We start from the raw sequence: 144,179 nt of genomic DNA, 5'->3' as shown, positions 1-144,179 counted from the left end.
GCAAAAGCGTCATATCTCACACAGTTAGGAGGGAGTCCTACTTCCTCTGGGTAGGCGGTCTTGGGGTCCCCACAGACCTCAGAGGTGCTACCTGTGTTGCTTGGTCTTCAGCTCTGTCCCCGCACCTGCAAAACAGAGACAATAAGACTCTTTCCTTCAGAGGCGTTGTTGTGAGAATTAATAGAAATAGCATGAAGAAGTACCTAACTCTGTGTCTTAACTTGTAATGCCTGAAGAATATTAACTGTTTCCTACAGGAAATTTTCTCCACACAAATTAAACACTATGTGGCATGGACCAGGCTTGAGCTAGGTGTGTTGGACTCCTAGTCCAGAGCCCGCTGACTCTACGATGCCCTGAGCTCTCGTCAGGATAAGTTGTGGAACGTTCCAGAAAACCTTAACTTTATGCTTTCAGTCTGAACTTTATTTGGGAGATATTAGGGATCCACTGTGCTCTTTGAGCAAAGCATCATATGACATAGCCGCTTTTAGGTGATGAACGACTAGGTGAACGTGGGGGTTGAGGAGGAGATGAAAGCTAGAGGCCAAGAGTCCATTTGATTTGGACTATCTCATGAATTCAGTTCTATGGGAGCCCTCAACCCCTGAAGCAGGGCGGGGAGCAGCTGGGAGGGACAGATGGGAGAGTGTTCATCTCCCCAACAGAAGCACTTAGCGGCTGCCTGGGTCATTTGAGCCTGGTTCTGATTTCATGGACACGGCGCATCACCTGCATCCTCAGTGTCTCCTTCAGTGCCTGTTGCTGCTGGGTTGGCTGGTGACCATCTTGTTTTGCCCTTTGAAGGAGGCAATGGCTTCAGACACCAGATTTAAATTGCTGTCACTCAAAATTAAGGGGGTAATCACTGTGCCAGTCACCCATTAGAAATCATGTCATAGTTATTTTTCATGCTAGATCCTTTCCAGACATGGTCTGTAGTTTTCACAGCAACCCTGAAAAATGGGCATTATTATCTGTATTTTACAAATAAGGAACCCAAAGGTCTGAGATGTTAAACCAATAAACAATGTGACAAGGAAACATAGTTTACCAAGTGAAAGAAGTAGAAAATGAGCCCAGCCTGCTCTGAGCGTGAAGCCTCTTGCTTCCTTCTCAGCCACCTTTTAGAGATGCTCCTCTTTTCCAGATGAGGAAACCTAGGCTCAGTAAAGCAAAGTGACTTGGCTAAAATCATGCAGCCAGCACAACAGCTGAGTACCAGATAACTTTAATAGAGGGTTCACTATGTCTTGGGCAGTGGGCTAAGACCCTAATGTACACTATCTCATTTAATTCACAAAACAGCTTGCTTTATGTCACATAATAAATGTGAGAACTGGTATTTATGATCAGGCTTATCTGACTTTCGGGGTTTTCAGTGGTCTGATTCTGCTTTAAAGAAGACAATCTCAAGTCTTCAGTGGGAGAGAGGTCATGTTGGCTAAGAAAGCACCTAATCAGAATTTATGGGGTGAAGCTGCTACAAGCCACCACTTCCTCTGAATGCAACTCCTGTCCATTCTTTAATGATGGATAGAAACCTATGCAGTGAGGATCAGGAATGTCTGGCCTCATGTAATGGGCATTTGAGTGAAGTGCACCAGTTATTTGTTATGATCAACAAAGAGATAAAACCCTAAAGACACGAAGATGGCTGAGTTCAGATGGATGAGTGCAGGCTGCCTCTCTGGGATCTTTCTTTCCCAAGGAAATTGATGGAAGATGTGCCAGGTTGAGCTCACAGCATTCCAGCCCAGAGGGTCAGCTGTCCGAAACCTGTGCATGCCCTCCACCCAGAGATGAGGGGGCTGGGGAAGGGTCCTCACAGTCCCAGACCCAGTAGTGGAGATGAGGCCCTGTCTGCTCTGTAAATGCTGCAGACATTCCTGGGAGATGAAAGACAGTTCCACAGGCAGCATCCTAAGCTCCTCCAAACTCCAGGCATGCACTGGTCATCTTAGCCAGCTCTCTCTTTAAACAACACTGTATGTGAAGGGCCCTGGAGGCTGGATGGCAGCAGTTTTATCAGAAGCACAATTTATTTTCTATGTGCATCCCCAAGAGAGTGATCACATTATTGATTTAGAATAATCATAAAGTTAATGGATATTGTTAGAAAGTTTTGCAGCTATATTGAGAGCTTACATAGCCACAATCTCTTTCCTCCCTTCTAATAGCCCATAAGGAGTGTATTGTTATTATCCCCACTTTATGAGCTAGGCACTAAGTCCTGGAAAAAGTAAGTTATTTGTCCTTATGCCTCAGCTACTAAGTAATAGAACAAGGTCCTTTGCCCAGGATGCCTAACTCTGTCTCACCTTTTACCTATCATGTGACTTAGAGATCACTTTGTTCAACTTCCGTCTGCCTCTACCACATATTGGACAGACGGGTATCCCATCTACTCGAATATTCAATGTAGCCCATTCCAGGGTTGGACAGTCATAATTTAGTGTTAAATGTAATGGTAACCATTTTTTGAACTCATAATAGATACCGACCTATATACTCAATGCATATTGCTTCGAATCCTCTGATCAACTTCACATGGTTTAAATTTAAAGAAAATGAGTCTTACAGAGCTCAGGTGACTTGGGCAATGTCACCCAACCAGGAAGGAATGGAGCAGGGATTCACATTCAAGTCTGTTATATGACAGACTTCCTGTATTTATCCATAGCCTTACACTTCCTTCTTACGGTGAATGGAAATCATCTCTAATTGCCATATTGATGTCACAGTTCTGCCCTGTAAAAGCACAGGACAAGCCTGCTTGCTTTTTCACCAGTGTGTCCACCTGGCTGGTGCCAGAAGACATCTTTGCCTTCCAAGTGTTTTCTCCTCCAGGTGCAGAATTTCCAGTCCCTCCATCTCTTCATAATGGGATCGACTCTCGGATGGTTCACGTTCCCACCGTTCACCTTTTAACACAAAGCATAAAGTGGTAGAAAGAGTATGGGGCTTGAGGTCTAATAAAGCGGGCTCTTTTTCAGCTTGGAGTTTAATAGCTACTTTCGTCACGTGGCTTCTGTGAGCCTCATCTATTACATGCAAATTCGACCTAATTCTCAAAGTTGTTTTAAGAATGCAGCATGTGAAATTAATGATGTGATGTTTTCTTAGAAAAAGGTAGATAAAAATAGATAGATGTCCAAGGTAGCATTGTTTATAAAAGCCCAACAAATCAGAGGAAACTATCCCTTAAAAGGGAAACAGAACCAACCTAAATATCCACAACAAGAGAATGGTTAGGTCACAGTAGTACATCAGTGTACTGGAATATTATACGGACATAAGTTTTTCTTGAAAAGAAATGCCTTTGATAGAATGCTAATTAAAATAATAGAGATATTAAACTTTATCTCTGGTATGATCTCAACTTCACAAGAAGTGAGACTAGAGTAAAACGTATTCCAACATTAACAGCAATTACCTTAATGATTATCTTAAGACAACGGATTTAAGTTTGTTGTATGTGTGTGCGTGTGTATGTGTGTGTGTGTGTGTGTGTACATATATATGTATATAAAATGCTTCTTTGCATCTTTCTATTTTCCAAATTTTCTGCAACGAGCATGAGTCCTTTTGAAAATCAATGCAAAATATGAGGCTCAGAGTGGGGCACAAAGAACACCCCCCAAATAAGGCCTCACTGGCCTAAAGATCAATTCGTGCCTTTTCAAAACTCATTTGTTTTTTTGCAGTGTCAAAGTGCCATTTCAGCGTCTGTCCTCTGCTCACTCATCTCTTTTGGCTTCACTATCTTGATTTGACTGGGTTCAAAGAGGAAGCAAATACAATAGACTAAAGCCAGTCTTTAGGAACTGCCTGGCTTCATGCCGCAAATAGGATGTGCTGATATAGTCTTTAAAAAAAAAAAAAAAAAAAAAAAAACCCACAACACTAACAACCTCTTTAACATCTCAGTGAATAAGCAGCACAATGAGAAAATTACCTCCAAGGTGATATTCTGGCCATGTTCACCTGCTCCTGGAGCATCAGCTGTCCCGGGCATGCCAGGGCAGGGCAGGCTTCCAGATGAATGAATCTGGCCTAAGATGCCAGTGGGAAATCTGGGGACAATGTGTCTTACCAGGATGTCTCCCTAAGTTATGTATTCTGTGTCCAAAAATATTTTAACTGATTGTCTCTGGAAAACTGCTGTCTCCTACCTTCTGGGAAGGGCAGTAGGGGAAAGGCAAGGTAACAGAATGTTTTCCGAAGTTGCTTCCACTCACATGTTCAGAAACTGTAGCAGCAAGCTGCGCCCTCTGTGAGTAAATGGTACTGAAAATGGCAGGACCTTTGCCTCCTTCCTGTCCTGCTCTTAGAGTGGCAAGCCTTGGGGCCTTACAACGCAACTATGTGAGAAGGGAGAGAGCATAGATAGTATGGGGTGCACCTCCTTTGTCGTTACTAAAGAGAAGGCATCAAGATCTTTCCAAGGTAATCCAGGCAGCAAGGCAGGATTAGAACCAAGCGTGCCTGGCCCCAGTTATCCTTTACAGCACTAGAGACAGAACCGGCGGTCATCTGTTCCACAGTCCCTCCCGGAAATGCCAATGTCAGTACCACCTACCACCTATCCAGTATCTGCTGTGCACCAGGCACTGTGCAGAAATGTTGAAATCTGATTCCATCTGTTATGTGCTGCATTATGTTCCCCCCCAAATAAGTATGTTGAAGCCCTAACTCCTAGTACCCTAGAATGTGACTGTATTTGGAGAAAGAGTCTTTAAAAAGGTATTTAAAATGAGGTCATTAGAGTGGGCCCTAATCCAATATGACTGGTGCCTTCTGAGGACACAGAGGGAAGACCATGTAGGTCACCAGGAGAAGATGACTATCTATGAGCCAAGGAGAGAAGGCTCAGAAGAAGCCAACAGTGCCAACATCTTGATCTCAAACATCTAGCCTGGAGAACTGTGAGATCATAAAGTTTTGTTGTTTGAGTCACCCAGGTCTGTGATACTTTGCTATGTCAGCCCTAGCAAACTAATGTACCATTTTAGCCATAGCCTTGCCAGAAAGACCACTGGTCCCAAGTGACAAATGAAGAAACTCAGGTCCAGAGTGGTGATATAACTTGCCCAAAGTCACAGTTAATAAGAAGACTTTGATTAGAACTCGGTCTCATTGACCCCAAAGCCTGGGGCTTGACCCTTACTCTGAGAAGAAATGTATGTGAAAGTGCATTGCAAACTGTAAATAGTTATTAAATGAACACAACATCAGAATGCATTGCTTCTTATTTCCACTATGGTAAAGTAACATTCTCTTTATAGGAAATTCCAGGTTGAACCTGGTCTTTCTTCCAGAAGGGCATTTCCTGGGGATACTTTGCCCTTTAATCCCAGGGGCCTATTTTCAGTTTAGAGAGGGTCTTCCCAAATAATCTAAGGTTGCAAGGCATTGTGAGGCAGCAATTTGGAGCTAGGACTCTGTTTCTCTCCATCTACTGGAGGCATGGGAGTGGGCAAGTCACAGAGTCTCTCTGGGCCTTTGAATCTGACCTTCATACATTTTGGATTGTTCTGCCAACTTCTGCTATCAAGTTCTCTGTGGGCATTTTAGTGAAGTACTCTTTTCCTGTACGCAACCCCATCTCACTACCAATCACAACATACGTTTATTGTTCCCACCCTCTGCCCTTGCCTCCTTAATGGTGACTCATCCCTTAAATCATGGCTCAGTGATCACTTCCTCTGGCAAACCTTCCCAGCCTGGACCAGGACAGGTGAGCTCCAAAAAGGATGCATCCCTGCCAGAGCCTCAAACCCCACCTAGTATATGGTGAACTCTCAACAAATATTGGTGCATAAATTAATCTCCTCTTTTATTGCCCTGTCCTGTGCGTTCCTTTCACAGTCCTTATAATTTTTAAATTATGCAGTTGATTAATGTCTGTCTACCTGACCCCAACCACGAGACTGTAACTCCATGAGGGCAGGAGTGTTGTTTTGGCTCATCATTCCATTCTAAGCACCTAGCAGTGTCCTCAAAATAGTAGGCACTTAAAAAATATTAACTGAATCAAATTAAAGTAAGGAGAGAGGGAGGTTTTGATTCATCCAGAAGACATGTCACCCAAGTGAATTTCCAGGGCTTAGGAGAGCTCCCTCTACAACATTCATTAACACACTTTTTTTGTCCATCAGTCTTCTCTTGTGTCTGGCAATGCATTTACAAAATTGTTAAGAAATTATCTTGACCTCTATGTGGTCACGACCTGGAGGGAAAGGCTGGCATTGGAGGTGGTGGTAATAATTCAGTGCTCTAACTCCAGGCAGGAGCTGGGTTCCGAGCGAATGCACAGCTGCGTGCAATCCATGGAGGTGTCAAAGGATCAGGGAAGGCAGAGGGGAGGCAATTTTTGAGCAAAAATATTGAAGTCTGAGTAAGTGTACACTTAAGGGGAAAGGAGGGAAAATTCATGGTAGGCAGACGAAACACTTAAGCAAAGGCCTAGCATGTTAAAGAATGTGGCTCGCTGGGGGACGAGCAATTAGCCTGCATTCCTGGAGCTCTGCTGTGTGGGGGAGGGGAGAGGAATTGGGAGGTGAGGCTGGGAAGGTGGGGTGGACTCTCTGGAGACCTTTGTAAAAGGAGGGAAGAGCAGGTTGTCAGTGTTATCAAGCTGGGACTCAGCTTTTGTCCCCAGCACAGGCCCAGCTCCTTTGATCCGCAGCAAGGCCATTGTTTCCCCAGCAGTGCCCTCTCTGCTTCACAGGGGAAAATGTGGTCTTTGTTCTCCTGAGACTTTTTATCCAAGTCCTGCCCTGGTGGGGACAAGCTGGGAGGGGCTCCATGTGAGGATCCAGTCTCTGGCAGCTGGGGGACAAGGCCAGCCCCTGTACCCTTTCCTCTGCCTTGCGTGGGCTACACAAAGCCCTTAGAATCCTCTTGCTCAGTACAAATCATGCTGGTTTGGGGGTGGAGAGAGAATTGTGGGCAAACACTTTCAGCTTCTTTATTTTGAAAAACTGTTTTGTTTCCAGCTCAATCATAGTATAAATCAAGTGCAGTAAGTCCTGGTAAAAACCTGGGTTTGATCTTACCTGAACCACTTACTGGCTATGTCACCTTGGATAAGACATTTCACCTTTAGAGTCACAGTTACTTTCTCTGCAAAATCCAGGAAATAATACTATTTACTGCACAGCATTGTCATGAGGTTGGTGCATTCACTCATTCATTCATTATCTATTAAGCACCTACCCCATGTCAGGCACTGTGTAGTTCATTCTCCAGTGTTTCTTTAGTGCCTAGGCACAGAGTAGGTGCCAGGCAGTAAAGAAACACTGGAGAATGAAATGGACTTGATTGTGCCCCACCCCCACCACCCCATGAAGCTTACAAGGGAAGGAAGACATTAAACATATGCTTGCATTTGTAAGTATTGCAAGAAGAAATACAGCTTGCTACGGGAGCACAGGACTTCACTGAGTCTTGGCTGGGGGTGGGACAATCAGGGAAAGGGCCCCCAGAAAAGCGATGCTCATGTTAAGATTTGAAAGACATGGATAAAAAGAGCCTGGTTCATGAGAGATGGTCCAAAAATATTAGTTCCCACCCCCTCTGCCTTGGATCAGATCCCTCACCAACACCTGCTGGGTGTGAGTGGGCTTAAGAAGCTCCCCCTCCCCTCTAGGGAAGTTAGCTGAAAAGAAGTGGATTCTGGGAATTGCTTCCAGGGGCCTGGAAATTGATGAAGACACATACAAGGGAATGAACATGGGGCCAGCTGTGACATTTTCTGTGTGCCTTAATGAGAAGTGCTGGGGCTGTACTACCCGGAGCTGAACTCTTGGCCCAGCTTGCCAGGCTGGAGGAGGAGGGAGAGATGCTTCACAGACTGCAGCGCTTTGTGAGGGGAAAACAAATGGGTCTGTAACTTGATCGAGGCAGAGGGGAGGCTGCCAGAGCTGTGAGCCTGAAGAATAGCTTTCAGAGGAGCGTCGGGGGAGGAGGCAGCCTCTTCCCTCAAGCTAGGGGATGTGCAGAGCAGAGCTGGCTCTTGGAGTGTCCCCAAATCTGGATGTGTGGGCCATGCTGCTCTGGGCACCCCTGGGCTGAGTTACTCACCTATATCCAGTACTTTGTATGAGCCAGGGACATTTACAGAGGGTATCAGAGTTAGTCCTTGCAGCAACCCTAGTTGGTGGGGGGTACTTCTACCCCAGTTTTGCAGATCAGAAAACTGAGGTTCAGATAAGTCAAGTAACTTGCCTGAGGCCACACAGCTAGTGAGTGGTGAAGGTGAGATCTATATTTAGTTCAGTATGACTTTAAATCCACATTCTTCCTTATGTATCATGCTGCTAGATAATTTGTCGATCAATATTTCCCTCTGAATTTTTAAAATGTAATAATGATAAGAGTCCCTTGTCTGTAATATGCTTAACAAAGCACTCTTGCAAATGCCATGATGCTTGCCCTGTGAGTTGAAATGTTTTTATCCTCAGATTAGAGATGAGGAAATGGAAGGCCAGCGAACCTGGTGGATCTCTTAATGCCACATAGCAAGGAAGTCAGGGAGCTGGGTAGATACCAAATCTCTTGCACTTTCCACTACTATCTTGAGACCCAGGTGGGCTCTTCAAGGTATCTGCTGACATCCAGACCTTCTCCTGATTCTTAAAATTAAAAGCCCAAGCACAGTTTGTTTTTCTAACAGACTCAGAGTGTTCACTCTTTCTGACTCTTGATAAAGCCAGCAGTCAAAATCCCCTTTCCTGGGGCCCCTTCTTCTGAGAAAGGGATGGTTAGCCATGTGTATTTTTCACTGGGGCTCCCACAAAGAATGTGCATATAATATGAAACATATGTCATCTGTGCTTGTGGAAGTGCCCCCACCTCGTGCCCTTCCCTGCACAGCTGGGAGCCCCATCTGCAGGAGCCCTGTGCAGGGGGATGGAACCATACACACCTAGAGAGGGGCCCGCCAGACCTGCCCGCCTCCTGCAGGCAGAACTGGGTACCGATCCCCTCTGCTCTCCTCAGTTCTCCATGGGAGTCCTGGTCCCACTGTGTTTCCATTCTTGGCAAAGAACTGTGGAGCTGGGATTCAAATCAGGTGTGTCTGAGGTCAAGCGTGAAACGTACCTAGCATGGGCTACAGACATATCGGTGGATGAATTAAAGAATGAATTGGGGAAGATCACTTCTGCCTCTGGTCTCCATGCAGTAGGTGCTCTTTAAAGTTTATTGGAGGAAAGAAGAAGTACACTGTGATGGGTGAGCTTCATAGTGGGTGTGTTTCTGGAGAACTCTGGAGCTAAAGGAAGCACATTGCTATTTTGTCCTTTCCCTTCTTAGAAGATAGATTGTCAGGCACAGTGGTTCTTGAACTTGAGGTGTATTGGCATCACCTGGAGGGCTAAAGTACAGATTGCTGGCCCCACACTGGTCTTTCAGATTCCACAGGGCCAGGAGTAGGGCTGGAGAATTTGCATTTTTAACAAGTTTTCATATGATGTGATGCTGTTGGTTTAGGGCCACACTTTGGGAATTACTGGTCTGTAGGGAGAAGGATAGAATGGTGGGTGAGAGCTTGTGAGAAGGAAGGATAAGAAATGAGATTATACCATGCTCAGAGTCAACATTCTAAAACTCAAACTTGGAGATATGACTCGGGTGCTCAAATATCTCTCTGGCTTCCCACTGCCTTACAGCTGGGCTCTGCTTTCATCCCCAGCCTCATGGCCTCCACTCCCCTCTTGGACTCCTTATCGCATGTCATGAGCTTCTCATCCTTCCCCTAATGCAGTGGTCCTTTTCTTCCTTTCCTACCTTTGCACATGCTGCTGCTTCTACCTTGGTGACCCCAGTCCTCTTTTCTAAACCTGGAAAACTCCTTTTGTAAAAGAACCCATCAACTGCCACCTCCTCTGAGAAGCCTTCCTTGATACTCTTAAATGAAGTTTTAGCTTCCTTCCCTGTACTTCTACAGCAATAAGGTTGTATCTCTACTCATGGCTTCATCCCGTATACTGCAGTTGTTTCTTGCCTCTTTTAGCCTGGAATCTTCTTGAGAGCAGGAACTTTAGTCTTATTTATCATTCTATACCAGGACCTAGCCAGGGCCTGATGTATAGTAGGCACTGGATAAATGCTTGTGGACAAAATGGGTCGATGATAATGTCTGTTGTGCATCTGTTATGAGTTCAGTGCAGGGTGAAGCAGTAGAGAGTAGGATAATCCACGGTAGGCCATTCATGCAGCTGCCCTGGGGAGGCACTGTCCTGGGTGCTGCGGATCTCTCTCTAAAGAATGGGAGAGACAAGCCCTGGCTCACATACAGTTTCTTGCAAAAGCCGGAGAAAGGCATAGACTGGTTAATTTCAGAAGGGTTAAGTGCAGTCATGGGGGAAACACAGGGTGTCAAGGGAACTCATAACAGTGGCACCTCCACCTCATCTGAGCGGGATTGGAGGTGAGGATCAAGGAGGTGACATCTAAACTGAGACCTGAAGGAGGAAGATGAGGAAGGAAAGCCAGAGCATGGCACATTTGGGGAACTGAAATTGTCAGGGTGGTGCACACAGATGGAGTGGCCTTGACTGGAGCATGAAAGTGTGGCTAGATTCGGAGCAGGTGGGGGTGAGGGCAGGTGCGGGGACGCCCTCTGAGAATGATAATATGGGGGAAGTGGGAGACCAGGTGGTCCTTGCTGAGAGAGGTGAGAAGAACACAACAGAAAAAGAAAATAAAACACAGAAGAAAGAAAGCAACTCTCATGGTGCGGTCTAGTCTGAAGACATCTTGAGGGCATGAGGTCAGTGCAGACCGACATCACCAGCAGGGGCTTCTTGGAAATGCAGTTATCAAGGATGGGAGGATTTGGAAGGTGAAATCAAGAAGGGGAAGCAGTGGGTAGAGGAGGACCTGAAGGAAGGTACAGGGGCAGTGCTGAGCAAACAGCATGGGAGCTCAGGAGGCCAGGCTGACAGAGCTAAGCAGACAGAAACAACCCTCTTCATCAGGTTGCCTGTACTTTCCAATCCACAAAGCCCTGCAAGCACAAGCACACAGCCCAGACAGCCCTGACAGGGCAGGGATCACCTTTCCATGTTCCAGAGGAGGCAACCAGCACAGGGGGTTGTGGGAGTTACAGGAGGGAAGTCACAGGATCATGGGGTTTGGTGGTTTGTTCTCTTGTGAGGGGTTGACCTTTCCCCAGCTTTAAAAGCCCTATGCCAGCAGCTTTTCCAGGGGTGAACAATGCAGGCTACTCCTTGGCAGGCATCATGGTTTCTCTCTCATCTGATTATTTTTTCCTGTTCCAGTTAGCACTTAAAAACACCACGAACACAGAAATCACTCTTGCCCTCCTTAAGCCCTTTACCTGCGCCGTCTTGTCTCTCTGGTTCCCTGAAAGGAATTAGGCTTTCTGGGCAGCCATCGGGGAAGGGAGGGAGCATTGAAAGCTCCTGGTATGTTAGGATCATGCTAGGCATGTTGATACATGTGGTCCCATTTAGTCTTTACCGCCAATGGCTGAGGGGATTTATAGACAAAGTCACTGAAGCTCAGAGATGAAGCCCTTTGCCTGAGCTCACATTGTTAGGTGGTGGATCCAATCCCAGATCTGCTTGAGTTCAAAAGAACAGAATAAACAATACAAGTCGGTAGAAAAAGCTCGGAAACCAGAGTCTCTACCTGAGGATCAGTGTTGGGTGGAGAATAGTTCCAGAACGTGGTATGCTCTTTCATGGGTTCATTCCTATTCACACGCCGATCTCCATCTTGTACTTTCCAACCTCCTCTACCCACAAGCCCCTGTTCATCTTTTAAGCAATCTGAAGATCCCTCCCTCCCTCTGCCTGTGTTAGGCGCTCCTTTTCCAACCTCCAATTTCTTTGTGTTTATCCTTAATATAGAATGTAGCACCATCTCTTATAATGGATGTTTTCCTGGGCTTGTTTCAGTGGAGTACAAACTCCCAGAAGCAGGGTTTGTGTGAATCTCTGAATTATCTGCCTATGACAGCACTTGGCATACAGAAGGTGCCTCAGTAGATTCTTGTTGAATGAATGAATGGACAAGTGAAAGAGTATATCTTGTCCTGAGATTCTTTTCACCACAGTTGATCTAGTAGTCCCACCCTCCATATTAGCCCCGATGAAATTCACAGAGGTGAAGTGACACGAGCAACATCCCAAAAGTAGCCAGATGAAAGCCAGCCAAAATGAAACGAAATAAGCAACAACAGCAACTAACGTCCTTTGTCCCCCAACACTTTGTAATGCTCAACTACCCAGATCTTTCATCCAGAACTCATGTGTTCTCTATCAGCCCTGGAATTGTAACCGAGATTGGTAGCTGCCTACCAATATTCATTCTCTTCTTCTTGCTCACTAATGTAAATGAATTGGGGCTTGCAGTGTGCTCAGTTTAAGAAGCACATTTTCTAGCCTCCTTAGCAGCAAGGTGTGGTACTGGAATTAAGTTCTAGCCAATGAGATATAAAAAGTTTTGGGGTGGAATGTTGGCAAACCACCTTGAGAAGGAGGGTGTGGGGGAGACGACAGATACAGCAGACCCTTCCTTCCTTCCTTCCTTCCTTCCTTCCTTCCTTCCTTCCTTCCTTCCTTCCTTCCTTCCTTCCTTCCTTCCTCCCTCCCTCCCTCCCTCCCTTCCCCCCTCCCTCCCTACTTCCCCTCCCTCCCTCTCTCTCTTCCTTCCTTCCTCCCTGTCTCCCTCCCTCCCTCCCTCTCTCTCTCTCTCTCTCTCTCTTTCTTTCTTTCTTTCTTTCTTTCTTTCTTTCTTTCTTTCTTTCTTTCTTTCTTTCTTTCTTTCTTTCTTTCTTTCCTTCTTTCTTCTTCTTTTCTTTTCTCTCTTCCTTTTAGAACATGGCACAGTGATAAAGTCATAGATGCAATCTTGGATAATGAGGTAACCATGAAGGTGGACCTGTGCTGAGGATGGAGAAGCTGAAAGACAGAAATAACTTGGTTTCCTAAAGACCATGGAGCCCTGGATTGCTCACTTCTAGACTATTTTTTTTTTTTTTTTAAAGAATCCAACTCTTATTCTGTCACTCAGGCTAGAGGGCAGTGGCATGATCATAGCTCACTACAGCCTTCAACTCCTGGACTTGAGCAATTTTCCCTCCTTAGCTTCTTAAGTGGCTGGGTCTATAGGTGCACACCACCACACCCAGCAAATTTTATTATTTTTTTGTAGAGATGGGGTCTATTATGTTGTCCAGGCTGGTTTGGAATTTCCAGCCTCAAGCGATCCTCCACCTTGGCCTCCCAAAGTGCTGGAATTATAGGTGTGATTGGCCTGAGGCTATTTTTAGAAATACGATCCTGAAAGCTGCCAGCAGTGGAGCCTGGCGGAGTGGGTGTCCTGCAGGTCCGAGAATGATTCGCAGCTGTGGAGCTCCTGGATCATTCATCAGCACCACCTAAGACCCTGCTGTATCCAATAGGAACAGGGTAGAACTTGGACACTGTGGGTGTGGGAGCAAGGGGTTCGTGTCTCAGTTCCTCCCATGACGGTCTATGACTTTTTCGGCTGATCTCAGCTCATTGCACTTTGAGGCTTGAATGGATTTTAGAGAACCCAGATGGAGTCTGTGTTGGACACTGAGAGTTGCCTACCCAACAACTGTTTCCACATTCTTGCTTATGAGAACACTGATTCTGCTGCTCTTCGTGGTAATTCCTTTTCTCTTTCTCTGATTTGTTTAGGTAGAGGCCTGTGGTCCCTTTCTTGCCTCAACACCTCCCCCACCACCATGAAATACCAGGGGCACATCTGGGAAAGTTTTCCTTATTCTTTTCTTAAGGAGAAGTCCAAGACCAACACTTTCCTCCTCTTGCCTTTGGGCATTACTGTGAGGGTGTGAAGTCTGGAGCCTTAGGAGCCATCTTGACAGCATCAAAGAATCACACAAAAGTGATGTGTGACCCTGACACCTTTGAGACATTGTAATACCCAACGGGGGTCCCCTCCATCTGGACTACTTACTATGTCAAATAATAGATATTATTATTGGTTATTATTTATTTATTTATGCAGCCATAAGCAGCCTGACTTACTAAGCTGACTTAATCTAAGCTCCATATTTGACATATGGGAAGAATGAGGCTCAGAGAGCAAAAGCAAATTGCCCGAGGTCACACTGTGGGTATGACAGTGTCAGCCTAGAATCTTTTCTCCTACCTTCCTCTCTCATGGTGAAAGAAATTTGTTTCCTGCATATTACATGGATCACCTCAAGAATCACGTGAGATTCCACATGTATTTGGGATAAATGGAGACCATCTTAATTGTTCTTTCCTTTTGCCTCCCTACATTTAGATTGCTATAACAAAATGCCTTAGACTTGGCAATTTATAAACAACAGAAATTTATTGCTTATAGTCTGGAAGCTGGGAAATCTAAGACCAAAGCACAAATAGATTCGGTGACTGGTGAAGGCCTGTTCTTCATAGATAGCAGCTTCTTGCTGAATCCTCACATGACAGAAGGGGCAAACAAGCTCTCTTAGGCCTCCTTTATATGGGCACTAATCCCACTTATGAGGGCTCCTCCCTCATGACCTAATTACCTCTCAGATATCCCATCTGCCAACACCACTGTACTGAGGATTAAGTTTCAATGTGTGAAATCTGGAGGCACAGAAGCACTCAGAAAACAGCACGTTTCTTTCTACATGGGGAGTCAGAGACATGAGTTTCAGTCCAAATCTACTATGGTGAACATAATTCTTCACGATGACGTAAACAATAATCACCTCCTATATTAGTCCGTTCTCACATGCTATACAGAAATACCTGAGACTTGGTAATTTATAAAGAAAAGAAGTTTATGCCAGGCTCAGTGGCTCATGCCTATAATCTCAGCACTTTGGGAGGCCAAGGTGAGTGGATCACTTGGGGTCAAGAGTTCGAGACCAGCCTGGCCAACATGGTGAAACTCCATTTCTACTAAAAATGCAAAAATTAGCCGGGCATGGTGGTTGGTGCCTGTAATCCCAGCTGCTCGGGAGGTTGAGATGGGATAATTGCTTGAACCGAGAGGTGGAGGCTGCACTCCAGCCTGGGAGATAGAGCGAAACCCCATCTGAAAAAAATGATAATAAAAAATAAAAGAAGAAACGAAGTTTAATTGGCTCATGGTTCGGCAGGCTGTACAGAAAACATAGTGGCTTCTGCCTCTGGGGAGGCATCAGGAAACTTCCAATCCATGGTGGAAGGCAAAGCGAGAGAAGGCGTTTTACATGGCTGGAGTGTGAGGAAGACAGTGAAGCGGTTGGTGCCACACAGTTTAAAACAACCAGATCTCATGAGATCCTACTATCATGGTGACAGCATGGGTGGGTGGGGGAGAGGTGAAGGGAGATGGGTTAAATCATGAGAAACTGCCCCCATGATCCAATCACCTCCCACCCAGGCCCCACCTCCAGCACTGGGGATTACATTTCAACATGAGACTTGGGTGGGAACACAGATCCAAACCATATCGCCCCTCAAATTTACTTAATATAGCATGGTAACATTGACAAAGTTTTCCATATCTATTATTTCATATAATTCTCACAACATTACAGAGTGTGCTAGGCTAGGATTATTATCCCCATTTTTCAGATGAGGACTCTGAGGATCAGAGAGGCTAAGTGAACCAACTGAGGAAGAGCCAGTCTTTGAAACTGAGGGGTGAGTAGAGTAACTACAGGTCCACACCAGACAGTTACACTGTCAGTGTTCTTTATTTCTTACAAACACTTTTCTCCTTCTAAGGTCTAGGTTAAGACCCCCCATGACACTGCAAAGTAGACCAAGCGAGTACCTCTATCCCCATTTAACAGATCAATAACTAGAGCTTTGGAGACATGAATGTCTGAGTTCACAAAGCCAAAAAGTTGTCCTCTTTCCATGATTCCAAAGCATTTTCTACAATCATCCTCCATATGAATATCTGGCCTTGTGTTGGGCAGGGCAGATAGGTCCTCCCTGTATAAGTCATGTGTCCCAAGGGCAGAGAGAGGCCAAGCAACTTAGTTGAGATGACTGTGCGGACAGAAAAAATAAGAATCTGGGTTTCCTGACTCCCGGTCTGTTGCTCCTCTTTTCTCTTCCAACTTCCACAGACATAGGTGATATTGGCCTTTGTTACACCTCATCATATAATCCAAAATGGAATCATACTTTCTCTCTTTCTGTTCTTTTTTTTTTTCTTTTTGAGATGGAGTCTTGCTGTGTCACCCAGGCTGGAGTGCCACTGCACTCCACGATCTCGGCTCACTGCAACCTCCACTTCCTGGATTCAAGCCATTCTCCTGCCTCAGCCTCCCCGGTAGCTGGGATTACAGGCACCCACCACCAAGCCCAACTAATTTTTGTATTTTTAGTAGAGACGGGGTTTTACCACGTTGACAAGGCTGGTCTTAAACTCCTGACCTCGTGATCTGCCTGCCTCAGCCTTCCAAAGTGCTGGGATTACAGGCGTGAGCCACCACACCCAGCCACTTTCTTTCATCTCTTCTGGAAATACACCCCTCTTATCCATGGCTATGTCCTATTTCCTGGAACATTGTCTGGCTCAATACATATTAGTTGGATGAATGAATGAATCTCTGAATTCCAATCAAATACTTATTGATGGTTAGTCACCTGGCAGGCCTTGGGAGAGGTTGACAGGGGCAAGCTCAGCAGTAACAAAAATTTACCTTTGAGTCTCACTGTCCCCACTGGTCTTTGGCCTCATGGGCTTCCTGTGGCATCCTAGGCATGGTTCAGACCTAAGACACGCTGGCAGCCGCATCTCCAGCCCCGATGAGCTTAGAATAAGCACTGCTCTCCGTGTAGCCTAAAGATATATTCATCCAATCTATTTATTCATGTATTTATTAATTCCACTAATTCATTCACTCATGCAACAAACAGCCCTAGTACTGGACCATGGGGATAAGAAGACAGAGAGTTCCTGCCTGTGAGTTCTCCATAGCTTAGTAGGGCCACAAGTATAAGCAGATATGAAAACAGTGAGATAAATGGCCACTACAGAAGTAAGCACAGGGTGCCATGGGGGTAGGGAGGAGGGATGCCAAGGAATATTTCATATGCACCTAGAGTTGCCATTTATACAGAGCTTTCTATGTGCCAAGTACTGTGCCAAGCCCTTTACATTCATTTTTCCAATTTACTTCTCATAACAAACCTATGAAGAAGGTGCTTGCTGTCCTGTTCATTTTACAGATGGGCAAACTGAGACTCAGAAATGGACAGTGACTTTCCCAAGGTCATAGAGCTTATATATGTGAGTGTTGAGATTTGACTCTAATGTCAGGGCTCCTAGCAACTGTTCTGTATGCCCCCTGTGCCGATCACCTCCTTTACTAGTGAGGTTCCACTTCAGTTACATCTTGAAGGGTAAGCGTGAATCCGCCAGGCAAATTGGCTGCTGTCAGCATGATGGTGGTAGGAACTGTAGAGTGTGACGATATGGTTCGGAGGTTGAAAAAAGGCATTTTAGACAAAAGGGGACAACATGGGCAAAGAAACTAGGGTTGAAAACAGCATTGTGTCTAGGGCAAACAAATGGAAGGTGGTTTCTTCTCACCCATCTTAGTGGAGAAATTCTACAGGGGATCTGTAACCTTGACAATCCATTGTAATCAGAACCTTTGGGTGACTGCTGAGTCTTTAGACATCACACAGGAAAATCTTGGTGGAAAGAAAAATTATATCTGGCCCTTGTGAATTTTGTAGTTTTGGGCCAGGAAGACTGAAAAACAATCTCATTTCTGGTCTCAGTAAGCTGAGTGAGAGTGTGGGTCTGCCCAGTGGCTGAGTGGGCAAGTGAACTGGCTGGGTTAGCTGTTGCTGTTGGGGAGGGGGAGTTTCTATTTCTTCCTCTCCCCTTGCCATCTTCTTGCTTTCCACATATACTCACTGTTCAGTGTGTCTAGTTTGGCGCCATGGTAGATACTTGGATGAAGTAGCTCTGACCCTTGCCCTCTAAGTATCTACAGTCTAGGAAGGGAAATGGAACATATCAACAGATATTAACATATCTGTCAATATTAGCATATCCATGAACATATCTATCAAAATGTTCCATTTTCCTTCCTAGACTGTAGATAATGATGAGAGGATTGCATCATTTACAAAGTGCATTTAGTTGGATATACATATTTAGGAACCCATGTGTGGCCAGGTGTGGGAAAGCAGAGATAAATGTTGCAGAATCTCTGTTTCCAAGAAGCCGAGTTACAGGAGAGGAACTCCTGAAGCAGAGTGGTACGGGGGAAGCATGTGCAAAGCACCGAGGAGCACAGAGGAAGGAGGAGGAGTCAGAGAAGCCACAGACATGATTGGTCCTTTGAGCCAGGCCTTTATCCAGCCAGAGACAATCCCATTCGTATTTCATTTGGAGGGTCATTGAAGAAATAAAATTTGGATTGATTATTTCAGAATCCTTCATGACTCTGTGAAATCCATACAATGAGCTCCATTTTTCTGTTGAAGGAACGGAGGCCCAGAGCAGTGAAGTGACTCACTCAAGGTCACACAGCTGACACATGGCCAAGCTGGGCCAACGCAGGTCTTTTGACTCATGTTCTTTCTGAGACAGCCCACTGCCTCTACAAGGGAGAGAGTGACAAGTGCCTTGTGCCATGCACCATCTACTTTTAGCTCCTTCCTTGGACCAAGGCCCAGAAAGTGCCCCATTGTGTCACATCTGTTCAAGCCTGTGGCTGATCTGTGGGCTCTGGCTTAATCCGGTAGAAGGATTTAGTAACACAGGTTGCCTGGCCTCTCAGTGGGAGAGCTGGTTAATCTCCCACAATCCCGGTTGTTCCAGCTCCTTCCCTTAGTTACGCTGATTGGAGTGAGGTTTGGAGCCCCATTTTGGGGTCTTTGAAAAGTGAATGGCAGCAGTCACTCTGAAGCTTTCCCTGAAGATGCATTGAGGTTCAGGGCTTAAATGGGGCACAGGGCAAAGCTGCCTTGTCCCAGGCAGTGAGGCATACAAAAGTGGGTGGGGGTTCTCTGAAGCAGTTGCAAAAAAGGGAAGGAAAGGGCATCCACACTGACTGAGTTAGCACATTGTGCTAAATATTTTACATACATTTGAGAGGAAACATTTGCCACCAAAGGACATGAAGATTTTGCAGGAAGCTTCAAAGACTCATCTTGATGATATAGTCACTTCCTTGTCATTTTTTTCTGCTAGAAGAGCAATCTCCTTCAAATGACATAGGTGAAAGCATCCTGCTCCATGGCCATCTGGAAGCCTCTCACTCATGTTTCACAGATGGATGGGAGGAAAGTGGTGCGGAGATGTCAAGCAAGATCACAGAATTAGTCATTGCAGAAGAGACTTGAATTTAGGACTTGGACTCCAGGACAGCATGTGGAATAAAGGGAACACTTATAAGGCCACTGAGCCCTTAGGAGGAGGGTAGAGTTGGCGGTTCATGCTCAATACATGGGCATGTTTGCTGAATGTATACAATCCAGATGAGATGGGTGGGGACAAAGAGACTGCTTGGCCCAGCGCTGGGTTCTGTGGTCAGGCGCGCTCACAGAGACATGCCTGCAGCTCCCACTTTTTCTAGAGGAGCCAGTCAGGTCCCAGCTCTGGAGGGCAAAGGTCATTTCTCTGAGAGAATGACCTCTTTCTCTAAAGAAGCTCCTTCTTTTAGAACAGTGGCTACTCCAGCCCCAGCCACTGAATACAACTGAACCAAGAAATAAATGGTTCTCACGGCCAGGGAGGCGCTTCTACACAGTTTAATTTGGCATAATTATACATTCCCTCAATAGGTTTTATGTGCATTGTTGTTTCAGCAAAAAATTGTTTGAGTATAAAAAGTTTTTTATTATAAAGAAAAATCTTTTTTTGTTTGTTTGTTTTTTTCAAGGTCTTTATCATCCCCCAGGGCTGGTTCTTTCCCACATTCGTCACAGACACATCCTGGGGTTGCTTTCCCTCTTTTCCTAATTCATGCTTTGAAGAGGGAGGGAAGCCTAAATGAGATGGTATGACGCTAGGGGCTGTGAAGGCCAGAGGAAGGCCAGATCAATGGTGAAGGGAGAAGTGTGCCTCCTTGAAATGGAGATGATGTCAGCCTCCCTGCCAGGCTGCGTCTGGTCAAGGACACAGACACTGTATGCTGGCAGACATACTGTACCCCCAAGGCTTCTTGGGAGCACTAGCTTTGGAGTCTGCTTACTCAGGACTCACATCTTGGGTCGGCCACTTGCTAGCTGTGTGACATTTGACAAGGTGCTCAACCTTGCCCTTTCCTTCAGTGTCGTTTGCTTCCCAAACTGAGGTGCAAATATTCCTGGGAGAAGTGTGTCACTGCTGGAGGATATAAAGTCACTCAATCATTAAACATGGTGTTTGCTAATGAAGCGCCAGTTTTACCAAAACATTGGTGGTGGTGGTGGTGGTGGTGGTGTGTATGTACCTTGGCAATAATAATATAATATTTACATTAAAACAAATACAGCTATTCAGTGGAAGAGATAATCAAATGCTCATGAATTTTAAGGTTGAACAGGGAGCTTTGAAGCCTCGTAATGTTTGCCTTGGCCTGCTTTTGCCTGTATATTCTCTCTTGGTGCTTACCCATTCTCTCTTTTTCCCTATTTCAAGGTCCTGAAGAGATAAATGTGACAGAAAGCTGTTTATTCTATGAAATGAAAATGACATCCCTGGCCGGGTGTGGTGGCTCAAGCCTGTAATCCCAGCACTTTGGGAGGCTGAGATGGGCAGATCACGAGGTCAGGAGATCAAGACCATCCTGGCTAACACGGTGAAACCCTGTCTCTACTAAAATATACAAAAAAACTAGCCAGGCGAGGTGGCGGGTGCCTGTAGTCCCAGCTACTTGGGAGGCTGAGGCAGGAGAATAGTGTAAACCCGGGAGGCGGAGCTTGCAGTGAGCTGAGATCCGGCCACTGCACTCCAGCCTGGGCAACAGAGTGAGACTCCATCTCAGAAAAAAAAAAAAAAAAAAAAAGGAAAAAAAGAAAATGGCATCCCCTGCCCAAGAGCAGTGGTGTAATGATTCCATAAGATAGCGCATTTAAAATCATTCCAGGTTTGGTGATAAGCTATTAGATACGTCACCAAAGGTACAAGGCATGAGAGAAAAAGCTGGTAACTTGGATTTCATTAACATAAAAAATTCTGCTTTGTGAAAGACACTATGGAGATAGTCAAAAGACAAGCCATGGAATGGGAGAAAATATTTGCAAAATACATATCTGAGAAAGGACTTATATCCAATATATACAAAAGACACATCAACACAGCAATAAGAAAACCAACAATCCAGTTAAAAAGTGAGCAAAAGGTGCAATCAGACACCTCACCAAATAAGATGTACAGAAGGGAAATGATCACGTGAAAAGTTGATCAACATAATTTGTCGTTAGGGAATTGCATGTTAAAACAACCACAAGGTATCACTACACACCTATTAGAATGGCCAAAATCCAACACTGACAATACTGAATGCTGATGAGGATGTGGAGCAATAGGAAATTTCATTCATTGCTTATGGGAATGCAAAATCATATAGCCACTTGAGAAAACAGTGTGGCAGTTTCTTACAAAACTAAATCTAATCTCACTCTATGATCTAGCAATATACTCCTAGGTATTTATCCAACTGATTTGAAAATGAATGTTCAAGCAAAAACTTGCACACTATTGTTTATAGCAGTTTATTTTAATAATTGCCAAAAACTGGAAAAAAAGAAACCAAAATGTCCTTCAATAAGTGAATTGGTAGACAAACGGTGGTGCATATACACAATGGAATACTATTTCATGATGCAAAAAATAAGGTGCTATCAAGCTGTGAGAGGCTATGAATGAATCCTAAATATGTATTGCTAAATGAAGAAAGAGTCTGAAAAGGCTGCATAGTGTACAATTCCAAGTCTGTGCCATTCTAGAAAAGGCAAAACTGTAATGAGAGTAAAAAGATAAGCAGTTGTCAGGGGATTAGGGGGAGTATTGAACAGATGAGGTACAGGGAATTTTTTAGAGTGGTGAAACCATTATGCATGATACTGCAATTGTGGATACATGACAATAGGCATTTATGAAAACTTACAGAACTTCACAGCACACAGTGAACCTTTTGTATTTAAATGAATTTTAAAAACTATTTAGGATGTCAAGAGAACCCAGGACCAGATGCATAAAGTGATAAAGCAATCTAATTGTATCACAAATGTATAAAACAACCACAGTGATGGGGTGGATGAAATTGTTGTGGACCTAAGTAGTTTTGGAAATAAATGGAGTCTATAAGATTAAAGGCAAAAGAAACTATATACAAATACTGCACTCTAGCTGAAAAGTTGTTTCCTGTGGGATATGGGTTAACAATTATGGTACTGCTATACAGGTATGCTGGGACTGAACAAATAAATTAAAAGATGGTGGATGGTGGAAGCCAGGGTTTTTACTCTTGGAGGGGAGTGCATAGGTAAGCAAGAGGAGGAAGCTAGAATGATCTACATGATATTGGGTTCGAGTTGGAGGTACAGTGTGAATCATGTTTAGCTTAATATAGATACAGATGTTTATATAGAGAAAATGTGTAGACATGGATATATACACAGGTTAGTATATACACACATATATTTCCTGGCTGTGTCAGCTGAGAGAGCCTAGAAGCAATGACATCTCAGTAGCTGCAAGTATACCTAGAGTCCATATTTTGGTTTTCAGTACTATTGTGCAGTACAAGGAACCAGCAATCCTTGGAGAAATGGCTGAATCTATGACTGGGGCTGTATGTTTATAAGATGATCCTAGAGCATCTCCTACTACCAGAAAGTAAGAAATTTCTCAAAAACAAAGCAAAACAAAAACAATGATATGGGTGTATCAATGTGATGGAGAAACCAATTGAAAGAGCTCCCAATGGCCAAAGCTGAACATTTGAACAACAAAATAAATAAGGTAGCTGGGCATGGTGGCTCACGTCTGTAATCCCAGCACTTCAGGAGGCCAAGGCAGGAGGATGGCTTGAACCCAGGAGATCGAGACTAGCCTGGGCAATATAGTGAGACCTCATCTCTACAAAAATTTAAAAAATTAGCCGGGCATGGTGGCGTATCCCTGTAGTCCCAGCTACTTGGCAGAGCTGAGATGGGAGGATCGCTTGAGCCCAGGAAGCAGAGATTGCAGTGAGCTGAGATCGCACCACTGCACTCTAGCCTGGGCTACAGAGCGAGACCTTGTCTCCTAATAATAATAATAATAATAATAATGTAGTATTATAATACAAAGTATAAAATAAATACCTATGAGTCCATACTGATATAAATAAATAAAGAAATAAACGAATCGGGGAAAATATGCAATTTTTTCGTGCACCAGAATTTCAAATCATTTCTATAGATATTCCACCCTGTGGGAGGCGGAGTTTAACTCCCTAATCCTTAAATGTGTGTTGTGCATAGCGACCTCCTTCCAAAGAATACAGTATAGACGGAGGAAAAAAAGAAAGTAATGTTAGTGGAGAAACCTGACAAACACGACCTAAGCCAAGTGATCAGGTCAACGTAAGTGGTGCTGAGTCATATCTACAGTATGTACCAAAATGTCACCTCTGTGGTGTTCTTCCTTTCAGTCCCAGACCCCAGTCTATCTAGTCAAAAGAAAAACATGAGACAAAATCTAACTGAGAGATACTCTTCATAATACCTGGCCAATACTCCACAAAACTGTCAAAGTCATGAAAACAAGGAGCTGTCACAGGCCAGAGGATCCCGAAGAGACTTGGTAACTAAGTATAATGTGGTATCTTCGGTGGGATCTGAGAACAGAAGGACACTAGGGACCAGGCGTGGTGGCTCATTCCTGTAATCTCAGCACTTTGGGAGGCCAAGGCGGGTGGATCACCTGAGGTCAGGAGTTTGAAACCAGTCTGGCCAACGTACTGAAATCCCATCTCTAGTAGAAATACACAAAATTAGCCTGGCATGGTGGTGGTGTAATCCCAGCTACTCAGGAGGCTGAGGCAGAAGAACTGCTTGAACCTGGGAGGCAGAGGGTGCAGTGAGCTGACATCGTGCCACTGCATTCCAGCCTGTGTGATAGAGGGAGACTTCATCTAAAAAAAAAAAAGAGAGAGAGAGAGAAAGAAAGAAAGAACAGAAAAGAAAGGAAGAAAGAAAAGACAGAAAGAAAGAAGAAAGAAAGAAAGAAAGAGAAAAAGAAAAGGAAAGAAGGAAGGAAGAAAGAAAGAAAAGAAAGAAAGAAAAAGAAAGAAAGAAAGAAAGAAAAGAAAGAAAGACACTATGTAAAACCTAAGGAGGAACCATGGGCTTTAGTGAATTATAGTATATTAATATTGGTTCATTAATTTTAACTAATATACCACATTCACATATGATGTTAAGATTTGGGGAAACTGGGTGTGAAGTATCTGGAAATTCTGTTACCTCTGCAATTTTTCCTGTGAGTCTAAAACTATTCTAAGATAGGAAGTTTATTTTTAAAAATGAGATAATAAGTTATTTAGTGAGTGGTTGATATTAAATGGTAATAAATGATAATGAGATTGGGAAGGTTTTATTCACTCAAATCGCATACACAAGTAGAGCACTCAGAAAAATGTCCTTGGAAGATTGGTTCCTGTAGAAACTGAAATTCCCAAGCATGGATACTGGCTAGTGCCAAGGTTTCAGGGAAAGGGTACTATTATTCTTCAAGAGACAAGGAAAGGGTTTTGTGCGTTTTTTTCCCCCTGCTTCCGAAATGGAGGAGGAGGCAGAGTAAAACAATAATGACCATCACTGAGTACTGAGCTATAAGCCCAGTGCTTTGTCCCATTGCATCTCCCTACAACCCTGAAGGGCTAATTACCACTATTCCCGTAGATAGGGGGAAATAGAGGAAAAAATGAGACCCAGAGGGTTAAATGACCCACCCGACAAGGCATAGCTAGCTGGGGACAGAGGATATGAAGCAGGATTTGAACCCAGGAAGCTTGGCTCCAGAGCTGTCTGCATGAGGCTATCTGCCAGGCAATGTGATGGTGCCTGGTGCCGACTTAGTGCTCAGCAACGTTTCTAAACTCCTGGAATGTGTGGTGTGAGCCTGTTTTCTGTAGAAACCAAGAAAGGGCCGGCATTGTGTTTTGGACTGGGATGGTATACAGAAGAGAGATGGTGGATGGAGGAGCCGGCTTGAGGATGAGACGGGATCACGGGAAGACTTTGGACTACAAAGGCCAGTAAGAGTTTGCCAAGTGCATTGAGATCTCTCAGGGTCAGGACAAAGGAGTGGGGGTGGCAGTGGGGCTGCAGTTCTTAGTAGACACTGGATACCACTGTTACTACTCCTTGTCAGCCCCTTCCTGCCCTACTCCCTACACACTCCCCCCTCAAATACTCTAGTGGCTCCTTCAATCTGGGCCGCTTCCTCAGGGGAAACAGGATGTCTTCTCCAGGCTTGGGCCGGGTCTCTGGGGTCTGGGGTGGGAAGAAGCTGTCTAATTGGTTAACACGGAGCTAGGCACCAGAGAGGAAGTAAGGTTTCCTGGAGTTGAGGAAACTGCCATTTCCTCCTCCAGCAGGAAGCGGCCTTGGCTATTCTCAGCACCCCCTGGTCATGTGGAGCAATGGAAATCACAGCCTGGCAGTGTCTCTGGTTTGCCTCCTGCAGTTTAACAATCTCCCAGTCAAAATAAACTGGCTCCTTAGGTCTCCAGGGCATGGTTAAGGTAATAATTGAGAGAAAGAGAGAAGCCAGAGGCCTGGCTGTAGCACGAAGGCACGGAGAAACTTTTACAATGCCAGGCTGCTATTGGTTGCTGGTGTCTCATGAAAGCGATATAACTGCAGCCTTGTGAGGGCCAACACATTAGGAGATTCAGTGATGGCTTCTCAAACAGCCATGCTCCACCTTGCGAGAATTTGGAGCGACTTGCAGAGAGGAGATTGCTGATACTTTTAGCATCTATGTAGATGAGTTTCAACAGGAAAGCTGCATGATTCAAAAGAAAAGGAACTGGAAAAGGAATCAGACCCAAGTTCAACTATGGACTTCACCAGACAAGCTATTTTGATGAGGTCACAACATTGTAAACTTTGCTTTCCTCGTCTCTCAACAGCCATGGTAGAAAAAAACCACCCTGTTTACCTCACAGAATTACTCTGAAATCAACTTTGATTCTTTCTTTATCTTCTTATGTCCACTGGTTCCAGAGCCCTGGAGATTCATTTCCTCCCTTGCTGTTCATTCCCGCCACAAAAGTTTATTGAGCACCTACTTAAAGTCTGGAAGTGATCTCCCCTGGGGACAAGGAAAGATATAGTTTACATTCACAGGAGAAAGGCAGATAACTGACAAGTGAACACAAATACATGAGATAATTTTATATTGCCCTAAAGAGCATGAAGGAAATAAGTGAGGTGGGGGAGGAGGGATTACATGGGATGAGGGAGGTGGAGGCGCCTGTGAGGAGATCACATCTGAATGTACTTGACTGATGAGACCAAGTTCACAATTGAAGGGGGTGGGCCTCTGAGTGGAGGGGGCAGGGCAACTGTTCATTTATTTAATGTGTGTTTATGGGGGGAGTTTTGTTTTTGTTTTTGTTTTTGTTTTTTTTGTCGGGGGCATAGGGTCTCGCTTTGTCGCCCAGGCTGGAATGCAGCGTTGTGATCAGGGCTTACTGCAGCCTCAACCTCCCAGGCCCTAGTGGTTTTCCCACCCCAGCCCCACTCAGTAGCTGGGACTACAGACACACATCACCTCGCCTGGATAATTTTTATTTTATTTTATTTTAATGGGGTCTTGCTATGTTGCTGGTCTCAAACTCCTAGCCTCAAGCAATCCTCCCTTCCCAGCCTCCCAAAGTGCTGGGATTATAGGCATGAGCTGTTGAGTCAGGACTATGGAGGGATTTTTGATATGAGAGAAGTAGTGATAAATACGACAATCAAGGTCCTTGCTCTCATGGACAGAGAAACAAAAGCAAACAAATGCAATCAGCCATTGATAAGCACTCTGCAGAGAGTTAAGACAGAGGTTGGTCATGAGGTAGAGTAACTGGGCAATCAGTCCGAGGAAAGGGCAGTGCAAAGGCCCTAAGACAGGAAGGAGGATGTGGGTTAGATAAACAAAGGAATGCAATGTTCTTTGAACCCACACGTGGATGTTTCTCATGGTCCACTGGTCACCCTGTTGGTCATATTTATCCAAATATGTGCCCAAATCACAATGGCTCTGAAGTCCCTCCCATTTACTTGTGTGAATTCCAGACTGTTTTGGAGGCTCTCCTTGCACCATCTTGTTTGCATCTCCTTGCACCATCTTGCTTGCATCTTGTTTACATCTTGCTTGCACCATCCTGTGCCCTGGGCATTGCTTGACCATGGACCCCTCCTGGGTACCTGGAGCTCAGACACACTGCTGGACATAGCCTCAAGTTCAGACCTGCTGCCCCTCCCTCATGGTGGTCTCCGTGAGGACACTGATGGGGAAGGTGGACAGCAAGGCCGATGTCTAGCAAAATGCAGTCGACTGCAGAGAGGTGGCTCTGGTAGGTGATCAGGGATCCCAGTGGGATTCCCTGCCTTTGGGAGGCTGATAAGACACTGAAAAGAGACCTGGGTTTTACTCCTTTAAGGAAAAAAAGTTAACATTGTCTGCTCTGTGCCAGATTGATGTCTAGCAGGGGCTGGCAATACCAGGGTCAATGAAAATCTAGCCCTCACCCTCCCGACTCACTGATCTTAGAGTTGAGTGAGATTTTAATACTAAGGTAGGGCATCTGGATGCAATTCCAGGAGCACCAACAGGTATCTGAACCACTCAGGAGACTTTCTGCAGCAAGTTATAGCGAACCTAACTCACACTGGCTTGAACAATAGAAAGGGTTTATTGGTTCACCATCACTGAGAGGTTGAAAGGTGGGAAGGCTTGGGGTGTGGTACAGTCAGGGCTCCAACTCTGGGTCTATGTGATTACTCTGGCCACGTCCTTCTTCTGTAGGTTAGTATCTTCCTTGGGCTGGTTTCTTCCAGGGTCACAGGGTGGCTACCTGCAGACAGGAATGAGAGCAAGAGCATCACCCCCACAATCTCAGAATTCAGTCTTGAGCATCCAGCTGACGGCCTTTTTTCACACCTTCCCAACGTCTGTGGCCAGGTAGATGCAAAGTCCTGCTAACCAATTCCTGTAGCAGAGCCAGTGGCACTACCGCATCTACTCACCTTCTGAGCAGGAGTGAATTCTGCCCGAATTGCCGGACAATGGCTGGAGGATGGAGGCTGAGAAGTAGAAGTAATGACCATTATACTGGAAAGAGTGATACAACTGGGTTTACATTGTTAAAGATCACTTTGGCTGGAGATAGGTTGGAGGAGGGCACAAGAGGAAGAAGGGAGAACAATTAGGAGCTCCCCCAGGGAGAGGTGATGGTGGCTGGGCCCAGGGGGAGGCAGGGGTGATGGAACAAAGGGGACAGACTAGAATCCTGCCTCTGACCTTTGGCAGCTGAGTGGCAATGGCAAATCTCTTAGCTTCTCTTCACATCATTTTCCAAATCTGTAACATGGCTGTACAAATTCTTAGCCTTCAGGATGAAAGAAGACACATTAAACACGTCTACCTCAATAAGTAGCATTTTATCATTGTTATTACCCAAACTCTTTAGCATGACATTCAAGTCCCTTTGCATCTGGATCCACGTGACTCCAGGCGGCAGAGTTTCTGTGTTGGGCTGACAGTGCTCTTCCCATCACAAGGTGGAAGCTTCCAAAAGGCAAAAACAGTAACTCTACAGCCAGTTATGAAATTTCTGTTTTACCCCAGGGGATTTCGTGTCTACACTCTGGCGGCACAGGGGGTGGTTTGTCGTGTTTTCGGTCTGCAAATATTGACAAAAGATCAAGGGTTGACTCAATGCACTTTGGTGAGTAAGAAAAAAACAGCTGGCTCAAATTTCCAGGCATTTTCTCCTGAGTTGAGTTGCAGTGTGGCTTTTGCCACTCCCCGGCTAGAGTCCTGAGCCCAGGAAAGTCCCTGCCTATCCTTGTCACTCCAAAATGATTTCACCAGAATCAGTGGGTTGAGTGTTTTTAGTACAATCCATATAGTGCCTCAGCCCGCAAGGAAAATATGCATTCCTGGCAGAAAGTTAGTCCATGCCAAATAGAGGGACCCTAAGCTAGGGGTGTGTGTGTGTGTGTTTGTGAGTGTGTGTGTTGGGGGGCAGGGTGGGGGACTGGTGGGAGCAGACCCATTGGGGGTGTGGGGCAGTGGAGGGGGGATGGCACTACAGTTTTTAGTTAGGTTTCAACTGGGATGATGGAAACCCATACGTTTGGGGATGAGATTGACCTGAGTTTTAATCTCATCACTGCCATTCATTAGTTGTGAGATTATTCATTCATTCAAAATAGGTCAGATATGGGATAAAAGCTTCAAAACCTATTCCTAAGAAATGACTATCTAGTGATGGATACAGAGGAGTAGATTGTAAGACTATGATAAATGGAGGAAAAAATGGAAGGGAGGAAGGACAGAGAGGGAGCACTGAATCCAGTGTTGCTTGGGGTGGTTGTGGTGGTCAGAAATCATGGGTTGCTTCCTGGAAGAAGCATCAAAGCATAGGGCTTCCTCCGGGAAGCATTGGGAATGGAGAGGCATTAGCATGCAGGAGAAGAGGTGTGCAGCAGGGATGGTGTTCCAGGCAGAAGTCCATGGGCAAACGTGAGCATGGAGTGGAAAGGGGTAGTGGGAGGCAGACCAGGCTGAAAGGGGAGCAGGGGCTGAACAATGAAGGCCATGAAAGCTGTTCTAAAGTTTCAAATTTATCAGAGGTCAAGGGAGAACTGTGGGAGTGTGTGAAGCGGAGAAAAGGCCTGAGCACCATGCATTTTCAAGCATTTTTGGCTGCTCTGTGAAAAACAGACCAAAGGGGACAGAGGTAGGAAGTGGGGACAAAAGTCCAGAGGCTATCACATAGTGCAGGTGAGAGATGATGGCAGCTGGGATGAAGGAAGGCTGTGGGGTTGTAACAGTCACCCATGGAACTGGAGGATGTTTGGGATGTAGTCACAGGATCTTAGGGGAGGAACAGAATATTATTAGGTGCCAGATGCTTCAATTGCTTCATGTTATTTCTTGCAACATCCCTGTGAGGTGGGCATGGACCTGACTGGGTGAGTGACGTCCCCACAGCTGGCAAGTGGCAGTGGCAGAACTCAAACCCAGGTCTGTCTGTCGCCAGACCTGTGGTTTTTCACCACTGGATCATGCAGTTTTCCTAAGTCAAATGTAGTAAGTTATTTCTTACCATATTTCAATTAAGACTCATAGAAGTTTTACCAATTCTTGAAAATTTAAATGGAGTGATAAATGCACTGAAGAGGAAAGACTGAAGAAAGTTGTTGATTGAGATCTTTGGAATGACCATCCGCATCCATCTCCAGTCATCATCCTCTCTGGGATTTTGAGGTCAGCTGTCATCATCACTAGGAAGCCTCCCTGGATTCCTACTTCCTCATCAAAATTTATTTTAATTAATTAATTAATTAATTAATTTAGAGACAGAGTCTCCCTCTGTTGCCCAGGCTGGAATGCGTGGTGCAATTTCGGCTCACTGCAGCCTCTGCCTCCCAGGTTCAATTGATTCTCGTGCCTCAGCCTCCCAAGTAGCTGGAACTAGAGGTGCGTGCCACCACACCTAGCTAAATATATATATATATATATATTTTTTTTTTTTTAAATAGAGATGGGGTTTTGTCATGTTAGCCTGTCTGATCTCAGACTCCTGGCCTCAGGTGATCTGCCCTCCTTGGCCTTCCAAAGTGCTGGGATTACAGGTGTGAGCCACCACGTCCGGCCTCCTGTCAAAATTTAGAGCACTTCTTATCATCGCCTCTTCACAGATCTGTTTTTCTTGCTGTCCTAAGAGCTTCTGAAGGGCACAGACTGTGTTTTCATCACTGTGTCATTCCCAGTGCTTAGCGGAGTATAATACACAGTATTTGTTAAATATTGGATGAATGGATGAATGCAATCACATTAGTGAAGCTGATACTAACAGAATCTGTCTGTTTTGGTTGAATGTGCAAGTGGAGATGGGCTTAGTGGGTGTCCATCATCCCAAACACTTTATCTTGTTTTATGCCAAGTGTTGAGCCTTCTCTTGTTCTGTGCAATCATAAAAACTTTCTGTTTGTGTTCCCTCTTTCTCCTAGGGAAACAAGACTGCAAAGCAGCGTCCCCTTTGTAAATATTCAACAGAGTTCTTCCTTAACTGTTGTTCCCCGGGTTCTTTTGCACAAATTACATGTTCCTCCTACCCTGGCTTTAATCATCACAACCTTGAATCCTCATCAAGCTCTCTGCCCTATCTCAAACCAGTGCTTAAAGGACACTCTTACCCTTAGAAGAAATGGTATAATTTTCATAAACATGGGTCATTTCCCCCTTGCATAAATGTCAGATACAAAACCACCACTTAACAAGATGTGCCAGAAATATAGAATGTCTGAACAAAGGCTGTTGACAATAGTATCTTTTTTTTCCTTTTTTGTAGTTCTGTGAAATTGCTCTCCCAAAATATTCCTAATGCTTTATTTACTTCAGTGTTGGGTTTATTTTGGGATAAACTTTCCTGAAGCTGAATCTTAGGATGTGATTCTTATCCTGGTCACATCCTGGGGAGTTGTTTTGTGACTTTTTTTGAATGGGTCCTGGCTCTTCCAGGGAGCCCCTGGTGCTGAGGAAGAGGCAGGGGCCAGAGGATGTCAACTCCCGTGTGCAGGACAAAGACAGAGATGACAAACCATCGGCTTGGGTGGAAATACTCCCCAAAGGAGAGCCTGCGCCGCCTGGTCTCCAACAATGGCAGAAGTGAACCCAGCTCAGACTTTATCAATGATCTATTCCGGAGAGTGGTGTGTCTCATAGTTTCCAACATCTGAGTGATTTGTGACTATTAGGAATTCAGACACTGGATGATTAAAACCGCTGGTGCTGGGAATTTTCTCATTTCAGGAAATTTTGGTTGTGAGGCATGCTGGAACCTTACCAGCCAGCAGACACGAAGGGGAGGAAGTCCAGGCGGGGCCAGGAATGAGACTGTGGGAACTGACCAGAAGGCGGCACCATGGCTTAGCTTTCATGTCAGACAGATCTGCGTGGGCACCCTGCTTCCCTGAGCCTCAGTTTCTTTGCTAGCAGAGTGGAGTTGAGAGTTGAATTAAAGAATGTCATGCCTGGCACACAGTAAGGGCTCCAGATGGGAGTTCTGCTCTTTTTTCTCTTTCCCTGAGTGGCTAGAAGTCTAATGAGTGTCTTAAGGGTGAGGTGAACTGAGGTTTTGTCCAGCCTATGGTTGGTCTGCCTTGAGGGATAGATGGTCTTCAGTGAGAATCTAAGTTAGAGCTTGGAGTTCAAGAGACTTGGCCTAGCTCTGAGAGATGAGGGACAAGGGCTGGCCAGAGAAAGATTGTCCAGATCCTGAGGCTTCTGAGCTCAGGGTTGGGCTTTAATCTGAACTTTGATCAGTGAAGAAGCTGACATAACCCCAGGTTTATCCTGGATTATACAGTATAGAGCCATGGTTCTCAGTGTGGCTTGAGGACCCTGGAGGAACCAGGAGGAACCTGAGGTACTTTCAGAGGTTCATGAGATCAGAACTATTTTTATAATGCTACTAAGATGTAATTTTCCCTTTTCATTGTTTGATGTTTAAACTGATGGTGTAAAAGCAACAGTGGTAAAGAGCTGGTGCTTTAGTTTGGATCAAGGTAGTGGTAGCAAACTGCAGTGGTTATCATTGTATTATTCACCACCACATGCGCATGGTAGGAAGAAAAAAGACAGTTTCACTTAATGTCCTTGATGAAGCAATAAAAATGATCAAATTTGTTAAACTTCAGCCTTCGAGTGCCTGGCCTGTCTTTTTAATGATTGGTGTGATGAGATGAGAAGTGTGGGTAAAGCTTTTCTGTTGCCTACAAAAGCACAGTGGTGGTCTCAAGGAAAAGCACCGGAGTGAGTGAGTTGGGAGCTGAAGTAGCCATTTTCTCCATGGAAAACCATTTTCCTGGAAAGAACGATTGACAAACACACTGTAATTGGCAGACACATACCTGCACACACCCCCACACATATATGTATTTAAATGATGAGGTCAGGGCTTCAAGGAAATGAAGTTACTTCAAGGAAGACAAATGTCAGTATGTACTGCCAATGATAAAATTTGAGAGTTCAAATGAAAAATTGGGATTTTGGAAAACTTGTATCTTTCACTGTGAGCTGGTTTCAGATTCCACATGGCAGTGACCCTTTGAAAATCCACCACTTGTCGAGTTTTGGTGTACTATCAAAGAGGAATGTCCACAGTTATCTGAACAGATTATTAAAATGCTTCTCCCTTATCCAACTTCATGACTGTTTGAGGCCAGGTTTCTTCATATGCTTCAATCAAATAACACAAGACAATAGGCTGAATGCAAAAGATATGTGAATCTACTTTGTATGTTAATAAGTCAGACATTAAAGAGATTGCAAACATGTGAAACAATAGCATTCTTCTTACTAATTTTGCTACGGATTTTTTTCATTAAAATTTATTATTTAGATTAATATGTAACAGGTTTATTATTGTTGTTTTAAGGGAATTGATAAGTGTTTTTAGAAGTTCTCTATTTTAATTTCTGACATGATAAATATCACTAGACATGACCCACATAAACAAAACCTCCTTTAGAATCCTCGGTCATTTTTCAGAGTGTAAAGAAGCCTCAGTTCAAATCTTGGTTCTGCCATTTACCAACTGTGCTATCCTGGGCCAGTTACTTTACTTCTCTGTGCCTCACTTCCTTTATCTATCAAATAGAGATCGTTTTAACCTATCTCGTAGGTAGGCTGTAATGCTTAAGTGAAGCTTAACATATATAAAGTGCTTAGAACAACTCCCAGTATATAACAAGTGTTATGTAAGGATTATAATGATAATAGTTACTATAACACAGCATTGTAGTGCTATTATAATAGCTATTGGTTATGGTCTGTGTTCCAGTCTGTTTTCCCCACCTGAAGCCTTGGGGTAGGCTGTGACGCTCCCCCAAGATCAGGGTCTGCTGTCTCTGATTCATCTCTTAGTCCTAGCACAAAGCTTAGCACCCATTAAGCAGTTATAAAGTTTGGTGAGGAAATGAATGAGTAGTTGGCAGAAGGCAGGACAAATTCCAGACAGAATTCTGATAACCAAGTTCCCCTGTGAAAAGGCTAAAATCCTAAGTGGTAAGAGTGAGACGGTAAATGGAGGCGGAGGCACGAACAGGAACTGGATTGAGGTGGGAGCAGATAGAGTGAGAGAGGGTCTCGAATGTGTGCAGTAACTGATGGAATAGCCCCTTATGACATACAGCCTGATGCCTGGTGAGGAGGCGTTCCAGGCTGAACGAGGACCCCAGGTGAGACCGACCCCACCTGCTGATGGGGCTGGGTAACACAGCCTGCTTTAGTCCACCTGGAGGGCCTCCGAACCTTCAAGACACCTTGGTTAATAACGGCAATCTCTGCATCTGCGGCTGCACTGCATGGAGTTGGGGAGATCAGAGAGAAAAGAGTTAGGCGGAAGCACTCAATACTAGTCTCTCATAATTTCCGGATCTACATTTTACATGACTTGGCGTGTTTGAACATGTTGTACTTGTAAATGGTTTTCTCAGTTATTTTTGGACATCCAGGAAGAAAGGGGAAAAATGTAGCTCAGTATCTACCCTGCGCCAAGCACTTTATTTATGCTTTCACGCGGAAACCTCAAGACCACCTCATGAGGAAAGTGCCGTTATATCCATATTGGATATGAAGAGCTGAAGCTCAGGGGATGTAAGTAATGTCTCTGTGGTCACACTGCTGTTTGGTGGTCTAGCTGGGATTTGAACCCAAGTCTGTGTGAATACCATGTCCATACCCTTTAAAAAAGCAAATTGTATTTTATTTTATTTTCTATTACACAAGTAAAGTATATTTATTATCTAAAATTGAGAAAATACTGATAAACAAGCAAAAAAATAAAAATTATCCATAAATTCTGCCATTCAGATACAAGAGCTACAATCACATTGATATGTCTTTCCAGATTTTTTTTCCCATGTATATGTTTGTAACCAGCTTTTCTGCTTAACGATGTGTTGCCGGGCTCGGTGGCTCAAGCCTGTAATCTCAGCACTTTGGGAGGCCGAGGTGGGCCGATCACGAGGTCAGGAGATCGAGACCATCCTGGCTAACATGGTGAAACCCCGTCTCTACTAAAAATACAAAAAATTAGCCGGGCGTGGTGGCGGGCGCCTGTGGTCCCAGCTACTCAGGAGGCTGAGGCAGGAGAGTGGCATGAACCCGGGAGGCAGAGCTTGCAGTGAGCTGAGTTCGCGCCGCTGCACTCCAGCCTGGGCGACCAGCGAGACTCTGTCTCAAAACAAAAACAAAAACAAAAACAACCAATGTGTCATAAATGTCTTTCTGTATCTATAAACATATTTCTGTATCATTTAAAAAGACTGCATAGTATTTCATTTTATGAATGTAATGTTTATTTAACTGATCTTCTGTTGCTAAATATTTAGATTACATCTAGCTTTTTACTAATATTAAAAATGCTGCAGCAAGCATCCTTGTAGTTTAATCTTTGTGTGTATCTTTACTTCCTTGGGATAAATTCCTAGAAGTGAGATTGATGATTAAAAGTGCATTTTGGTTTTAAAGACATTTCAATATACCATATTGCCAACTTGACCCCCCACCAGGAAACTTACAAACATTTAATTTCCCACCACAAGTGTGTGAATATTCCTGTTTCCCTGCATCTTCAACAAAAAGTGAGTATAAAAAGACTTTTGCTTGTTGGATAGCCAAACATGAAATATTTGTTTTAATAAGTCCATATTCTTTCAATCTCACTTTCTTGCCTCTTGATCCAGTTTGACTAATGCTCTGTATTAGGATATGAAAAGTCTTAATATGTTGGTTACCCAAGGTAACCAGGTAACCATTTCCTGCCTGAGCTGAGTTGGGTAGAAGTGGTCAGGGAGCCAGGTGGGAGGGAAAGGATGAATCTGAGTTTGGTAAGGCAGTAGCACAGGTTGGATGGAGAGGGGCTGAGTGCTGGTAACTGTTCTCACCCACTGGTTGGAGAGTAGTCCAACTACACAGTACTCACCTACCAAAGTATGCTTGCTCCCTGGGGACTGTGTTGGGCAGTCCAGACAGAGAGCTGGTGCTAAGAAATCCACCAGGGCTAGTGAGGTCGATTATGGGAAGGAGGTGTACTGACATCCCAACAGGAGGCAGACAGTAGGGAGCAGACATCCACTCCTGTGGGCAGCAGCCCACAGGAATTGGGGAGAAATAGAATCTCAAATGTGGGAAAGAGTGCTCTTCTTGGGAGCTGCATGTGCTACACAAGGTCCCCAAATGACTCAGCCGGCAAAGAGTTTCACAACTTGACGTTCCGTCCCTTGGTGAATTCTCCATACTCCTGCAGACTTTTAGACATAGACATCTCCCTTGTGAGTAGATGTATCTGGCAGTGCGACTCAGGGGTAGCTTCTGAGGGATAGACTATGCTCATAAGATTGAAGGAGATCTCAGAAACCAAATTACTAGCTTGCTAAATCAAGGTTCCAGAGTTGGAATTCTCCAATTGGCCTGAACACTCATGCTTTCCTTGAAATCAGACCTACTGGGAAAATGAAATCCTGTATGCAAGGTTGTGTGGCAAACATGAAATGGGAACAAGGAGAAATGGATATATGAAATGCATAATGCCATCTGAATAAGGCATCTCAATTATCACATAGTAGGGATGGTCCTACCGATGCCGCTGCCAATACAAGTTGTTTGGAAGAATCTTCTCCACAGGCAGAGCCCCTTGGTTTGACTTTGTGACCTTCTCTTTTTAATGGTGGGTCACCTCTGCAACATGACTCATGTTTCTTCAGAAATGTCGACATCGTCATGTAGGGTATTCAGCCTCTTGTGTCGAGGAGCCCTCCTGTGTTCTTCAGGTGACTCAATATCTCTGCTCTGACCCACTGATTTTAAAGGTCAACTCTGAGCACAGCCTTGACTCTTTTCCTTCCAAGTTTGTGCCTGATGTCTCCTGTTTGCCGCCTTGTGCTCATTTTCCACCACAGCTGAAGGCTTTTGGGTTGGTGCTAGGACTGAAGGCTCCAGGATGGGGTCTGGCAAGAGTGAAATGCTAATCCAGGAGGAATTTGGGGATTGGACAGGAAATCTCAGCAGGGGCTGGGTCCAGGGATAGCTGGGGACCCAGCACTTCTGATAGGGCTGAGCCGTGGCCTGAAAGAAGTACTATGAACACTTTCACTGAAAGTGGGAACATCCTCAGAGCAGGCCTAGCAGGTTAATGTACTTGTTCCTCCAAACCCCAACTGCCCACATCAGGGGGCCTCAAGATCTGTAATTAGGGAGCTATAGGTAGAGTGGGCGAGGGCAAATGGTCCCAACTGCAGAAATGAGAAGGCTTTGAAGTCAGGGGGCTGACAAAAAATAAGCACTGAAACCAGTAACTGGCCAAGCAGTGGCTATATTTGCCTGTCTACACTTAGGTATGGGTGGAGTAGAGAACTACTCTCATGCTGTGAATAATTTGTTTACCTATCCTCTACCTAGTTTACAAAATAGTTGAATGCAGCTTACTTTCAAAGATATACTCAAAACAAGATAAAGTACACTTCAAGTAAAATTGTGTGGCAAAGAGAAGATAAACAAAACCTAGGAAAGGAGGAAAAAGCTCCTACTTTTTTCAGGTGAGAAAAGTACTTATATTAAAGATGTTAACAGGTCTATTATACTTGCTACTGGGAAGCCACAAATTTTGATCCAGTTTTTCCAGTAGTCAGGAGAAAAAGGGGTGGATCAAATTCATTCTTCAAAGCCCATATATCTCATCTCATCCAAGAAGACTCTCCTAACTATACAGAGGCACAAAACACTCACTTTTAGATGTAAGTGTAGCTTTTCTGCTCCGAAACTTGAGTTCACTAAAGGCAGAGATTATGAATATATCTTATTTTACTTTGAAAACATGAAACTTGGGAGATGAGGTTTGGAAATGAGATAGAATTGTGTTCCATCCAAGTTCTATACAGTAAATATATGTCCTTGAAAAGCTGTTAAACCACTCTAAACCTGAGAAAGTTGCTGAGAAGATTCAAGGGAGAATTATTCTAGTTTTTACGAAGAAAGGATCTGGTGGCCAGGGAAGACATAGGCTATTTGATCCTCTACTTGCTAATATGAGGCAGATTCCTACCTGCCTAACTTCATAGATTGTTGGCAAAGCAGGCTAAGAAAGATGAGTTGTCAGACATTCCACAACCAGTTGCAAGAACCTAACCCTAAGCAAACCCAACCCTCCTGGCTTTGTAGTCCTTGCTCTTTCTAGCACATATATAGCCTTTCCCCAGCATCCCCATTCCAACTGCCTGCCAGGTTTCCCCATGTAAAGAGTCACAAGTTGGCAGAAATGTCACCAGGTCGACAAGTGTCTACTTGGCTGATGTTTGCTTCGTGCATCCCTTTCTGGGCTATTTTGTGCCTTGGAGAGGTAAGGAGGATCTATGGTAAGAAAGCAGCTACCAGCTTCACAGAGCAGTGAACCATTGAGAGAACTCTTCAATTAAAGCCTGCTGAGTGCAATAAAAGGCAGTGGCTTTGCCGGACAGCAGAGGATTTTCTTATTCTTGGGAGAAAACTTGGAAACAGAAACCATTCCATGAGGCATTCTGGAATGAAGGCAAGTGGGAACAGAAGCTAGACTGGACTGCAGGAGATGTCATTGTTTTGGAACGTGGAAGAGGAAGTGGGTGTCAGACCACCGGGTGTTGGGCAGTAAGACAGGGGTGGGCTTGGTGTTAGGGTGGCCTCCGTGGGGAGTCAAGTTCCTGTGCGAGCGGACGTTCATTTGGCCTTAGTGTCCCCTGGGGCTATCTGGGTGTGTGGGTTCAGACTAGAAAAACATCTGCTTAACTGCAGGCTCTCAGTGGCTACTAGATATTTTGCACTTCTACAGCTGAGCAGGCTAAGTTTTCAAGGACCTTGGTCTTACAGACACTGATGTGGGAGGCAGTCCTGTCGGCAGAATCCCTCAGTCCTGTGGTCTGCTTTGGCAAGGTCCGGGCCCACTGATGGGGTTGAAAACAATGAAGCACCTTGATTTGTTTCTCACAGAAAGGTGAGAAATTAAATAATCAGAATTGGATTTCAACTGGGAGCACTTTTGTGTGATCCTGATTAATTCATCAATTGATACAATCACCATTTGGAGTGTCCATTATGTGTCAGGTGTGGCACTTAGTGATAGGAACACAGAAATGAAGATTAAGTTGCTGCTTTCAAGGGACTGACAGTCTTGTGATGGAGATAGCTGCCTAATAAGTAGGCAGGCCTGAGTCCTGCGGAGCATGTGTCCAGACCAAGGAGCTGAGGCTTCACCAGAGATGGGAAACCAGTGATGGATTCTCAGCAGGCAGATAGCAAAGTCTCTGGCTACTTCTGAGGCTGAATGTGAGCGGAACAATCCTGGAAGCAGGGAGAACCCCGGATATCAGAAACAGTCAATAATTAAAGAAAGGTATACAGAGCTTAAAAAGATACAGGCAACATCCCCGGAAGCATGAACTGATAATCAACTTTTTTTTTTCTAAAGTCAAAACTTTTATTTTTATGTTTTTTTAAATTTATTTTTATTTTTTTTTATTTCCATAAGTTATCGTGGAACACGTGGTGTTTGGTTACATGAGTAAGTTCTTTAGTGGTGATTTGTGAGATTTTGGTGCACCCATCACCCAAGTAGTATACATTGCACCCAATTTGTATTCTTTTATCACTCACCCCCTTCCCACCCTTTCCCCCTGAGTCCCCAAAGTCCATTATGTCATTCTTATGCGTTTGCATCCTCATAGCTTAGCTCCCACTTATAAGTGAGAACATACAATGTTCGGTTTTCCATTTCTGATTTACTTCACTTAGTATAATAGTCCCCAGTCTCAATCAGGTTGCTGTGAATGCCATTATTTCATTCCTTTTTATAGATGAGTAGTATTCCATCATATACATATACACCACAGTTTCCTTATCTACTCGTTGATTGATGGGCATTTGGGTTGGTTACACATTTTTGCAACTGCAAATTGTGCTGCTATATACATGTGTGTTCAAGTACCTTTTTTGTATAATGACTCATTTTCCTCTGGGTAAATAACCAGTAGTGGGATTGCTGGATCAACTGGTAGTTCTACTTTTAGTTCTTTAAGGAATCTCCACACTGTTTTTCATAGTGCTTGTAGTAGTTTACATTCCCACTAGTAGTGTAGAAGTGTTTCTTGTTCATCACATCCATGCCAATATCTATTTTTATTATTATTTTTTATTATGGCCATTCTGTGAGAGTAAGGTGGTATCACATTGTGGTTTTGATTTGCATTTCCCTGATCATTAGTGATGTTGAGTATTTTTTCATATGTTTGTTGGCCATTTGTATATCTTCTTTTGAGAATTGTCTATTCATGTCCTTAGCCCCTTTTTGATGGAATTGCTTGTGTTTTTCTTGCTAATTTGTTTGAGTTCATTGTAGATTCTGGATATTAGTCCTTTGTCAGATGTATAGATTGTGAAGATTTTCTCCCACTCTGTGGATTGTCTGCTTACTCTTCTGACTTTTCCTTTTGCCATGCAAAAGCTCTTTAGTTTAATTCAACCTTTAAATTAAATTAAATTTTATTGAGATGGCGTGTCGCTCTGTTGCCCATGCTGGAGTGCAGTGGCACGATCTCAGTTTACTGCAACCTCTGCCTCCCAGGCTCAAGTGATTCTAGTACCTCAGCCTCCCAAGTAGCTGGAACTACAGGCATGTGTCACCAGGTCAGGGTACTTTTTGTATTTTAGTAGAGATGGGGTTTCACCATGCTGACCAGGATGGTCTTGAACTCCTGACCTCAAGTGATCCACCTGCCTCGGCCTCCCAAAGTGCTGGGATTATAGGTATGAGCCACCACACCCAGCCAGATAATCAACATTAAAGAGAACCTATATTGATTTTTCATTTGACTCTATATGGAACATACTTAATCTCTCTTGGGCCTCCTACAACTTGTCTTTTGGTGGAGGGCTTTCCACTAGTCCACTCCTAGTATAGAGTTCAGGCTCTACTTCTAGGAAGTTCATGATCTCTTTCCTCCCAAGGATATGCATGCGGGTTCTCCCCTCATGAAGCAGGCACACCTTCCTGCTCCTTCCAAATTTCACCAAGATTTTCCCCTAAGTTCTACTTATTCTATTCCTATTTATGAGGGTGAGTGGCCTCTTGGGCATATAACTCATTGGGAAGGGGGTTTGATGAACGTGGGAGGCCTCCAGAGCACAGCCAAACTAGGAGAGGTATTTACCCCGAAAATCAACCTGTGAGGAGAGAACTAGTATGATGTCATCTGGGAGGTGATATCAATATCTTTAGTAGCGGGGAAGGTGTAGAGGATCAAGCTCATTAGGAAGGTGAAGATATAAATGAAAAATAAGCAATAAGTTGGGTGCAGTGGCTCATGCCTGTAATCCCAGCACTTTGGGAGGCTGAGGCAGGCAGATCACTTGAGGTCAGGTGTTTAAGAACAGACTGGCCAACATGAGGAAATCCCGTCTCTACTAAAAATACAAAAATTAGCCAGGCATGGTGGTGTGCACCTATAATTCCAGCCACTCAGGAGGCTGAGGCAGGAGAATCACTTGAACTCGAGAAGCAGAGGCTGCAGTGAGCTGAGATCACACCGCTGCACTCCAGCCTGGGCAACAGAGCAAGACTCTGCCTCAAAAAAAAAAAAAAAAAAAAAAAGAAAGGAAAAGAAAAAGAAAAAAAACAACAAAGTCAGAATCTAGGTCAAGAGGAAGGTAGAGTGAGGTTTGGGGAAAAGATAAGGACCTAGTTCAGAACTAAGTGCACAAAGAACAGGATTGTGCTATGTGCCCCTTCTTTGTGGTTCCAGGTACTAGGTTCAGGTGCCATGACTAATGGAACAATGTAGAGTATTGGAATAGAACATAAATTTGAATAGAAATATAGGTCTCATTGTGTTTTAGACAAAGATAGAAACAGAAGAAAGTAGATGTCCAAAAGGGAAAAAAAAGACAAATAGGTTGGACACCCACTGGGGTTAGTGGACTCTAGGTACTGGGAATACATAGCTTCTACGTAATTTTAAACACCAAACTCTTACCCACATGATCTAGACATGATAATCAAAAGAACTGTAAGTATAGGCCTAATATAGTAAGACCCAGGAAGGAGATGCTGGAGGGGGTTTTGTGAAAATATGCAAATTCAAACCAACCACCTTGAAACGTCTAAAGGACTATGATTTTTCTTGATGGCTCAGAAATTTCCAGCTAGGTATGTCAGTGTAAACAAATTTATAACTGTCTCCTCTGCCTTTCTCATTTGATTCAGGAATGGGTTTCTACCTGGGGAGAATTCTGGACAAATTTTAACCTGGATCAGGACAATAGTGGTATGGCTGTCTTGACTGTTTTCCTTGCCTCATGCTACCACATTGACTGATGAGACCTCCCTGAAGCTTCTATATTGTGAAGATTTATCTTATTCTTATAGAAGGTACTGTGACTCAGGGGCCACCATAAAGACTGTGGAGGTGTTGTCAAAATAATTAAATGGGAGGCCATTAGATTAGGTGGCTCTGATGCTCCAGGCTCCTACATAATCAAATTGAAACCTGACTCAGAATTTAAAAGAAAACAAAACTCAAGCTCAGTCAATCACAGGTGACCAACTGGGCATTAGTTATGTTGTCATGAACTTCCTACCAGGATAGTCCAAATATGGCAATTGTTTAAACTTCAACTAATTGACATATTTCTTTGCTCTGCTTACATTCATCCTATAAAATTCTTCCCCGTCTGCCCCTTTGGTGGAGCCCACAAACTATTTGTAGTCTGAAGCTGCCTGATTCATGAATTGCTGCTTGCTCAAATAAACTCTTTGTTTTTTTAATGTGCCTCAGTTTATCTTTTAACACTGTGCAAGGGTGCCTAGCTGAGAGGTGAAATGCAACCCACACTCAGCTTGCTAAGCCATGAGCCCTGACACATAGGAAGGGGCTTCTTTTACTAATTCAAATAATTCATATATGCCAGTGGTAGCCTTGTGCTGGCCAGCAGCTAAACCTCATGCATGACATTCTCAGCCAATCACATCTGCTATTTGCAGCAACCTAGTGAATCAAAGGGACGTTGAGAATTATGCTCCCCAATTTCAGTGGAGGAGATGGAAGTGCAGAGAGTTTAACTGACTGACTTGGAACAGTCTCTTGTCTCTTGGTTTGTCAGGGCCAGCAGTGGAATCTGCCAAGGTTTGATCCTAAGTTCAATGTTCTTTCCACTATGCCTCCCACCAGAACTTTTCTTTCTCCAGATTCCCAATACGTGAATTCCCAGCAAGTAAACTTGTGACTCAGAGGAGCTGCCCAGCTATTATTCTATGGAACCCAGGGAAAGAAATCCTAGCTCAGCCACACACAGAGCAGCATCTATTGGAAATGCCTCCTTCTTGGAAATGGAGTACTGGGTCTTTGCTGGTGCCTGTATGGTGAGTCCTCACTGAACATCTGACCAGATCTGCCTCAAGTTTAGTTTCAACTCTTCTTTAGCAACTTCAGGCTTTTCCCTTGCAGGGTGGAGTGAAGATCGGCAAGAAGGGGGTGGGAATTGGGTGGGTTTGCAGAACATTAATGAATGTAATCCGTGCCTTTTCCCTGACCCAGCTTGGCTAGCAGCGCTGGATTGACATTCCACATTCCATTGTTCTCCTTCTAAGAAACAGAACTGGCTCTATTTAACCCTAGGAATTGTCTGTGTAGGCTTGTTTAAGAGAATTTGCAAACCAGATGGATTTACTGCTTATGGCATCTCCTCTAGTCCAAGAAAAAAGTGTTATTTCTGAAGCCCATAGCACCATGTTCTGAAACACTTCCCAGCCATTGTTCACCTGTGTTCTAGTCAGTATGCTGGCTCAGGAGAACTCCCTCACTTCTTACTTATCTGTATGCACACGTCATGCACCCCAGCCCTTGTGGGTAGCCATTGGGTTTGCTATCTAATCTCTTTCTCCATCAACTACCCTTCTTTGTCAACTTATATGGTTACAGTGATGAGACTCTGGTAGCTGCTTTGTACAATCCCATTCATACCTTAGTTGGATGCACAGGAATGTCAAGAACTCAAGTCAATCTCTGGGAATTTGGAAGTGATCTAGTGAGAGAGGCTTAGACTTCCTTTGGACTGATGGCTCTGAATGGTAAAACCTTAGAAGATGCTGCTAGTCATGTTGTCTATCTGGACAGGAGGGCAGATTTGGAAACAAGTATAAGTGCAGGGGAAGGAATGAAACACACTTCACAGACAAATAGAGATGAAAGATGGAGTTAGAGACATGTTTCTGGTTCCAGAACCTACTTGAGATCCAATTATGTTCTTTGCTTTGCATTTCAGGACATACCCTTACATTCTTATGATAAAATGCTCCTTTTGGCTCACATTATTTCCACTTGGTTTCCATTAACTACAGTTAATAATCCTTTCTAACACTTTAGCCAATGGCTCTCAAAGTGTGACCCCTGGACCACCATCATTAACTTCATTGGGGAATTTGTTAGAAATACAAATTCTCATCCTCATCTCATAGCTAACAAATCAGAACACCTGAGGGGAAAGCTCAGAACTTTGTTTTTAAAGATACCCCCAGGTATCTCAAGTTCGAGAATTGCTGGCCTAGCTGTCTCAAGTATTGGGTGGAAAGAACAAGGATGGGTCTAGGTCTCAAGTACTGGGTGGAAAGAACAAGGATGGGTCTAGATTGGAACCTCAGATCTGTGAACTAAGGATGTGCCTCTGGGCAAGTCATATCATCTCTTGAAGACTCAGCTTTCTCAGCAGTAAAATGAAGGAAAACGATGTTTATGTTACACAGCAGCTGTAAGAAAAGCACAGGGATCTGGGCACTTGAAAAATATCAGTTTGTTTTTGTCTCTGTGGATCCTGTTCTGACATAAGAAGAGAAGTGGCATTGACTTAGGTCATTCATCATGGAGACACAACCTGAACTTTTAAAAATCAATCCATCACTTTAAGGGAACGGGTTGCTGTTTAGAGCTCATACCTAATCAGTGTACCTAGATCTCAGTTCTGGGACCAGGTTTCCCTAGGTTATCACCATAGAGTTGGGAATTAAATCCAATAAATATACAACTTGTTTTGATCTTTTAGGTTTCAATGACTTGTTTTCCTACTGTGTGATCAAAATGACATAGTCTGGTCCATAACAGAATAAAGTAAGAAAGTCAATTAGTTCATATTTGAGGAAGGAAAGCACAGGCTTCTATTTATTAATTTATTCATTCACTAATTTAGTCATTTGTCTACTTGCCGTTTATTCATTCACCGACTTGTTCATCCACCCCACACTCAAGCTACTTCTTGCCCTAGATACCATGCTAGATACTAGGGATTTATAGATAAGACCCTGTGTTCCCTCCTTCCCTGCTAATTGTTGACAGATAACAGAATGAGCAAAGATAAGAAGATAGGAAATGGTCTTGGCATCAGAGGATTATGGTCAGGAGATCTATCTTGCTGAAGCAATGTTAGGAAGTATGAGGCATCGGAGTCAACGCTGGTCATAGAATGAAAAAGCTGTAAGAAAACATCTGCTTTGGTTTCAACAGCATACCATTCTGCAGTTAACAACAGCTGTTGTTTTGCAAGGACCTCACTTTTTTTTGTTTTTTGTTTTATTTTGGTTTTGTTTTTTTGTTTTTTGGACGGTCACGTTTGAGGTGACCCCAGGTGATGACCATCTAGCTGGTAGGTTCACTTGCCAAATACTGTTCATACTCTGTGAGGAGTGGGCTGGTGAGTGCTCACTATAAAAAAAATCCATGTGTCTGCTACTACATGATGGCTAAATCAATCCAACTCCAAGTGAACTCCTTCTGGTATCCAGAAAGTCTGGCTATTTTCTGGTTGAATCTCCACCCAATTCTTGGCTTTCATATCACTGAAACTTCAAGTTTATATGCAAGATGGGGCAAAAACATCGAACCTCTCCCCAGACGAGTCTTTAGGAAATTCATCCAACTGGATGTTTCCTCAGACATATCCTCTAGGGAAGTCTGGGGCCAGTATTTCAGATACAAAAGAGATGTAGATGGTCTGGAAGAGGACAGCTCCTTAGTGGTTGAGTGTTTCATCCTGCCTCATATTTGAAGGGTGGTTTTTCTGCTTGCGTCAATTATAAACTGCTTTAATGAGAGTCAAATTGTGTCTTTCTTATTCCCAGACTTTATATAAGAAGAAGAAAAATAATGCCTAACATGTTGTATGGGGTAGACAACACCCCGACCTCATTTGGCCCTTGCCACTGTGCTGGAGGAGTAATTATTAACATTTCATTCTCATTTAACAGATGATGAGGTTCATTTTATCAAAGTCAAAGCATCTGAGTTTATTTTTAACTCGGGTTTCTAGACTATAGATTTTTATGTTCATTTCACTGTAACAGACTATTTTTAAGGAGAACCATTGTTACCAGTACACAGGATCACAAGGAACTTCTTGAGAGACCTTGGAAACGTGGTGACAAAATTATCCTCTCAGAGTTAAAGTTTAAGATAGGGACAGGAGGATTAGTGAGGAGACAGGATGGCTCCCAGGACGGTGAGAGTCAGCTGATCTTAATCCGACCACAGATCTTAAATCTAGTTGAAGAAAAAAGAAAAGCAGAGTCACAATGGAGGGAAATGTTGGTATTTTATCCATGCTGTGAGCTAGGAATCACATGTGGCTATCTTAATTGGGTGCTATTAGATAGTTTATTTACGTAACTCCTCTTGTGCTGATGCCTCACTCACCTGGCAGCCTTCAGAGTGTGAACGTGACATCCCACGCGCTGCAGCCCAGGGTAAGAGAATGCCTTGGCTGGGTCAATGTGAGGATTCCACGTTCGTGTGCTGGTAGCGTCTTAATCTCACTGTATAGTAATATCTGAGTAATACAGCTTCCAGGAGATTACTCTTGGTGTGTAGGAGAGACGGAACAGCTCTTGGAGTCTGATCAAGTCAGGTTTCTGAGCCTCTGGAACTGCAGGATAAATCCAAAATTTGGGTAATTTCATTAAGAAAGGGAATAAAATGTTCTTCTGGAAGACCTCTTGGAAGACTAAACCATCTACTGCTTTCTCCTGGCAGCATGTTTTCTTTGCCTGGCAGATGCAAACCTAAATTAGGGCTCACTGCTATTCCTGTAGCCTTGGCCTCGTTCTTGCTAAAGGTCAGTGGTGCAATACATCCAGACCTTATGTCAATTCCTCTCCAAAATAATTAGCTGAACACCCAATCAATTCAGGATCATCACCTAGGAAGGTGAGGAGGAAGGCGGGTTGAGAGAAACGCTGTTCCTCCCATTCAGGTGCCCAATCTTGCAACAGAGAAATAGACTTGTGCATAAGTAATTTTGATAATTTCAAGGGTTTTCTGTGTTCCTAGAATGCATCAGCCAATATAGGGAGTATTTTATATATATTATTTCATTTATTTTTAATAACCTAACCCATGAACAGATGAAAACATGAAGTCTTGAGAAGTAATTTGCTACATGTCACAGAGCTAGTAGGGCAGAATATAGATTTGACCCCCTGAGATATAAGCTGCTGGAAAGACTATAATTGAAGTCCTAAATAGATGAGCGTATAAAGCATGGGCTGAAATTGTTCTCCTAGCAATCTCCATTCATTACCTTATTCTGCTCTGGGAGTTCATAAAAATGAGAGCCCCTAGGCAATGTGAAGAGCACTAACTCCTTCATCAGTAAAAGGGTGACTTGCACAAATTAATGGACTCCAATCTAGAGTTCTAGTCTAATATGAATTAACAGAGAAGGTCTAAGAACCGTTTTCTTTCTTTTTAAAAAAACATTAATTTCTTTTTTGAAACAAGGTGTTACTCTTTCACCCAGGCTGGAGTACAATGACATGATCATAGCTCACCATAACCTTAAAATTTCTGGGCGTAAGGGATCTTCCAGCCTCAGCCTACTGAGTAGCTGGGACTACAGGCACGCACCACCACACTGGGATAATTTTTTTGTATTTATTTTTAGAGATGGGGTCTCGCCATGTTGTCCAGGCCATTCTTAAACTCCTGGGCTCAAGCAGTCCTCCCACTTGGGCCTCCCAAAGTTCTGGGATTACAGGCATGAGCCACTGCACCTGGAAAAACCACTTTCAATATCAAAAATTATAAAGGAAATACACCTTTATCTCAGATAGTGTTGCACACATTGCCTAAACTGTTTTAGCTAGAATTATATCAATCCAGTCTAGTTACACTGAATATCTCATTACTCATCATGAGCTCTGATTAACTGGTATCAGTTTATTGAATGTTAATAAACATATCTTGAGTACTTATCTATTATGTGTAGGGCACTGAACTGTGTTCTATGGATATAGAGACAAAAAAGATGCATTTCCCATTTCAAGAAATGTGTAGCCTAGGAAGAGGGGAGCATAGCTAAATAAGTATTTTAAAACACTTTCTTTCAAATTATAACAATAATACATTCTCGTTGCACACAATTCAAACAGTAGGGACATATTTCTTTTTCAGGTGCTGGAGAGCCATTGAAGGATTTTATGCTAGAACCTCATGTAATAGGATTGGCCTTTGGAAAGATCTTCCCGGCTGCCATGTGGAGGCTGGCCCAGAGCTGCACCATGCGGGAAGCAGGAAGTCTCGTCTCAGAGACCAGCAAGCGGGCCATGGTGTGATTTCAGTCAGGGGTGGGGAGGGCCTGAACTAGGATCGAAGATGCTAACGTGGATTTGAGCGCTCACTGGAAGGGAAAGTATGTGTTGGGTTACTGAAGAGTAGGGAAAATAATACAACTTCGACTTAAGAAATGGACTTTGCTAAACAAATCTTTTCACAAACTGGTCTCCTAGAAAGGGCTCTGAGGGCACAGCTAACCAAACAACTATCCTTTCCAGGCAAGAGTTTCCCCACCAGGTGAATGGTTTGCCATGTTTCCAATTCCAGGAACTAGCTGGGATAACACTTATGCAATGGGAATGCACGAGGCCCACCTCCAGGAGCCTGGCTGGTGGAGAACTTGGCAAGACTGGAGTCCTCTGCGGAGTGGAAACTTCTGCTGCTCTGCTTCAAGGGAACTTTCCTTGGACGGCTGAATTCAGAGGAAGTCAGAACGGGCTGCGTGGAAGGCTGCATGGGTCTGGGCCTGGAGCCACTGGCAAAGAGGAGCCGGGGATGGGTGGGAGAGTACAACAGCACTTCATGAACAAGTCTGTGGTAGAGGAAGCAGAAGACACTATGTTGGTAGGAAACCCTGCTGTCTTTCCCAGGCAGTGGATAAAATGAGGGCTTAGGAGCCAAAATAGCCTGCTCTGTCACTTCAGCACTGTGTGACACTGGCAAAGTCACTTCACTTCTCTGAGACAAGCATCCTTTTATGTAAAATGGAGATACGTGTAGTACTCACCTTTTAGGTCATTGCAAGGATAAGCTATAATGAATGAAAACTGCTCATACTTTGCTCAGCACCTTCTAGAAAGTCAGTAAGTGGTAGTTACTGATTGAAGAGTCTTAACTCTCTAACAAATACAGCTCCCAGATGGTTGGGGAGGTGGAAGGAAGGTAGAAGGCCAACTATCAAATAAAAGGACAAGTAAAGAATACGCTTATAACAATAGAGCCATGCTCACTTTATGCATCTAGGGATCTAGGGTGAATAGAGTTTCTGAATATTTCCAAACCAAATCATTCTTAAAACCTCAAGGAGGTTTCTTATTTACAAGTATCCCAGTGTGAGTCTTTTTGTAAAACTGATGCTACTACTGATGATAATACAGTGCTACCAAATCACCAGAGGCTCTTAGAGGAAAGAGATTATTTGCATATCTTCAGAAACTCTTTGGCACTCTTTCTTATTAAATAGAATTGTTTTTTGAATCCCATATTGGTGTAGTTCTTTATAGATTACCTTGAACTTTTGAGTATATTATCTCATTTGTTCTTTGAGCAATCTAGAATTGCAGATTAAGGTTAGATTCAGGCCCTTGCTTTATAGGTGAGGAAACTGAGGCTCAGAGGGCTAACATGGTTTGCTTAAATAACTCAGCTAGGAAGGAGTGGATTTAGAATCCAAGCCCAGGTCCTCTGACCCTCAATCCAGTGCTTGTTCCTCTCTTCAACTGTTAGCTCTTTCTAGGGACCTGATGGGCTCCCTCTTTTGTGCACACATGTAAAAGGCACGGCATGGAGGACATGCGGGGGTGGCCAGGAGGTAGGAGTTCACCACTGAGCGTGGATGTTTTGTGACAAATGCAAGTATGTAGGATACATGCTCAGACAAGGAGGCTCCCTTTGCTTGCTCTCCACCCTGGCTATGTGGGAGAGAATTCTGGATCACAACCACCACCCTTAGAATACTAAAAACATGTTCTTCAGGCAACAGCCTAAAAGTCCTCCCACCCAACTCATCACAGAATTGTTGGTCTTAGACAAAGAGTTCTTGCAAGAATTAATCAGAACATTCCTCACAAGCCTTCTCTGCTAACTTCATGCTATCTGCTGCCTCTCATCAGCGTCCCATGCCATTAGGTAGGAGCATCCGGGGGACGCAAACGCTACTGCCCCCATGCCATTCAGAAGCGGGACTCGCTTATCCATCAAGGTGGCACCCAGTGCTAATTTAGGCAATTATAGATGATCAGTTCTCAAATTTTTGTGATTGGGTAGCTGGGAAATTCACTCTTACTTTATAAGGCTAAAAAGGACTAAAAAGTTTTCCCACTGGATCTCACCACTGGGTTCTTTCCCAATGGCCCTCCCATTCCTTCACAAAAAGAATGGTCTAGCTTTGAATTCTGGTGCTTTTTATTCCCAAGGAAGTGGGGTTACTTGATTGAGGGTGAACACGGAGGGCTCGCTGAGAAGATGACATCTGAGCTGAGACTTGAGGAAAAAGAAGGAGCTAGCATGTGAATAGCCGAGGGAAGTATGTTCCAGGAATGGGGAACAGGGGCTGCCAAGGCCTTGAGGAGGGTGCGAGTTTGGAGTGCTCAAGGAACAGGAGAAAGTTACTATAGCTGGTCCCTAGTATGTGCTAGGGGAGTGTGGTCTCTAATGAGCCTGGAGGGGCATGTTGGAGGGCTTTCGTTGGCTCACTTGCTAAGTGCGGAGAGCCTCCTTCTCACTAAGATAGACAAACAGAAGAACTTTGCAAACTGAGAAGCACTTTTCTAAGTCTATGTTGTATTCTCATGGTACCATTTCCCCAAGGACTCATGGAATACCCAGATACAAGCATGACTGTGGCTGCTTTATTTTCCCGATTTCCCTGTAGCCCGGCAGGCAAGGGAGCCAGAGCAAGAGCTAGACCAAAAACTTCTGATTTAGCCAGAACCCCTTTCCTGTGGTCATGAGATAATGAAGATGGAGGGCTTGAGAGAGGAGTACAGACAAGGATGTAGCCACTGCCATCTCCCCACAACATTGTCTTAGAAGTGAAAGAGCCAGAGGAAGGGGCTAAGAGAGCTCACCCAGACCCACGACCCCACACCAGGCCCCAAACCGTCTGCAGATGGTCACAGTCCCATCTTTTCAGCATTCCCTGGCACAATGTGTCCTCTGGCCAGTGCACAGCTTCCTTAGCTGTGTCCAGTTTTTTAGAAACACCAAAGATTCCTTTTCCAGCAATTAGGAATGACAGAAGGGAACACCTAAACCGTATTTCTCTTGTAGTTAAGGCTGACTAGGGACTATGTTATCTAAGATGAAAAATACTACTGGTTTGCTTTGCCCTTTTCCCTAGAGCTTATAGTGAAGTAATCTTTTTTGAGCCCTGGCTCATAGGCTGGTGCATGGATCGCACTTAATAATTAAAGGTACATTTTGGAAACACACTAAGCATCTGCCCTGCGGTCTCTCTGAGCCTAGTCCTGTCCCCAGCACTGCCTTAAAGGGGAAACTCACTGTTTGCTTCCGTTTCATGGGTTGGATCTGAGCTACTTGCTATGACCCATTCTGTGCTGTTTTCCATACTACTTTTGTTTCACGCTGCTTCCAAATCCATTGCTTCCGTTTCAATTTCTGGACTTACCCTGCCCTTTGACCCTGAAAATCATCTTTATTTTGTTTGCCACCCCTGGGGTTTCCTCTCAACCCTGAATCTGGTCTCTTTGGTTTGGCCTGTGGCTGGGACCCAACCAGCCTCAGCACTCCCCTGACCCCAGAGATATCTCACTGGGTCTGGCAAGACCCAGGAGCCGTAACTAAGGTAAAGAATAGTACACTTAGCACAACAACCTCCAGGTTCATCCGCGTTCTCAAAAACGACAGGATTTCCTTCTGGGTTTTTTTTTTTTTTTTTTTAGGCTGAATAGTTTACCACTGTGTACATATACCACACTTTCTTCATCCATTTATTTATTGATGGCCACTTAGGTTGTTTCCATATCTCGGCTTTTGTGAATAACGCTGCTTGCTAAAAAGGAGTAGATTTTAAATGTTCTCACCACAAAGAAAGGGTAAGTATGTGAGGTGATGGCTACGTTAACTAGCCTGACTTGATCATTCTGCAATGTGAAATGTGAAAATGTATCAAACATCACGCTGTATTCCATACATATTTACAATTATTTGTAAATTAAAAAAAAATAAAAGAACAAAACAATTGGCCACTCAGTCTGCTCCATTCAATTCGCACTCCAGGGTGTAGTGTCTTCCTCAAGCTCTAAGGAGATCTGTCTACACAACATCCAGGCATACTTTCTGACATTTCCGGGGTACCCAGCACTGTGCTAGGCTAGGGTTTCAAGGAAAAGGGGGTAGGCTTGTCCTCCCTTCTTTAATTCCTGCCTCCTTTTCCCTCCCTCCCTCCCTCCCTCCCTCCCTCCCTCCCTCCCTCCCTTCCAGTAATATAATCTGCCCCACTTCTCTAGGCTTGTGCCCATGGAGGAATTCACTAGGAGACTAAATTCCACTTTCAGGCTGCCTGCAAAACCCCCACTGCTGTCAGGGAGATTTCTGGGCCTTTAATGAGGGGAGAATTTGATCCTAAGACTTCTTGTTAAGATAAAGACCTGGCTGGTTTATTAACTCTATCCAGCTGGGGTACAGACTCACAGAGAAATAATTACACGTTCTCTGCCTAAGAAAGTCAGGGTCTCAGAGAAAACCCGGCCTGGATCTGGTGGCAAAGGGGAGAAGGATTATTCCTTACCCATGTACCAAGAATCATTTCTTGAGAGCCTAAAGCTGGTGGGCCTTTTCCTCTCCAGAAGAGCTTGCTTTCTCTCCTCTCCACGTATCTGGATCTAATCTTAAAGTGCATCCTAGAATATCAGAGTTCATTCATTCAACAAATATTTATTGGATACCTACTGTGTGCCAGAGACTTTGCTAAGCTTTGGGTGGGGATGTGAGTACTTAGAGGACCTCCTGGTCATTAATACCAGGTTATGTAGGAAGAGATTGGGGCCCCAAGGGAAGAAGTCACATATCTGGGACAACAGGTTTAGTGAGGATGTGGGCCCACTCTCACTCCCACAAAATGCTTCCCCTCCACCCTCCCTGTTTTCTCCTGGGAGTTTGACTGTCCTTAGGGCACCTCCGAGTTTTAGCTGTGGGATTGCAAGTTTCCTGAAGGTGGAACCATGCCTGTTACCTCTTGGCTGGCCTTTCAAGCCACTCAGGAATCTCAGTACCTGCACTGACTCATTCAAAAATGTTTGAATATGTATTCAAACACAAATTTTTAGTTCAAGGGCTTAATGCCTGGAAGTTAGTAATAATTTAATGTTTGAATAATTCATAGTAACTGATATTAATAACAGTAACTAAATTCATAGTAACTGATATTAATAACAATAACTAATCTTTACTTAGCCTTCTAGTATGAAAAATATTTTCACACATATCTGCACATTTGCTCTCATGGTTGCCTTGGCATTAAGTATTATTATTTTTTGTTAAGGTGAGGAACTTGAGACTCAGAAAGGACTTTCTTAAATTCTTTCAGCAAATAATGGAATGGAGACTCGAATACTGAGTGTCAACATTGTGACCATCCTATTGTATTGTACTGTCGTGCACAAATAAAACCCCAAAAGTGTGATGCAAGGGTGCAGGTAAACCATCTATTAAAATAGTTGGAATTTGATGAAAGAGATCATGCAAGAGGAAGGATGTAAATTGTCTTAGAGATTCCTGTACTCATGTGTTTATGGCAGCACTGTTCACAATAGCAAATATATGGAATCAACCTAAGTGTCCACCAATGGATGAATGGATAAAGAAAACGTGGTATACATACACAGTAGAACACTATTCAACCATAAAAATGAATAAAATTATATCTTTCACAGCAACACAGATGGAACTGGAGGCCATTATCTTAAGTGAAACAAATCAGACACAGAAAGACAAATACCACATGTTCTCATTTGTAAGTAGGAGATAAATAATGTAGACACATGGACATAGAGTGTGGAATGATGGACACTGGAGACTGGGAAGGGTCTGAAGGTGGGAGGAGGGTGGATGATGAGAAATTACTTAATGGGTACTGATATGGTTTGGCTCTGTGTCCCCACCCAAATCTTACCTTGAATTGTAATAATCCCCACATGTCATGGGAGGGACCTGGTGGGAGGTAATTGAATCATGGGGTTGGTTTTCCCCATGCTGTTCTCATGGTAGTGAATAAGTCTCACAAGATCTGATAGTTTTAAAGGGGAGTTCCCCTGCGTATGCCCTCTTGCCTGTCACCATATAAGATTTGACTTTGCTCCTCCTTTGCCTTCCACCGTGATTGTGAGGCCTCCCCAGTCATGTGGAACTGCAAGTTAATTAAACCTCTTTCTTTTATAAATTACCCAGTCTTGGGTATGTCTTTATAAGCAGCGTGAGAACAGACTAAGAAATGTATAATCTACATTACTGGAGTGATGAATAGCCTAAAGGCCCTGACTTGACAACTACATGATCTATGCATGTAACAAAATTGCACTTGTACCCCATAAATTTATACAAACAAAAATTAAAATAAAACACAGTGAGATACCATTGCACCCTAGCATGATTAAAAATAAAAAGACAAATCATACCAGGGGTTGGCAGAGATGTGGAACCTGGAATTTCCATGCATTGCTAGTGCTAGTGGAGAATGGTATAGCACTTTGGAAACCATTTTTCAGTTTCTTTGAGAATTAAACATACACTTACCATAGGACCTAGCAATCCTAGTCCAAAGCTTTTACTCCGGAGAAAAATGAAAGCATAGAAAAATGAAATAATACCTGTGTATGAGTACTCATGGCAGCTTTACTCACAATAGCTCAAAAGTGGAAACGATCCAAATGCCCATCACCTGGTGATTGGTTAAATACATCGCAGTGCATCCATACAATGGGAAAGATGGCCTTTTAATTAAATGGTGCTGGAACAATTGCATAATAATTTCAATGTGATAAAAAGGAAGGAACTGCTGATACTTGTAACAGCTTTGATGAATCACAAAAACTTGATGCTAAGGGAAGGCAACCAGATACAAAATGATTCTAATAATGATGAACTTCTGGAAAAGGCAAAACTATAGCGGCTGAAATTGGTAAATGGTTGCCTGGGGCTGGCTATAGTAGGGAATTCACTGTAAGGGAGTATCAATGTTACTTTTGGGGGAGGGGAAAGTGAGTTATATCTTGTTTGTGTTGGAGGTTACATTATTGTACATATTTGTCAAAACTCATTGAATTGTATATAAAATTGGTGAATTTTATTGCATTAAATTATATGTCATAAAGCTAATTTTAAAATAAATAAATTGTCTTAGAAGGAGGAACAGTGTTCAGAAGAGAGGTTAATAATTAAATATGTGTGCGTGCATGCTCATGTGTGTAGAGGGGAAAGATGTGTGTGTGTGTGTGTGTGTGTGTGTGTTTAGGCCATTCCAGAAGGAGGCAATAACCTAAGTGGGCCTTGGATGAAGCATGGTATGTTTATTGAATGATGAGTTTGAAGCCCTAAGCTGGAAGGTGTATTCATGAGGCAGGCCAGTGAGCAGGAAGGAGGAAGGAGACAGGCCCAGGGTGGTTTGTGTGGGGAGGATAGGATCCAAATCTCCATTTGGTAATTTACTAGCTGTATGACTTTGGGCAAGTTATTTATCTCAGCTTCTTTCCTCTTCTTTAAAATGAGCATAATACTTAGCTACTCCAAGGTGGTTGCAAGGATTAAATGTCACTATGCATGTCAACAACATAGTTGGCCCATTCCCAGATGATTTTAGGTGTTCAAGATAAATTAGTACTCGCTCTTCAACCATAAAAGGGGCTTTGTGATGCAAAGTCTATAAGGAAGCTTAGCACCAGTCATGAAGCATAAAGGAGTGTGAATAGTTTCCCCGAACTGGAGAGGTTGGTGGTTTGTGAGACGTAAACAAATAATTTTTTGTGTTCACTTTCGTTTGTTCCTTTGTTTTAGAAAACTGTGGTCAAGATAGGTAATAAATCAGAGTCTGGAGGCAGACCAGGCTGGGGGTACTTAAAGGACATATGTGAGAAGAGAAAAATTCTTGTGATGTAGTGGAAGAAGAATGAAGGGGAAAGGTAGGGATAGGGCATGAAACAACAACCATCAACATTTACTGAGTATTTCCTATGTGCCAGGCATTGTTCTAAACGCTTTAAAGCCTGAACTCATTTAACATATCAGATGAATTAGCTTGTTCAGTACTCACATCGCACCTGAGGTGGAAGTTGCTCTTATCCGTATTTGGAAGTAAGGAAACTGAGGCACAGCCAGGTGAAGGTGCAAAGAATGTATGCATCTAACCCAATTCACTTTTAAAATGGATTTTAAAAGTTCTTAAAGAAACATGCTCTCATTATAGAAAATTCGAAAAAGATTTCCATCTCCACTGCTCTCTTGTGTTCAATGTATGTTGGTGTGTTTTCTTTGAGAGTGTTTTAGATGATTTTACTCTCTACTTATATGTAATTGCAATCATAGTGTACATTCATATATATCAGGAGCATATTGCTTCTTGCCTTCATGACTATAGTTTTAAATGGTGGTTTAATATTTCATTAAGTGGGTATACTAGAACTAGTTTTTTCTGCTCATGTGAACACCTTGGGACATGAATCTTTGACAGCCACTCTTATTATGTTTTAAGGATGCATTTCCTGAAGTTGAATTACTGAATGAAATAGAATGGCCAATTTCATGGCTCTTCGTTCATATTGCCAATTTGCTTTTCCCACAGGGTTGAACACATTTATAGTATCCTGAACAACATAGGAGGCTATCAATTTGATTACATCCTTGTCAGCATTGTGTGTTTTTATTTTTAGTTTTTGTGAAATTTATTAGGGAAATATGGTAGACTGTGTGAATTTTAATTTGCATCTTTTTACTTATTATTGGGACTGGTCATTTTCTTTCACATGTGTTCCCTTTTTCATGATTTAATAAACTTTTTGGTGAGTGTAATTTTTTCAAAACAAACATTTGCATGTTAGGATAAATGAAGTACATAATTGGGCGAAGAGGGGGTAAAGTTGCAGAACCAGGAGATTTTGAGTCTAGAAAACCGGAAGAAAGGCCAGCCCCAGCCTTAACAAACAGAGGGGAGGCAGGAGTCATTGGTGGAATACTTGGAACCTGTTTCAATGCTGTCCAGAAAGTGGTAAGCCTTGCTATCCTCTGGATAATATCTTCTTTTTCCTTTTTATTACACAAATAAAATATGTTCATTGCAGGAAAAAAAATAAAAATAAGGACAAAGAAATAAAAATCAGCCATATTTCTACCATTCAAACACAATCCTTTAACATTTCATTATATACTCTCTCCCTCTTTGTATAGAAAACATAACACACATACACCTCTACATAATAGTGTCTCTTTTGAGCTTTTGTCTCTTAGCCATGAAGTTCTTGTTCTTCCTTCCTTCCCTTTCCCTGTCATTCTCTCTCACAGCTCAAATGCCTTTGATCTTGCAGTTGTTTGCACTTCCTTATTCAGAATTGCTTAAGAGACTTGAGACCTCAGGTCACATCTTCAAGGTCCTATGGGAGTTCATATGGAATCTGAACCAAGCCACACAGTTGGCCACAGTTATTTCTGTGTCTTTTTTAAAACCTGATTCTATTTGTTATCAAGTGCTTCTGACTGGCAGAGGGCAACTTGGCTAGATCTGGAAGGACAAACACAAGATAAATCTCATTTGTGTGCTCATAGTCATCGTGGCTTCTTTGAAGAAAATCTATGTAATCTAGTAGATATTCTCCAAAAAAGTGATGAAAAAGTTCATGTTAGACTGATCTCAACACTTCTATTATTGATTTACATTATTAAAAAATTAAAGTTTCAAGGGCAGCTCTCTTCATAGGCTCAATTTATGAAAGGGGAGCCCCATTCTATTCTTAGGGCTCCTTCACTTCTTCTTAGCCTTTAAAAAATTTGGTCGATAGGGATAGATGGGTTCTAACGAGGCTCAGCAGGCCACCAGCCCCTAAATTCCCTGTCAGAGGCAGAATTTTGGATGGAACACTTATGTGGTTATTATATGATAAACTCTTTTACATACATTTAACCTCTCTAGATTCTCCAATCTTTCCAAACTTCAGTTACTGTATCTGTAAAATTAGAAATAATAATGCCTATTTTGCCAATTTGCCATGGGAACAAATGGTATAGAGAAGGTAAAAGCTTAGTTCAGGAAATGGCTCAAAGAAGGCACCTGATATATGGCAGCTCTTATTACATAAGGGGCTGCAATGGTGATTTCACCCTAGCACTGATCATGACCTGCAGTTGTGTTGGAAGCTCCTCTGGGAGGACAGCCTACAAAGTACGCAAGATGATTTACACAGGCCATCCCATTTAATCCATCCACCATCCTACGAGATAAACTATTTACCCTCCATTTTATGGATTCATTTATTCATTCAACAAATATTTATAAAGCACCTCCTGCGTGCCAGGCACTATTTTAGAATGTTGGAGACACAGATGCTGGTGAACAGAGCAAAGCCCCTGTTCTTATGGAGCTTACATTCAGGTTGAAGGAGACAGGCAACAAGTTTAAGTGAATGACTATTTCAGGGTGTGGTAAGATTATGAGGGAGGAGAGAGCAGGATATGGAGGATAGCAGGGCAGAACAGGGGGAGGTCACTATTACATAGTTTCATCTGTTTCTGTGAAAGGGGGATCAGAGAAAGCCTCCAGTGGTGTGAATCTGTGCAGAGACCTGCAACAAGTGAGAGAGTAAGCCACGCTGATGACCTGCAGAGGCACGCTCCGGGCAGCAGGCCCTGCACCTACAAGGGCTCGGAGGTGGGAACGCACTGGTTGGAGGCACAAGGAGGGCAGTGTGGTTGGGATGGAGTGAGTGAGAGGGAGTGCAGTGGGAGAAGAGGTGAGGGAAGAAGTACTGGCTGTGGGAGAAAATATTTAGTAGGGCCCTGCCGGGCACTGTGAGTACTTTAGCTTTTACTGAGGGAAATAGGAAGTAGAGAAGTGACACGTGATCTGACTTTGCAAAGTATCACTATGGCTGCTGCATGAGTAAAGTCTTTAAGGGTGAGAGTGTGGAAGCAGGAAGACCAGCGAGGTGAGTGTTGTAGTAATCCAAGCAAGGGATAATGGGAATGTGGATCTCGGTGCTAATGGGGTGGATAGCACAAAGAGAACTGGCAGGCTTTGTTGATGGACTTGGAAGGTGGGGGTGTAAATACAATATGATGGTTTTAGACCTGAGTAACTGGTGGCATAGGAGTTACCATTTTCTAAGATGGGGAACACAGGGTGGAGCAGGAGTCAAGAGGTTGGTTGGGGTGTGTTAAATTTGAGATGTCTATAGATGGTCCAGTTGAGATGTTAGGTATGTACTTCAATATTAGAGCCTAGGGTTTTGGGGAGAGGTCTGGGCTAGATAAACATTTGGAAGCCTTTGGCATATAACTAGTATTTGTCATATAAATAATATTTAAGGCCATGGGTAACATCGCCAAGGAAATGAGTACAGACAGAACACAGAAGTGGTCCGAGAACTAAACTGGCAGCATTTCAACATGGCACAGGTGAGGGAAACCTACGACCCATGAGAAAATCAAAGCAAGGGGAGTCAAGCCATTTGCTTCACAGCAAGTAGCAGAGATGGAAATCCAAGCTCTATGGGTCTGACTCTGAAGTCTGTGTTATTAACCCCTGAGCAACACTCCAAATGCTGGAGCAAAGAGGTCTTTTCCTGGAGACATAAAACATAGGTGGCTTGCCAGTCTCACCTCTCAATACGCCAGGATTGCAAGCTAAGCCCTCAGGTTTGAGCAAATAAGATACTTCAGTTGCTGGTAGAACCAGACTACATCCATCAGTTCCACCTGGTGCAGTACTCAGGGATCTCCAGGGAGCAAGAAAGGTCTAGTAATTAAGAAAGATTCCTTTCCTGAGCTGCACTGGGTCACAGTGACTGTCAGGGTTGAAAGATTGATGGCTTAATAAAGACCACCTGAAAAGGCAATTGACCAGCCAGGGAAAAACAATCATTGCCACCCACCCACCCACTACCGGCAGAGTCTCCAGCGAATCCCACCATGAAAGCAGAGCTGCTTGGAACTATCTACACTCATTATCAGGATTGTTTGAACAACCCTCAAACAAGCATAAGATGCATTCCTTCCTGAACTGGTAGTCTACTCTCTGCCCATTTACTCGACTAGATATGTCACGATAAATAAGCAGGTCCCCTGCTCTTAGGAGTTCAGAATATTGCAGAGGCCATGATTATATTCAAGATTCTGAATAAGCCAAGCCCCCCATTTAAAAATACTGCGTGTATGTATGTTTTAATCTTTTAAAACCTCACTTCTATAATGGTATGGTGATTTAGAGCCCAGCATGTAGTAAATATTCAATAGGTGATTCACTGAATTTGAAGCATGTGTGGAGTCATAGAGAAAGGGCCCAGAATCAAGAATTAGGAGACCTGACTGGGCGTGGTGGCTCACACCTGTAATCCCAGCACTTTGGGAGGCTAAGGCAGGTGTATCACTGGAGATCAGGAGTTCAAGATCAGCCTGGCCAACATGGTAAAACCCCATCTCTACTAAAAATACAAAAATTAGCAGGTGTGGTGGTGCGCACCTGTAGTCTCACCTACTCTGGAGGCTGAGGCAGGGGAATTGCTTTAACTTGGGAGGCAGAAGTTGCAGTGAGCGGAGATCTCGACACTGTACTCCAGCCTGGGTGACAGAGTGAGACTCCATCTCCAAAAAATTAAAAAGAATAAGGAGACCAGCATTGCAGCTACAGCTTTGCCAAAAACAAAACAAAACAAACAAAAAAAATGGTCTTGTAGCTTTAGACAGATCCCTCCCTCTTTCTTCTTCTCTGGATTTTAGTTTGCCCATCTGTCAAAAATGGTTGAATTAAATTATCCTTGGAGATATTTTAGATCTAAGATTATAATTTGTCTAAAGTTCTAAAAGCCTCAGTTAAAAAAATAGTCCCCTTCCTAAAATGCTACTAAATGTCAAGATGTGCTTTTCATAGCACAGGTGTTCCAGAGGATTTAGGAAACCGAAGCAGATGCATGCTTGCTGTGTGAAAACGGCCATCTTCTTTGTGGAACCGGCCCCTACCCCAGTATTCCACAGATTCTAATTGCTCAGCAGTTCAGCTTGATGGAACACTTGGCTGGGCAGTTTCCAGGAAACTTAGCCCAGGTCATTCTCTATGGCAGCCCAACAGTGGCAAGGTGGAAAATATATGAGCTACCTTTGCCCATTTCAGTGCCTGCCAGAAGCAGTGCATATGTTGGCCAGGAATATGGCAACTGTGGAGCTTCCTCATGCTTTGATCCAGATGAAGGATGGATCTGTGGGTGCCCCAACCCAGAACTGGGGCAGCTGGTATGCACGTTGCAAAAAGAAAAGGTGCTTTTTTCACTGGATACCTCTTGAAAGAGAAATTGCCATGTATTGGCTTTAAGTTTAGGAAGTCCCTTTTGGGGAGCTTCCAGTGCAGAATTTTCCTAAGGGAGAGAGTCCAGTGAATTTTCATCCTTAGTGCCACCATATTAGTTCTAGCTCTGGCTTTTTTCTCAGCAGAACCATTATATAGCCTCCTTTTTAAGTGAGGATCTGCCTTCAGTCTCCTTCCAATTCATTTTCTATAAAGGAACTATTAGTAGAGTTACCGTTAAGAAAAAAAACAAATAAATAAAAGGGAACTGAAAATTCCCCAAACAAATTGGGTCATGCTACTGCCCTGCTAATGAGGCCTCCAAAGGCTCCCATGGCACTTAGCAATGATCCAGACACCCACCATGGCTTGCAAGCCCAAGTGGCTTCATCTGTCTCCCCTTCTGAGCTCTTGTTAAATTGCGTCATTTTCCTTTCACTCATTAATTTCATCCACTTTGGGTTTTCTGAGTTTGCCACATTTTTACCCATCTCAGAGGCTTGCCCGATCTTTTCTCTCTGCTGGGGCTACTCTTCTCTCTCCCATTCCTTTCTCCTTCCTCTGATTAAGTTTGCCTCTGAAAGTGTTTCCCTGGTCACTTTATCTAAAGTTAAAGCTCTCACTATTTTTCTGGCTCAGCTCCTTATACATCAAAATGTGCAAATGTTTTATTTATGTGTTTTTAGTCCCCCTACCACTCCTACCAGGTTCTAAATGCTCAACTTCAGGAAAGCAGAAACCATTTCTACATTATTTACTGTTGTCTCTATCACCAGGGCCTCCCTCAGTGCCAAGCACATAGTAGATACTCAGTGAATGTTTGCTAAATGACCGATCTGGTTCTGATCAACTTCCTAACATCAACTCCCATCCCAACCCACATACACTTAACTATGTCCGAGTCTTGAAGCTTCTGCCAGGTGCAGCACTCTTCCTGGCTGCTGCTCGTTTGCCTGTACTGTTCCCTTGCCAGAAGTATCCTTCTCCCCTATTTTCCTCCTGAAAAACAAACTCATCTTTCAAGACTCAGTTCAAATACTATCTTCTCTTTGGTGCTTGTTCCCATCTTTCTTGGCAAAATTAAAAGCATCTGTCCCATGATCTGTGCACACCCAAATTGCAGCCTTTGCCATTCTTGCATGGTCCTGATCTGTTTTCATATCTACTTCCCCCACTGCACTGACCTCTTAGAAACAAGAACAATATCCAACTTACCTTATACCCCTACTTCTTAACAGTGTTTGTTGAATAGTCAACATTTGATGAATGTCTGTGGAGATAATACATACCTTAATAAATAAAGGAGCTTTCTTTGTGAAATTTCAGTATGTTGAGTCTTCCTATCTGAGAAACCCATATGTGTATACCTGCTGTTTGCATATTTCCTGTTAGAAATTTTCTCCGGGGTTCCTGGTTCAGGGAGACCATCTCTCTGTTTTGTGTCTTCTAGGATTAAGCAGTTGGTTTGGTTTAGAAAACAGAGTTTGCTGTTACCTGCTTTAAAAGCAATCTAGCAGGTAACAAAAGTCCCCTGGGAGAAATCAGGTTGCTATTGAGGGCATAGCTCCACTCACAAATATTTCATTTGCTGGTCTACCTACCTGTGGAACTGTTTGTTAAGGATTCATTCATTCATCCACAGACTCATTCATTCATTCATTCACTTTCCATTGTTCCCATGCCAGGCATTGTGTTGGTGCTGTGGTTACAGAGATACAAGAGGTAGAGTGATGGTCCTGTTCCTTGTGGATGAGGAAGCACAGACAGATAAATAGTGTAGTGGGATCAGTGTTCTGGTTGGGGCTGTGTGGGCAAAGTCATGTGGCAGCAGAGGGAGTTAAGGAACATGCAGGGGCTCTTTATGCTGACTTCTGATACATGATAGAATTATTTGGTGGATAACGGAGGTAAGAAAGAGAAGAAAGAAAGAAGATGGGGGGAACAGCATCCACAAAGGCATGAAACAAGGTAGTGCGTGTGCTTGAGAAATGGCAAGGAGTTTGTAATTAACTGTCTTCAGAGCTTTGTTACTCAACGTTTGATAAGTGGACCAGCAGCATTGACTTTGCCTGGACACTTGCCAGAACAGCAGAATCTGGTGTTCTCCTCTGGCTCAACTAAATCAGAATCTACATGGTAATAAGATCCCCAGGTAGTTCCTGTGCACCTTGATGTTTCAGAAAAACTAGGCAAGAGGCATTTTTCAAACTCTAGCACACATCAAATCCCATGCAAGGTTTGTTAAAAAACAATAACAATAACAACCTCCACAATAAAAACAGATCACTGGGCTCCACGTCAGTTTCTGAATCAGTAGCTCTGGATGGGGCCTGAGAGTGCACATTTCTCTAAAGTTCACAAGTGATGCTGATGCTGCTGGTCCAGGCACCACACTTTGAGAACCACTGTGTATAGTAGAATGGGTAATTTCTGGAAAATGAACATGGGAAGGTAGCTGGATTCAAATCCTGAAGGACCTTGAGTGCAGAAGAGTTTGCACTTTGCCCTGGAGTGCTGAGGACCACTGTGGAGTTTTCACACAGGACAGTGACATGGTCACTCCTTTATGTTGGGAAGATCTCCCTGGCAACATGCGGAGGATGGTTGGGATGACTGTCACTATATTCCAGGTGAAGCTGATGGATTTCCAACCAAGTCAGGGGCAATAGAGATGGCTTCAAGATAAATTAGGGGGCCAGAATCTACAGGATTCAGTGGCACTAGAGATGGCTTCAAGATAAATTATGGGGTCAGAAGCTATAAGAGTCCGATTGGTCGAATATGAGGGTGGGAGGCACACCCCTGGTCTCTGGAGACCTGGGTGCTGGAGGACATCCTGTTGCTTTTTCCCTCTTGTGGCTGTCACCCTTTTAGGTCCAGAAAGCCATCCCACTTTATTTGCCTTATCTGCACAAGTCTGCCTCTGGCTCCATCTGACAGGCTTCAGCCTGCAGTGTTTGCAGAAAGGGATGCAGTAAACCATTCAGAAATAGGATTTATTAATGGGAGGCATGTAATTACTGCCAGACACAGCAATCTGAAGAGTTTATGGCTGAAATGTTTGGTGTCATTCATTAAAACAAAGTGGGCTCTTGGCATGGACGCTGTCACCCTGTGACCAGATCCATCTGTTTCTGTGAAAGCTCCTCCCCTCCCGGGTCTGCTAGTTGAGCCTGGCTGAAGGGACAGAGCCAGGCAAATCACCAAGGCAGGGTGTTCGGTACTGGCAGTGGGCCTTGCTGGAAGTCCTTTAAGGAACAGGTCCTGGTTTCAGGGCAGAGTTCCCAGAGGGGATCATTGCCTGTCTGCATTTGTCTCCTGAACCTCTGATCCCATAGTAACATGTTGGCAGACCTATTATTAACAATGATCTCTCACATTTATAACTCCTCCAAAGTCTTTCTCCCTGTTATTTTGCTTCTCACCAGCCTCTCACAGAACCTATGATGCAGATGGCAGAGGGTAGCATGGCCTCTTGACAAATGAAAAACTGAGGCCCAGAGAAACTGGGTGAGTCCCCGAAAGTCATACAGACAAAGGAGCATGCTTGAACTGAGGTCCCGCAAAGTCGTGCTCGAAATCCCAGCTCAGTGATGAGAGTGCTGGTTTGTCTCGAGGACAGACCTAGCTGTCAGAGGCACTGCTGCTGCAGGACTTGAGTTCAAACAAAGGATTTCTTTTGACTAGCACTATGAACTTGGGAGAGCTGCTCTGAGCATCAGTTTCCTCAAGTATAAAATGGGGGAGAGGGAAATATGTGACCTTCTTTACAGGGTGTTGTGAGGGTTAAATGCCCTTGCAGGGTTTGGTGCTGGTCGTCCACTTTCCCCTGACTTGTGGCCCTCTCTGGGCCTCACAGAAAACCCTGAACTATTCAGGATAGATATGTTGGTGCTCAGATTAGATAATGGAGGGATATGCTTTGGAAAATCCTTGTACAGCATTCAAATGTGAGGTAATAATAGGAAAATGGATCTGCTACCATCCTGCCAAGAAACCAGCAACTTTTGAGACAAAAAGCAGACCTGAAATCTAGAATCCTCATCATCATGATTGGTTTTGGACAGAGGAATTTTTCTGCCTTTTCAAACATTTATCTCAAAAGTTATTTTATTTTGAGGACTGAAGAGAATGCCTATGAAGCACAATGTGAAACCCATAGTAGGCTATGGATATCTGGCAGGTTGTACTAGGTTGGTGCAAAAGTAGTTGCAGTTTTTGCCATTACTTTCAATGGCAAGTACTAATTGAAAGTAATGGCAGTAAATGCTTAGTACCCTAATCAGGATATTATTCCATTCAATGGTAAGCTCTTCCCAGGGGACTGACATCTTATTTATCTTAGTATTCTCTAGTGTCTAGCACAGGGTCTGACATATGGTAGGTGCTTAACAATTATTTAAACTGAATCAAATGAGATTCTCTCATATTCTATGGACTCTTTGAAAACAGAGCCTATGTTTTACCCATTTCTCTCTTTCCAGAACTAAGATTAGCGTCTGGCCCAGAGTAGGTACTTAATAAATTCAGGTTGGGTTGAAATAAAGCACTGTGAAAAATAAGGTAGATTCGCTTAATGTTTGCCCTGAACCATGTGGGACCCAGGGCTCCAGGTAGGAAAGGAGTCTGGAATTTGTAGCCTGAGTAGGTACCAGTCAAATGACACGCTCACTTCAAAGGCACGTGGTGGGGAGGGAAGGGGATGTGGTTTCCCAAATGCCTTTTTGGCTGGGTGAAAGCCTCAGTTGGCGGCAAGAGCCAGGTCGGGGGAGGTTGGCAGCATAGAGAAGATGGCGACGGCAGCCAGGACTGCCAAGGCAGGAACGCGTCAGAGGAGAGGAAGCAACTCAGATGGAGACGAAAGGTGCTTAAAATCTTCCCCTCTCTGCATCTGCAGGAACAGACGTGGCAGCAGTGTACACGCTGGAAGGAAAACAGGCTTTGCAGTCAAATAAATCTGCAGATCCTCTCAGTGCAAGCCAGGGCTAGGGGGTCATGAATGTCATGTTTTATTTTTCTGAATCTCCATTTCCTCATCTGAAAAAAATGGGATCAGTGATTCTTACCTTACAGGGTTGTTGTGGGTATCAAAAGAGTGTTTCGTAAGTAATAAAACAGCCATTTATTAAGCACCTGCTCTCTACTAGGTACTGAGCCTAGTAGCTGTATGGATTTAATTAGTAATCCCCTAATCATCCTGCAAGGTAGTGATGATCATCTCTAGTCTCCACTTCCGAGCCGAGGAATCCGAAGTTCAGAGACATTGAGCAATTTGCTCAAGTAGTACAGCCAGAATTCCAACCAAGTTCTTTCAGTAAAGGTTACCATATGAATACGGACATGATTATTAAATTTTATAAATCTTTGTCAAGTCTCAAATTCTCCCAGAGCAGCAGGGTTCCTTCATTATCAGTGCTTTGTCTCTCCCAACTTCCCCCAACTTTTTGTTTTTTTAAACTAACCCTTTGGCTAACCTGGCAATCTATGAAAGAGGGATTCCACTAAGTGATTTAAAGATGATTCCACTCTCTTTGTCCTGTTGCTCTTCGGCTTCAGTGGGACATGGATCAGGAAATTATTTCTATGTGTTTATATGAGGAAAGAGGAAAAGCTGCTGAGAGTTAAACTTTTAGACAATCCAACAGAATCTGAAATATCAAAAACTATCCTTCTAGAACAAAACTATCAACTCTTTCAACAGTTTTTGAATCTTTCTTTGAAGCTAAAAGGTAAGGAAAGCAAATTAACTTTTATTGAAATGCATCATGTGCCTGTGTCTTGATGTACTATCTTCTCAGTTCCTCCCAGTAACCCCGTATGGTAGGTATCATTAGATCCATTCTTCCACATAAGGATGCTCAGAAAGGTAAACATTTGTCTGAGATCATACAATGATTTGGCAGCAAAGCCAAGATTCAAACCTCAGCCTGCTTGGTCCTAAAGGCCAGGCTTTTTTTCTTCTTCTTCTTCTCTCTGCTTCTGAGTCTGCAGTCTCCTGAGGGGAGCAGTTGTTTCCTCTTTCTTTAAGGAGTCCAGTCCATCCTTTTGTCCTGGATAGCCCCAGAGAGATCCTGCATCTTCAGAGGAAAAAGGACTTTTCACTTTAAGATGGCTTGGGACCACCAAAGGTCTTTAGCAGAAAATGCAAGCAAGCACCCTATTGGAAGGTTCTTTTAATGAAATGAACACCGGCTGGATGGTTCTATTTTCGGATGTGGGCTCAGACAGTAGGAGCAGCAGTATCTTTTCTTTTCTTTTTCTTTTTTTTGACAGGATGGGCTGGGGTTGGGGTAGGAGGGAGCAAGAATTAGAGAAGGGGAACTCCTTTCTGTTCATCTAACTCAAAGTGAGTATTATGGATTTAAATAACCCATGTGCAGTTCCTATTACTTAGTGGTTTTACTCAGATCCAGGCTACTACAGGTGAAAGACGTTCTATCTGTCCTGTGTTTAATTTTTAATACAGTCTGGAATTGCTTTTGTAGAAAAATCCAAACACGCTACCAAACACTTAGTTTGCATGCCATCCTCAAGACTCTCCTTCTGGGGTAGTGGAAAGCTCACAGGCTTTGGGGATCATGAGGCATGAGTCTGACCTTCTGCCATGCCACTGATCTGTGTGGCTTTGGGGAAGCCGTCTAACATCTCTGACCTTAGGCCCCTCATCTGTAAAATGAGTACAATCTTGCCTGCTTTTTAAGGTTGTCATCATTGCAAAGTGCTTGATGCTTGGCAGACACTCATTAAACATTAGTTACTTTTTCTCCCTGTATCTCAAAGTGCAAATTCTTTATCTTTATTCTCTTAGGTCGAGAAGGGCAAGAGTGATGACCTGTACTTTTAGGACAGCTTGGATCCACTCAGATTGTTGGCAGGGACTATTGGCTGTGGCTTAAGGCTTAAGCCAATGCCCATTATGTCATTATGGAGCCTGCAAAAGTGATTACTAATGTTACTTTTCCAGTTCACTGCAGAGCAGAGGGGAGAGTTTTTCACACTGCTGGCGTTTTGTTGGAGCACAAAGATACGAATCACAGATGGCTTCCTCGGCAGATGTGGCCCTGTAGAACTGCAGTGCTGGTTTATAAGGGGTTTAATGAAAACCTGGCACCCTTCCAGACTTGAATCAATCCTCTGGGGTCTCAACTTATGCACGTACAGACCAATCTGCAAATGTGCACCATTATTGATGGTGTGGGGAATGCTGGGGTGAAAAGTTTTTACCTGAGAAACAAAGCCAAACCTATCTGGCCAAGTTCACAGGCTTGGGCCTGGGAGATGGAACAGTGCCGTGGAAGGGAAGTTGGTAGGAGGAGAGTGGCTGCAGCTGGAGGATGTCCAGATGGCCGCTGCCCAGCTGGGGGTGATCTGGGCTCAGGGTAGAACGATGGTTTTACCAGCTGTTTCGGGCTCACAGTATTTTCTTCCTTGCCATGGCTAACAAGAGTGAGCAGGACTCACAAGTGGGAGATGTGGAATTTCGAAATAGTTTCTATCTAGTTCATATTATGGACTGGAACTGAACTTGCATATTGTTGCCTCTGCTTGAAGTGTTCTTCAAATGGTCAACTTGCTATTTCTCATCTGTTTTATTTTGGCTTCAGTGTCATTCCTTGGCAAACACTTTCTTGATCACTTCCCTGAAATAATCTCCAAGTTCTTTGCCATATTCTATCTTAGTTGTGCATTTGTTCATAGTAGATTACAATTTATTTGCCTATTTGCTTGCTGTTTTGGTCCTTTACTAAAATATAAGCTCTTTGAAGGTAGGAAGTCTGTTCATCTTGTTAACCAATGCAGCCAAGTGCCTAGTGGAGTACCTGGAACATAGTAGACATTCAATAAATATTGTTGGATGGATGAATACATATTGTGACAAGAATAAGGTAAATCAATCTTTATAGCTTAAAGCCACCACTTACAAGCTGTATAACTGTCCAACTTACTTAATCTTTCTTAGTCTCAGATTCTTTATCTGTAAAAAAAAAAAAGATGACCGGGCACGGTGGCTCATGCCTATAATCCCAGCACTTTGGGAGGCTGAGGCGGGTGGATCACCTGAGGTCTGGAGTTCGAGACCAGCCTGACCAACATGGCGAAATCCCATCTCTACTAGCAATACAAATTAGCCAGGCGTGTTGGCGGGTGCCTGTAATACCAGCTATTTGGGAGACTGAAGCAGGAGAATCGCTTGAACCTGGTAGGGGGCGGAGGTGGCAGTCAGCCGAGATCGTGCCACTGCACTCCAGCCTGGGCAACAAGAGCAAAACTCCATGTTTAAAAAAAAAAAAAAAAAAAAAAAAGATATAATAGAGGGTAGCTGTTTGTGTAGAATAGTGTCTAGAAATAAGAAATGGTCAATAAAGCCATTATTATGCAGTTATTGAAGAATTAAGTTAACCACCAACAAATGTTTATCAATATTTCTATTCTAATATCTATTGAGAATCTAGTATATGCTATGCCCCCATGCCAAGCACTTTTACATGCATTATCTTATGTTATTCCTCTCAACCTTGTGAGATATTCTTCCCATTTTAGAACAAAGGAAATAGAGAGATGAAGTGGTTTGAACAAGCTTACATAGCTACTCAGTGGCAGAGGCAGTATTAACTCCATTTCTATTTTTAAAGCCATAATTTCCCCCCATAATTCCAGGCTGCTTCCTATTAACACTCACTCTGGATAAATAAACATAAGGAAGCCACATTCTCTGTCCTCTGGGGGCTCTGGTTTAGGTGATAAGACATATGTAAGAGTAAAATGAACACTAATAAAAACCAGTTTTTTTTTTTGCTGCTTTGAAGTTTACAAAGCTTGTCCCAATATTTACAATACATTCAAGTTTTAAAAGATTATTATCCAGGATATATAAATAATTCATACAAGTCAGTAAGAAAAAGACAAACAATGGAAAAATCTACAGATTATGAACAGGCAATTGGAATGGCCAATAATCATATATAAAGATGTTTGACATTATGAGCTGTTGGGGAAATTCAAATGAGAACAGTAAGACACTATTTCCCATTGTCGGATAGGCAGAAATAACAGTCTGAGATACCCAATGTTGAGGAGGATAAGGAGACATGAGAACTATCATACCATGTTGGTGGGACTCTAAGTTGGTAAACCAGTTTGGGGAGCAATTGGCAATACATATAGGGCTTCCTCTATGAGGTAATGGCTTAGAGAAACTTTTGCATATGTGCCAAAGGAGATGTGCAATAATGTTCAGTGTTAGCATTGCATATAATAGTGAAATATTGGAAATAATCTAAAAGTACATTAATAGAGAAATGGATAAATAGATTGTTTTTTAGAGAGAACATAAAATAACAAAAAAATATAAAATAGCAACTAAAAGAATAAATTAGAGCTACATTTAGCATTATGATAAATCACTAAAACACTATTGAATAAAAAAGACCAAGTTGCAGAAAGGCACAGAAAATATATCATTTACGTGTATTTAAAAACATGCAGACTGGCCAGGCCCAGTGGCTCAGGCCTGTAATCCCAGCAGTTTGGGAGGCCAAGGCAGGCGGATCACCTGAGGTCAGAAGTTCGAGAGCAGCCTGACCAACATGGAGAAACCCAGTCTGTACTAAAATACAACAAAATTAGCCGGGCGTGGTGGTGCATGCCTGTAATCCCAGCTACTGAGAAGGCTGAGGCAGGAGACTCTCTTGAACCTGGCAGGTGGAGGTTGCGGTGAACCGAGATGGTGCCATTGCACTCCAGCCTGGGCAACGAGAGTGGAACTCTGTCTCAAAAAATAAATATATAAACAAATAAAAAATAAAAAATAAAACCGTGCAGGCCGGGAGCAGTGGCTCAACGTCTGTAATCCAGCACTTTGGGAAGCCGAGGTGGGTGGATAACGAGGTCAGGAGATTAATACCACCCTGGCTAACACGGTGAAACCCCGTCTCTACTAAAAATAAAAATAAATAAATAAATAAATAAAATAATAAAAAAATTATCTGGCATAGCGGCACATGCTTGTAGTCCCAGCTACTCGGAGAATCGCTTGGACCCGGGAGGCGGAGGTTGCAGTGAGCCGAGATCGCGCCACTACACTCCAGCCTGGGCCGCAGAGCGAGACTCCGTCTCAAAAAAAAAAAAAAAAAAACAAAACCATGCAAAACATGTTTTCACTTATAAGTGGGAGCTGAACAATGAGAGCACATGGACACAGGGAGGGGAATGACACACACTAGATAGAGCCTGTTGCGGGAGGGCAGGGAGGTGGGGGAGCATTAGGAAAATAGCTAAGGCATGAGGAGCTCAATACCTAGGTGAGGAGTTGGTAGGTGCAGCAAACCACCATGGCGCATGTTTACCTATGTAATCTGCACATCCTGCACATGTACCCTGGAACTTAAAATAATATTTAAAAAACATGCAAAACAATGCCACAAGTTTAAAATTAATTCTTTATGTACCATAAAGATCTGGTAAGGAAGAATACATGCTTCTAGACGGTAATAATTACTTCTAGGCAAGAGGTAGGGAAAGCTTGTTGAAGGAACTTCCATGGATCTTGAACTACATGTTTTAATTTAAAAAAAAATCTGAAGTAAGCATGGCAAAATATTAACATTGTTAGATCCAGGTGGCGCATTCAGTGCGTTTGTTATACTTGTCTTTGAACTCTTCTGTGTGCGGGGGAATATTTTCTGTATGTATGGGATATACACATACAAACACCTCACTAACCCAGAGCGTCTTCCCCAAACCTTATCTAGTTTGGTCCTCATTAAGGTCTTGGAAGCAGCAATGAAGGAGAAGACGTTAAACTCTCGAGTTTCATTCTGTGCCTCTCCTGACACCTGCTTTTGTTTTGCTGATTGGGAATGCTGGTCAGGTGGAGTAGAGATGAACTGATTTTCATTAGAAAGGGTCTGCAGCTATGGTGAGGATGGGGTGGGGTCAGGGAAAAGTGGGAGAGAATCAGGAGGGCAAAGGTGTCAAAGTTCTGAGAAAAAGCTGAGGAAACCAAGGTTTGGAGAAGGAGAGTAATAAATCAAATGTCCTATAGGGATAGAGCTGGAATCTGCTCCTGGTTACCTAACCTCATATTTAAGTCAAAGGCAAGTGTATGCTAGGGACAGGAACATGGGCACGGAATTTGGACTGATCTTGGACAGATCACAGCTTTGCTTTTTAGTATCTGTGTGGCCTCACACAGCCCACCTAACTCTCTGAGCTTGGGTCACTATTACCTCTCTTAGAGTGTCACTGGGAGAACGAATAACGTAATATGTACAAAGGCTACATAGTGGGACTGGCACTATCAGCATTTTACTCCAGAAAGAATAGTTATTACCACCAGCAGCAGCATCATTCCAATTTGTGTCAGCTATTTCTCAATAACTTGTTCTTTTACCCTCTTTCCTTCATTCCCCAGCCCAAACTGGGACAGTTTCCTATGGGTGAGAATTTGGCTTATCTCTGTCCAAGAATTGGTCTCAGCATTCCAATAAAATCTACCAAACCCAGAGACAAGCCGAAAGATCACCTCCTTTTCTCTGGAGTCCTTCCTCCTATGAGTGCAGTCTGAGGTCTCATCGATTTTGGGATCAGCCAAATCATATATTACTATTCCTATCAACTAAAGCCCTTGAATCTTTTAATATGACTTAAAATTTGCCCGCCCTATACAGTTGGATTTTCTAACTCAAATGAAGAATCTTGATTAGAAAAAGGGGAAAAGACCAAGGTATTTAAAAAGAACTTAGTACTATGGAGGAAGTAAAATTGCTCTTATTTGTGAGTATTTAAGACAAGCCTATTTTTGCTCCTTTTGGAGTTCTATGACATTGAAACTTGAAGATCATAGGCTGCCCTGCCTAGGGAGTAGCCGTTCTTTTATTCTTTTACTTTCTTAATAATCTTGCTTTCACTCAAAAAAAAGAAAAAACAAACAAACAAAACAAAACAAAACTTGAAGACCATAGAGCTGAACTCAATATTCCTCCTTTTCCTCCTTTTCCTAGTAGTAATTACTTCAAAGAACAACTTCCTTCTTTCCTACTTTTAATTTTATATTTATTATCATGATCTTATGGGTTCTTCTTTCTTCCTTATTCTTAAGTGTACTATGAATTATTATCACCATTATCTTTTTGATTTCCCAATTGATTTGACCAGTGCGAATTCCTTCAAACCAATTCCTATGTTTTTTTGATATTTTGCCATCAATCTTTGAGTACCTCTTTGTTTTCTGACAAGATGTTCTCGACTTACCTTATATTTTCTTTGCCCCAGAGCCAAAGTCAGCTATTTCTCTAAGAAGCAGTGGTTCTTTTTAGTGGAGAATGATATTTAGAAATCAAGATTTAGACATAATATGTGCTCTCTGCTACTGGGTTATCATTGCTTCTGGGCCCTTTCATTACAGAGCTAGAATAAATAAATGTATGTGTATGTATTTCTGTCTCTTTCTTCATCTATTGGAGTCTCTGATGGTTAGTTTTATATGTCAGCTTGGATGGATCACAGTGCCCAAATATTTGGTTAAACATTATTCTGGATGTTACTGTGAGGATGTTTTTGGATGAGATTAACATTGAAATCTGTAAACTTTAAGTGAAGCGGATTACCCTCCTTAATGTGAATGGGCCTCATCCAATCAGTTGAAGGCCTGAATAGAACAAAAGACTTATGTCCCCGAAGCAAGAGGGAACTCTTCAGCAGATGGCCTTCAATCTTAAACTGCAACATCGGCTCTTCTCTGGATCTCTATCCTGCTGGCCAACCCTGCATATTTTGGACTTGGGAGCCTCCATAATCCTATACACCAATTCCTTGAATAAATCTCTCTCTGTATATTTGTGTGTGTGTGTGTGTGTGTGTGAGTATACAAATCCTAATGGTTCTGTTTCTAATTAAGAATCCTGATTAATACAGAGTCTGATAACTCCAATTACAATACAATACTGTGTTCTTGCTCACCTTCCTCATTGACATTTACATCTCCCTTTTTTTACAGTGAGAATCATAGTTTCCAATTAAAGTCAATATAGTTACTCATTTTTTTGTCCTAGTCCAAATATATATAACAAGACAACTGTCTTAGAATCTTCAAAACTGTCACTATCATGAAAGAAAACAAGTAAAAAGGCAGGAGAAATGTTCTGTGTTAGATAAAACTAAGGAGATCTGGCAGCCAAATGCAATGTGTGATACTTGTTTGGATTCTGAACATTACTGGGGAACTTTGAATATGGACTGTATATTAAATAATATTTTATGAAATTAAATTTCTTGGGTCTGATAATGATATCATGAGGAAGAATATCATCGAAGGAGATGACAGATTCATGTTGAATTATTTAACAATGCAGTGTCTTAATGTTGGCAAGTTATTCTTAAATGGTTCACAAAAACATATATATGTAAATAGATATAGATATAGATAGATTGATTAATGAGGGAGAGAAAGACTGTGTGTGATGGGGGAACACGTGAAGACATGGCAAAATACTAACAGTTAAGTATATCTAAGTTTAGGAAATATAGGAGTTACTTGGATTATCCTTTCAACTTTTCTATTTGAAAGTTTTCAAAATAAAAAGATGGGGGAAATAGTAGCAAGTATTATATATCAAGTATTTATATACCCTCGAGCAGGTATTATATACCAAATGATAACTTTGTTTTAGGCATGTGTTAAATGCTTTATGAACATCGTTAACTTGTTTCATCCCCATTACAATCCTCTGAGGTAGGTAACATTATTACCCTACTTCACATTTGAGGAATCTGAGGCTCAGAGAAGTGCAGAAACTTGCCTAAATTCACCCAGCTAGCAGGATAGGAAATTGAGGCCCACAGAGAGGAGTGACCTACCAAGGCCATCAACTAGATGTGACGACAGCAGGACCAGGACTGCAACATCTGATTCTAACTCTGGGCCTCAATCCCTTGCATCGGAAAGGTTTTTACTCTTTGTTTTCTTGCCCACTTTGGCTCCATTTAGAGAACGGGTTCTGCTAGTTCTACTAGACTTATTCTGAAGAGAAAAGATTGTTGCCCTATTCCCCATTAAAAAAGATAAGCATCCAGCTTCCTGTCCTCTGGCTTTTACCCAGACCTTTTAGACTCATTATTCTCAGCAATGCATGCTCTCTCTAGTTATTGGGTCACAACTTTATCAGATTCCAGAGATGTGAAAACCCAAGCAGGCGCAGAAGCTTCAGACTAAGGGCAAGCATTCGCATTCATTAACAGAGGGACAGTGATTCTTTGTCTGCCTCTAGCTATTTGCACGCTATTCACTTTAAACGCAAGCATAGAGTTGGCCCAGTGCAGTCTTCCCTGCACACTGCGGGTTATGACCCATCAGTGGGTCTTGAAATCAGTTGAGAGGGTGGCTGTCAGCATTTAAAAAATGATTTATAATCAAACTGGATAGAGTAGAAAATAACCGCACACATGCTCATTATAAAGATAGGTATTGTTTTGTGAGTGCACAGACAGACGCACATAGATGTCTATTCTGGGTGATGGTATAAAATTTATTTCTTATGAGTCACAGTTAAAATGATTCTAAAGCTGCTGATCTAAGACAGGGGGTGGCAAATGACTGTTTTTGTGAACAAAGTTGATTGAGACATAGCCATACCCACATGTGTATGTATTATCTTTGGCAGCTTCTATAGGACAATGGCAGAGCTGAGTAGTTGTGACACACTGTAGTGCCTGCAAAACCCAAAGTATTTATTACTTGGTCCTTTACAGAAAAATTTGCTTGTCCCCTTATAGCCTAGGATATTAAAGCAAACATTTCGACTTCAAAGTCAAATAAAGTCCCCATTATATATAATCTCTGGAATTTCTATCTCTAGTATTTCTTCCCCAATAACTAAGTTATGCATTCACATATAGACTTATGTAAATGAATATATAATTACAGAAATATAGGTATAACACCAATTATTGCTTAGGAAACTAGGAGTATTCCGATGCCATGTCCTTTTAGCACATAGCAAACAGGATGACCTTTCCATCCTAGGAAAATATTTTTATGTTTAACCTCATTGCACTCAACCAGACGTTTCCTTGCACAGATTTTCAAGTGAAATATTTCAATCCTGCATTCATCTTGGGGGCCACGTGTCTTATCCAAGTTAAATATTTCCAGAAAATAAATGTCTAGACACCGTCTCATATAAATTAAGCACCCGGTTTTTAAAAGATTCCTAGCAGACCTCCTTTCTGGTGTGTGGGTGAATATAATTTTACTCCTGTGAAAAATGCTGGGTAAAACCTGATGTGCCTAAGTCAGTGCACCTGCAGGTGACTAATGAGTGCTGCTCCGTCATTAGTGGACAATACATGTGTGTGCTTGTGTGTGTGCATGTATGTGTGTGCCTCTGTGTGTGTGTGTGTGTGTGTGTGTGTATTAGGGAGGGGGAGGCCAGATAGAAAGACAAGACTCAGGGAGTATATTTCACGGAAGAGTCCCCTCTTCTTTGAGATTATCATTTATAAGAATGTTGGATGAAAGAGTACATGTATGTTGACACCTACTTCAGGGAGGCTCCAGATTTGTTGAATTCTCTCTTCAGAGAATAAGAAACATGTGAACGAAGTGCATGAAGATACATTTCTGTTGTAGCTCTTTGACTTTTTATTTCATTTATGTTTGACGTTTTTCAAACTGATGGGTTTTATTTAATGTGAGCCATTTTTAGTGTTTTTGCTATTTATAATTTCTTTAATATATACTTCTGTATCACTATGAAATAAATTACAATATTTTTCATTAAAAGCGAACTCTTGTAATCCCAGCACTTTGGGAGGCGGAGGCCGGCGGATCACGAGGTCAGGAGATTGAGACCATCCTGGCTAACACGGTGAAACCCCGTCTCTACTAAAGACACAAAAAATTAGCTGGGCGAGGTGGCAGGTGCCTGTAGTCCCAGCTACTGGGGAGGCTGAGGCAGGAGAATGGCGTGAACCCGGGAGGCGGAGCTTGCAGTGAGCCGAGATCTCGCCACTGCACTCCAGCCTGGGCGGCAGAACGAGACTCCGTCTCAAAAAAAAAAAAAAAAAAAAAAAGTGAACTTTTGACCGGGCACGATGACGCGTGCCTGTTATCCCAGCTACATGGGAGGCTGAGGCAGAAGAATTGCTTGAACCCAGGAGACAGAGGTTGCAGTGAGCCGAGATCGCGCCACTGCACTCCAGCCCAGGTGACAGAGTGAGAGCCTGTCTCCAAAAAAAAAAAAAAAAAGTGAACTCTTTAAGGAAACCCAAATATGTAAGGGAATGAACAAACATTTTTAGCTACTTTTATTATATTTTAATACATATTTATATTTTACATACCTGCTATAAATATGAATATTCATAAACTAGTTTTATAAATGTAAATATAAATTAATGTTATAAATATTGAAATAATTTGTATATTATATAAATATATTAAATGTAAAACAATTATGACAATCAGTATATAAATAAAATAAATAAAAATATGTTATATTGTGTAAATTCTCACTATATTTTTTAGCTATGCTTATTAAGATAAAATAATTCCATATGAAGGAATTCATAGTAAAATACATTGAACCACCTGAAATTCTCAGGAGAGGTAATTTAAGAAGTAGTATTTTCCTCTTCTAGATTTTTGAAAAAGTCATGCAGTCATGCACAGTATTCTGTGTGTCATACTTTTTTTTTTGTTTTTGAAATGGAGTCTCGTTCTGTTGCTCAGGCTGGAATGCAGTGGCAAGATCTTGGCTCACTGCAACCTCTGCCTCCTGGGTTCAAGCAATTCTCCTGCCTTAGCCTCCCAAGTAGCTGGGATTACAGGTGCATGCCACCACACCCAGCTAATTTTTCGTATTTTTAGCAGATATGGGGTTTCACCATGTTGGCCAGGCTGGTCTTGAACTCCTGACCTCAGGTGATCCACCTGCCCTGGTCTCCCAAAGTTGGGATTACAGGCATGAGCTACCACACCTGGCCTCTGGCCTTTCTTAGCAAGCTCCATTGCAGTGGAACTTTCTGGCCTCAAATGTTATGAATTTTGAATGTGGGAGACTGTGTTTTCCAAATATGTCCACAGTAATATCTCCTATCCCACATCTCCTTTCTACAAAAAAATGGCCTTGGCAATTTCACTTGCGGGGGTCTAGTTTCCTTCTTTTGGCAGTTTCATTTGTGGGGGTCTAGTTTCCTTCTCTTGAATCTAGTTTCCTTCTCTTGAATCTTATGACCAATGTAGAAGTAATTCTATGGGACTTTAGAGACCAGGTCATAAAGAGCAATACAGCTTCCATCTGCATCTGTTGGGATGGTAACTCTTGGGACCCAGCTGCCATGCTGTGAGGAAGCACAGGCAGCCACATGGAGTGGCTTTTCATAGGTGTTCTAATTGACAGTCCTAGCTGAGATTCTCATTAAGAGGTAGCATCGACTTCAGACGTGTGAGTAAAGCAGCCTTCATAGGATTCCTGCTCCTACCATCAGATTACCCCAGCCTGAGTCTCCAAGCTGAGGCCTGAGACACTGGAACAGAGACAAACTGTACCTGCTATGCCCTTTCCCAATTCCTGACCTAGGGTCTGTGAGCACAATAAGATGGTTGCTGTTTTACACTATCACATTTTGGGTAGTTTATTTCACAGAAGTAGACAACTGAAACAGGTACTTAGTGTTTTTATTGTCAGCTGTGGGCACTGCTGGTATCTTCAGACACAGGAGGATGGTACTCAAGTTCTAGCACCATTGAGTTAAACAAGTCAACCTAATGGAATCCCAGAGACATGTCCTTAACCACCAAGATAAAAACGCAGGCTAGATCATTTAAACAGCCAAGCTGGGTGAAAAAGAGGCAGATGATTCCACTCCTGTGTGGGCCTCACTGATAGACAACCAGTGAGCCAGCCTCTAATGTGCCTGCACTGTCTACCCACTGGTCTTCATGATGGCTTTGAGAATGTGACCCCTCTTCTATATGACCCCTTCACAGAGCTGAAGACAGGCATCATCTTCTTATGTCCAGCATTAGGTTGTTCTTGCATTGCTATAAAGAAATACCTGAGCCTGGTGGGGTGCGGTGGCTCACGTCTGTAATCCCAGTACTTTGGGAGGCTGAGGCAGGTGGATCATGAGGTCAGGAGATCGAGACCATCCTGGCTAACACGGTGAAACCCCGTCTCTACTAAAAATACAAAAAATTAGCTGGGCGTGGTGGCACGCGCCTGTAGTCCCAGCTACTCGGGAGGCTGAGGCAGGAGAATCACTTGAACTCGGGAGGTGGAGGTTGCAGTGAGCCAAGATTGTGCCACTGCACTCTAGCCTGGGTGACAGATGAGACTCTGTCTCAAAAATAAATAAATAAAAATACCTGAGCCTGAATAATTTATAAGAAAAGAGGTTTAATTGGCTCATGGCTCTGTATAGGCTATACAGGAAGCATGGTAGCATCTGCTTCTGGGGAGGCCTCAGGGAGCCTTTACTTATGGCAGAAGGCAAAGTGGCAGCAGGCATATCACATGGTCAGAGCAGGAGGAGAGAGCGACAGGGGAGGTGCTACACACTTCTAAATGACCAGATCTCACGTGAACTCCCTCATTATTGAGAAGACAGTATCAAGGAGGATAGTTCTCTACCACTCATAAGAAATCTACCTCTTACCAGACCCCACCCCCAACATTGGGGATTACATTTCAATATGCGATTTGGGCAGGATCACACATCCAAACTACGTCATGATCAAACCATGCTATTTTACTTGCCAGTCATTGAGAATAGTCTGCAAAGGCCCCAATCAAAGGATCTGTTCAAGCTATTTCTGCCCACGCCTTAATGCCTGCACACAAGTGCAGCCTCCCCTATTAATGCCCTGTGCAGTTTATAGCACAGAGATTAATAACATAGCCATGGGAGATATTCTACCTGATTCAAATATTTACTCAGCAGCTTAATTGATCATGAGTACGTTACTTAAAATATCTAAGCTTCAAGTTTCTTATGTATAAAATGGAGATGATGATAATAGTACCTATTTCATGGCAATATTGTGAGAATTTAGCAATGAATTAATTTGTAAAAACATTCAAAATAGGATCTGGCTCATAGAAAGCACTATAGTAAATAAATAACATAAGATATACATTTATATATAATATATAGGAAATATATAGAATAGGCATATATAGTTATAAATACCTATACAACTATACATGAGAGAGAGATATATATAATATATGCTTATATATGGTAAATATAAAGTGTGTGTGTGTTTATGTATTTTGCTTTTCTTAAAGCCCTTGCTACCCTCAATATTAATTGTATCATAGCCATGTGGTTATACATATTCTTTACCTACCCTGAAAATTCTTTGATATGAGTAAAGCAGGTCTTAGTCATGGTTGTTTTAACTTGGAACCAGTGAAATACTCTGCCTCCTCTCTCACCTCTGTGACTGCAGAATCCAGCACAGGCTTGTCCACCGTAAGAACTCTATAAATATTGCTTGAACTAATGAATGGCTAAGGGATCCATCTGGGATGTGTCAGAAGATGGGCAGCCTAATGCTATGATGTTGAAAAATCAATCCCTTCTTCCATGAGCTCTCTGAACGTGCATCGTCTCAAGTGGCAGAAGGTCTCAGACAAGCCCCAGTGATCTGGCTGGTCAGCCTCCAGGAGGGAGCCAAAGTCAGAGAAATTTGAGGCAGTCATTAAACATGAAGGGAGGGCTAAAGCAACAAGAGCTTCTCCTGTGCTGTGACATCACCTTCTATCCATTTATACGGGTGAAAACGGTTTACCAGTGGTCCTGGGAATTTTTAAAAAAACATCTCAATTTCTCCATACATTTAAGAATATTAACGGCCCCAGGAAATGACTTGGGTGCTGAGGTCATTTCCTAGATGGGTTTGCAAATTTCATTTGTCGTCAATTGCAAGGCAAGTGCAAAGAAACTGGAAACTGGATGTGAATAGTTCTGGGAAGTAGGGGGACGTGGACACCATGCATACCACCCAGGGTCCAAGGAGGAACTTTTGAAACATAACATCATAGGCGTGGGACCGGGTCAGGCTTCAGTGATAAGGCACTTGAATGTGGAATATGAAAAGAGAAAATCTCTCCCAAGTGAAGTGGAGACCAGCTGCTATGGCGTGTGGTCATGTAATAGATTCACATTCATTTAAGTATTTTTGAATACACACTCTCTGCCAGACCATTCTGAGGACACAGAGATCAATACAATCTTTATCCTCAAGAAAGTCACTCTTGTGAGACACCAGCATACAAGCAAATAATCACCAAACATGTTCTAAGTGTGATGAGAGAGGGAAGCAGAGGTGCTGAGGAAGCACAAAGGAGAAACTGGATCAAATCTGCGAGCATGAACAGTGACTGCCAGTGTGGAAGAGGGGGCTTTGCTCATGATATCCTACACATTTGCCAGGGTGATTTTTTACAACTGCAAATGTGGCCATGTTATTTCCTTCTTACAATGTTTTTTTAAATAATAATTTCTATGTACTAAATGTTTGTATCTCCCCATAATTTATATTGAAGCCATAAACCCTAAAGATGTGATATTTGGAGGTGGAGCCCATGATAGGCATGTAGGATGAGGCCAAGAGGGTGGATCCCCTGTAATGGGATTAGTGTCCTTATAAGAAAAGACACCACAGATCTTGCACTGTCTCTCTCTCACTCTCTCTGTCTTTGTCTCTGTCTCCTTACCATGTGAGGACACAGTGAGAGGGTGGCTGTCTGTAAAGCAAGAAGAAGGCCTGAACCAGAACCCAACCATGTAGGCATTCCCTCTCAAACTTCCAGGCTCCAGAACTGTGTGAATTAAATTTCTGTGGTTTTAAGTCTATGGTATTTGTTATAGCAGCCCAAGCTGACCAAGACAATCATTTAAAGAATTGCTATCTCGAGTTTTCCCCTCCTTCCAGATTGAACCAATGTAAATCTTACATGTATTGATTGATGTATTATGTCTCCCTAAAATGTATAAAAGCAAGCTGTACCCCGACAACCTCGAGCACATGTTGTCAGGACCTGCTGAGGCTATGTCACGGGCTCGTCCTTAACAATGGCAAAATAAACTTACTAAATTGACTGAGACCTGTTTCAAATATTTGGAGTTCACAAGGTATATCAGTTTTCTTTACAAACCATTCAACGTTCTCTGCAGTGCACCTCTGGCCATTGCTCTCTTGTTTCCTCTTCTGCCACTTCCCCACGTGAACCTTGCCCCACAGGCATGTTCAACTGCTTGTACTTTCCCTGAAGAAGGCTGCATGCTTCAGCATCTGCTGTTCTGTCTGCTCTCGTGGTGGCTTTCTGCACCTTGTCAGCTAGATCTGTTGCTAGTCATCCTCCAAATCTCAGTGGACTGGAGTTTCCTCTGGGAAGCTTTCCCTGCTCTCCAGGACGGAATTCACAACTCTGTCCTCTAGGCCTTTGCTTATGCCACTCTAGTACCCTGAAATGCTCTCCTTCTGGTTATCATCAACTTCTCTTTCAAAACCCATCTCCAGAATTATCCCAGGTAGGAAGTTTTTGCTGACTCGTCTGAGAGAACCAGTCATGATTTCCTTGATGTTCCCACTCAATAGACTTCCCTTATTCCACATGTGACATGGAGCTCTGAGCTCCTTGAAGGCAGATGCTATGATTCTGTCTCCAAATCCTCAGCCCTTAGTACATGTTTGGGAAATGAATGGATGGATGCATTTATCACATCACATTGTAATTAGCCTGCCTGTGTAACCTTGTATACCACTGTGTAACGTGAGCCCCTGAGGGCAGGGATTTGTTCCTCTAATTTCTTCTATCTTTTCTTTTTCTGTGTTTTCTCTCTCCAGCACTGCTATCCACCCAGACTAACTAAAAGGCAATGTTTGTTAGATGGGTGAGTCAAGGCTCAGGCAACTCATCCGGCTGCATTTGTGTTATTTTTAAACCTTACACTAAATGAAGTGACCCAATTAAGAGTCCATGCTGAATTCAAAAGAACACCTTACAAGAAGCCCTATGCTCTGACCTTCATACCTTTATATCCAGAATCTTTACTGTGGCCTTGGTCAGTCACTTACTCACTTTGAATCTGTTTTCTTGGAATGACTTGTCAGCTAGACTAATAATTTCTAACACAGGGGGTGGTTTTGAAGATGAAACAAGACAGTATACACAAAATGCTTGGTACTTGAAGGTGCTCAATGTTCATTTCCTTTTACTTGGTTAATGTCATAATAGGGCTTCTATTCGATTAGTTCCTTAAAAGCAAAATTCTGTAGGTCTTTGAGAATTATAGACACAGTCTGGGTTATGTCCCCCAGTCAGCTGAATGTTAAATGGTGCCCTTGAAACCTGACACTAGACTTTGCCAGGAAGATATTAATCTACTCCCAACTCATGCTATTTTGGGATTTGATGGCTTTGGAAAGAAGATAACAGCTGACTTTTATGCAGATAGAGGATAGCTGTGTTCTGAAAGAAGGTGCCAAAACCTCAACTAATGCCACTTGGAAAGAACTCCACACACTCTGAAGTTGGGCATTCAAAGGCTATTATTTGTATGCCAACATAAAAGTATATTCAGGAAGTTGCAAAAAAAAAAAATCAAATCTAGTAGTAGTGGACTCCAAGAGAACTGGAAAATTCTTTAGCCCTGCTGCTTGTATGTGTTCAGCTGCCATGAAGATGGAAATAAGGGTATATTTGTTAGAGTAGTCTAGGTTATGTTGTAGTTACAAATAATTTCAAATTTCCAGCGACTTGAAATAGCAAACATTTTATTTTATTTATGCTTCATGTTGCTTATGTGCAAGCAGGGTTCTGCTCCATGTTGTTCTCACTTAGGAGTTGAGGCTGACAGAGGCTCCACCAGATGTAAAGCCCTATTCATTGTGGCTGGGCATATAGGCCATGGTGAAGCACACACTGAGTCTTACAACTTCTGCTTGATGGTGACATCTATCCTATTAACACAGGTTTCATTGTCCAAGCCGGTCCAGGGTGATGTCTTGATTCCTCATTTTGATGATGGGGTAAAGATGGTATAATCCACCAAAAAAGATATGCTCAGTTTGGGACATGTTGTATTTGCTCTGCCTAAAGACAAACAGGAGCAGATATCAAATAGGCAGTTGAATATATGGATGTGGAGCTTAGGTGAAAGATAAGAGCTTGAGATAAACATTTGGTGGTCATCAGCTCAGAAGTAGTAGACGGAGCTAAGGGAGAATGGAGAGAGGAAAAAATAAATAAGAAAAGTATGACAGTGTCATGTATTGGTAAGGAGGTCAATAATGCAATGATGATGAAGTACAAATTGATACAACTGTTTTGAAAAACAATTTTCAATTAACTATTAGAGATGTGCAAACCCTCTCACCCAGCAATACCAGTTCTGGATATATAGCCTAGAAAATTTCAGAGAAAATATAGAAAAGACATTTATAGGAGGAAAAAAAAAAAAAAGGAAAAAAAAAATTGGAAACAACCCAAATATTCATCAACAATAGAAAAGCTAAAGAAATGTGAAGTTTTCATACAGCAACAAAGAATTGTAAGGCAGAGTTGCAGAAACAACATGGATGAACCTTACCAACATAATGTTAAGTGGAAAAATAAAGTTGCAGAAGAGAATATCCAGGATGATTCTTTTTATATAAAGTTCAAAGCTTGCAAAACTAAACACGTGGTAAAACTTACAAGTGAGGAACTGATAAACACAAAAATCACGATAGTGGTTGTCTCTGTTGGGAAAGAGTTGGGGATAGGATCCCAAAAGTACACAGGAGGTTTCAAAGACGAGTGTAATATTCTATTTCTTCAAAAGGGTGGTAGGAACAGGGGCGTAAGTTGTACATGTTTCCTTTATATCCTACGTGTATTTCATAAATGCTATTTTGCTTCTACTTAATACTTGTTACTACTTTATTTTTTAAAGTAGCAATTTAAAATGTAAAAACAAGCAGACAAAAACCAAAATAAACGAGGATTAAACCCTCAGGCATAATACATTTTAAATGGTAACCAGAGGACAAGGAACCTTTAAAGGGGACTCACCCAATGGGCAGAGAGACAGCCAAGAGGGAAGAATGTCTTGGAAATTAGAAGAAAGGTAATCATCATGGCCATCATGGATGAAGCATCTTCTGTGTGTTAGACACTTGGCTAAGCACATTATAAATATATTTCACTTAATCTTTCAACAATCCTATGATATAGATATTATTATGTTCTCTTAACATATGAGGAAAATGAGAAACAAGAAAGTAATGAGTCCAAGGTCTTATATCTGTTTAAGTGTCAAACTTGCATTGGAACAGGGTCACTGACTAAAAGTCTATACTGTTAACCACAATGTTATGTCCGAGGGAATGAGGATTTTGAGGAGGAAGGGGTCAGAAACATCAAATGTTGCAGAGAAACCAAAATAAAGTGGAGCAGAAATGCTTCCACTGGATTTGAAAGTGAGGAGATTATTGGTTTCTGTCCACAGGGTCAGCAGTGATCATGGAGTGGTGTTAGTGAAGTTCAAATTGTATTAGATCAAAGCATGAATTGAAAGCGAGAAAGTAAAAATAAATCATATCGAATATTCCTCAAAGGAGAAAAATTGCCCTAAGCAAAGGTCATCTTCAGTTGATGATACTAAGAATTTGAGTAAGAAGGAAACTTATAAGAGGTTTGCAGAATCAGGGACCTGATTTGAGTCAGGAAAGCGAGGGATGGGAATATGTGAGCAAGAGGGCCAGAGAGTAAAAGACCAGGGTAGATAGAGTGTTTTCACTTGCAACCCTGATGAGGTAACAAGACATGAACTTAACCTGCTCATAAACAATAAACAACAGGATAAATTAGGTGAAGGAACTGATTTCCAACATTGGACAATAGGTAGCGCAGGGCTACGATCCTTAAAAAGAAGTAAACAAATAAGGTGAGCCCTAAAGCAGCTCCAGCTTTCTGCCTGCAGGTAACTTCTAAACTGTGAACTTAGGGAGAACCTGAAAGGAGCCTGGAGACCCCACTTGAGGGCCATGTAAGAGATGAGGAAATTGACGTATTCCAAGTTTCCATGGCAGAGCTATAGAAAGAATGGATCAAGGTAAAAAAGGGATCCCCAGAAATCTGCATAGGGTCCTCTTAAATCTTTGCAGAGTAAAAACTCACATTTGTATAGAGTGAGGTGGCACAAAGTCAGACAAAGAATGACCAGGAGTTGTAATCAGAACAATTCCCAGAGGTCACAGAAGGCAGAGGAACATTCAAGCTTCCTCCAGTCAAATTGCAAAAGCCTTGGTGATCATCTGGGACATTCAGTGAAAACTCCAGAGAAATCATACCATAGTCAAAGGCTGAACAACCTCTGCAATAAAGCCTGTTCTGGAACTGCATCAGAAAATCTTACAAACAGGTCTCTAAGGAATCAAACTGATCCACAAATAATTTAACTGCTTGTCAAAATAAATCACAACACTCTTTCAAGGAAAACAGAAAACTCCAGAACCTCATTGACATAATAGTCAAAATGTCTAGAATCTAGTAAAATATTTACAAGACGTAACAAGAAAGAAGAAAATATGACTTTCAGCTGGCAGAAAAAAAAATCAAACAAATGAACCCTAATCCATTAGTAGAAACAGACCCAGAAATAACAGAGACAATTATGAGCTATTAGAGAAGGACGTTAAAATCGCTATTATAAGGGCCAGGCACAGTGGCTCATGCCTGTAATCCCAGCTCTTTGGGAGGCTGAGGCTGGCGGATCACCTGAGGTCAGCAGATCGCCAGAGGTCAGGAGTTCAAGACCAGCTTGGCCAATGTGGCCAAACCCCCATTTCTACTGAAAACACAAAAATTAGCCGGGTGTGGTGGCGGGCACCTGTGTTCCCAGCTACTTGGGAGGCTGAGGCATGAGAATCTCTTGAACCTGGAAGGCAGAGTTTCAGTGAGCCAAGATCGTGCCACTGCACTCCAGCCTGGGTGACAAAATGAGACCTGCTCTCGATAAAAAAAGCTATTGTATCTATGTACAGGTATTAAAAGGCAAACATGAAGTTAAGTAGAGAAAGAGAAGATATAAAATAAGACCCAAATGAAATTTCTAAAAGTTACAAAAAAAAATCCCAACATCTAAAATGTAAATTTCAGTTAACAAGATTAATAGCAGATTAAATATTCGACAAAAAATATGTGAACTTAGAAAGAAGTGAACTTGAAGACATAGCAATAGAATCTAAGTTGAAACAGAGAGAGAGAGAGAAAAATTCTCTGAGGAACAAAAACCAGAGTGTTAACAAATTGTGGAATAATATCAAGTAGGCTAATAAATATGTAATTGTAGTACTGGAAAATAAAAGGTGGGGGGAAGGACAAAAAACATGATGAATAATGGTCAACATTTTCCAAATTTGATGAAAACTCTAAATGTTCAAGTTCAAGAACATCAAAGAACCCCAGCGCATGAGCACACACACACATACACACACAATCACACCAAGATATATAATAATCAAATTGCTCAAATAGCACTCAAATAACACGGAGATAAAAAAATCTTAAAAGCACTGACATGAAAGGGATTCTATGCACGTAGGAACAAAGAATGGCAGCATACTTCTTTTCAACACCAAAATATAGTGCTATGTATTTTTAAGTGTTAAACAACATTTTTTAAGTGCTAAAAGAGAAAAAGTAGTAAACCTAGAATTCCATGTTGAAAGTGAAAATATATTTCTTTTTTTTTGTTTTTTGAAAGAGAGTCTCACTCTGTCACCCAGGCTGGCGTGCTGTGGCGCAGTCTCGGCTCACTGTAACCTCTGTCTCCTGGGTTCTAGTGATTCTCCTGCTTCAGCCTCTTGAGTAGCTGGTATTATAGGCGTATGCCACCATGCCTGGCTAATTTTTGTATTTTAGTAGGGACAGGATTTCACCAGGTTGGCCAGGCCGGTCTCGAACTCCTGACTTCAAGTGATCTGCTTGCCTCGGCCTCCCCAAAGTGCTGGGATTAAAGGCTTGACCCACCCTGCCCCTCCCTGAAAATATCTTTCAAAAATCAAGGTAAAATTTTAAAAGTTTTCAAAAACCAAAAGCTGAGAAAATTTATTAGCAGTAGACCTGCACTAAAAAAGTCCAAGGAAGTTCTTCAGGGGAAAAAGTATCAGGTTGGGGGTAACATAGATCTACACAATGAAATGAAGGATACCAGAAATAGTAAATATATAGATATATATTAAATACATTTTTTTCTTATTTTAAAAATAGGGAAATTGAATGTGAAAAACAACATGCATGACAATAGTATCATAATGGGCTAAGGGTGGGGGATGAAACTAAAGGTTTAAATGGTCTTTACATTATATACTAGGTGGTATATTACTTGTATGTAGACTATACTATGTTCAAGAAGCATACTGGAAACCCTAGTTAAAATATTGAAAGTTAAAGAGGTTTAGCAAAGAAGCTAATATTGAATATAAAATAGAATAAAAATCCCCAAATTATTCAAGGAAACCAGGAAAATAGGGAAAAATAGACACAGAAACAGAGAAGAAAAGTAGAAAATAAATAGCAAGACGGTAGATTTAAACCCAATGATATCAATATATGTAAATAGTATAAATGCTACAGTTAAGAGGCAGGGATTGCCATACTGGATAAAAAAACAAGACACAACTATATGCTATTCACAGAAATCCGCTTAAATATCCAGACACAGATACTTAAAGAGTAGATGAAGATATACCATGCAAACACTAAGCATAAGTAAGCTGGAGTGGCTATTTAATGTAACATGAAGACGACTCCAAAACCAATACTATTCCTGGAGGAAAGAGGCATGTTATGGACTACATGTTTGTGTCTGCCCCAAATTCATATGTTGAAAACTAATCCCCATGTAATGGTATTTGGAGGTGAGGCCTTTAGGAAATAATTAGGTCATGACAGTGGGACCCTCATGATCAGTGCCCTTATAAGAAGAGCCTGGAGAGCTAGCTCCATCTCCTTTTACCATATTAGTATACAGTGGAAAGTCGGCAGCTTGTTACTTGAAAGAGAGCCTTCACAGAACCTGCTGTGCTGGCACTCTGACCTCAGATTTTTAGCCTTCAGAAGGGAGAGAATTAAGTTTCTTTTCTTTATAAGCCACTCAGTCTAGAGCCCTTTGTTGTAGCAGCTTGAACTGACTAAGACAGGGAATATACGAAAAATTTGCAGCTATGTAAAAGTGTAAGACAACGCTTTCCAACCAAGATTGGGAATGAACAGTGAATACCCAGTCTTACCACTTCTATTCAGCCTTGGATTGGAGTTCCTGTACAGTGCAATAACATAAGGAAAAGAAGAGAAATAAGAGGCATACAGATTGTATAGTAAAAGGTAAAGTGAGCCGGGCGCGGTGGCTCAAGCCTGTAATCCCAGCACTTTGGGAGGCCGAGACGGGTGGATCACGAGGTCAGGAGATCGAGACCATCCTGGCTAACATGGTGAAACCCCGTCTCCACTAAAAAATACAAAAAAAAAAAAAAAAAAACTAGCCGGGCGAAGTGGCGGGCGCCTGTAGTCCCAGCTACTCGGGAGGCTGAGGCGGGAGAATGGCGTGAACCTGGGAGGCGGAGCTTGCAGTGAGCTGAGATCCGGCCACGGCACTCCAGCCTGGGCGACAGAGCAAGACTCCGTCTCAAAAAAAGAAAAAAAAAAAAAAAAAAAGGTAAAGTGTCTTTATTCATACAGTATGTGATTGTCTATGTAGAAAATCATAAATAATTTACAGAACTAAAAGGTAAATGTATCAAGAATAACAGATCAATATAAAAAAGTTATGTATTTCTATATGCTAGCAATGAGTTACTGGAAACAGATTATTAAAAAGGAAATCCATTCACAACTGCATTCAGAAAAGATGAAATACTTATGGAGAAATTTCGCAAAATATGCAGACCTGGACAATAAAAAAAATAAGATATTACTGAGAAAAATTAAAGAAGACATAAATAAATAGGGACTTACATCAAGTTTATGGAATGGAAAATCCAATATTGTTAAGATATTTATTTTTCCCCAAATTGATCTATGGATTTAGCATGATCAATCACCCTAGCAGGCTTTTTATCAAGATTGACAAGCTGATTTTAAGGTACCTATAGAAATGCAAAGGACCTAGAATAGACTCATATTTTTTAAAAAGGTGAGCAAAGCTGGAACATGTTACTCAATTACATATACATTTTTTCTAGATTCACGGGGTACATATGCAGGTTTGTACATGGGCATATTGTGTGATGCTGAGATTAGTAGTAAACATGGTACCTGATAGGTAGTTTTTCAACCCTTGCCCTCCTCCTTTTCTCCCCCTTTTTGGAATCCCCCATAGTTAGCGTTCACCTATTTGTGTCCGTGTATACCCAATGTTTAGCTCCTACTTGTAAGTGAGAACATGTGGTATTTAGTTTTCTGTTTCTTCATTAATTTGCTTAGGATAATGACCTCCAGCTCCATTCACATTGCTGCAAAAGACATGATTTTATTCTTTTTTTATGGCTGCATAATATTTCACAGTGTATATGTACCACATTTAAAAAAATTCAAATCACTGTTGATGAATACCTGGGTTGATTTCATGTCTTTACTATTGTGAATAGTGTTGCCTGTAATAAACATATGAAAGGAGGCACCTTTTTGGTAGACAATTTATTTTCCTTTGTGTATATACCCAATAATGGGATTACTGGGTTGAATGGTAGTTCTATTTTTTTTTTTTTTTCCCCCGAGACTGAGTCTCACGCTGTCGTCCAGGCTTTAGTGCAGTGGTGTGATCTCAGCTCACTGCAAGCTCCGCCTCCACGCCTTTCTCCTGCCTCAGCCTTCCAAGTAGCTGGGACTACAGGCGCCCGCCACCACGCCCGGCTAATTTTTTGTATTTTTAATAGAGACAGGGTTTCACCGTGTTAGCCCGGATGGTCTCAATCTCCTGACCTCGTGATCCTCCCGCCTCGGCCTTCCAAAGTGCTGGGATTACAGGCGTAAACCACTGCGCCCAGCCGGTAGTAGTTCTATTTTTAGTTCCTTGAGAAATCTCGAAACTGCCTTCCACAGCGGCTGAACTAATTTGCATTCCCACCAAGAGTGTATAAACTTTTCCTTTCCTCTTCAACCTCACCAACATATGTTACTTTTGGCTTTTTAATAATAGCCATTCTGTCTGGTGTGAGATGGTATCTCATTGTGGTTTTAATTTGCATCTTTCTGATGATTAGTTATGTTGAACATTTTTTCATGTGTTTTCTGGCCACTTGTATGTCTTCTTTTGAGAAGTGTCTGTTCACTTTGCCCCCTTTTTAATGGTGTTATTTGTTTTTTTCTTGTTGATTTGTTTAAGTTCCCTATAGATTCCGGATAGTAGACCTTTGTCAGATGCATAGTTTGCGAATATTTTCTCCCATTCTGTAGGCTGTCTGTTTACTCTGTTGATAGTTTCTTTGGCCGTGCAGAAGCTCTCTCATTTAATTAGATCCCAGTTGTGAATTTTTGTTTTTGTTGCAATTGATTTTGAGGACTTAGTCATGAATTTCTTGGCCTAGGCCAATCTCTAGAAGAGTATCTCCTATGTTTTCCTCTAGGATTTTTATAATTTGAAGTCTTACATTTAAGCCTTTAATCCAGCTTGATTTAATTTTTGTATATGGTAAGAGGTGGGGTTGGGGGGGTCCAGTTTAATTCTTCTGTATATTGTTAGCCATTTTTCCCAGCACTATTTATTTAATGGGATATCCTTTCCCTACTGTTTATTTTTGTTGACTTTGCTGAAGATCAGTTGATTGTAAGTGTGCAGCTTTATTTCAGGAGTCTATGCTGTTCCATTGGTCTATGTGTCTTTTTTTTTTTTTTTTTTTTTTTTTTTTTTACCAGTACCATGCTGTTTTGGTTACTGTAGTCTTGTAGTACAGTTTGAGTCAGATAATGTGATGCTTGTGGTTTTATTATTTTTGCTTAGGATTGATTTAGCTATTCAGGCTATTTTTTGATTCCATATACATTTTAGAATAGTTTTCTTCTAGTTCTGTGAAAAATGATGAAAATTTGATAAAATAGCATAAATCTGTAGATTGCTTTGGGCAGTATAAACATCTTAATGATATTAATTCCTCCAATCCATGAGCATGGAATGCTTTTTTATTTGTTTGTGTCATCTATGATTTCTTTAAGCAGGGTCTTTTAGTTCCCCTTTTAGAGATCTTTCACCTCCTTGGTTAGATATATTACTAAATATTTTATTTTACCTTTGTGTGACTATTGCTAATGGCATTGTGGTTTTGATTTGACTCTTAGCTTGAATGTTATTGGTGTATAGAAATGCTACCAATTTTTGCATATTAATTTTGTATCCCAAGTATTTGGTGAAGTTGTTTATCAGGTGTAGGAGTCTTGGCAGAATCTTTAGGGTTTTCTAGGTATATAATCATATTGTTAATGAAAAGATAATTTGATGTCCTCTTTTCCTATTTGGATGTCTTTTATTTCTTTCTCTTGCCTGATTCCTCTAGCTAGGACTTCCAGTACTATGTTGAATAGGAGTGCTGAAACTAGACATCCTTGTCTTGCTCCAGTTCTTAGGGGGAATGCGTCCAACTTTTGCCAATTTAGTATGATGTTGGCTGTGGGTTTGTCATAGATGGCTTTCATTATTTTGAGCTATGTTCCTTTGATGCCTAGTTTACTGAGGGTATTTTTTTTTTTATCATAAAGGGATGTTGTATTTTATCAAATGCTTTTCTTCTGTACCAGTGGAGATTATCATATATATGGCTTTTGTTATTAATTATTTCTAAGTGGTAAATGTGATTTTTAAGTGGTAAATCACATGTATGTTGAACGACCCTTGCATCCCAGAAATAAAGCCCACTTGATCATGGTGAATCAACATTTTTATGTGCTTCTGGATTTCATTTGCCAGTATTTTGTTGAGGATTTTTGCATCTATCTTCATGAGGGATATTGGCCTGTAGTTTTCTTTTGCTGTGTCTTTGCCAGGTTTTGGTATCAGTATGATACTGGTTTTGTAGAATGAATTAGGGAGGAGCCCTTCCTCCTTGATTTATTGGAATAGTTTCAGTAGAATTGATATGAGCTCTTCTTTATATGTCTGATAGAATTCAGCTGTGAATACATCTGGTCCAGGGTTTTTTTGGACAGTAGCAATTTTTTTTTTTTTAAATTATGGTGAAGACTCAATTTCATTACTCATTATTGGTATGCTCATGATTTCTGTTTCTTCCTATTTTAAACTGGGGAGATCCTTTGTTTCCAGGAACTTATCCATTTTCTCTAGATTTTCTCCTTTGTATGCATCGAAATGTTCATACTAGTCTCTTTCAAAAACCCAACTTTTCATTTTATTGATTCTTTGTAAAGTATTTGGGGTCTCAATTTCATTTAGTTCTGCTCTGATTTTAGTTGTTTCTTCTGCTAGCTTTGGGATTAGTTTGCTCTTATTTTTCTAGTTCCTTTAGGTATGAAGTTAAGTTGTTAATTTGAAATCTTTCTATCTTCTTGATGTATATGTTTAGCAATATAAACTCTCCTCTTAACATTGCTTTTTCTACATCCCAGCGGTTTTGATAAATGGTGTCTCTGTTTTTGTTTGCTTCAAATGAGTTTTTTATTTCTGCCTTAATTTTATTGTTTTACCCAAAAGCCATTCAGGAGAAGTTGTTCAGTTTCCATGTATTTTTGTGGGTTTGAGGGTTCCCCTTGGTATTGATTTCTATTTTTACTCCACCATGGTCCAAGAAATACTTGGTATTTTAAAAAATTTATTGAAACTTGCTTTATGGCCAAACATGTGGCCAGTGTTGGAATGTGTTCTATGTGTAGATAAGAAGAACGTATATTCTGTGGTTGTTTGGTGGAATATTCTGTATTCTAGTAGGTCTAATTGGTCAAGCATCAAATTTAAGTCTAGAATTTGTTTTTTAGTTTTCTGCCTTGATGATCCAATATTGTCAGTGGGGTGTTGAAGCTCCCTACTCTTATTATGTGACTGCCAAAGTCTTTTCTTAGGTCTAGAAGTAATTGTTTTATACATATGGGTGCTTTAATGTTGTGTGTTTATATATTAAGGATAGGTAAGTCTTCTTGTTGAATTAAACCCTTTGTTATTATTTAATAACAAAAAATAAAATTCTTTGTCTTTTTTATTGTTGTTCATTTAAAGTTCATTTTATCTGATACAAGAAGAGTGACCCCTGCTTTATTTTTGTTTTCCATTTGTATGATAGATCTTTCTCCATCCCTTTACTTTGAGCTCATAGGTGTTGTTATGTGTGAGATGGGTCTCTTGAAGACAGAAGAAGAATGGATCTTGTTTTTTTTTTTTTTTTTGTTTTTTAAAGCTGATAGTCCACTCTGTGTCTTTTAAGTGGAATGTTTAGGCCATTTATGTTGAAGTTTAATATTGTTATGTGAGGTTTTGTGTTGTTTTTAGCTAGTTGCTTTGTAGTCTTGATTCTGTAGTTGCTTTATAGGATCTGTGGGTTGTACACTTGCATATGCTTTTATGGTAGAAAGTATTGTTCTTTTGTTTCCATGTTTATAACTCCCTTAAGCATCTCTTGTAGGGCCAGTCTGATGGTGATGAATTCCCTTAGTGATTGCTTGTCTGAGAAACACTGTTTTTCCTTAGTTTATGAAGCTTAGTTTGGTGAGATATGAAATTCTTGGCTGCCATCTCTTTTCTTTAAGAAAGCTAAAATGGGCCCTCAATTCCTTCTGGCTCGTAAGGTCTCCGGTGAGAAGTCTGCTGTTAGTTTGATGGGTTTCTTTTTATAGGTAATGTGATGCTTTTTTTCTAGCTGCCTTTAAGATTTCTTCTTTCATATTGTCCTTGGATAGTCTGATAACTATGTACCCTCGGGATGGTCATACTGTATAGTATCTCATAGGAGTTCTTCAGATTTCTTGTATCTGCATGTCAACCTCTTTAGCAAGGTAGGAGAAATTTTCCTGAATTATGTCTTTGAATATGTCTTCCAAGTTACTTACTTTCTTTTATTCTCTCTCAAGCATGCCAATAAGTCACAGCTTTGGTCACTTCACATAATCCTGTATTTCTTGAGGGCTTTGTTCATTTTAAAAAATTATTATTATTATTATTTCTGATTGGGTTGATTTGAAGGACAGGCCTTTGAGCTCTGAAATTCTGCTTGCTTTAGTCTGTTATTAAGGCTTACAACTGTATTTAAAAATTTCTGTAGTAAATTTTTCAATTCCAGAAGTTCTGTTTGGTTCTTTCTTAATACAGCTATGTCATCTTTCAAATCTTGGATCTGTTTTTTGGCTTCTTTGTATTGGATTTCAGCTTCCTTTTGGATCTTGTTTTCTTCATTATCCATATTCTGAATTCTATGTCTGTGATTTCAGACATTTTATTCTGGTTAGGATCCATTGCTTGGGAGCTACTGAGATCTTTTGGAGGCAGTGAAATACTCTGCCTTTTTGTAATGTTGAAGTTCTTGTGCTAGTTTCTTCTAGTTTCTTCTCATTTGAGAAAGCTGACACTTTTTAAAACTTTGCTATTGTTTGGATGGGGCTTCTTTATTTTATTTTATTTTTTTATCTTTTCACTCATGGGAGTATGGCTGTGGTGTATATTTGCAGGATTGATTGGCTTCATTTATGGGTGATTTCAAAGTACCAATGCTCTGCACAGGTTCCTTAGTTGCAAATAAGTTGCAGTGGCTTTCTCTAATGCATACCCTCCCCCAGGTATGCGTTTGTCTTCAGTGGGGGTGGAGCCACTGGAGAAGCCCAAGAAGCAGTCTCCTTCAGCCTACACTCCCCAGGCCCTGACAGGAAAAGCCAATGCCAAGTCCACAACAGTATACTGAGGAGGGGGCTGGGATATGAGATATGACCCCTCTCCACACCAAAGCTCCTGGGCTTTGGTGGTGCTGCCTTCAGTGGCTGATGCCATGCTTGCATTTTCTTTGACTCAAGGAGGGCTTTGGTAGGCTGCATTCCCCTGTCCTTAGGGGCAGACTGCATTGAGGGTTGGATCTCCAAGGGAGTGGGACCCCTCCTTCTTCTCAGAGCTGGTGGGGCCCCGTCCCTCAAAGGAGCTAGGGTGCAGGCTGAGGCCCCCAGCAGTTATGCCCACAGATGGGTTCCAGGTCATAAAGCTGTCCCTGGCTGCAAGTCTTACTGCCCAAGAGAAACTCAGTTTCAGCAACTCTCCTCTTGCTACAGTCCTGTGATGACAGAGGACTTAATTTCAGCAGCTACTGCTCAGTCACTCTCCACATTACCTGCTCAATTCTGGCTATGGGAGCCCTCCCACCATTCCAGAGCAAGTTCTCCAATCTCTGGCCCAAGACTAAAATGTCTGTTGTGGCTGCTGCTGCCAGGTGGCCAAACAGTATCTCTAAATTCTCAAAACAGTGCCATATGCGGGCTTGTGACTGGAGAGAGTGGGGCCCTTCTCAGGTGGAAAGAGCATGGGCAAGAAACTGTGCGGAGTGTGGTCTGTTAAAGTCTCAGTCTCACAGCAGCTCCTAGCAGGATGTTGGTCATTGTCCTACGTATGCATAGGAGAACTTGGCTTCCCTGTCCCGCCTTGACTGGGTGGTGGTTATAGCCATATCAGCCTAAACTCAAGCCAAGGGTGGTTCTCAAAGTAGTGCCATGAGCCTGGGACTGGAGAGGGTGGGGCACCACACAGAGAAGCAATGTGAACAAGAAGCTGTGGGGAGTGTGGTCCATTAACGTCTCATCCTCAACAGCAGGTCATAGCAGGGCGGCAGGGACCCTCCAAGGGCTGTGTGGAAGTGGCTATTCTCTTCTCTCTCTCTTGGAGAAACACAGTGGCCACAGCAGTGTCTGGAGATCACTGGGATGCGAGGACTCTCACAACGGCACCTGGCTGAGGCTGCTCTAGGTTCAAATACCCGTGGAATTTTGTGTGGGTTCTCTTTCTGAAGCAATGTCCCTGTGCAATCTTTAGGCAGATCCATATGTCAGAAACAAAGCCCTCTTGGGTTTAGAGTCTCTCCCAGAGTTCTGGGGATTTCTCTCTCACTGTTTTCCTGTGTCCAGGAATACATATCTACATCGTAGAATAATCCAGTCTGGGTGGTTAGTGTATCCATCATCTCATGCATTTATCATTTCTTTGTGGTGAGAATATTCAAAAGCCTCTCTCTTCTAGCTATTTCATAATATACAATATTTTGCTGTTAACCATTTTTTACCCTACTGTGCCATGGAACACCAGAATTTATTTATCCTACCTAATTGTAACTTTATACCCACTTACCAACCTCTCCCTATCCTCCCCTCCCCTCACCATTCCCCATCCTCTGGTAACTACTGTTCTACTCTGCTCCTATGGTATAAACTTTTTTTTTTTTAACATTCCATACATGAGTGAGATTATGCAGTATTTGTCTTTCTGTGTCTAGATTATTTCACCTAACATGATGTCCTTGAGGTTCATAAGTGTTGTTGCAAATGACAGGATCTTATTCTTTTTTATGGTTGAATAGTATTCCATTGGGTATATATATTACATTTTCTTTGTCCATTCATTTATTGTTAGACCCTTAGGTTGATTCCATATCTCAGCTATTGTGAATAGTGATGCTTATAGACATGGTAGTGCAGGTATCTCTTTGACACACTGATTTGATTTCCTTTGGATATATACCCAGCAATGGGATTACTGGTTCATATGGTAGTTCTAGTTTTAATTTTTGAGGTAATCTCTACACTGTTTACAGTAATGACTGTATTAGCCTGTATTAGCCTGTAACTCTATCTCTGTTTTCTGTAATGATTGTATTAGCCTACACTCCCACCAACGGTATCCCTTTTCTCCACATCCTTGCCAACACTTGTTTTCTTTTGTCTTTTTGGTAATAGCCATTCTAATTAGAGTGAGGTGGTATCTCATTGTGGTTTTGGTTTGCATTTTTCTCTCTGGGGAGGCAGGGCTACCACTAAGCTGGATGTTGGGCCAGGTAGGTGTGCATGGGTGCATAATGCTAGGTAGCCCAGTGGTGGTCTGTCAAGAAAGGCAAGGCTGCTGATGACCAGCTGTTGTGCCATTGTGATGTTGTGGGGCTGGGCGGCCCTGTGGCAGTCTGTCCCGAGGGTGAGGATCATGGCTGGACTGGCATTCTGGCTAGTCATGGGCACACATGGACTGGGTGGGCTGCCTGCCTGTGTGGTGTGGGTGTGGGCAGGCAAGGATGCTGCGCGGCTGTGTGTTGGCTTTTCCGCTGTGCAGGTCTGCCTTGTCCCTGGGAGTGGTGGTGTGCTGCATCGGTTTAGACACCAGGGTCTTGGTCATCATATCTGGCCTAGGCTCTGGGCAGCCAGCAGACAACCATGTGAATGTGATGGAATGACAGTGGGGACTCAGGAATGGAGACAGTCAGTTGCTACTAACCCCCAGGGAAGGACTGATGCTAGTAGTGGTTCCAGTTTCAAGATGGTGCCAAGCTGTTTGTGGCAGCATAGCTCACAGGGAGGGAGATGCTCAAGGAGGGCTCCTACTATGATGCAAGGCTGCTGTTTGAACTCCTGGCTACTCTCCAGATGGAATTTGGTGCCTGCAAGAACTGGAAGATTCCTGTAGTAAGGTTGGCTGGCGTTGGTAGTGACAATGAAGACTACTGGGGATCTCCAGCTTACCTTTTCCCTGTAAGAAGTCCCCTTAACTCTGAGTCTGTCCCAGTGGAGGAGGCAGTGTGGGCAGAGGCAGAATGCCTTGCTCCCCTCTCCGTGGTGCTGTCCTGGGTTTCCTGTGCTCCACAGTGATATCACCTTTCCCCTGGTGCTCTCCAGCATGTTTTCTTAGTCACTCCGGTCGTAATATAGTTGTTTATTTGTTGTTTTGGTCTCGCGAAGGGGATGAGCACCAGGTAACCCTAATTAGCTATCTTGCTAATATCTCCTGTTCTCCTTTCAGTCAATTGATTTTTTTATAAAGGTGCTAAGGTAATTCAATGGGAAAAAAGATAGTCTTTTCAATAAACTGTGTTGAAAAAAATTTTCCTCATATATGACCTACATGAGGAATAATTTATCTTGCTCTTTTCATTATACCATACATAATAACTAACTGTAATAACTGACTGAAATGGATACAAACCTAAATGTAAAACCTAAAACTACAAAACTTCTAGAAGAAAGGAGAACATTTTTACAACAGGATTGGCAATGGTTTCTCGGGAAACAAAAAGCATGACACTTAAAAGGAGAAATTAGGCCAAGTGTGGTGACTCACGCCTATAATCCCAACACTTTGGAAGGCTGAGGGAGGAGAATCACTTGAGATGAGGAGTTCCAGACCAGCCTGGGCAACATAGGGAGACCCTGTCTCTACAAAAAAAAGTTAAAAAAACATTTGGGCATGGTGGCAAGTACCTATGATCCCAGCTACCAAGGAAGCTGAGGCAGGAGTATTGCTTGAGCTTGGGAGGTCAAGGCCACAGTGAGCCATGATTGCACGACTGCACTCCAGCCTGGGTGACAGAGCAAGACTCTATCTCAGAAAGAAAAAAAAAAAAGGAGAAATTAATAGATTTAATTTCACTAAAACACTCGAAAACACTTAAGAGTATCTCCAAAAACACTGTTAAGAAATGGAAAGGCAAGTCATAGATTGAGAAAATTACTGCAAAACATATATTTAACAGAGGCCTTGTATCCAGAACAAAGAACCTGTGCAATTCAATAATATTATTACCAATTTAATAAAAAAGGTGAAAAAAAGATTAGAGAAGATTTTTCATAAAACAAGGTGTACAAATGAGTAATAAGCACAGGAAAGGGTACTCTGCTTCAGAATCACTTTTCATCCTTCATGTGTTATTCCAAGATTTCTTTGCAAGTCCTCCCAAGTTTTCTAGTCTTTACCACAGTGTCTTGCAAAAACACATGAGTAAAGCAATATCATGTGATTGTTGAGCTGTAGTCATGGATCTTACCTATTCAGTCAGTAAAATTTTTTTTTCCTGTGTAGTTATTAAGACGGACAAACTCATTAGTAATTAGGACAACATAAAACAACAATTAGATACCACAACACACCAATTGGAATGATTATAATTCAAAAGATTGATGATGCCTAACGTTGGTAAGGAAGTGGGGCACTGGAACTGTTGTCTGTTACTCACTGGAATGTAAAATGGAATGCCCACGTTGAAAAACAATTTGACAGTTTCTTGTAATGTTAAACATATGCTTGCCAACTTGGCAGTTCCACTCCTGAGTATTTACCTAAAAAAATGAAATCAAGAGGCTGAGGCGGGTGGATCACCTGAGGTCAAGAATTCGAGACCAGCCTGACCAACATGGTGAAACCCTGTCTCTACTAAATACAAAAAAATTAGCTGGGTGTGGTGGCACATGCGTGTAATCCCAGCTACTTGGGAGGCTGAGGCAGGAGAATCGCTTGAACCCAGGAGGTGGAGATTGCAGTGAGCTGAGATTGCACCATTGCACTCCAGCCTGGGCAACAAGAGTGAAACTTCATCTCGATTAAAAAAAAAAGAGAGAAAAGAAATCATAGCTCAAAGACTTGTATACAAATGTTCATAACATCTTTATTCATAATACCCCAAACCTAGAAACAATCCAAATATCCATCAACAGATGAATGCATAAACAAATTTTAGTAAATTCATACAATGAAATACTAGTTAGCCATAAAAAGTAAGGAAATATTAAGGTATTTAACTCAACATGGAAGAATCTAAAAATCATGCTAAGCAAAAGATAATGTACACAAATGACGCATACTGTATTATTCCATTGATAGGGACAGAAGGAACATCGGCAGTTACATGGCATGTGGGAGTGGGGCACGTGGAGGGAACAGGGTAGGCAAGTTCTTCATCTTGAGGGCTTGGATTACAAGGGAAGCTTGGAAAGGGCACAGGTCAACTGTTTGGGATTATGGAAATATTTTATACCTTGATTGTGGTGATGGTTATGTGAGTTTATACATCTGTCAAAATTTATCAAATTGTGTTATTCAAATGGGTGTGTTTCATTGTATATAAATAATATCTTGATGAAGTTGATTTTTTTTAAAAGACAGAGTCTAGACTCCAGGGACTTGCATAATGGATAGATGACAAGGCAGATACTGAGAATTAAGTTCTCCTCCTTCACTTCAGCCCAGGTTCCTCTTTCAGGACCCATATTTTCCCAGGTGAAGGCAAGAGTACCCTAAAATTCCATGTGCCCTCCTGCCAGTACAGGGCTCATTGTAGGTACTCAAGATGTGTTAACAAATCCAGAGTGATGCTGAGAGGTTAGCCATTAGCTCTAATTTTGCTCTTTGGCAATTGTCTCTTGGTTTATTAAATAGCTTTAATTGTTAAAACTTCAAAAATTTCCCCTCTAACAGAACAATTTTACTTAGGATCCATCATGAATATCAATCAATTTTTAGAAACACATTATGACTGGAGAAGAAAACTATCTCAAATCAAAACATTGTGCATTCCTGAGTCTCTGTGTACATAATTATATCCTAAAATAATAAATAATAATCCACTTCTCAGGTCAAGTAATTTAACTCCATGGCTTAAAACCCTTCTGTGGTTTCCTATTGTTTTTGAGATGAAGTCTAAACTCCATGGCCTGGCTCCTTAGATCCTTCATGATCCAACCTTTGCCATTCTGTTCCATCTCATCACTTGCCACTTCTCTCATCAGGCTTTAAGCTTGTGGTTTTCTATGCACAGCACTCTGTCAGCTCTATTCCTACTCCCTAGAATATCCCTTTCTCATTTGTTAACGTGGCAAAGGCATACTTGACTTTTAAGGCTTAAGTCACATGACAGCTCCTTCCAGACCTTACTGACCTCACCCTCCTACATTCCCTGCTCCCTGGGTCTGGGATATGTAAGTCTTGTTCGGTGTTTCCACATACTCTATGTCAGGGGTATTCAATCTTTTTGTTCCCTGGGCCGCACTGGAAGAAGAATTATCTTGGGCCACACATAAAATACACTAACACTAACAATAGTTGATAAGCTAAAAACAATTGCAAAAAGAAATCTCATGATGTTTTAAGAAAGCTTACCAATTTGTGCTGGGCTGCATTCAAAACCTTCCTGGGCCACATGTGGACCATGGACTGCAAGTTGGACAAGTTTGCTCTTTGTAGACCTTGATTGCTGCATTTCTTTAACCATGTGAAATGATTTCCTTCTTATCTTTCTTATTCATCTTGTGCACATGGATTATTCATCTCTGTATTTGCAAAAAGATAGTCAGAATGATGTATTATCCAACTCCTGGACTCCTTGAGTCCAGGAGTTGAAGGATGCAGTGAGCTATGAATGCGTCATTGCACTCCAGCTTGGGTGACAGAGTAGGAACCTGTCTCTGGAAAAAAAAAAGCACAGTGACGTTCCAGAATTTTAATCAAAGTGCAGCCCTCAGTCGTATCAGTCCATGCCCTGCCCCTTTTGCCTCTGCTCCAAGAATCAATAGCAAGGGTTGGTTTGGCCCATTGCTCACCAGTTGATAGCATGTACATGTGTTTCACTGGTTAAGTTTTGAAGTGAATTGTTTCTCCCAACAGTCTTTTTAAGTGACCAAGCTAAATTTGAGGTCAAGTGTCTTTGGTGTGATGAGAAGCTCCAGTCCAGTTGGTCTCTGTAAGAGCCCCTCCTAGAACCTCCTCCTGGACTGGTCTACTATAGGAGCCGTCAAGTGCATTGGTTGGCACCTTAGTGGGTACCATTAAATACTTGTTGAATGAGTAGACCCAAGAATTACATAATTTATAGCTTACAAAAGGAAACCTCTCCCCAAACTCTTCTGCAGAGACACTATCTATACCTCATCCTGCCTCCAATATTTCACATGTAGAGTCTTACAGAGGTTTCATGAACAGAGAAGGAATTTAATTGATGTTGATATCTCGTTAAAACCATACCATGATAAGTTGTCTTAATAATCTTTATTTCTCTGTGGTTAAAAGACTTTAGTTTTAGCTTTGGTTCTGCTATCCTTGTGAACTTTAATAAGCACTTTCACCTCTCTTAGCTTCACTTTCCACATCTAAATAAAGGAAATGATAAAACTTACCACAGAGGACTATTTTGAGAATGAAATGATATATCATCTAGATCAAGAATTGTGGCATTTGAAATGGTCAGGGAGATCTTTCCTAAAAGGTGATATTCACAATTATTCAGAGATGGTCAAATCTGGAGAGCCTGGGGATGCTGGCTCAGAAAGGCTGCCTGAGGTATCTAGTCAGTTTTGGGGCCGATGGCTGAAAGATAATCTTGAAAAATCAGAATGGGTTGTGGTACAGCAGGGAGAGCCATAATCCTTTCTTGCCCTCTTTCTTACCTCTGGAGACTTCTATCCACATCTGGCTCAAGTCATCAGGCAAAATTAATGTGTTGGTTTCACCCTGCTGATATCTGTTTCTGTCAGTGCAAGCCCTTGGCAGCTTGGATGCAAATGACCACAAGTGTCAGCCCTTTCCCCAGGGAGACCCAAACAATATGCCTGAATTGGGAAGGAGATTTGGGCATGAGTGAGATACCATTTCATGATGCTGTCTGAAAATATATTGAGTCCTCTAAATCACAAAATTTGAGCAAGGGCTACTTCTGCATTTTATGGCAAGTGTCAAACCTCTTGCCTTGCAAATAGTAACAAAACAAATCAGAGACAACTGCTTTGGTTCCTTTCTTATTTAAAGTGGAAAGAGTTGGATAAGAGAGTATCAGTGATGGTTGGATGCTGTGGCTCATGCCTGTAATCCCAGCATTTTGGGAAGCTGAGGTGGGCAGATCACCTGAGGTCAGTAGTTTGAGACCAGCCTAGCCAACATGGTAAAACCCTTCTGTAATGAAAAATTAATTAGCCTGTGGATCATGCCTGTAACCGTGCCTGGGAGGCTGAGGCATGAGAATCACTCTGAACCTGGGGAGGTGAGGTTGCAGCGAGCTGAGATCACGCCAGATTCCAGGCCTGGATGAAGGTAAGTGCCCCAAATGTCGCAAAACAAAAACTATCAATGAAAATAATTATCCTGTTACAAATGTACACACCTCTTTTCTCTGAAAGTAGCTATTCATTTTCTCATTTGATCCTCACAGTCCTTTTGGGGTGATAGGGCAGGTACAACCTTATACAGAAGCTAAGAAAAGAAATACTCAAGTTCATGAGGGTTAAATTCCTATCCAAGGTCACCAGCTAAGAAGTAGGAGATGTGGGTCTTGACCTTAGTCCCCTGATTCCAAATCCTCATTGAGTGACGCAAGCTGTTTTCTCCTCCACGTCTTTGCTCATGTTGTCCCTTCTGCCTGAAACAACTTAAAGCAAAGAAAGAACTTTCTAACAGCCACATTATCCAAAGAAGGAATGAGGTAATGAGCTCCTCATTGCTGGAGAAGGGTAAGTAGAGGGGAAACCAATTGACAGGGATATTGTAGATGAGATCCAACTATCGAATTGTAGATTGGACTTGACAGTCCGAAAGTCCCTTCCAAACCTGTCATTCAGTATCATTAGCCTAAGTACTAAAAGCTTTGTATGTAACTCCTGGCTATGGGCCAGGGCTGAGAGAGCAGAAGTGTGGAATATGGATTCTGTAGAGTGAAATCTCTTCAATCATGGCCCCAGAACATCATAGCCAGAGGGGGCCTTGGCCCAGGTTCCTGGGCCAACTGTCAAACTCCCCTCACAACAATCACCATTGTGCTAATTAGGACAGCCCCAGCAATCTGAAAAATAAGAAGTTTAAGGGCTGTTCTGGCTCTGAAAATCTGGGAAAAGGTGCCTCTTGATGGCTCCTGGAGTAGACCAGTCTGGGAGGCGGTTCTAGGAGGGGCTCTTACAGAGACCAACTGGACTGGAGCTTCTCATGACACCAAAGACACTTGACCTCAAATTTAGCTTGGTCACTTAACAAGACTGTTGGGAGAAACAATTCACTTCAAAACTTAACCAGTGAAACACATGTACATGTCAACCAGGAGAATAGCCAAACCAACCCTATATATTAATTCTGGAGAGGCAAAAGGGGCAGGGCATGGACTGATACACTTTAGAGTTGCATAGCTTCGAGTTAAAACCTGTTCTGTTTGTCTTTTTTTTCTTTCCCAGAGACAGCTCTCATTTGTCACCCAAGCTGGAGTGCAATGACGCATTCATAGCTCACTGCATCCTTCAACTCCTGGACTCAAGTGATCTTCCTGCATCAGCCTCCCAAGTAGCTGGGATTACAGGCATCTGCCACCACACCTGGCTAATTTTTTAATTGTTATTTTTTTTTGTAGAGATGGGGCCTTGGTGTTTCTCCGGCTGGTCTCAAATTTCTGGTTTCAACCAGTCCTCCTGCCTGGGCCTCCCAAAATGCTGGGATTACAGGTGTGAGCCACTGTGTTCAGCCTCTGTCACTGTCTTGTAAAGTGACTCTGCAAATTAGTCGCCTGTCTTTCCCTGCTTTCTTATCTATAATTTGGGAAATATGTAGGCACCCCTCTCAGAGAAATGAGTAAAATAACATATATATATATGTATTCACATGGTACAAAATAGGTGTTTAATAAATCCCAATTTGTTGACCAGGCGCCGTGGCTCACGTCTGTAATCCCACCACTGTGGGAGTCCAAACTGGGTAAATCACTTGAGGTCAGGAGTTTGAGACCAGCCTGGCCAACATGACAAAACCCCGTCTCTACTTAAAATACAAAAATTAGCTGGGTGTGGTAGTGCATGCCTGTAATCCCAGCTACTCAGGTGGCTGAGGTATGAGAATCTTTGAACCTGCGGGGTGGAGGTTGCAGTGAGCCGAGATCGCACCACTGTGCTCCAGCCTGGGTGACAGTGAGACTCTGTCTCAAAAAAAAAAAAAAAAAAAAAAGAAAAAGAAAAAATAAAATAAAATAAATCCCAATTGGTTGCTCCCATCCCAAGTAGTAACAGCGTGTCTAATAACTGAAATATAAATGTTGTGTAACATGTAAAGATACATGAAAACACTGGGAAAAAAAGATTTAAGAAATTGCCTACTGTTTTCTTAGACTTATAGTGAGAACCAAGGGCTAACATTTATTATCCATCATTCAGCACAATTTGAAACAAAACAATGGGAGCCTGTGGGCCCTTAATTTGGCTGAAGAGGTTATCGCGCCCAAGTCTAACCCAGTGTTCTTCACAGCTTTGCCCAACACTGGATTTTCCCCTGCACTCTCCACCCCACGCCCCCTGTCAACATGACTGATGAATTCAATATCCCCCTCTTTCCAGCTGACGAGTCATAGAGCTGACTCCAATCAGCAGGATCCCCTGGTCGCCTGACTCAGGCCTCCCCAATCAGAGGTAGAGTCTGCGGTGGACAGACAGACAGGTCTGGAGAGGCTGGTAAGTAAGAACTCCCCGAGTGCCTCCGCCAAGAACCGATTTGATGAGGCTGCCATTCACTCTGTCAGGCTGCGTGTGGGATTCATCAGGACCCAACCTCGCTCTCTTTCACCCCCATCAATGTGCCCTAAAGGATTTTTCTTTAAACTTGATTGCTTGGAAGGCATCGTAAGTCCACTGCCTTGTGATTCATCAATCCATGACAGCTCGTTATTCCAGAAGCGTTTAGGCCCCGAACCAGGAGAGAGGAAAAGGTTTCTTGGTGCCATTACGGGACAAAGATTCACTGGCTTATTGATTCATGCCACAAATATTTCCTCAGCCTGCTATTTAACTGTGGAGATGAACTAGGGGGTGGATATTTGCTGGTGGGCCTCACTATAAAGAAATCCCACTCAACAAAGTGGAGTCCAGAAATTCTGACTTAAGGACTATTAATATTGAACTTCTGAGAAAAGCGTTTTACGTACATCACCTGACGGACTCTATGATGTCTCTGTATGTAATACAGTAATCTTTATTTCACGCATGAGAAAACAGAGGCTCACAGGGCTCAGTGGCTTATTCAAGTTCCATAGCTAGAAGGTAGCAGAAATGGGATTCAACCTGTCTGACTCCAAATCCCATGCACTTAACCATTTTTTACTGCATTACTTGTTCCCACATTTTTTTTAGTTGTTGATAGGTTAAAAGGAAAACAAAGCTGTTTATGGAAGCATTTGAAAAATATAATACTCTCAGTTGTAAGAGAATACTGTGGTGTCGAGTTATCTGGAATTGCACCGGGTGTAACGTTCAATGGGCAATGGAGCATTTGGTAGCCTGACCTCTCTTCCAAGTTCAGGAGGCCTCTCAAGTTTCAGTCATCAAGGCTCCCTTGGAGCACTGGGATTCTGAACTATTTGCTTATGTACTTCTCCTGGGCTGAGGCTCCTGAGTGTGGCTGAACCTGGTGGCACTCTTCTGCCACATAGAGGTGAGGTCAGCCTGGACACTGCGCTGGGGTGTTAATCTAAATAACCACTGGATCAGGCTGCATTCAAGCTGGCAAAAATGTTTATTTCTTATATCTATTTGAAGTAAGCTTCCTTTCCAAGAGCTCCCCACTAAAAGAGAAGGGATAGAGGGTTTGTCTGTGTTCAGAGAACTATCTCTTGTATTCATTAGTTATCAGTAATAGAGGCTGAGTTTTTCAGATCCAAAAGACACGGAGATAGGATATTAAGAGACAATATGGAGTAGCAGAAAATGTATTGAGCTGGGAGTCTTACTCTAGGTCAGGGTCCCTTGTATTCATTACTCCACTCACTGTCATTTTGGGCAAGTTGCTTAACTTCTCTGTTTTCATTTCTACATCTATAAAATGGAGATGATAATACTTTTTTATCTTACAGAGTTATTGTGCAAGTCTTATATAATAATAATTTTATTCATTCATTCATTCACTCAGTAACTGCTAGAAACTTGATATAATGATGAATAAGACAGTCATAGTCTATGCCCATGAAGCTTACAGTCTAGTGGGAGAGATAGACATAAATCAATCTTGATAGAGAGGTAGTTGTTCAAACAAAAGTTATGAAAAGTATTATAAGAAAGGAATATAGGGTGCTGTGAGGGCCTACTACTGAAAGTGTCATTGAAAATGCAACTAGAGGGATGAGTCATAGGTAGTGGAATTAAAGGGGAGAGGAAGGGCATTTTGCTTAAGTAAAGCAGCATGCATGAAGTTGCAATGGAGTCTTGCACAAACCAAGAATGGAGAGAAAGTCAACGTGTAAAGTGACCATACGGTCCTGTTTTCTGTGGATAGTCCCTTTGTAAACCCAGTGTATTTGTTAATAGAGCTTTTGTGCACTCCCTAAAGCATCTCTATTGGATGGAGAAATAATACAGTCATCTCATTAACGTGGCTGGTGTGTAGGGAGCAAAGTGGGATGTTAGGCTAAACAGGTTCACTTAGATAGACCCAAGCTTTGTAGATCATGTTAAGGAGTTTGGTCTTTACTTCAACAGCAGTAGGCACCAATTGGAGGGTAAAAAATAGATCAGAATACTAGTTAACATTTATTTAGTATTGCTACATGCCTATATTATGCAATATGCTTTAGAAGAGAGAAGTGCCATTGCAATCTCCATTTTATATACGAGGAAACTGAGCCTTATACTGATCAAGGGACTTGCCCAGGGCCACTTGATGGTTAGGGGCAGAGTGCTGATTTAAAGCCAGATGTCATTCCTGAGACTAGGTATTTAATCTCTCTGACACTGACTCCCAATGTGGAAGCCTTTAGCTGTAAATGCATTCTTTTCAAAAGCTACTTCTTTTCTGAGCACTTAGCCAACTTTTGTATAGGCGCGTTGAAGTGATTTGAAGCCTTCATTGCAACTTCTCCCTACTCTATGAAACAGTAGAACTGAGTGCTAGGAGGGACATCAAAATAGCAGCAATGAAACTCACTGTGGTATCAGTATTTAGGATTCAGGCCCTGGTTCTGCCAGCTGTGACCTGAGTGAAGCCACTTCCCTTCTCAGAGTCCATTTGACAACTCTCTAACAGGACAAACCTGGTCTTTTACCAGGAAGAACACACCAAATGTGAAAGGGCCCTGCACCCTGGAAAATGCAATAGTGATAACAACAGCCAAACACAAGAAAAACCTTTGTTAGGAGCTTTCTTCTTACCAAAGGACTGTGTTAAGTAATTTATGGAATTTTTTTTTCCATTTACCCTTCAAAATTACTCCACAAAATAGGCACGATTGTCATCACCATTTAACACGTGTAATCTGAGGCCCAGAGAATTAAGTAACCTTTTTTTTTTGTAGAGATGAGGGTCTTGCTATGTTGTTCAGTCTGGTCTTGAACTCCTGGCCTCAAGTAGTCCTCCCACCTCAGTCCCCCAAAACATTGGAATTACAAGCATGAGCCACTGCACCTGAAAAGAATTAAGTGACTTGTTGAAGGTCACAGGGTTGGTACTAAGAGCCACCAAGCTAGGGTTCTTTGCCATTATATAAGTTATGAAACAATTTTATGAAAAGTACTATAAGAAAAGAATATAGGGTGATGTGAGGGCCTATGCCTGAAAGTGTCATTGAAAGTGAAATGGGATGAGTCATAGGTGGTGGCATTAAAGGGGAGGGGAAGGGCATTTTGCTTAAGTAAAGCAGCATGCATGCAGTTGCAAAGGAGTTTCGCTCAAACCAAGAATGGAGAGAAAGTCTATGTGTAAGGTGGTCATATGAACAGGATATATCCTGTTTTCTGGGGATAGTCCCATTTAAACCCAGAGTACTCATTAATAGGGTTTTTTTTTGCACTCCCTAAAGCATCTCTACTGGATGGAAAAATAATACCGTTATCTCATTAATGTGGCTGGTGTGTAGTGAGCAAAGTAGAATGTTAGGTTACAAGCTTTGTCCAAAGAGGACAACATACCATGGCTCTGAACCATTTATCCTGAGAGCTTAAGAGCCCCAAGGATGTGGATGTTCAAGAAGAGAAGAAGTGGAAGGCAGAGAGGTACTGGCTTGTGGGAGTCTGTCCAGGAAGAGAAAGTGACCTCAGATTAAGGTTCACTCACAGGATATTGAGGGAGTCCTGAGATGGCCAGGAAGGGCCAGAGAGGAGTCGGTGATGAGAAGTAAATTTTTTAGGACACAAATGATGGGTTTTGTTTAGAAGACAGATCTCTTTTTTGCTGTGAATAGCATAGTAAATGAGAATATGACTGCCGTTTTGGTGAGTTCTTAAGTGGATTATGTTGAGGATGGTACAACATTGCCTTGTGTTTTCTCTCATCAATCAATCAACAAATGCTGCACAAACCAAGACTCAACTAATGTGATAAGTGCCATATTTTGAGAATTTATTGCCTCTCAACTATCATTCCATATTTTTTATATGTATTACTCCAATAAACCTTTAAATCAGGCCCTGTTTTACAAATGAGGAAACAGCACAGGAAGTGAAATTCTAAGCCGAAGTTCCCATAGCTGGTAAATGGGTTTGAACAAAGTTGTTCTACTTCAGAGTTTGCGTTCTCAATCACTGGACAAGGTCACCTTCACCAACATATACCAAGTAGAGTGGTCTCAACTCATATTTATAAAATGCCTGCTCTGTCCTGGGCCCTAGGAGTTGCTTTTATATAACTTTATTTAATTTGGCTTTGCCATATAACCCTGGACATGGCACTTAACACTTCCGGTCTGTTTCCTTATCTGTAAAATGAGGACAGTAATAGTACTTACCGCAGAGGGCTGATAAGAGAATTAAGTGAGATAAGCAATGCAAAGCACTTAGTAGAGAGTCTAGCAAGCAGAAAGCACTGGAAAAGTGTTTGCCAAATCAATATTCTGGACAACTGCCTTGTTCTGTAGTTACTTTATTATTCTAATTTTAGCCTGGAGCTGAGAGTCATAAAGAAGGCAGAAGACACTATTTGCTTGCCTCTGGATGATGCAGAAGAGTGACTCTTAGCGTCATAGCGACTATTGCTTCTTCTTCCTGATCCTCTGCCTCCTTCTCTTCTTTCTTCTTCATATACAATAAACTGCACATGTTGAAAGCATACAATATGATACATGTATATATACACCTATGAAACTATCAAACATAACTAAAGTAGTGAGCATATCCATCACTCACATATGCTTCCCTGTACCCCTTGATGATCCTCTCTTGTCCTTCTCTACTTGCTTCCTCCAACCTCATTCCCATCCCCATCCACATCCCTATTTTCATCTCCATTCCCATCCCCATCCACACTTCCTTCCCATCCACATCCCCACTTGCATCTCTACTTGCATCCCAATTGCCATTCCCATCCCCACTCCCATTCCTGTCTCCACCCCCATCCCCTTCCCCAGCGCATCCTCATTTTCATCCCCATCCCTGTCCCCAAATCCATATCCATCCTCATCCCCATCCCCATCCCCATCTCCATCTTCAGGCAACCATGGATCTGCCTTCTGTTACTGTACATTATTTTGTATTTCTAGCATTTTACATAAACAAAATCAAACAGTAAGTATTCTTTTAAAATTCTGCTCTTTTTAATCAGCATAATTATTTCGAGGTTTACCCTGTTATTCTATGTATGAATAGTTCATTCTTTTTATTGCAATACTATTTCATTGTATGGATATACCATATTCACAGATCCATTTACCTGCTGATGAACATTTTGGTTGTTTCTAAATTTTAGACATTACAAATAAAGCTGTTAGGAACAATAGTGTTTGTATGGACATATGCTTTCAGTTCTCTTCGTTAAATTCCTAGGAGTAGAATGGCTGGGCCACATGACAGAGGTATGTTTAACTTTACAAAGATGTCAAAGTGTTTTCCAAACTGATAAGAACATTTTAAACTTCTCCCAACAATGTATGAGAGCTCTACTTGCTCTGTATTTTCTCCAGCACTTGGTGTGTTAGTCTTTAAACATTTAGATATTCTAGTAGGTGATTAGCATATCTTACTGTGCTTTCATTTGCATTTTCCTAATGAGTAATGATGTCAAGCATCTTTGCATGTGCTCATTTGCCATTTGTATATCTTGTTTTTGGTAGAGTGTTCAAATATAATTTTATTTTAAAAATTGAATGATTTTATTTTTATTTTTTTATTTTTTATTTTTGAGACAAGGTCTTTCTCTGTCACCCAGGCTAGAGTGCAATGGTGTGGTCATGGCTCACTGCAGCCTCAACCTGGGATCAAGCCATCCTCCCACTTTCACCTCCCAAGTACCTGGGACTACAGGCACATGCCGCCACGCTGGCTAATTTTTGTATTTTTTGTAGAGGCAAGGTTTTGCCATGTTGCCCAGGCTGGTTCGAATCTTGGGCTCACCCACTTTGGCCTTCCAAAGTGCTGAGATTACAGGTGTGAGCCACCACACCTGGCCTGGTTTGATTTTTTTCATTACAAGTTTTGCGAATTCCTTATAAATTATGAAAATATTTTCTCCTAGTCTGTGGTTTATTTTTCCATTCTCTAAATGGTCTTCTCACATAGCTTAGTGATGATTCATTCATTTTTTTTTTGGTAGTTTTTTCTTCCCTCTCTGTTTTGTTTTGGATAATCTGCATATTCACTGTCTTTTTCGGGGTTGGATTTGCCATTAAACCATACAGTTCGTTTTTCAGCTCAGATGTTGTAGTTCAATTTGTGTCTTTTTACATCTTTCATGTCTCTGCTAAACATGTTTGACCTTTCCTCTGGCTTCTTGAGCATACAGAATACCCTTTCAATAGCTGTTTTAATGTCCTCGTCTGTTTATTCTATCATCTGGGTTACTGTCATTGGATTGATTTTTTTCCTCATAATAGATTGAGGTCCCTTCCTCCTGTCTCAGGTAGTTTTCTTTACATGCATATGCTGCTTGTAAAGAAAAATTAAATTGTAGAGAATTCATCACAAAAAAGCTGTTATTTGTTTATGTTCTCCCATGTTGGCAACATTGTATATAGGCTGTTCTCATGGCCTAAGATGCAGTATCAGCTGAATACTTAAGGGGGACTGTCAGCACATCTCCGGAGTTCCCTCTCTCATTGGCCTCTCCTTCTAGAGTACTACCCCTTGAACCCTAGTCACCTTGGTCTCCCTAGACCACATCAGCTTTGTCTCCTCAAATCAGGGTGTCCACTAGCCTCCATCTGGATGTCGCATCCTATGACCACATCAGCTTTGTCTCCTCAAATCAGGGTGTCCACTAGCCTCCATCTGGGTGTCGCATCCTATGCTGTGGCCTAGAAATTAACTCGAGGCTGTAAGCTGGGGCAATCATAAGACGTACCTTCTTTTCCTGTTAGTATAGTTTGGATATTTACCCCACCCAAATCTCATATTGAAATGTAATCCCCAATGTCAGAGGTGAGGCCTGGTGGGAGTGATTGGATCTTGGGGGTAGATTTTTCATGGATGGTTTAGCATCATCCCCCTGATGTTGTCCTCATGATAGTGAGTGAGTTCTCATGAGGTCTGGTCACTTAGAAGTGTGTGGCACCTTCCCTTCCACTCTCTGTCTTGCCCCTCCTCCTGCCAGGTAGTGTGCCTGCTCCCCCTTTGGTTTCCACTGTGACTGGAAGCTTCCCAAAGCCTCCTGAGAAGCAGATGCTGCTGTGCTTCCTGTATAGGCTGAAGAATCATGAACCAGTTAAACCTCTTTTGATATAAATTACCTAGTCTCAGGTATTTCTTTATACCAGTGCAAGAACAGCCTAATATAGCTGTCTTGCAGGAATCATTGTCCTACATTGCCTAAGCGTCCAATGTCCTGAGAACCATTGTTGTTGTTGTTCTTGTTGTTGTTTGATTTTTCAGTTGTTTCAGGTAGGAGAATAAAGCTGGTGCCTCTCACTCCATTTTGGCCAGAAGTAGATATCTCCATAGTTTTTTTAGGACTCTTTTAGTCCTTTGTCAAACCTATTATTTTTACAGATTAGGAAACTGAGGAACTATGCATCTATTATCTACAGTAGATAATTTGGGATTTAAGGGGCAAAACATGCACTATTTGGTGTTGAGGTTGGGGGATAAATGTCACTAAGGCTGAAGGGGTAGGGAGAAGACAGAGAGTAAAGAATGTTGAATACCATGTAAGTAGAAGGGATTTTGTTTTATGGTTGGTGAAGGAGGAACTGAGGAAGCATTTTAAGTCTAGAAACAGGAGAGTAAGGCTTAATAGCCTAATTAATATTAACACATCCTTTTAAAAATGCAGTTGAACTGTGGTTACCTCTGATACTAGAAGGGAGTTGATAGAGAGTGAGGAGTTGTGTTTGCTGAGCTCTGGACCATATTCTGATTCTATCTGTGTGACTCTGAACACATCAGTTTATCACTCTTAGGCCTCAGTTTCCATGTCTGTGAAAAATAATTGATAAAACTGAGGGTCAATGAGGTTGTTTTGAATGTGGTAACAGAGCAAGTAAGGAGCAGCACTGAGGCTCCAACTCAGCTCTCAGATAGTTTTCCATGCCTATGACCCTTGAAAGCAGGATTTCATCCAAGAGAGGTAGTAATGACTGGTTGAGGCAAATAGCCACAGGGCCATAAAGATATACATAGTGGTGGTGAAGAAGTCTCCTCTGCCCACCAGCACTCCTTGACCCAGCTGTTATATCCCAACCTGACATGATTTTCTGACAATGAATGTTGAAAGCTGTTCAATGTCAGACACAAAGAGTTACACTTTACCAGTTGTCTGCAAATGAAGAATCAGAGCTCGACTGTGGTGTGCAAAGGTTTATGGTCATATGTTTTAACATAATGTTTTGGGAAAAATTAAATTGTAAAGAACTTCAATACACACACACCAAAGCTTTTATTTGTTGATGTTCTCCTATGTTGGCAAGATTTTGTATAGGGCATTCTCATGGCCTAAGATGCATATCCACTATCCACAGTATTCCTCATATGTCTGATTGGAGAACACACACTCTTCCTTCAATTCTCAGATCAGATACTATTAAACATTTCCTGACTTCCCCAGGCAGATTATATATATATTTTTTCTTTTCTTGATTCCTCTGCATTTTGTAAGCATTGTCCTTTTCGTAATTGACTTTTTTTTTTTTTTTAAATCATGCTATTTGTCTGTGTCACCCATCAGACTATGAACTCTATAATGGTAGCTATTCCTCGTTTGTTCACTGTAGTATCCCTAGAACCTAGGACAATTCCTCGAACTGTTAATGCTCAATACATATTTTTAGATACGACTAGATGAATGGGCGTTAGGAATAGAAGGTGAAGTGATATACGTAAAGAGCCCTGCACATGGGAGTTCCCCTTTTCTCATTTGCCTCCCTTGTGCCAGCCTGAGCTTTCATGGGGTATGTATGATGTCTTGTTTATTTCTACATATTTACCCTGATAGGTTGTTGCAGAACATAGCAAGGGCCCATCAGATGCTGAATGAACAAACACACCAGCCTGGAGCCATAGTTGCTTTATCTGTTGCATGAAATGGTTGAATTAGATTTCATAGTCACTCAACCAGTATCTGCTGAACCTCTACTATGTGTCAAACACTGAGCCAGGCCGGGCACAGTGGCTCACGCCTCTAATCCCAGCACTTTGGGAGACTGAAGTGGGCGGATCACCTGAGGTCAGGAGTTCGAGACCAGCCTGGCCAACATGGTGACACCCCATCTCTATTAAAAATAAAAAATTAGCCGGGAATGGTGGTGTACACCTGTACTCCCAGCTACTCATAAGGCTGAGGCAGGAGAATCACTTGAACCCAGAAGGCGGAGATTGCAGTAAGCTGAGATCGCACCATTTCACTCCAACCTGGGCAAAAAAGAGCGAAACTCTGTCTCAAAACAAAACAAAACAAAACAATAAACACTGAGCCTGCTTCAGTCATGGACAGTGGCATCAAGGCTACAGACTAGTAAAATTGAGACAGGGACTATAATGCAAGGTAAAAAATGAGGGGTTGCATGTTGAGATGCAGCTGAGACTGACAAGGAGTGAATGAGACTTACACCCAAGCCTTTCCTGTAGGTTGGGCAGGTTCTTGGTAGATGGTGCAGCTACAATTATGGAAAAAAAAAAAAAAAAGAGTTCGAATATCAACTCCTCTACACCCCTCAGCCAGAAGTAACCTTTTTTTCATTCAAAATGCTATAGGCCTCTCTCTGAATCCCTTTTAGAATACCAGTTCCTTTCTTGGAGGTTATGATGTTTTATGTGTCAACTTGACCAGGCCAGATATTTGGACAGACATTATTCTGGGTGTGTCTGTGAGGGTGTTTCTGGATGAAATTAACATTAGAATTGGTGGCCTGAGTAAAGTAGATGGCCCTCCCTAATGCGGACAGAACGCATCCAATCAGTTGAAGACCTGAACAGAACAGAAAGGCTGAGGGAGGGAATGCCTCGTGCCTGGCACTTGAGCTGAGACACTGATCTTTTCCTGCCTTTGGGCTCCAGCTGAAAAGCTAACTCTTCTCAGAGTTGTGAGTTGGCTTTCAGACTGGAACTTATGCCATTCACTCTCCTAGTTCTCAGGCCCTCAGACTCAGACTAGAACCACACTATTTTCTTTCCTGGGAATCCAGCTCACTGACTTCAGATTTTGGGGCTTCTTGACTTTCAAATCATGTGAGCCAATTTCTTATAAGTCTCTTTACACACTCATACACACTGTCTATCTGTTTGTCTATCTATCTATTATCTATCTATCCATCTATCTATCTCCTATTGGTTTTGTTTCTCTGGAGAACCCAGACTAATATAGATAGTTAAAACAAACAACAACAACAACAACAAAGACAAAACAAAACAAAACAAAACAAAAAAACTTACCCTATCTTGAGCTAAAACATGACAGGTACTGGGCTAGGTGATTTATAGCCATAACCTTATTTAGTTCACATAATACTCCTCTGAGTGTGGATGTAATTTCTAGCTTATAGATGAAAACCTTGAGGCTTAGAGGAGAGACACACCATTCCCAAGGTCACACAACAAGCAAATGACTAGTCAGATTAAAACCCTGTTTCCTCTAGTTCAATACTCCATGCTCTTTCTCCTCTACTCAACCATATCCTTCTGTGCATGTTTTGTTTCTTGATTAGGCAGTAAGTTATCTATGGGCAAAAATTAAGTATAATAATTATCATTTTTTCTATCTGTTCGCTTTTAATTCTTGTGCCTACCATGGTATTTGGCACATGAAGGTGAGGAGGGGGCGGTGGCCTCAGGAATTCTTGTATGATCTACTTGGGTCATGAGACTTCTCTGCAGGGAAAGACTTCAGAAACCACCTAACGCTTTCCACCCCTCCCTTTGTTCTTGTTTCTAGACTGATTCCTTTCTTCTCCATGCTGTTAGTAATTACTATATGGCATGTATTCCCCAAGGGATTGCAGGGCATCCTGAAGTTTGCACCAAAAGTTTGGGGCACATACCTCCTCAGGATACACTTCCACAAGCCCCTTTTGGCACCTTGATTTTCCTGCCACCTGGGCCTGGAGCCAGATCTGCAGTTGTGCTGGAGCAGGGAAGAGAGAGTGTGAGCTAAAGAGCACACAGAGACCCTGACAGGCTCCTGGGGCCCCCAGTGGTTGAATTCTGGCTATAAATAGAAGGAATATGAAGCAGAATGTCTTTTTAATATGCGCATGGAATTCATTTATTTAATGAAGAATTTTCCTGGAACAGAGAGCTTGCCGTCAGAGCTGAGCTATTTTTGAGTAGGATGTGAAGGAAAAACTCCAGAGAATTATTTGCTGTTTGGATTTATGCTTTTAAAATAGGTTGTAATAAAAAAAAGCAAAACTATAGGAAGAGAATTAAGATCAGTGTTTGCCAAGGGTTGGAGGTAGGTGCACGGGATTGACTGGAAAGAGGTGTGAAGTGACTTGCTGGGGTGCTGGCAGCATTCTGTATCTACTGTGGTAGTGGTTACATGGCTGCATATGTTTGTTAAAACTTGTAGAACAGTTCACCTAAAATGTATGAATTTTACTGTATGTAAATTATGCCTGACTTACAAACAATGTGTCACCGTGTTCTTTCCAAGGGAGAAGAAGGAGGAGGGAATGAATGCTTTCAAACATCTCCTTTGGGTGGGGTTCTTTGTAGCTTCTTTACATTATTTATTCTATTTAATACCTGCCAAGCACTATGAGATAGAGATTATTATACACATTTTACAGATGAAACACCTGAGGTGTTGAGAGCTTAAATTAATTGCCCAAGGTCACACATCAGCTTCTAGTGAGAAGTAAGTTTCCAAATTCCACAATGACCTCCCTCCACTTACCTGATGTTCATGTAGATGGAGCTTAGAATTAAAGCCTTGAAAATAGAACTGAGTTTTGCTCCTTGAAAAAAATGCTTCAGACAGCTCCATGCTTTCTCTCCAAAATGTTCCCCCATTCTATGTTCTTTGGCTGTTTCTGGCTGCATCTGGGAAAAGGTCTTACTAAGGTGCTAATGGTCTCTAACAGCTTTGTTTAGTGCCCTTGGATCTCCCTTTTTATCAAACAGGCTTGGCTTTGGGCATACTTTGAAATCTTAAAGGGATGGGATGTGTTCTGTAGGACGTGGTAGCATTCCTGGATCCCGTTCCCTTGGCTGGCATCATTAATCAGTCGTGATGCTCTCTGAACCCTGATTTGCCCTTGTGATGCTCCATAGCATGGTCCTCGGGGCAGTAATTACTAACAGATTTGAGTTGGCATTCAAGATATCAAAGCCTATTTTGCATACTACCTGTGTTGCTAGGCCTAACCTAGGTACATTTATAAATTGAGGGTGAACTCTTATCTTTTCCACTCCTAAGACCTGGAACCCTGATAAGAGTTAATGTCTGGATCTAGAGGCAAAAGTCGAAAGAAAGAACAGGGATTTGAAAATTACAACTGGGTTTAGAGATCAGCTCTGTACCACTTTCCTCCATCTCACCCCAACACTCATTTTCTTCATCTGTATTATTAGATAATAATAATAGCTATCTAAAGGTGCTGAGGTGAAGCTCAAATTGAATAAGATAGCACCCAAGAAACAGAAGCTCATTATGTGATACGAACTTTCATATGCATCATCTTGTTCAACCTTACAACAAAGTTATGCATAGGAAATTTAAATCTACATTATATAGATATAATTAATTTGTTCATGTCACACAGTAAAGGGTAAAGTTGAGAATTGAACTCAGGCCTGACTCCAAAGCTCATATTGTTAATGACAAGCTACACTGCCTCTTGTTCCAGGCATGGAAAAAACAGTATTTGGGATGGTCCCTCTTTTATTCCAGGTCTGAGAGGATGGGCAAGGACTCAGATCAGGTACTACCACCACATTAGGCTGGTGCAGGCACTGAAGAGGTGGAAGCAGTCCAGTGTGGCAAGAAAATCTGGAAATGGTGGCAGGTACAGGTACCAGCACATGCCTGTGTTAAGGATCTTATATCTGGAAATGGTTATTTCAGGGTCCTGCTGGTCTGTTTGGTGCCTTTGTATAAATTAGAAAAAAATGCTCCCTTGGGACAGATGAATCATATAAGGTTACTCCCTCTGGAAGAACACAGCTCAAAAGAATCAAGGCTGAGTGTTTGGATTAAAAAATTCTTGTGAGCAGAAGAATTAGTACAGTGTGGACTGGATTTCAGCAAGCATTCAGTCCCTCAGCTAATGTGTCTGTGCTGAACATAACTTATACAGCAGTACAAAGTGGTCCTGGGTCTTGATGGGAGGGAAAGGTGTAATCTTAAGGAATCTAGGAACAGAAAAAAGATAAATGTCCAGGGAGCAATTTTGTTGGGGAGTTAACGCCGTTGGCCTGAACCAGAATTGGATCCAGCTCTAAACAATTCCAAAGCCAGTGGGACTGATCGTGAGCATCACTTGGGGGGTTGGGGGAGTGGGTCTTGGTAAAAATGCAGATTACCTGCTCCTTCTCCTGAACAATTTAACTCAATAGGTCTGAGGTGAGCAATTCTAATGATCAGAAAAGTTTAAGAAATGCTGCTCTATTTCATGCTTATCATACTGTGTTGTAACTGTCTCTATTAGCAACCCTGGTTGCCATCTGGTTGGCTGGACTATGAGTATTTCAAGGGCAAGGCCATCTCTGATTCAATTCCACATCCATAGCACGTAAAGCAACGTCTGGCAGAGCAAATAACCGATCCATCAATTGAATGACATCACGGCCAATTTTCGAATTCTGGCTTACTTGTCATGTTATCACATCTGCCAAGGCAACTAAAACTATGTGTATTCCTTCCTGCCTCCTCACGTCGTCCTATTTCCCTAACCACCATCTATTACTCAACCTAACCTGAAAAAGGACAGTCCTGACACTATGGAAGATGCTTTCAGACTTAAATCTAGAACGTGGCATGTTTCCTGATATCCACACCTATGTTTGGGTCTGGGCTCCATGATGGTGCATATTTGGGCCTCATTTCTCCCTCTATAAAATGAACAGTTTTACAACATGATTTCTGAGGTGTCTTCCAACTTTGACATACTAGAGTCCTCTGACAGGAATCGAGAGTTTCCAGTAAATTCTGTGAGATGTGAAGACCTCCTTCGAGGCCTCCATATTGGCATCCTGCAGCTCGTTGGTTGGAGCCCCGGCGACGGACAGCTGCAGTCTGGGATTTTCCTGAGGTCGACTTCACTGGTGGGTAGGCTTCGATTACTGGGCATGTTCCAGCAGGCTCAGGGCACCCTGTGGGCAGGTCAGTAAATACTGGCTGCCTGACGATGTCTTGGATGGGAAGCCAGTTGGATGAAGGATGTGTGTGAAGCCCTGGGAAACAGCAGTTCAAAGGCTGTGCTGAGTAGGTTTCCAAATGGACTCACCCTCCCAGACTTTGAATTTGAGCTCCATCGGAAAAACACAAGTGTTTGGTTCCAAGGGAATGGCTTCTAGTAATAATAATAATAATAAAAAGGGTTTTGATGGCTTCTTGGAAATCAGTTTCTATAAAATGGTGTTTTGAGAATTTGAGTGCAAGTCAAGCAGAAACATGGATTGAAATTCTTCCCTTTCATACCCATTCTTTTAAAATATTTTCTTTTTAAATATGAAAATAATGTGTGCATATGATTAAAGAATGCAAACACTACAGAAAAGTACAAAATAAAAAGTGTCTTTCTTCCTCCCTCCCTTCTCATCCTGTCTCATGTGGTAATAATTTATTGTTTTGTGTGTGTGATTACTATGTGAGTTATGTTTTTTAAAAAATTTTATTGTGGTAAAATATACATAACATAAAATTTACCATTTGACCACTTTTTAGTGTCCAGTTCAGTGGCATTAAGTATATTCACATTATTGTACCTATCACCACATTCATCTCCACACCTTTTTTCATTTTCCCAAACTAAAACTTTGTATCCATGGAACAAAAACTTCCCATTCTCCCCTGGTACTAGCCCCTGGTAGTCACCACTCTACTTTCTGTCTCTATAAGTTTGACTGTTTTAGGATGTCAGATAAATGGAATCATATAATATTTGTCTTTTTGTGACTGACTTATTTCACTTTCCATAAACAATTTTTTTTGGTCTATTTTTTGTTTAGGTACGAACCTATATTTTCTTTATTTTTGACCATTTTTAAAATTTAGGTACTAACCTATTTTTACCATAGCTCTAATTACATGCTTATATCGTGTCACTTAACCTCTCAAACTTAAACAGCATTTGTTAATTCCTTGCCATGAAAGATTTAGCATAATTACCTCACATCCAAAGTTCCTTCACACTCTTCATCTCTCATGCTATTATTTCTAGATCTTCAAGTAGGTGTTCCTTTCTTCTGAACTCCAGACTCATGCCCAACTGCCTGTTTGCTATCTCCACCTGGCAGTCTAATCAACATCTCAAACTTAAAGTGTCCCCAGCTAACTAAATTCATGGTGTTTCGCCTCATCCCACTTGCCCTCTCCAATCTGTCTCCGCTTTCGTCTTCCCACTCAGTGAATGCCACTTCATCTGTGTAGCTGCTCAGCTCTCAAATCTTGTAATCATCTTCCAGTCCTTTTTGTCCCCTTCACATCTCACATCCAAAGTAATGAAAACTCCTGCTGACTTTGCCTCAAAATATATCCAGACTCTGACCATTTCATACTGACTTGCCCTAGGATAAATCATCATCACCTCTCACTTGGATTATTGAAATGGTCCAACGTGTCTTCTGCATCCTCCGTTTCCCTCCTGTAGTCGAATTACAAAATAGTAACCCAAGTGCTTCTTCAAAAATGAAAGTCAGATCATGTCACTTCTCTGCTCAGAATCAGCCAATGACTTTCTATCTCATTCAAATAAAAGTCGAAGTCTTTATAATGGCCCAGGGGGCTCCACACCAGTGATTTTCAAACTTTATGGGCATAGTATTCAACTAGGGATCTTGTTAAAGTGCAGATTCTGATCCCAGGGGATCTGATGTTGTTGGTTGGACTACCACACTTGTATTGCAAGACGACACAATCTCCTGCTCAGACCTGCAAAATCCTGCTACAAAATCCAGCGCTGGGTCTGCCCCCTGTAGCTCTCGTCCTCCCTCTTCTTGCTCCAGCCTCATGGTCCCTTTGTTGCATGCTCCCACCTCAGTCTTTGCACTTGTTGTTCTCTCTGCCCAGAACATTCTTCCCCCACAGATATGAGATCTAAGGCTCACTCACTCCCCTTCTTCAGCTCCTTGTCCAAGTATCCATTTCTCCCATGGCCTTCTCTCATCTCCCTGTTTAAAATGGCAACCTTTCTCTTTATGGCTCTCCCTAGTCCTTATCCCTGCTTATTATTATTATATTTTTATAGCAAGAGTGTGCAAACTGTGACTCATGGGCTGTGGGTCAACTCGAGCCCACTGCTTGTTTTTGTAAGTAAAGTTTTATTAAAACAAAGTCACACACTTTTAAAATACATTGTTTATGACTGCTTTCCTGCTACAGTGGCAAAGTTAAGTGTGTAACAGAGAGGACTTATGGCCTGGAAAATTTAAAATATTTACTATTTATCTGCTTTTTACAGAAAAAGCTTGCTGACCCCTGCTTTGTAGCATTAATCACTATCTGACTTACTATAAATAGGTAAGTCAATCATTTATTTGTTTATTGTAAGTTTCACCTCACTAAATTGTAAACTCCATGATTAAAGGGGCTTTGTCTGTTTACTGTTATATTCCTAATACCTACAAAGGTGCCTAGCATAGTCATTCAGTAAATATTTGTTAAATAAATAAATTATTACTTTTACAAGTTAAAAAAATATATATATTTTTGTCAGCAGTTTAGATAGCATCAACTGACTTCCCACCAAGTGAGAGGACACTCTTGGACTGCACTTTCTTCCCCTCTCCTTCCACCTTTCCTGACTCCTGATGGCCAGCATCATTTTTATATTTTTAGTGTTGATACCAATTACATCCTGTACTATCATTATGATTACACATTAATTGTTTTGCCTATAGATTGATTCTAAATATTTCAAAGAAGCCATATCAAATACTGTAATTAGGCAAGCAATATTTACTACAGAATCTAGGTATGTGATTGAACCCATGGAGAAGAAATGATAACTCTAAGCCATAGGCATAAAGGGCAACATGTCTGTTATCAGGGGTAAATGGATTCTCTTTTCTAACTCTCTGTCAATTGCTTAAAATCATACATATTTGGGGCATGATTTTTGTATACGCTTTCTAACCTTTCCCAAAGTTCCTAATTAATCTTTTTTTAATTCACAGAAGATATAAATGTCTTCATCAAATATTTAAGATCCTGTGCTTCTCAAACCTATAATGTTTGAAATGGAATTTACTTTCTCCTTTAAGATTTTCACAAAACCTTTGGCTTTTTTTTTTCTAATTTTGGTGGAATGCTTGTTAGATCTGTTGCATAGCTGTCAACCCTGTCTTTACATTTACTTCTGGATTACTTCCATTGTATCTTGTATCATGTATGTTTCCCTTTCTTAGCTTCCACTTTCATTTTGCTAGATTATATCCTTAAGTAACTGTTTTTCAAAGTGGAGTTTGGGAGGTAATTCTAGTTGCTCTAACACATTACCACAAATTTAATGACTTAAAACAACACAGATTTATTATCTACAGTTCTGTAGGTTACATGGCTGACATGCATCCCACTAGGCTAAAATCAAGGTATCCACAGTGCTGAGCTCTTTTCTGAAAGCTCTTGGAGTAAGTCTGTTTCCTTGCCTTTTTCAGCTTCTAGAGGTCACTGACATCCCTTGGCTTGTGGCCCCCTCCTCCATCTTCAACACCAGTAACGTTATATGTCCCTGACCATGATTCTGTAGTAACCTTTCCCTCTAACCACAGTGTTAAAGGTTTATTGGTTTTTAAAGAAGACATTGATTCTTTTAATTGACTAATCAAAATGGTATATATTTGTGGTGTATAAAATGATGTATTGAAATATGTGTATACTGTGGAATGGCTAAATCAAGCCAATTAACAAAGGTATTAAAGTATCCTGCTTTTAATGACTCATATCAAGGTCTTTAATTTGATTGCATCTGCAAAGTTTCTTCTGTAATGAAAGGTAACATGTTCACAGTTCTCTGGAAATACAATGTGGATACCTTTATCTGTGGTGGAGAGCTAACAGGAGACTTGTTTTTTCTACCACCTAACATTTCAGAATCCTCCCAAATACTGAAATTTCTTTAATTAAGCTTCACACTGTTTATAGAATTCTAGGTTCAAAAACATGTTTCCTCAGAACTTTGGAGACACTTGTCCTCTGTCATTTGGGGTCTAGAATTGTTGAAACAAGATCTGAGCACAGTCTGATTTTTGTCCTTTGTAAGTACATTTACGCTCACATCCTTTGACAGCTTTTAAGTCTGTCTTCTTGACATTTTATCAGACTATGACTGGGAGTGGGTTTTTGTTTTGTTTGTTTTTCACATCCATCACATGTCATATTGGAATAGCTCTTTCAACCTGAAGAATTGCATCTCTATTTAAGATAAGAAATACTTTCTTCCTGTTTTTTCTTTGATAAAATTGGAACCCTCACAGCCTTCACTAGTTTCTCCACCTAGTTTTTTCATGTCTGAAACTCTTATTAAAGGAATGCTGATGCTTCTGGATTTATCCTCCATTTAGTTTAAGTTTTAATTTTCTTGTATTTTCCTTCTCCTCACCTTCTGCTACATGTTCCAAGAGATATTTTTTACTTCATTTTTCAAATTACTAATTTTGTCTTTAACCACAACCAGTCTACTACTTAGCACCTCCACTAAATTTCAAAAATGTTGACAAACATAGTTTACACTTCCAAGAACCCTTGACTCCCTCTTTCTCATAGCAACAACAACTTCAAATTTCTCACAGATTACATATAAAATTTATTTTAAAAATTCTTTTCTATTTCTTGCTTATTTCCATTCCTCCAGATTCTGTTGTTTGCATTTTCTTAATGTTTGTCTTTCTCTTTCTCATCAGTTTTCCTCAAAGGTGGACCCAGTTGACTTCCTTTTATTTGTGAATCTCTTGCTTGATAGCATACATAGCTGGCATAGGTTTCCTTTGTAATCCTGCAGGTTGTTTACGCAAAATGCCTTTTCTCTAGATTGGTGAGCTGATGGTGAACTCTGTGCAGATGAGTGTGTCTTGCTGAGTGGCAGGCTTGTCTCTATTGTGCATGGTCGGGAGCAGGCCAGTTTGCTTGCGCCCTCCACAGTCTCCACGGTGAGCTGATCCTCGGGTTAGAGCACTGCAGCATGTTTCCTTTCTTAATAGAAGCATCCTTCCTCTTTCTTTTCAGGTCAAGGCAAGGTTGGGGATTTATGCTGAACTGTTCTCTGCCTCCATCCAGAGCCCCTGTCTAGACTATGGGCCATCTCCAGCCTAGGCATGACTCCCTCACCATGGCCCATTCCATAGCCTTCTTGGCTGCCCTGTTTTTTCTTCAATAAGATCAGCACCCTCATGACCTTCCCTAGCTGAGGTCTTTCCAGGTCTCCATCAGGTGACACAGTGCACACACTTACCACAATCCTCTGCTTATGTCTTGCACTGAGTTCTTATGCTCCAGTTTAAGCCTCAATGATCCCGTTTGCTTTCCACCCTCCGTGGAAACCTGAGTAAATCTCTGTTGTATGGGTATCACACTTTTTTTTTTAAATTAGAATTAATAATGATTTATGTATTCTATTTTGTACAACTTTGTTTAATGGGCTCTTATCTGAGTGGGTTACCTTCTCTGCTATATTGAACCATAAACCTGAAATTCTAAAAGTCTAAATACAATTCAAATTTGAAGGAAATAACATGTATTGCCATTAAGGAGTTTTTTCTCCCCTCCTCTCCACCCAGATTGGTCAAGACCCCTCGTTGGGGTTCCCATGGGAGCATCTTGTGCTTCTGTTTACCATGCTACATCACATTACTATTTGACTCTCTCTGTAGTGGCTGCACCTCCAGGTTATAAGGCCTTTGAGTGCAGGTTGCATGTTCATCTTTAGATCTCTGGAGCTGCACACATAGCAGATGTGCAGTGAATATTTCCAGATTGAATGTGCATGTGCACCTACTCGATGAACATGAGGAATCAAAGGTGGCATCATATAGCTTTAGCTTTCAAGGAATTCAAGGCATATGGAGGAAAACAGATATGACAACTAATAATCTTCAGACAGTGTAAATAGGGTGGGTACAAAGTGTATGGGCCCACAAGCAAGAGAACAGAAAACTGTGCCTAGGGTGGGTATAGAGGTCAGGAAAGGCCCAAAGTTATGTTATGTTAGTTTTGAGGGTCACATAGGAGCTGTCAGGAGTATTGGGAGTATTAGAGCCTTCCAGAAACAAAAGAGAAATTCAAAGTTAATTATGGCTGGGATGTAAAGTATAATGGGGGCAGTGGCAGGGGAGGAATCCTATGAAATAAGAGGGGGCTAGAGCACACCAAGAGCATTGGCAGCCCAGGAAACACTTGCATTTTATCCTGAGTTGAGACACCAGAAAGTTTTATTCAGAGAGTGGCATGATCATATTGACATAAAGATTTCGACTGCAGTATAGAGGATGGACTGGCAGAGTCCTAAAGATTTGGGACTTGAATGGAGTAGTACAGGGCAGATGTGATAAGGGATTGACTAGGGAAGTATGGGCTGGGATGCAGAGACAGATACAGATTTAAGTGATGGCAAGAGGGTAGAATGGGCAGGGTTTGATGGCTGCTTGGTGTCAGGGGTTGCTGGAGAGGAAAGGGGGCAAGCATTTTGAGGGCCCTTCCAGTGCTGGGGTTCCAGGGTCCAGTGACTATAGAAAGAACATGAGCTATGTTGGTTTTTAGTCAATGTAGAGTGAATGGCAGAAAGGCTGTGGTTGGAGTAATTTATGAGATTCCACTGGGCTGTTTCCATCTTTTCTGAAGCTGCAGATTCTAGCTGAAATGAGAAAAAGGTGCATCTTCAGTTCTGTTTTGACAGCCTGTCTACTCACTTCCTTCCCAGGAGGATGTTCTGGTAAGATGCATAATATCAGCTTCTTGTCAATTTGGTTTAATTTTTAAAAATTGGATTAGCATCCAACTGAAATGGATGTCAACTGCTTGGAATGCATCTTTGGATCTGAGTGATTTTGATATTAACCAAATGTGATCGCCTAAGAAAGGTTTTATCTATTCAGAACCATCTTGATGTTTCAGCCACATCTCAAGTTTAACTCTTAGGAACCCAGTAAAGAAAGAAGTACATTTCACTTGTTTTGCCTTTGTGGATTTATACTTTATCATGGTGATTATTTACTGTCCCTAACAATGAAAACAAAACACAAAAATGTTCATGAAAAGAAAGGGAATAGGTCTTACCATATATTGAGTGCCTTCTATATGTTAGGCATGTCCACTAATGTTATTGCATAGATTCTCATGAGTTAGGAGGTTGGACTCAATGCCAAAAGTGGGTCTCAGACACCCAATCAGATTGAGGACTAGCTAAAACAGGGCCAGGGTGGAAGCAACTTTGCAATCAGACATGCCCACCATTGTGCCATGTCAATTTATCATTGCCTTGGCAACACCCGGGAGTTACTGCCCCTCTCCATGGCATGACCCAATGACCCCAAAACTACTACCCCTTCCCTGGAAGCTTCTGCATAAACTTCCCCTTAATTTGCATGCAATTAAAAGTGGGTATAAATATGACTGCAAAACTGCCCTGAGCTGCTAACCTGTGTCTGTGGGGTAGCCCTGCTCTGCAGGGGCAGTCATGAAGCTGTGACACCACCAGAGATGTAACAGTGCCTCTTCAATAAAACTATTTTCTTCTACCTCTGGCTTGCCCTTGAATTCTTTCCTGGGCAAAGCCAAGAACCCTTGTGGGCTAAGCTCTGCTTGGGGGCTCACCTATCCTGCATCACTCACAAACACATTAAAGATAAGTATTATATCTATTTGATGGATTTGGAAATTAGATCTCATAGGGGTCTCTAAGTTAGTAAACGGAAGAGGGGAATTCAAACTCAGAACTAAGTGATGTATGGAGCACCTATTATAGCCTGATATTACACTCACACTTCTTTATTTAATCCTCAAAGCAATGTAAAATATAAAGGCTTAGAGAAGCTAAATAAAAAGAGGCTTAGCAAGATTAAATAACTTCCCCAAGGTCACTCACCCGAGACCTATGCTTTCTTTTTCCTTCTTTATTTGCAGACCAAAGATAATTATTCTATACGTAAGGGTGTGTTAACAAATACATGGGCAATATTATGTCATTGCTAGGAAAACTCTTTATGATGCTATTCAGATAAAGAGAAAGAAACCTTTTTCAGAAGCAAAAACCTCTGTTTGCTAGAGAGCCATTCACAGAGCCTTTAGAGAGGGGGCCAGAGATGGGGAGTAGGTTGCTCCAGGCCCTGTATTAGACTACTCCACATGCCACATGTAATTCTAACACCCCAAACAAACCTTTGGGGTGGATATAATTATTCCTGCTTCCCAGATAGGAAAAAACTGAAGTTCAGAAAGGTTATGTAAAGGTTAAGTAATTTGCCCAAGGTCCTACCCAAGTCTCTCTGACCCAAAGCCACAGGTTTTCAGGATAGTGCTAACCCACTTTGAGGGCAGTTATTTAGAGAAATGTGAAAAGGAAGGAGGTGATCAGAACGCAAGCTCTGCCATTGGCATTTCATTTGGCCCCTGATGTTTCCCTGGGTAGGTGGTGAATAAACGCCCTTTGATGAAATTTGCAGATGATTCTAAATCAGGCCCTGGGTAAACATGAGCAGCACAGAAAAGCAATACAAATGATCCCAAATGAGGGAGGTTAGAAGTGCAAGCAGGAAATAACATGATGAGACTGATTACCACACGGGAAATTCTGAATTAAAACATCTGGGTAGGCCAATGTGAAACAGGCCACTAACATTAGCACCTTTCAGTAGCTCCAGCTCCGCAGTTGGAAGGGCCTGAGTAAATCCTCTCAAATCCTGTCACTGCTTTGTTAGCTGAGTTTATGTAACATTCTAGATCCTTTGTTGTCATGTCAATCATGTTCATGGGATGTTCACGAGGATTAGATAGTATCTTAATAAACTGCTTTCTTTGCTCATTCATAAGAAGCAACTTCTCATCTGTTCAAGTTTTAGCATGAGATTACAGCAATTTAGTCACATCCTCAGGTTCCACTTCTAATTCTAGTTCTTTTTCTGTTTCCACCATATCTGCCATTACTTCCTCTACTGAAGTTTTGAATTCCTCAAATTCATCCATGAGGGTTGGAGTCAATTTCTTCCAAATTCCCATTAAGTATTGACCTCTTCCCATGAATCAAAAATGTTCTTTATGGCATCTAGAATGATGAATCTTTTCCAGAAGGTTGTCAATTTACTTTGTCCAGATCCATCAGAGGAATCACCACCAAGGGCAGCTATAGCCTTATTAAATGTATTTCTTAAATAATAAGTCTTGAAAGTCAAAATTACTCCTTGATCCTTGGGCTACAGGATGGATGTTGTGTTAGCAGGCACGAAAACAATGTTAATCTTGTTGCGCAGCTGTACTGGAGCCCTTAGGTGACTAGGTGCATTGTCAATGAGCAGCAATATTTTGAAAGGAATCTTTTTATCTGAGCAGTAGGTCTCAATGGTGAGCTTAAACTATTCAGTAAACTCTTCTGTAAATGAATTTTGCTGTCATCTGGGCTTTGTTGTTGCATTATTAGAACACAGATAGAGTAGATTTATCATAGTTCTGAAGAGTCCTAGGATCTCCTTAATGATAAACAAGCATTTACCATTAGGAAACCATAATGCCCAACATAAGTCACCAGCTACATAGCCTCTGACAAGAGAGTCAGCCTGTCCTTTGAAACTTTAGAGCCAGGCGTTGACTTCTCCTCTCTAGCTATGAAAGTCCTAGAGGGCTGCTTCTTCCAATGGAAGGTTGTTTACATTTACTTGTACATTGAAAATCTGATGTTCAGTGTAGCCACCTTCATCAATGATCTTAACTAGATCTTCTGAATTACTTTCTGCAGCTTCTACTTCAGCATTTGCTGCTTCACCTGGAGACAGTTTCTTTCCCTAAACTTCATGAACCAACCTCTACTAGCTTCCAACTTTTCTTTTGCAGCTTCTTCACCTCTCTCAGCCTTCATAGAATTGAAGAGAATGAAGGCTTTGCTCTGGATTAGGCTTGGGCTTAAAAGAATGTTAAGACTGGTTTGATTACCCAAACCATTGGAACTTTCTTCATGTGAGCAATAGGCTGTTTCTCTTTTTTTTTTTTTTTTTATCACCTGTATGTTCACTGGAATAGCATTTTTAGTTTCCTTTAAGAACTTTTCTTTTGCATTCATAACTTGGCTAATTCTTTGGCACAAGAGACCTAGATTTTGGTCCCATGTTGGTTTTTGACATTCCTACCTCACTAAGCTTAATCATTTCTAGTCTTTGATTTAAAGTTAGAGGTGTGATGTGTGACTCTTCCTTTTATTTGAACACTTAAGAGGCCATTGTAGAGTTATTAATTGGCCTATTTGTAATATTGTTGCATCTCAAGGAATAGCGAGGCCTGAGGAGAGGGAAAGAGATGGGAGAATGGCCAGGGGGTGGAGCAGTCAGAACATGCACATTTATCAATTAAGTTCACCATCTTAGATGGATGTGGTTCGTGGCGCCCCCAAATAACCACAGCAGTAACATCTGATCACAGAGCATTGATCACAGATCACCATAAAAAATATAATAATAATATAAATGTTTGAAATATTGTGAGGATTACCAAAATGTGATATGGAGATATAAAGTGAGTATATGCTGTTGGAAAATCGTGCTCATAGATTTGCTTAAGGCAGTGTTGCCACAAACTTTCAATTTGTAAAGAATGCAACATCTGCAAAGTGCACTAAAGTAAAAGTGCAATAAAATGAGGTATGTCTATAAATCATAATACATGATTCTCCCCTAAATATCTGAATGTCTGAATTCACTGAATTCTTATAGCAGTACTCTGAGATAGGTACTCTTAAGTTTTAACAAGTACTTGGAGAATGGAATGTTACTAATCTATCAGTCAATCAAATCAAAAGTGAAATGTTCAGCAAAAGTAATTTGTAAATATTCAAGCACCATAAAAATATAAGTTAACATTTTAGTTCTTCTATTTCTCTACTTTGATGTAGGGGGCACACTGCTCAGGCTTATAAAAAAGGGAGGAGAATAATTTATAGAGAATTCAGAAACACTGTTCTTTACTTACGTGATTTCATTTAATCTTTCCTACAGCTATTTGAGGAAGATATAACTAGCCCATTTTATAAATTTGGAAACCGAAGCTCAGATAAATTAAGTAATTTAGTAACTTGCTCAATAGCCACCCGACTATGAAGTGGCAAAGTTATGATCCCAAGTTGGCTATCTCTAAAGCCCTGGTGCTTCCGGAAATGGCTAGGGAAGAAGAGGAGGCAGGGAAATGGAGAGCAGAAAAATAGGAGGATTCCGATGGGTTTGCAGGGCTCCACAAGCAGGACTGGATTACAACAGGGATTAAAAACATCAAGGCCGGGAGAGGTGGCTTATGCCTATAATCCCAGCTCTTTGGGAGGCCAAGGCAGGCAGATCAGTTGAGGCCAGGAGTTCCAGATCGGCCTGGCCAACATGGTGAAACCCCATCTCTCCTAAAAATACAAAAATTAGCTGGGCATGGTGGTGGGCACCTGTGATCCCAGCTACTTGAGAGTCTGAGGCAGGAGAATCGCTTGAACCCAGGAGGCAAAGGTTGTAGTGAGCTGAGATTGTGCCACTGCACTCCAGCCTGAGCGACAGAGCAAGACTCCATCTCTCTCTCTCTCTCTATATATATATATGTATATATAAAGAAGAACTGGAGCATTGCATCTACTCTGCTTTCAGCATGATCTCAAATGTTTTTCTTATTCTGAGAGTCAGAAGCAGATGTCCCTGAAGTTCCTCTGTTTTCAGGGAAAGGCTGATGAGCACTCTGAAGGGAAGAGCAAGAGTTGAGATGTGTGCCTATGGGGTCTATGAACTGTGAACACAATGATTACTGTGCTTGGGTTATACTCTTTCTTTCCCCCCCAAGTGTCAGCAAGAAAGCATGTGCAAGTGGCATGAATACTGGACCAGAACTTAGGTGATAGCACCTGGGAACCTCACTAACTTGCTTTCTGCCCTTTGGCTCTCCCCAATACCCCCTCTAGAGGATCTCCTTCTTAACTGAGTAAGAGTGGACTGGACCAGCTGACATGCAAAGGCCCTTCCTGAATTATATCCTATGGTCTTAATTTATTGTTTTATAGTCTAACTTCCTACATCTTAAAGAGGGTGATTCAGGTCTAACTTTGAAAGAAGACGGAGCATTCTCGTCTGGTATTTCTGAAGCATACCTTTATTAATGTCACATCTATGCTTAGGTCTCTTGTATGATATTTTTGCAAATTTCTTGCACTATGTGTTTCAGGCCCTGTATTCAGTACTTTAAATGCTTATATTATTTAATCAGATGGTATGGGTGGTAGTGAAGGAAATGGGGGAGAAATGCCTGAAAGGTAGATTCCCTGTTTGCAATCCCAGGTTCACTTAGTACTAACTGTGAAACCTTGAACGAGTTACTAACCTCTCTAGGCTTCAGTTTATCCTCTGTAAAAGAGAGTAATAATAGTACCTACCTGACTGAGTTGTTGAGAGGAGTAAATGAGTCTGTTTTTGGAAAGCACTTAGAAGAGTGTCCGGCCCATAGTAAACACTCAATGATATGTTATTTTTAAAATAAATTCTTACCAACACTCTCATTTACACATGAGAAAATGGACCTTCAGAAAGTTTAAGGAACTTACTTGAAGTCCTAGAATAAGCAGATGCTAGGAATAGTGATGGCAGTTTTAGGATATTTTGACTGTATTTCAACCATGGACTTGGAATTGCTTATATAGTAACTAACACTCTCTTACCTATGGTACTCTACAGCCAGAGATTTCTAAACGACAAAGCAGGCCAAGCCATTCCCAGATTAAACCCTGCGCTGGCTCTTCCTTGTGAAGAGGAAATAAATCTGAGCTCCTTAGTATTACACAGAGACTACTTCTTATTTATATATTTATATATATATTTATTTATTTATTTATTCATTTATTATTTTTAATTTCAATAGGTTTTTGGGAAACAGGTGGTGTTCGTTTAAATGAATAAGTTCTTTGGTGGTGATTTCTGTGACTTCGGTGCACCCATTACCCAAGCAGTGTACCCTGCATTTGATGTGTCAGACTTCTTTCTACCTCCCCAACCTCACTGCGGCACCCCAACCCACCCAGAGATCTTTGCTTTAGACCTTCACTTAGGACTTTCCCTGTGCTTAGAATGGTGTTTCTCCTTCTGTACTGACCTTCTTGGCCTTCAGTTTTCACTTAGATATTAGCGCTTCTAAGAAGCAATAGCCCAGGAATCCCTTCCAATGTCCACTTGGAACCTTCTCTCTCATCACTTCCCCCGGTCTGCTTATTTGTCCTTATAACTTCTTTGCTGAATCCTATTTAAACTGATGTGCCATTTCATTGTGGGATGGATCAGTCTCCAATTTGGAACTTTTGGAAGGTGCCACTCTCGTCTCTCTAGGCCATTCCTGCTTACCCAAAGAAGATGAGTGAATAGTCAGCACTCAGTTTATAACATGAGCATGATGAATGGATACAATTCCAGCCAAAAATGGTGGGAAGAAAAATCCTTTTCAGTTCTCTTAGCATGGTGGCCCTATTATGGTTACAATATGATTTCCTTGAAGTCTTGTAAAATTTTGACAGGATCCCCTGAGCTGTTCTTTGGGGAATTTTCTCTAGGACTTTTTTCACAAGACTGAACCTCAAGGCTCTTAATTATGCCACAGGACAGCAGGGAAGCAGTTGAGGAGGAGAAATTAATGAAAAGGATTCTTATCATAAGCTCCTTCTCTAATTTGGGGAAACAGAAACCTCTGCATGTTTTCTCAATAAGCACTCTATCAGAAGCCTTCTTATCCTGACAGGCTTCACTCTTTCATAAACACAGCAAGAATAACCTCTGGACACTGGCCTGCCATAGTCAAGTATGAAAATGTGAATTCCACGGGTCACTGTTTTTGCAGCCGCCAGATGTGGATGAAAGAGGAAGGGTGTTTTATTGTGTTTTCTCAAGAAACAGAGAAAGGTCTGTCCTGAGATGGGCCTACTTTTCTCCCACACAAGTGGCCACCATGTGGCCAGAGGACAGCTAGCTAATTTGCAAGATTAAGCTTTTCCAAATATTTGGAATTGGTCCATTCTGTCTTCAGCTAATAAAATAGATCTTTGCTCCAAAATGGATTTAGGAAGCAGACAGAAGAGCTCCTAAGGGCTTGTTGGCAAGTTACCTGTTAACAGGGTCTGTCAAATGGATACACAATGGGTAGGCTCCATATGGACTGTCTCCAACTTGACCTCTCTAGGATGCCTGCCTTCATGCAGTGGTTCTGCCAATGGCAGATGGTATCCAGTGCCAACTGATGCTGAAATGCCCAGGATATAAGCTTCTGTTCTCTGTCATTCACTCACACCTGAGTAGTGAATACACTGAAACAAGCATACATTAGAAAAACACATGCACAAGTGAGGAATCCATATTAATTGCAAATTATCTGATTTAAGGATTCATTCATTAGTTTAATATTGGGTGTCTACTATGTGCCAGAGATTTTGCCAGGTATTAGGGAAATAGATGAAATAAGACATGGCTCCTGCCATAAAGGAGCTTATGGTTTATTTGGGGAGGCAGAGTTATAAACATCTATAATATAAAGTGCTATGAGCTGCAAAAGAGCTCTGGAGAAGGAGCCCCAGGGTCTGTCTGGGAGAGGCAGGGGAAGTTTATAGTGGAAGTAGCCCTCGCATTGGGTCTTAGAGAATAAGTAGGCGGTTTCCAGTGGGAGAAGTATGTTCAGGACAGAAGCATAGACCCTTTAGAGAGCATTCTGTGTTTGGAGAATGGCAAGTTGTTCACGTGGCTGGATTGTGAAGTGGGAGGGAAGGTAGAGGTGGCTTGGGGGAAGACCAGGGCCAAGTCATCTGGGCATTAGTCATGCTAATTAATTTATATTTGACTCTGTAGGCAATGTGGGGACATGGTGGAGAACTGAATCATATTAGTGGAAGAGCAACATGGTCATGCTACAGTGTAGAAAGTGGTTTAGAGGTGAGTGGGGCAATAAATATTTAGTCCAGAGAGTGAAGCGCAGCTGCCAACACCTAACTATAATACAGGGTAATGAGTTTTAATACAGCGAGCTGGGGCTCTTCCTTCCTCACTCCTCAAATCTTTCTCTCCACTCTTCAGAATGCTCTGTGCCCCAGGGGGATGACCTGTATGAACTGTTCCAATGGGCTTCCTATCCCTCTGGGTCTAGTTGGGTTCTGCTCATAGAAGCACAGGAGGGAGATGGAAAGGAGAGAGGAGAGTGAAGTCAAGGTATTTATTCCCTTGGGTGCTTCCCTGAGGAGTCACCTTGGGCTGATTTTGTTCCTTGATGGAAGTCATAGTTTCTCTTAAGGGGGCCCTCTCCACAAAACTCTTTCCTTTTGCGTTCCAGTAACCCCTCCTGTCCTTAGTCCTTCAGGTGTAGGGTTGCTAAAAGCCTTGCTAGCATTTGAGTATGATGCTATTCCTTGTGGTTTCTCTACATTCTACACACATCTTCCTAAATCATCCTTTATTAAATCCTGTTTGTATTGTCCAAATTTGAGTAGGTTGTCATTTCATGGTAGGGACCTGACTACTCTGTACAAGGTGGCATAGGAGTAGAGGGCATAGAAAAGTTAGTTCTGCCTGGGACAGGGAAGAAGGGATCAAGAAGAAGAGCAGCACTGGAGCCCTGTACTGAAAGATGAGATGGAGTTTCCTAGGCATCGAAAGTATGAAAGGCATCCTGGACTGAAGGAACAGAGTCAATAAGTGAATGGCTGAGCGAAGAAACAGGCATTTGTAGGGAGCAGTGACTGAGAGGAGAGGAGGGGCTGATAAGGGAGGTGAGGTACTACAGGAGGTGAAGGGGCAAAGATGAAGTTGGGTCAGAGTGGAAGAGCTTTGAATGCCAGCTCAGGAGTTTGTGCTTTCTTCCAGAGGAAAAGGGGCAAGAATGGTGACCACACTGGGAAAAGAGTCATATGAGGAGTGATAGGGGATATGTGCGTGTTTATCTTGGAGAAAAGACTTGGGAGTATGATTGTCATCTTCAAATATGTGGAGGATCTGGATAATGATATGGCATGATGCATCATGAGTTCATAGTTTTTGGCCTGGGAATTCTATGTCTAGGAATTTAGCTGAAGGAAATAATCCAAAATGCAGACAAAACCTTCTGGCCAAAAACATCCATTGCTGCATTATTTATAATAACCAAGAATTGGAAACAACCTAAATGCCCAGTGACAGAAGAGTTGTTAAATGAGTATGGCAGGTCTTTACAATAGAATATTATGTGGTTGTTAACACAGGGTGTACAAAAAGTTTAAAGGTGCAGGAACATGCTTTTAATATGTTAATTGAAAAAATTGGATATAAAATGTCTATGTAATTCAGTAATATATAAAAACAATATGAACTAAATAAAGACGTCAAAATGTTATTCATAGCTATTGCTATTGATGACTTCGTGGGTGACCGATATTCTCAGGCTGTTCCAAAGATCATTTGTAAACAGGAGTTGGGAACTGGTAGTATCATTAAGATAAGTACACAACCTCCCAAGTGAAAATCGTTGAATGGGACCCCTACCATTTAAATATATATTTTATGCTGTTTGTTTATCACCATCATCACCACCACCATTGAATTTATTGAACGGGTACCATCTCTTAGGCATGTGCTACTTTTTTTCCCTACATATTTTATCTCTTCACCCTTTTAACTTTGTAAAAGTTTTATTTTTACTTGCATTTATGAGACAAGAAAACAAGAGCTCAGAGAGGTCAAGCAACTTGTCCAAGATTATTCTACAAGTAAATTTCATAGTTGAGATTTGAACCCAGGACATGTGATTCCAAATTGTGAGGCTGTACTGTTGGTGTATTACTTTTGCATACTCACATCGTTGTCTCCAGTCATATGTCACTGACTAGAAGTTTTTCCCAATAATGAACTCCAGTGGTCAAAATGGTACATCTTCTTGGTAATACATTATAGATGCTGACTGCATTTTAAGTAGGTGACCCAAGTGGGACGAAGTCCTATGAACGGGAGAAAGATTCATAGTAAATGCAGTAATAACTTGTTTAAGAAAAGTGATAAATAATATTGATGAGCTCTTATCATGTGTCAAGCAATATTCTAAGTTTTTTACATTAACTTTTATAGCACTCTATAAGCTTAGTACTATTATAGTCTTCATTTTACATACAAGGACACTGTGTTTAAATAATTTGTCCAAGGTGACACAGCTAGACGACATATACAGCTCACTATGCTTCCTACAGTGCAATACTGCCTCTGGATACGTGCGTAATGAAGTGAAAAAGGAATTTTTAGTCTTAATGGCTAGTGCCAGAATTCTTTTTTTTTTTTGAGGCAGAGTCTCACTCTGTCTCCCAGGCTGGAGTGCAGTGGTGTGATCTCGGCTTACTGCAGCCTCCATCTCCCGAGTTCAAGCGATTCTCCTGCCTCAGCCTCCTGAGTAGTGGGGATTACAGGCGTGTGCCACCAAGCCCAGCCTTATCTTTCTTTATTAAAATACCTCAATAGGCCAGAAGTGGTATTCAGCACTTTGGGAGGCTGAAGCGGGCCTGAGGTCCAGAGTTTGAGACCAGCCTGACCAACATGGAGAAACCCCTTCCCTACTAAAAATACAAAATTAGCCGGGCATGGTGGCGCACGCCTGTAATCCCAGCTACTCGGGTGGCTGAGGCAGAAGAATCGCGTGAACCCCGGGAGGCTGAGATTGCGGTGAGCTGAGATCGTGCCATTGCATTCCAGCCTGGGCAACAAGAACGAAACTTCGTCTCAAACAAACAAAACAAAACAAAACAAAACAAAACCCTCGATAAACTACTTTGGAATAAAAGTTTTAGCAACAGCTTCAGCAACAAAAGAACATTCAAGCTTCTCTGCCTGAGAAAGTGAGAGGAGTTTGCTTTTCGCTCTAGAAAAGGAGAAGGGAGGGAGACGTGTAGATCCTGCGGTGCGGGTGGGAAGGCCAGCCGGCAGCAGCAGGGGCAGAGATGGAATGCAGGGAGGCCAAGGGCATAGAGAGAGCAGGTTACACCTTCACTTCAATTTGAAGTTAGTTGTGTCTTAAATGTAAAGTCTGAAGTTAGTTGTGCCTTAAATCTCTCCCTCCAGAATGTCAGTGAGTACTACTATGCTCACAAACAATGTATGATTATGTTGTTGTTGTTACTGGAAATTGAAGAAGGGCCTGAATTTTATATCTGCCTCAACGCTGTGTGAAACAAGGTCAACAAATTTAAACTGGGATCCTAGAACCATATACGTCCTATCAAGAAATGCCCCTGGAATTTGCAGAAACGTGTGTGTGTGTTTGTGTGTGTGTGTGTGTGTGTAGGGGTGTGTTTAGACTTTCAGTGTCTGGAACTGGGGTCTCCAGGAAGTATTTTTTAGATGTCTCCAGGAACAGAGGCCCCAGCCAACACCTGAGTTACCTACTTCATCTGGTTTAAATTTCCTGACCCTCCTGTAATCTCTTGCTCTGGTCCTTTTTTTTTTCAAAAGAAAGAAACTGTGTTCAGAGAAGGTACAGAACTTCTTCAGGTCTGCAAGGAAAAGGAAGTGCTGGGACGCAAAGCCAGGCTGGTCCAATGGATTACAAAGCCCATGGCTTCCCGGGACCTTGGCTGCCTCCTCTGTCTTGGTTTTGCTTTTCTGTTGAACCTCTCAAGGAGACCACTGCAACTTCAGTGGTGGAGATTCTGAATCTCTGGGTATTGGGATGATCCAGGTCTTAGTCCATAGGCCAGGCCTTAACACTAAGTCAGCAACCGGGTTGGACCTCCTCATTTGGTTATACAGAAAAACAGATGACGCTAGGCCCCTGTGAGGGTGAGCCAATGGGCTAATTTGGGAGAGCAACAGGTTATTGGTAAAGATTTTAAAAGTAATAGTTTCCCAGTCTTACAAATGTGCAAGACACATTTTCCCAGTTTTAGACCTGCAAATTCTTATTACGATGTGCTCAGCCTTATCACTGAATTTTCATAATTCTCAAATATTTTTAAAATTGAAAATGAATACACATTGAACATTTGAGAACTACGAAAAAGAGTAAAGGAGACAAAATCTTAGGAATTTTAGCATGATATTATCAGTAAAAAATACCTTTGACAATTTGGTTCATAAAAGCCATCACTTATTGTTGTAATTTGCATTGCTTTGAATACTCAGGGAGACTCCCACACCTTTCCATACATCAACTGACAATTTGTTTCTTCTTTCATAAATTGCTTTTTTATTCCTTTGGCCCCTCTTTTTCTGGATAAAATTTTTGTTTATATTGAAAATAGAGTTCTCTTACAAGCCATGAAAAGAGGCGATTGTCCAAATATCCTAGCACTTCACCTATATAATAACTGTCTTTCTTTGGCTTCCCCATGTATAAAGATGAGGGGGAAGTGAGTTAGCATAATCATGATAGAGAGCGGTATTTCCCCAATTGTGCTTTCTGGAACAATAATACAAGGGGGAAGTTAGTGGGTGTAACGGGGGAAAGGGCTCAAATGAATTGGAAAATCCTTTATTAAATAAAAATAAATGGTTTCCCAATTACAGTAAAACTATAGAATATGCCGTAGGCTTTTGATGTTCATAGGGACCAAGACTTCTCTAGAAAGGGGTAGAAGATAACATTTCCCACTCAGCACCTCAGGCACTTCAGACATCCCTGGTGTGGAGGAAAGAATGTAGGAGAGGGTGGTGGCCAAAGGCCTGTTTTTCTCCAGGTTTGACACTGATATGTTTTATGACTGTAGGCAAATTCCAACATCCAATCACTGGTAAAATAAACAAGGATATGTTTGAGATGAGGCTTGAAGTATGCATAGGATTTTGATATGAGAAAAGAGGTTTCAGGTGGAGGCAATTGAATGGGCAAAGTCCAAGATGCTTTTCTACCCAGAGAGATACCAAACCAAATACTGTAATTCTGGCCCCCTGTTTTGTAACAACCCCACCCTTTGAGTAGAAAACAGATGTGTTTTCTTCTGAGACACAGTTTCACCAAGTGCCAAGATTTTAAAATTCGATTTCAATGCTCAGAAACCCGCCTACCTTTTCCGAAGTGTTCCTGCCCACCTAGATAGACCACATCCTAAAAATTCATATTTGAAATAAGAAACCTCAGTGCTTCAGTCACTTTGACAGCCAGACTTTGGGCTTATGGAGAAATTACAGATGAATGTCTTTAAAATTCAGTGAAAGACTTTTATGATCCGTTACTTGAATAGCAGGTCTAGAATTTTCATACATGGTTTATTTATACTAATTGTATAAAATATCCATGCAAACTCATTAGAAAAGTATCTGTTTTATTAAGGTGGGGAGGGGGGAAGCATGAACCAGAAGATTATTTGGATTGCTAATTGTGAAATAAGTTACTCGTTTTTAGAAAAATCTTGAATTTGCAGTCATTGTATTACATGTATAATGTAATACATTTCAATTCACTCAAATTTCTCAAACATCTCTTTTGCATCTGGCACAGCGCTGGAGCATTCTTGCTATCCAGGAGCTCACAGACTAGAACACAGCTAAAAATAATCCTGCAGTGCCCCCAAAACTATGTTAGTGTTCTCAACAAAAAAATCCTACAGATCCCAGAGAAAAGAGTGACTGTCTTGCTTGGGGAGATACATAAATTCCACAGAGATAACATTTAAGCTACCTCATAAAGCTGAATAGGATTTTCTCCTTAAAAGGAAGGACATAAAGTCATTCCTTACTCCAAGAAGCCTTCCCTCATCTTCATAACCAAGTCAATTTCTTCTACCATTACTCTCATAAACAATGTTCCTCCCCAGTGAAGCATGTACCATCTCCGAAGTTCCCATTTCTTTGTACCATTTCCTAGTTCATATCTGTTTACTTCATCTAGTTAACGTTAGACTTTACGTCCAATGGAGGTAGGGGCCATATCCTTCTTTTTTCCCTATTCAGAACTCAGGTCAGAGAAGGAGCTCAGCAAATGTTGAAATGGATAAACAGCATGAACAAAGACAAAGAAATAGGAGGTAAGGGCACTTTAGGGGAACAAAGAGCAAGTTACTCAGCACATCGGGAGTAGGATGCAGAATGCACCTGGAATTGGCAAAAATTTGAGCAAAAATGTGCTAGCTCTTAGCTACCAATTTTGAACTAAAGTAACCAGAGGGAAGTGAAAGTTAGCCAAGCAGCATTTCTAAAAGGCCAGGTTGACTCTCTCCAACACCCTGAGTCCATCTGTGGTTTCCTACGTCCTGTCTTGTGGTTGAAGTCCTTGTCTACTCTAAGGCTGCAGGTGGACAGACCTTTGAGCATTTTTGGTTTTTCAAATAACTCCTTTTAGTTCAAAGACATTTTATTGTGTCTACTCATTCAAAGTAAAGAGGAGCTTTGGGGACAACAAAATCCTTCTCAGCCTTCCAAGTGAGGTTCATGTTCTGCCTCATGGAGTTCTTGAGCCTCAGAGCTAGAAAGGACATTAGGAAGCTGAAGAAATTGAGGCTCAGACTGAGGAAGGGACTTGCTGAGAGCCACACCGCTAGGAAGGAGCCAAGCTAGGTTTAGACCCCAGGTGTGTCTGACTCCACACCATCTCATCATCCACCACTTTTCTGAAACTTCTTGTCTTTCATTCAGCAAACTTCTGCATTTCCAGGCTTCCTGCCCCAGAAAAGTTTCCTGTTTCACCTCCAAAGCCATTAGCAGGCCTTAGGCCCCTGCCAAACATCTGGCACTTGACAAGGATGTTCCCTGCTTCCCCATCTCTGCAGGGTGCTGAAGGGGTGGCTCATGAGTTATGCCTTGATTCCATACAGCCAAGCAGAGTGCAAATAAGCAAGAGGGGAGAGCACATGTGCGAATGGAGAGTGGATGTCACGTTCTCCTCTTTGTGTGGCTGTCTGCAAGACAGCCTTCAGTAGCTTCTCTCTGTAGCTGCCTCAGACTTTGCCTTAGCAGGGATTCCTTGAGACTAGGCCACTATCTGTGCCTTAAATATGGACCCCTCCTAAATTATCTCTTTCTTCTCCTATAATACAAAACTGTGTGTACTTCCCATAATGTGCCATGTTCTGTCATACTGCCAGGTTTTCCATTTCGTCATCTCTCTTGTTAGGAATTCTCTCTCCTGAGTTTTTGGGCCTTTAAGACAGTTCAGTTTAAGAGTTACTTCCTCTGTGAAGCAGCCTTAATTCCTCCAAACTTGAGGGCTTCTTTACCCATTTTTATTCTGCGCTTTCAACTCCTTGTAAGTCCATCATTGCATTTATCTTATTGGATTATACTATCGATCTCCCCCATCAAAAATATAACAGCTACCATTAATAACTATAATTTATTAAGCACTGACAATGTGCTGGGAAATGCATGAAGAATTTGTCTCATGTTATCATAGTTAATCTTTGCCATAACCGGGTAAATTTGATGCCTTAATTTGAATTTCCCTCAAATTGAAGGTTGATTAAGGTAGCTGTTATATTTTTA

Source organism: Papio anubis, chromosome 1, assembly GCF_008728515.1.
Source record: "Papio anubis isolate 15944 chromosome 1, Panubis1.0, whole genome shotgun sequence".
Lineage (NCBI taxonomy): Eukaryota > Metazoa > Chordata > Mammalia > Primates > Cercopithecidae > Papio > Papio anubis.
This window is presented reverse-complemented; position numbering follows the sequence as displayed.